The sequence below is a fragment of the Bombus vosnesenskii genome, unplaced genomic scaffold, assembly GCF_011952255.1.
Source record: "Bombus vosnesenskii isolate JDL3184/JDL3185 unplaced genomic scaffold, Bvos_JDL3184-5_v1.1 scf7180000013297, whole genome shotgun sequence".
NCBI classification, from domain to species: domain Eukaryota; kingdom Metazoa; phylum Arthropoda; class Insecta; order Hymenoptera; family Apidae; genus Bombus; species Bombus vosnesenskii.
The window spans coordinates 588,131-723,390 of record NW_022882947.1 but is presented as its reverse complement, the minus strand read 5'-3'; the positions used below and the strand labels follow the sequence as shown (position 1 = coordinate 723,390).

The 135,260-nt window shown below is 38.8% G+C and overlaps 10 protein-coding genes, 2 long non-coding RNA genes and 1 other non-coding gene across 25 annotated transcripts; 7 read left to right on the top strand and 6 right to left on the bottom strand.

Moving 5' to 3' along the window:
- The first annotated feature begins 21,752 nt into the window (after window positions 1-21,752).
- Window positions 21,753-21,944, top strand: LOC117233618. The gene has a single exon (XR_004493357.1). It is a non-coding gene; the product is annotated as a U2 spliceosomal RNA (small nuclear RNA).
- Window positions 21,945-23,300: 1,356 nt separating this feature from the next.
- Window positions 23,301-23,779, bottom strand: LOC117233601. Its single transcript, XR_004493354.1, has 2 exons — window positions 23,730-23,779; window positions 23,301-23,644 (listed from the first exon to the last, which is right to left on the bottom strand). It is a non-coding gene; the product is annotated as an uncharacterized LOC117233601 (long non-coding RNA).
- Window positions 23,780-23,897: 118 nt separating this feature from the next.
- On the top strand, window positions 23,898-26,285 carry LOC117233597. Its single transcript, XM_033494065.1, has 3 exons — window positions 23,898-25,942; window positions 26,018-26,116; window positions 26,202-26,285. The coding sequence occupies exons 1-3, from the start codon at window positions 24,166-24,168 to the stop codon at window positions 26,240-26,242; spliced, it is 1,917 nt and encodes a 638-aa protein (XP_033349956.1). The 5' UTR covers window positions 23,898-24,165; the 3' UTR covers window positions 26,243-26,285.
- Window positions 26,286-27,615: 1,330 nt separating this feature from the next.
- On the top strand, window positions 27,616-35,094 carry LOC117233595 (microsomal triglyceride transfer protein large subunit). Of its 2 annotated transcripts, XM_033494062.1 has the most exons (5): window positions 27,616-27,909; window positions 28,679-28,702; window positions 30,736-30,929; window positions 31,956-32,609; window positions 33,066-35,094. In XM_033494062.1, exons 1-5 carry the CDS (start codon window positions 27,843-27,845, stop codon window positions 34,809-34,811), a joined length of 2,685 nt encoding a protein of 894 aa, XP_033349953.1. In that variant the 5' UTR covers window positions 27,616-27,842; the 3' UTR covers window positions 34,812-35,094. The 2 variants fall into 2 exon arrangements, with proteins under 2 accessions (XP_033349953.1, XP_033349954.1); XM_033494063.1 differs by lacking the exon at window positions 28,679-28,702.
- A 690-nt stretch (window positions 35,095-35,784) lies between these two features.
- On the bottom strand, window positions 35,785-37,012 carry LOC117233599 (growth/differentiation factor 2-like). Its single transcript, XM_033494067.1, has one exon. The coding sequence runs from the start codon at window positions 36,830-36,832 to the stop codon at window positions 35,816-35,818; it is 1,017 nt and encodes a 338-aa protein (XP_033349958.1). The 5' UTR covers window positions 36,833-37,012; the 3' UTR covers window positions 35,785-35,815.
- Window positions 37,013-37,663: 651 nt separating this feature from the next.
- Window positions 37,664-47,681, top strand: LOC117233596 (long-chain-fatty-acid--CoA ligase 1). Its single transcript, XM_033494064.1, has 8 exons — window positions 37,664-38,345; window positions 38,885-39,008; window positions 39,204-39,540; window positions 40,001-40,469; window positions 43,642-43,932; window positions 45,711-45,932; window positions 46,125-46,442; window positions 46,715-47,681. The coding sequence occupies exons 1-8, from the start codon at window positions 38,271-38,273 to the stop codon at window positions 46,850-46,852; spliced, it is 1,974 nt and encodes a 657-aa protein (XP_033349955.1). The 5' UTR covers window positions 37,664-38,270; the 3' UTR covers window positions 46,853-47,681.
- LOC117233600 lies at window positions 45,513-46,304 on the bottom strand. The gene is made up of 2 exons (XR_004493353.1): window positions 46,163-46,304; window positions 45,513-45,930 (listed from the first exon to the last, which is right to left on the bottom strand). It is a non-coding gene; the product is annotated as an uncharacterized LOC117233600 (long non-coding RNA).
- Window positions 47,682-47,766: 85 nt separating the features above from the next.
- LOC117233520 (vesicle transport through interaction with t-SNAREs homolog 1A-like) lies at window positions 47,767-48,578 on the bottom strand. The gene is made up of 4 exons (XM_033493888.1): window positions 48,552-48,578; window positions 48,133-48,480; window positions 47,886-48,016; window positions 47,767-47,782 (listed from the first exon to the last, which is right to left on the bottom strand). Exons 1-4 carry the CDS (start codon window positions 48,576-48,578, stop codon window positions 47,767-47,769), a joined length of 522 nt encoding a protein of 173 aa, XP_033349779.1.
- A 336-nt stretch (window positions 48,579-48,914) lies between these two features.
- Window positions 48,915-53,138, top strand: LOC117233598 (protein ERGIC-53). Its single transcript, XM_033494066.1, has 11 exons — window positions 48,915-49,129; window positions 50,101-50,309; window positions 50,756-50,812; window positions 51,037-51,307; window positions 51,397-51,496; window positions 51,574-51,685; window positions 51,762-51,936; window positions 52,005-52,201; window positions 52,275-52,465; window positions 52,534-52,739; window positions 52,831-53,138. Exons 1-11 carry the CDS (start codon window positions 49,005-49,007, stop codon window positions 52,865-52,867), a joined length of 1,680 nt encoding a protein of 559 aa, XP_033349957.1. The 5' UTR covers window positions 48,915-49,004; the 3' UTR covers window positions 52,868-53,138.
- A 13,084-nt stretch (window positions 53,139-66,222) lies between these two features.
- LOC117233591 (talin-1) lies at window positions 66,223-114,626 on the top strand. Of its 9 annotated transcripts, none has more exons than XM_033494048.1 (15): window positions 66,223-66,759; window positions 78,947-79,048; window positions 97,033-97,222; window positions 97,757-98,158; window positions 98,549-98,819; window positions 99,130-99,633; window positions 100,010-100,107; window positions 100,934-101,022; window positions 101,771-102,229; window positions 102,493-102,528; window positions 102,930-103,954; window positions 104,348-106,250; window positions 106,381-107,127; window positions 109,965-110,603; window positions 111,025-114,626. In XM_033494048.1, exons 3-15 carry the CDS (start codon window positions 97,084-97,086, stop codon window positions 112,054-112,056), a joined length of 7,344 nt encoding a protein of 2,447 aa, XP_033349939.1. In that variant the 5' UTR covers window positions 66,223-66,759; window positions 78,947-79,048; window positions 97,033-97,083; the 3' UTR covers window positions 112,057-114,626. The 9 variants fall into 9 exon arrangements, with proteins under 9 accessions (XP_033349939.1, XP_033349938.1, XP_033349943.1 ...); XM_033494047.1 differs by lacking the exon at window positions 66,223-66,759 and adding an exon at window positions 68,374-68,522; XM_033494052.1 differs by lacking the exons at window positions 66,223-66,759; window positions 78,947-79,048 and adding an exon at window positions 68,405-68,522.
- Window positions 114,627-115,561: 935 nt separating this feature from the next.
- On the bottom strand, window positions 115,562-119,621 carry LOC117233593 (spermidine synthase). 2 transcript variants are annotated; one of them, XM_033494059.1, is made up of 6 exons: window positions 119,184-119,621; window positions 117,973-118,166; window positions 117,016-117,136; window positions 116,664-116,910; window positions 116,264-116,493; window positions 115,562-116,177 (listed from the first exon to the last, which is right to left on the bottom strand). In XM_033494059.1, the coding sequence occupies exons 2-6, from the start codon at window positions 118,104-118,106 to the stop codon at window positions 116,025-116,027; spliced, it is 885 nt and encodes a 294-aa protein (XP_033349950.1). In that variant the 5' UTR covers window positions 118,107-118,166; window positions 119,184-119,621; the 3' UTR covers window positions 115,562-116,024. The 2 variants fall into 2 exon arrangements, with proteins under 2 accessions (XP_033349950.1, XP_033349949.1); XM_033494058.1 differs by having other exon boundaries at window positions 115,563-116,177; window positions 119,189-119,620.
- Window positions 119,622-120,385: 764 nt separating this feature from the next.
- Window positions 120,386-123,857, top strand: LOC117233592 (J domain-containing protein DDB_G0295729). Of its 3 annotated transcripts, XM_033494055.1 has the most exons (5): window positions 120,386-120,430; window positions 121,095-121,171; window positions 121,267-121,389; window positions 121,667-121,850; window positions 121,939-123,694. In XM_033494055.1, the coding sequence occupies exons 2-5, from the start codon at window positions 121,099-121,101 to the stop codon at window positions 123,692-123,694; spliced, it is 2,136 nt and encodes a 711-aa protein (XP_033349946.1). In that variant the 5' UTR covers window positions 120,386-120,430; window positions 121,095-121,098. The 3 variants fall into 3 exon arrangements, with proteins under 3 accessions (XP_033349946.1, XP_033349948.1, XP_033349947.1); XM_033494057.1 differs by lacking the exon at window positions 120,386-120,430 and having other exon boundaries at window positions 121,741-121,850; window positions 121,939-123,857; XM_033494056.1 differs by lacking the exon at window positions 120,386-120,430 and having other exon boundaries at window positions 121,099-121,171; window positions 121,939-123,857.
- A 12-nt stretch (window positions 123,858-123,869) lies between these two features.
- On the bottom strand, window positions 123,870-125,078 carry LOC117233594 (probable transcriptional regulatory protein Teth514_1449). Its single transcript, XM_033494061.1, has 4 exons — window positions 124,850-125,078; window positions 124,489-124,732; window positions 124,223-124,385; window positions 123,870-124,127 (listed from the first exon to the last, which is right to left on the bottom strand). Exons 1-4 carry the CDS (start codon window positions 125,025-125,027, stop codon window positions 123,918-123,920), a joined length of 795 nt encoding a protein of 264 aa, XP_033349952.1. The 5' UTR covers window positions 125,028-125,078; the 3' UTR covers window positions 123,870-123,917.
- Window positions 125,079-135,260: the final 10,182 nt, after the last annotated feature.

Genomic DNA, 135,260 nt, shown 5'->3' with positions numbered 1-135,260 from the left:
GTGTGCTTCTCTCGACTCTAAGAGGAGGAAACACGAATTAATTTGTATTCCGTGATAGGATAATTTCTATTATCACCCTTAAATCGAATCTATGACAATTTTCTTGAATTATATGATTACTCTATCGCATTATTCAAATAATACGGATATCCGTATTATCCGAGTAACACGGATATCCGCTTTACTCGCGCGACACAAGCACGCGCCTCGGATAATGTTTCTATCACTTAACAAGAAACGAAAAGAGAAAAAAAGAAAGCCGAGAAGAAACTAGCTCCGCCTCGTTTCTCGATCTATTCGAAGATAATCGAATGCACAGATACGAGGATGTCCGTCACCTTAAATAACATAGTGTCCGGAACACTTTGAATCTGTTCGTCAGAGAGAATTAATTTTTCAGGTAAAGCAAACTGTGAAAGTTTCAGCCGTTTTCCCAATCCTTTTATTATCCAAGAAGAAAGATGAAATCTTTAATCTTTGCTCTAATTACGGAATTCTTTGCATTATAAAAAGGGATAACGATATTGGATCAAGTAATAGATTGAATAACGAAGTATTTGAAGAGTGAAAAACAATTTCAATCTGTTTTTGTAATAAAATAAAATGGATAAAAATTATAAGTTGACCGTTTTCGTCACTTTGGTAATTCGAACGTTAAAAGGAAAGTCGAAAAATTTCCGGTTATTGCAGATCGAATTAAGGCTGACGAGCATCCCCCAAAATCACGTTATGATTTTAAAAAATGGGCACGTTAACCACGAGTCGACGGCTATTCGTACATGCCTTAAAATAATTTCCATCGACGTAATGATGTAATTTTAGAAAAGTCAAGGGAGTGAAATCGCTGTACGAGTGCTATCCATCGTAGAGATACGAGCCAATGGTGTGTATATATGCACGGGAAATAACGATATAAGAGACGACAGTCCCCTAAACAGTCACGTGCTATGTTCATTTTAATCGTCTCTACGATTCGTGCTCGTGATTAGTTAAGAATCGTTTCGATTGCGTTACAGTACGATCAACGTTCGTTCTTTTGGATTACGAAGGCGTGGTATAACGACATAACGACGAAAGACACGTAGATACTAGTAGAGACCTGTATATTAAATCCCGGTGAATTGTCAGTGCTAATCAAGGATAATCTAATAAACAATATGTTACAAACTAGCAACTATCATGTAGCTTGAACTGAATTATAGTGAATTATTCGAATAAACATGTTCTCTCGTGATAAAACGTGTGTTTAATAAAGACAAAATAAATGAATAAATAAATTGTCCTGTCCCGTGGCAATCTGTTTTCCAGAATCTTCTAAATTTCTCCCAACTTTACTTTAACATAGAGTATTCTGTTCGTATCGCTTATACCTTTCGCCGTTCCTATTTCCTTTTGCTTTTGTTTCTTACAGGGACATACCGAAATTCGCTATATTAAGAATAAGAAAGATATGAAAATTTATCGATATTAGTCTTCGAAAGAAACGGTTATTGCGTTTCGATGGAAAATTCCATTTATAAATGACGATCAATGAAGATTCTTAGAAGCTTTATAATCCGTTCGATCGAACGAACTAAAATTTTCACGATCTAGTCGACGTGGTACGCTGCGAAGGATCAGGTGTTCACTTAAGGGATCCCAGAATCAACTCGGTACTGAGTGATCAAAGGCTATAGTGAACCTATCAGAGAGATTTACTGGAGTACTAACATCTAATAGCAATTGAGCGTTGAATTACACGCGGTGTACAAAGGAAGGGATTGATCGACAACATGCATCTGCCGATGTATTCGTAATCAGTTTGAAACAGGGTAAGTTAGACGTTCAACTTGATCCTCGGCATACAGACGAGTTTCTTACTCGAATAAAATTACCTACGATATGGACTTTCGCTCTCGACGATGAAATATATTACAAAGAGACGATGTTTCAAGTACGTCGAAAAGAAATTGAACAAAATTGAAGATTTCACAGTTACGTGTTTGATTAGATTCGGAGCGTAAAAAAAATTTGGAAACATCGTATTTAGAAAATATGCATGCTCGTGCTCGATAAAAATTCTCCTCTCCGTAGGCAACGAGATAACGAAATAAACGTACCGATGATCGATTGTGATCGAATTAATCGATCCACTCGAGAACCGCTAAACACCGGTTTCGTACTACCGTTTCGTAGAAAAATGAAGGCAACGCGAATAATTCCGTTAGCGGGGTAAACTGATCCCTGGAAGAGGAGCCCTGCCGCAAACAACGGCATTCCGATGCGCTGTATCGGGTCTTAGATCGAACAATTTCCCAGCTCGAAACCACGTTGACCCGCCGATTCTCCGAACGGGGGTTTTTTTTAAACAAAGCACGCCTCTAAAAACCGAGACGAAGTGCCATGACGCGAGACACAGTGGGGAGGGGGAGGTGGAAGGATAAAAGAGGAGGACCGGTTCGAGAGAAATACCGCCGGAGAGGATGAGGAAGGGGTTGTTGGCAATCAATGCTCCTCATAAGAAAAGCTCACCCTCTCTTATGGGATCAACCCTCCCCTAGCGAGGTCCGCACCGAAAGAAAGGAGAAGAGGGGCAGAAAACGAGGACGGAGACGTCCTACGTGGTATAGAAAAAGACGAACCGAACGGAATCTATTTCAGGTAAAACGAGAGAAACTAACGCGATAGAGGGAGGGAGAGAAAAGAGACAGACAGCCGGACAGAGAGAAGAAACGAAGGAACAAGGCGAAAGAGGGGAAGTTCTGTCCAGAACGGAAAGAGACGCGCAAAGAGGAATTGCCGCGAGAGGGACGAAGATGGTTACCGTTCGCGGGACGAGGACAGAGAGGATAGCCAGAGGGAGAGGGATAAAACGATACGAGGGGGTTGTTCCTGGCTCGACCAACCAGAGACAAGACGCCATTGATCGGCACGTGGCTCGGGGGTTGGTTCAACGGATTCCGGCAGGGTGGAGGATAGTAACTTCTGCTTCTGCTCGTAACCGTGGCGTGGTGGTGGCAGCGACTCGCAAGAAAGTGGAGGTGGAGAAGAGGTCGTTGCCGATGGTGGGAGTACAGACGTATTCTGCACACTCCGTTACACTTACTGGTAAACCGTATTAATCAACGACATCATGGTTTATCCCCCATTCCTCCCCACTCTTTGGCATCCATCTACCTCAAGCTACTCTATCCTCCGGCTCCGCGGGCTCCATCGCGATCTATGTAGGAAAACGTGTGCACCGACGTTGCCTTACTCCAGCACCCGCTCCGCCGGATACGGATGCGGTGGATGAACGGGGTGGGTGACTGGAGGGCGCGGAGCTGGAAGACTGATAGCGGACCGAGCCAGGGAACAGGCGTAAAGACGCGTATGCGAGGGAAATACCGAACGAGCGGCTAAGAAAAGCGAAGGAAAAGAGGCTGCACGGGGAAAAAGAGTGAATTGATTGTAAGGAACGGGGCGCGCTCGGGGGTGAAAAAGTAGGGGAATGAAAAGAAGCACGAGAAAACGGGAAACGATACGGTGGAACGAGCTTGAAACAAGCTTTAACGGAAAACGTGGATGCAGGAGAAGTTTAAAAAGTTTAACGGGAGTAACGAATACGTTCGACGATGAATTTCTGAAATTACGTAAAAAGTGCGTAACGAAGACGAAGGTTGTCACGACAGAAAGAGTTTGATCTTACACGATTTACGAATACTATACAATATAGAAAAGAAAAATCAAAGGTTTCAAGAAAAGGTTTCTCAATGTACTCGGTGTATAGAAGATATATATGTATTTTGATACGGAGAATGGAAGGGTGGCGAAAAATAAATGCGATAGCAAGGACGAAAGTTGACGAACGTAAAATAAGTATGGCAACGAAAAGCAAAGTATCGAAAATAAGAGAATCGGAGAAAAAGAGGAGGAGGAGGAGGAGAGAGAGAGAGAGAGAGAGTTTTCGCGTGAATTGCGGGAAGAAAGAGATGGAAAAAGAGAGCAGAAGCGAGGCGCCAGGTCACTTTGGGGAAAGAGATCGACGCTTAACAATGTCTCTCGATACCCATTACGTGGCTAGCTGGGATTCAACGAGCCACTACTACCACCCCTATCAGCGTATATAGTCGAAGGAAGATCCGATTGATCCTCTACCTCTAGCCCCTTCTATCGTAACTTTAAACGCGGCTCACACAATCAATTTTCTAAGTACATAATTCTCCTGTTTCTCTTATTTCGGATCGAACGATAATACTATATACGACAAATCGATATTATCGTCTACGTTGAGCTTGTTGGATCTCAAGCACATCTTCAACCAGTTATGTTTTACAATTTTCCTGGAATCCTCCGTATTTGTTTAAAATCAAATATGATTTTACGCTGAGAGCTTCGGGAATGGAGAACTTCCGAGAATTTGAATATGAAAAAATTACAATGAACAGAAGAGAGACGCTTACTCGATTGTTGGATTTTTATATGAGAGAAAAAAAACACACGCTAAGTACACGAGTCATTTCTGTACGAAATTACTTCGGTGTCTGCTTTCGATAGCTCTGCGAATTCGTTTCTTCCTCCTGTATAAAATTACGATTGAAAATGTATATCTTCTAAAAATGTTGAAAACCCAACCACCGCCGTTCAAACGCGTATCTACGCTGTACGATTCAATCTGTAACGAAACAAGCATCCTCCATCCTCGACATCAAAATCGGATTAAAATAGCGTGTCTTCTAATTCAACTTGCGTCCCGTAAAATCCCGTACGAGGGAATCTGCCAATCGCGATAACGAGTTCCTGTGTAAGCGTTTCGCGGTACTCAATTTCTTCCCGTTACAGTCTTTATCCCTCACAATCTTGTCACGTCTGAGTTCGGCGTTTCGACGCCAATTATTCCAGCCACGACGTTTATATTAATCACGATCCAGAGAAGGGCGTTACACGATCAACTTGCGAATCAGGACGTGGTAACTGATTTTATAGAGCATCGGAAGGATCCTGGCAGAATCGCGGAGGTCGAACTGGCGTGATGGCCTGATGTCGGTAGACAGTGATTAATACGGTCAACTTCGTCTGGTATCTTCTTCCCTAACTGGAAGAGGAGCTAGGCTCGTCTGCGTAGGAAGGGGATGTGCTCGCGAAACAACGTTTTCAACCGAGCTGCCGGTGCTCTCGAGAGCGTACTCCGTGGTAAAAGGTTTTACGAAATTCATTGTCAGACAATTTGCATGTCAAAGCCGTTCGAGAGCACGCTCTACGACCTACCAGCCGGCGGGGGAGAAGCGTCTGTCTCTGCTCCTCCTTGCTGCACCACGTCGGCTAACCGACCCTCTATGGCCTACAGATCACGGAATTAGGAAAAAATGAGGCCACTTTGTGGCCAACGCACCGATCCAACCTACGCGATTGTTTATCGAGGGGATTATCGTCGGGGCTTGAAAGGAATGCTGCACGATGCTCGCGTTTCGGGCGGTTAATCGAGCTCGATGGGATGCTATGTTCAGTTTGCGTTGGACGAAACCAAGTACCTCTTGATCGCGAGCGTACGATGACACTTGGAAATTCTAAAAGAACGTTCGTTAGAGGTTTTCGATTAGCAGTAATTTAGTAACATCGTAAACGAGACAATTGAATTTTGAACTAGAAACCCGATCAAGTTCTTGGCGGTACTTCTCTCTCGCTTGAGAACGATGGAATTTTGTATATTTCGTACTATTAGATATTGCGTAACACATATTAAAAGGATAAATTTTATGCCTAGAGAAGGGCAACGAAAAATAAACGATCGTTACAGAAATTCCGCGTTAAAAAAAGAAAGAAGAGCGAATAGGTAGCGCTTTATGCCGCTTCGTTAATTTAAATAAAAAATTGCTTGCAAGCATTATTCTCTCTCGTATTTACCGTGTTTCCATTTTCGACGAGAAAATCGTTTTTCCGGAAAATCGAACGGCAATTTCTTGCTGAATTATGAATTGCGATTTTGTATAAAAGCGGCATTACAACGGTAGAGAGAAGGCCGTTGTAATCGAATCACTTTATACAAGGAAATGAGGATACTTTACGGGGGTTTCGCGCTCGTCAAAATAAAACAATCGCTTCTGTGCCCCAAGAAAATGCAACCTTCGTTTTAGAGGCTGAGTTTTACGCGAGCCGACGATTACCATCCCCGTTGCAATTTCTCGGGTTCTTCAAATAGAATCTATCAATTTACAATTACCGAGGCTTAACGTTTCGAGGATTTCTAACGTTTCGTATTCAAGTCATTACCCAGCGTTGTGTTGTCCACCTAACAATTTTTTAACACGCTTTTTCTACACTTGCGTAGAAAAAAAAGTAAATCAGCAACTATTGCGCGCATTACCGATACCAATCTATTGTATAATATCTACGTGCACACGATATTTCTTCGTTTTCGTTGATATACGATGGCGTATCGCTAACGTAGATGAAAATTCTTTAAAATTCAAGCGCCGCAAAGTGTATCGAGAATAAAAGGGCTGCGCGTATAATTTCGGGACGGGGTATCGTATATATTTTAGCGAAGCGAAGGGTGAAAGTTGCGCCGGACAAAGGGCGAGGGCGTAGAAGGAGAACGAAGAAACGACCGCCTGGATCTCCGGTGTAACGCCTTATAAAGAGTAAGGCCACGGCACGAGGGCGGCAGGAGAATTTATCGTGGTTGTCTGGCGGAGCTAAGGGGATCAGCGGCCGCAATGATTTTCAATTTTCAAATCCACTTCCCGTCTGTTCTCCTTCGTTCTCCTTCCTATCGGGATATCGAATCGGCGTATTTCGTATACACACGGTTCCTAAGTTTTCGCGGAGACGTACAAGACACGGGCGGATACACGTTGCACTTTGAATCTATCTCAACTACGTTTGTGTTCGCTTCCGTGTACGAATATGTATACCTAAATAAACATTTACCTGCACAAGAAGAAAACGGTAATTTTCATTTCTGTTTTTCTCAATATAAAATCCTTTCTTAAAGATTTCAAAATAAAGCTACCATTGCAAGATATCCTAATTATTCGTTTTAATTATTTTTCCAGATAACGTGTATGTGGCAACGTGTTTCGAAGAGATTCGTTCCATCCGCATCGTCGCGCTGGAAATGAATCCTAAAGCGTCATCAAGCCAAAGGGAAAGAAGAAAAAGCGAAATGGTCGTCCGTAAAATTGGATTGCACGGTTTGATTTTTTCTTTTTCTTTTTTTTTTTTTTATAGGCACGTGGTTGCAATACCACCGACATAGCCTTTACCCCGAGAAAGCGGAAACGGAACTGGATGAAGCCAGTACCGCCGGCTCGAAGTTAACGAGGTTTTCCTCGGTTGGTAAATTTGCCGCGGATTGGATCGCGCGAAAACACGCGCACTAACGTGGTTTCCAACGAGCCCCCTCGCCCCTTTCTATCCGTCCTCATCCCTCGGCCGAACCATCCACCGGTGTCACCGACATTCTGCACTTTGATCATCGTGAATCGCCAATGATGCCTCGATGCTAAAATGCTGCTTCCGTAACGCGATTACCGCAGTCGACTCCACCGAATATTTTCGACCCCTTTTTTTCCTACTTTTTTCTCTCTCCTCTTTTTTCCTTTCTTTTTTCCAATTTTTTTCTACGTCCCTCCTTCTCTTCTTTAATGCAGGATACGTGGGAACTCTGGAAGCTCGCTCGCTCGCGAAACCTGCCCTCGATATATTCGATGCCGAAGCTCGTTACACTTTGATCGCAGCCCGCCGCACCGGTTCGCGAGGACGAAAAAGGATTCGCCGCGGTTAAGCTTTCAGCGTGCGGTTCGCTCGTTAATCGAGTCTCGCAGGATCCGTTTTAGCGTCTCGCTTAATGCGACGACGAGGAATTCGCCTAACGTTTATTCTGCTGGAATTGCCGTGTTTTGGATAAAACAGTGAAGAAGCTTTCATCGTTCACAGCAGAGAATCTTTTTAGATCGTCTCTACTGTAATTGTGTATTTCACGCGTGTATGTTTGTTGTTAATGAAGCGATTGCTACCAACTATTCAGCCTCTAGGACGCGGTATCGAGATCAAATTACCGCGAGATCGGCGCAACGATGAAAAATCAGTAAAAACGTAAACGCGTAATTCGTTTAAAATTCGACGTTTCGTTAGGTAGCTCGCGTTGTTGAAAAGCAAAATTAAAGTCCATTCAAGTTGAATTAAAGAGGAAAAAAGATGAAATAAGAAGCGATACAAAAATTATTCCTATAGGTACGTAAATTCTACGTGTTATTCATAATTTCTCGAGCGTTATTATTTTATCGATACTGATACAACGTATCGCGTTGTAACGCAACAAAAATGGCTGGCCGGTATAAAAAGCGCTGGTGCGTAACAAAATCGAAGTAAAACCTTTCATAAGTTTTGATTTAAACTCTCATGGATAACTCATTCCGTAAACAACATTTTATACTTGACGTATTACTACCGTTTTATACGGGTGCGCGCAGCACTTTGATCAGCGCCGGATAGCTGATGGAAAAATGCAGGCTGCATAACTCGGTTATAGTTTGCGTACACGTCAGCAAACGTTTTTACGCATCCCCCCCGTCTCGAATCGGTATACAGGGTGTCCCATAATGGGTGGTTTACTACAACGAATAAAAGAGTATCCTGCACGGAAATATTCATATAAAATCGAATAGATATCTTCATATAGATAGATCAAGAATATGAGATGAAATTTTAGTCTACGAACCTGTTTCCCACGAAACCAATTCCATATCGATTTCAAAAATCCGATTATCCTATCAAATAAATATTAATATAGATACATTTTGTGAAAATTTACATTTCTTAATACTCGTACCACATTACATGTATATACATATATATACACAAATATTTTTTTCGCCGAAAGCAAGTTTATATCGATTTCGACAAAGCGCATTTTTAGAACGTGTAAAGGGAGAAATATTTCTATTCTGTAAAATAAATTTGGCCGTATACCTAACAATTGTACCGTTTGTTACAAAACACCCTATACATAGCGTGTATTAAATGTTACACCAAGTTCTATAGCAAAATGCTAACGCTCTATTTACCTATTTCAAATGGAATGAGTTAAAAAATTAATAACCCGAGGAAAAAAAGTTCGCCAAATTTTTTCGACAAATATAGCCGGCCAATTCGTAATTTGGCTGGATCGAACGAATGGCTCGTATAAAGCTCGATATTGGACGTTATATGTAACAGTAATCCTACTTTCATGTAGGAACGAAAAATTCATTAAATAAAATAATAAAATGCTTCTGAAAATGTTCCTAAAAACGAAGATTAACAGAAACAAGTATGTTCAGTAACTAATTACTTTTTTTCGTGAACATCATCAAACACCACATTTTACAACGTGATCTACTTTACAATTCGCCACCCCCACTATTCCTTGTCGCTTTTATCCATCGTAACCCACCTCTATTAACCTGCCAATTCATAGCCGAGTTCTAACCTATAATTTCTAAAATACCGACCCACCCTTCTCCTTCCAACTTTTTGCGGAACCATACTACAAACAATTTACAACTTAAAACCGGAAGCATCCTGTATAAACACGCACGCATACGTATGTGTTATATCCTGTACGATGCGGCGGACTGTAGGCATCGGCAGGCGCAGCCAAGCGTCCGCCAATTATTCAGCAAATGTTATAATTGGCACATTCCATTACGCGTAATGGATCGCACTTAGCGGCTGCCGGTGTGATTGGGGCTCGAGAGCCGCGGAGAGAAACGCCGAGACGGGAACGAAACGGCTGGGACGTTCGAGGGAGCGAGAGGAGAGTAGGGAAGGAGGCGAGGCCAATCTCGATAATACGAGCGTAGCGAAGGATACGACCTGACGCGTGCGAGATACTCGAGGATAGCATGTATCTAAACACCACCGGGGTATTCCATGCCGGATTGCCACGGTTCAATCTCGATTCTCGATGACCGAGAATTTTCATACGTGTCGACGGTAAGCTGATAACTACACCGAAAATACGATAGAGGGAGTAGACACCGATACAGATGTGTAATTAGGCTGTTTCCTTGGGATACCGGTTTAGAGGTTAACATGGCTGATTGTTTATCGGAGCGTTAATCGTAAATTACACCACTTTGGAATTTTTGCAATTTTTTAAAATATTGACTTTTTTTGGCCGGGGCCCCCAGGGTCGCAAAACCTGTACCTATTAATGCTAGCACGCACTCTGGAGGGAGTTGCAATTAATTATGAATAAGCCTGTGTAATCTTTGTGGCAAGATGGCCACTATTAAATTCGACATTTGTAAAGAAATCAATAATTAATGTAAACGTAAAAAATAAAATTGATAAAACTGACACAGTATCTCAAATACGATATTATCATTAGATTTAGATTTAGCGATTATCGCTACTTGTCTTATCACTTTATCGCGACTAAATTATGTAAATTATAACATGTAGTATAGATGTATAATAGTGACATGAATAATATAATTAAATTTCTGTTATATAAAATGTTAACACGTACATACATAACGTGCATGCTTTCATCGAAGATTCATAGCGCAAATTCGATAGATGTGTCAATAATGATTTGGAGGTTATGTAATTTACAATATAACCAGTCGCATTCATAAATATATATATTCGCAAATACCAACAGTCGAGCGAATTATAATAACAATCGATTTAAAATGCACTGAACATTAAAAGTATTCACTTACCAGAACCTCGATGGAAGACAAAAGATAACCTGTTCTTGTCCAATATATCCACGCACCGATCGATCCTTTATTCTGCGTTATAATTATGTAGATAAGATAACACACACAAAACACTCCATATCATTACGTATTGGGAACATTATGTTGATTTTTATAACACTTACTCTTAAATATGCAACAATTTCGGAAAGAAATATACCGGTAACATTCACGCGTCAGAACGCCATTAAACTGGTTGAATCGATTCAAACAAAAGTCAATCGTGATAAGCGCGCGAAACATGTATTCATTTGATTTATATTAGCCACAGTCAAGTACATTAATAATGTTTAATAATTCGAAATAATGAAAATTTAAAAGTACTGACAATTTATCAAACGCTATTAATTATTCGGTATTTAATTGGAAGGGACAATCTATATATCATGTAATAAAAGTATATAAATGATGTAGGAACGTATGGAAGACGACTAGGAAATAATTAGGTATTATTTAAGATACAGATATTCGTTAAATAAATTTTTTATTACTTACTCATTATCATCGTTATATATCGAAAAAGATTATTATATTTTTACTGTTAATACTACCGCTCTTTAAACTTTCAACATTCCTTGCGTTAGTTAAGTGTTATTATAAAGTTGAAAAGAAATCAAACGACAAATATAAAGTATTAATTTTTTAGACGTAACGTACAATCGTACAGCGATCTTTCGTCTCAAAAAATACAATTCATGCGAAATAAGTTTCAGCGTTGCACTTAATTATTTTATTTTCCTGCACTACGAACCCTTCATGAACTGGGATTTTTGAACTCAATTTGTTACTTTACGCTATATCAAAGGATGTAATAACTAATATGACTACAGACGATACATCGATGATCATTTCGTTTCACTTTCGATACAGAAATCTCTACTATGAAACAATTAAAAAGCAAAAGCATCGATCCTGAAACAACGCTCGAGCTACTGAAAATACAAATCGATACTCTTTCCTGGATTCGTAGTTGCAAAACTGTCGCAGCAGTAAACCAGTCGGCGCGCAATGTACCGTCAGGAATGATTTGTACTTGCACAAAGGCAGATCCCGAGCGCGCGAGAAATCTTCGGATATCATGTGGTTTCGCGCGATAAGCGTAGATTGGATAGCGGCCGGTCGTCATCATTTACAAGCGGAAACAGTGATGCAAGAGCTGTGAACGTTGCTGGACGCCGGACGCCGCATGCGGCCCGTGACAATTATTAGGATGGCAATTAGTGGTACGAACTCGCACGAAACACAATGGTGCCGCGATAGAAGTGGGAAATCTAGCCGAACGCCACGAAATAGACTCAGGTGCGTTCACTGGCCGCTGCTGAATTTATAATTCTGTTAGACACCCTCCGCAACGCGTCACGTGCCGCCACCGCCCCCTCAATTCCGATCGCGCTGGATAAAACGCTGGAGAACGTTTTTCGTTAGATCGAAAACGGCATGCCGCGGCCATCTTTATTGAATTAACTCGATTGAAGGTGGTTCTATACCGTACCCTGATGGTCCATTGAATTTTCATATTGAAATTGATACGATACGGATAGGGAGTGAGGGCAGATTGTTTGATTACGAGTGATCGAAGTTTTGTCGCCAGTGACATTAACTAGAGAAGCAAGCATGTAAATCATTTTACACTTGGAACGTTTAATACTCTACTTTCATATTTTCAACCAAAGTGTTAAAGATGAATTGCTCGCTATATCATAGTATGGCACGTTCTACACTTTGAAACTTTCTTGAATAGATAGAATTAGTAGACAAAAGTTCTATAATTTGTATAACGTAATAATTCTATCAATTATGTGAAACAATTTACATGGTGTATAACGAGATTGTATATTATAGATGCCATGTATAATCATATGGTTAAAATTTCAGTCCTGGTAACGATGATTTCCCAATATTTCTTTCGTACATGACCATATGCATGGATGCGTGACGGCTTTTCGTTGGAAATAAACCTTTACGCGTCAATAAAATCAATGAGCCTGGTCGGTGGATTTGGTTTGCGTCATTGAACAGTGTATTCGACCGAGGCATGATTCTTGCTATCGGACTTCACTGACTCGTAAACCGAGCTCCCCTACTTCTATCGAATCCGCACAATTTAATTCTACCAGCATTCTTCCGGTTTACATTAAAATCGTATCAACGCGAATCTCCATTATATGTTTCCACATATTTTCTCACTATACAAATAATTTTGTATTTTTCTCCATGACTCCATGAATTAGTTCATAAAATAAATTGTCGTCATTTTCAATTTTCCATTATATTATCCATTCATATTTATTACCGTTTATAAATGTTTAACGTTTAATTACTATTGATTCAGTAATACAGATACCATTGCTCGCGCAGAAGCTTTTAGGTGAAATTGTGCTGTTAATAGTCAAAGGTATTACATAATAAAGTAGACGGCAAAATATTACGTAACAGAAAGTGTCTACAGAACACCCTGGAGTATCGATGCCACCCTAACAACCCCTGCTGCTTCGTCGCACTCATCGAATGCTCACTGACACGTGCCGCGTCGTTATTAAGACTCGATCTTGGAACAAAATCAAGGAAACGCGCATGTTAACAGAAGAAATTATCACCGTTCAAGATCGGAACATTGGTTCTGTCGTTAGGAATATATTTCATCGAGACGAGAAGAGGGAAAAGATAGCAAAATCAAGAATATTCGGATTTCGAGGGAAGCGATTTCTAGCATCCAACCAATTAACGTCAGAAAGATTGATTTGGTAGAAAACGAAGATTTTTGTATCGAATGGCACGAGTCGAGCGTAACACGGTGGGCATCGTGAGAGAGGCATCTCTGAAGGAACGGCCTGTGCCGGCTGATGAGGCGGAAGGCACCTAAAGAGATAAAGCGGCGAAATGGAGGGACGAGACACACAGAGAGATGCCTAGGCAGCCAACTGGATGTTGGTGTGGGACGGTAAGAGGGCCGGCGAGCTGTAGCAAGAGAAGCGAGAGGGAAGAGAAATCAACTTTTATTTGCCCGGAACGTCGTTAGGGGTAAGTGGAGGACCGAAGGGTGGCCGGACGTAATGGCGCCCTCAACCTAACCTCGGCTCCTACCTTCCGGTATCTGTAGCGTGTCTATCGTGCCTCTTCATCCTTCCCTCTACAGCTACCTACCCCCTTTATCCTACAATGCATTGGTATGTTGTTGGAGCGATTGTTACGGTAGAGAGACGCGGAAGGTAGTTGTAGCGATTGGTGGAGGATGAATATTTTCAAACGAGTGAAACGAATAGAATAATTTGTGAGATCATAATCGTTAATAGGCTACGAATGCTTTTATTCGTTTATGACAAACACGTATTTAACAAATAGGGAAAATGTAAAAAATAAGCTACCTACTAATTTCAATGACTAAGGGATGAAACAAATCTCTATTTATCTTGTCGTTAGTTATTCTAAAACTCAATGATAATTTGATCAATTTTAAACTCCATTTACACCTTGAAGCAACGAAGCAATAATTTAACAGTTTAATATAGCATCGTGTTACATTCATTGACACTTGATCATTCCGATTACATTTTCAAACAAATCTCATTATACGACATTAATCGCGCGATTAAAATAAATCTGGCGTCGATGACGTTATGAAATCCTGACATAACGCCAGAGATCGATTGCCGGTGGACCATGTAAACGAGGGATCGAAATATCCTCGAACGAATTCACGTGACACGATATCACGCGTTTATTAGCGTAAATAAACCGGAGGGATTCGTAAGAATAATAAATGAAGGTTGGTCGCGTTACGACGTAGCAAAGAAGAGAGACAATGGCTTTCAATGAAGATCATCGTGTAGAGAAAAGCTAATTCCGGAATGACTATGCGATAAATCTGAAGCCCGTCTGCTATACCCGGGGATATTACCATCACAATGGTAGACGTCGAGTGGTACGAGAAGAAGAGGGCTGGGCGGGACGTTGAGATTGCGATGTCCGGCGCGGCGTCCCGACGCTCCCAAATGCCGCCATACACTTCCCCTTCGTTGCGCGACGCCCACCCGATTACGCGCCCCTGAATATGTTGGACTTAACCGTATCCACTGGCAGAACAAACTTTCCACGGTCACGTGCCATTTGTTCCGAATTCGTGCTGGTTCAACAAGGTAATTCATCGAGGGATTCAACGGCTAGCTACAAGATCCTTGATAAACTAGTTGATAAATTATAACAAAAATTTGAATGGTGCTTGAATTTTGGCTGGCGAATCGATTCTTTCGCGGAATAATTCACCGCACATAGGATATCTGTGTGTTGCGCATCGTCGATTTCAGAAGTATGTCAACGCTAGGAATTGGGTTAGAAAGTTATCGTGTTTTTATTTCCAAATTGAAGAGCGTGATATCGCAGAAACTTAAATTGCTATCCGAGTTCGGTAGATGGATGGTTCGCGATACCAAATCATTTGCGAAACACAAGGTTGCAAAAATTCCTTCCACGGATAAAATATCATATTCTCGATGCCATTACATTCGATCCTTTACTTTTCTATTTCATCTTGTTTCGCTGTCAGACGCTGTAAAACGCTCTTACTCGAACGCGACATTTCATCCCTTTAGCGTATCGGTGAGATTTTATCTTTATGTGCTATTCTTTCGTTCTTTCGCCGCTGGTGGCCACGTGTCACGCGTCCGCACGCCTTAATAGCAGTCGGAACATTAACGATCACCCTCTGAACGTTTACCACTATTAGGTCTTTTGTATATAAAGTAGAATGCTTGCATCGACCGGAAGCGCGAAGGAAGGAAGAGGGAAGACGATACTCCGGTGGTAAGAAATGGATGGGCGGGGTGATATTACTACGAGCAACTCCAACCCTCCACTTCCGTCGTGATAAATTAACAGAAGCTTACGACACTTCGAGGCCCTTTGTCGAATCTAAAGACAAGAGGAACAACGTTAAGGGGATGCTTAACTGGCAATGACATCATTTTTAATGACGCTGCACGGGTTTCAACGGATTGGTGTCGTCGCGTAAATATCGAAACGATGTTCCGAAAATCGTAACCTTTGTAACAGATTCTTTATAATATTCGATGGAAGGATATGCTCCGATCGATAAAAGGCTTTCGTTCTTGCGTTTCACAGTAAATAGAAGTAAATGTATTTCTTTGCAAGATCTTTTAGATACCGCTATTCATACGTAATCAGTACTCAGTAGAACACCAAGTAAATTACGAAGCAAATTCCAAATCAGATCTGTAAGTCTATCGACCAGCTCTGTCAGCAAACAATCGTCTGTTCCCCTTCGGCCGGGTTTCTTACGTATTTGAGAAAAAACGACGCGGGTAAACGATGGGAAAGGACTGTTGAAAAAATCATCCTCGCGACTAAAAGCCCGGCAACTCTCCTTTTTAGCGTAACTAGCTTCACTCGCGAACCTGAAACCACACGGCTTCGCATACTATGTACCTCAAACGCGTCGGAGCCGCGATTTCGTTATCCGGCGCAAAGGATCGACCGAACTTAAAAACCGATCTCTAACGAACAACCCCCGGCGTATCCACCATCAGCCCGTTAGAAAACGATTACTTATCGAACGAAGTAGAGCCAATTCGAGCGGCCAGGCTTGCATATTTGAAGAGAGACTGCTGGCGCGCGCACGGGGAATCCGCGCGGCGAAGTAACCTCGTCAGAGAACGCGGCACTGCGGTTAGGTAATAATAAAGCCACCGTTAGGGTGGAAAAGCAGCCGCGCCGTCATGGACAGACTCTTGAAGGAGCGCACGACGACCAGGCCCTTGGGGGGAGGACAGAGGTGGGGTTGGGGGTGGAGATGCCCGCGGCTTGGGCTATCATAATATAGATTAGCTCATATGGCTCTCCCCTTATGTTAGCTTGGATCCAGCTCATAGCCTCGAGTGCTCCGGGATTCACTATTCATACACGCGACAATTAGATAGGCATTACCGTGCTGTGGTATAGGCGCGTGGCCTGGCCACGCACACATCGACGCTCGCGTTAGGAACGCGCGTACATAGGCGAGTCTCGGCAGGGGTGGCACGAAGAAGCGGAGTTGGTTGAAACCAAGGACCAGGAGGGGCGGCCTGAGTCAACCCCTAAGCCAGTGTAAACACGTTTTAATAGAGATTCGCTCGAGCGGTTATAATAGCTTTGCGGATGTAGCGGCCCGTCCGCCTTTCGCGCACCCACCCCCACCGCCAACCCTTAGCTCCGACGTCTGTTCTCGCTATGCCTCCCTCCTCGAGCCCCCGGATCGTTACGCCTGAGACAGAAATTTGATAAATTTTCTGGTGTCTCCGGTTTGACGACTTTCTTACACCGTGATCGTAGGATTCCGAGGGTGAGGATTGCGCCGGCTAGCGAGCCCCGATACGACCAGAGATTGTTTCCAGCGGTTTGTTGGCGAGCTCGAGCGAACGACCAAGGTATCCAAATCTACTTATACTATCGACCATGAGAAGTTATTTTTTAAATAGTATGAAAATTCATTAAGAAGTGGAAATGTAGTTCGTCGGTCAGAAATTAACCGGAAGTTCGTGGAATTTTTATTTATATTATTATGTAAATGATAAAATTGCGATTTTACGAAAATTTTTATCGCATTAAGGAGACGTGATAATTTGTTTCGTCGATTAACGAATAGCTCAAGGCAAGAATTCTATTTGAGCGCGCAATGCATAATATATATTTTCAAATATTTAGTCTCTGTAACCCCAAGCGATTATTTAAGCGTAAACCCCCTGGAAACCGAGATGCGCATATGTTCCTGGACATGCTAATTCATTTGCTCGAAAGTTAAAAACTTACAAAGTAGTCGGTTCTTTCGATTAAAATATTTCAACGTTCTTTCCCCTAGATAATATATATATATATGTATATATGAAAAAGAATGTTATTGATAATTAGCAAAATAAATAAAAGGGTAGAATTTAATTTTATATAACGTAGAAAGCGTTTTGTACGATCGTATAATAGATTAAACGTTCTCTCGACTGTACCAAAACGCTCGTAAATATATCGAAGAGTTTCGATAATTCGTCTAGTACTAAATTTTATTGCGAAACGTTAATCCGAGAAAAAAAAATACCAAACAGTTTCAATCGAGTTACACTGATTAAAAACGCGAGTAATTAACGCGGTAAAAGTTAAACAAACAAACTACGAAGTTTGTTCGTTAAACAAAGACAAACCGTTTTCAGAAGCAAACTCGCGATTCTGCGAGTAATCGTTAATCAGCGCGACAAACAGCGAGCGCCTCGAGGAGCAACGAATTTGTCGAAGAGATTTCTTTTCAATAAATTGCGACATAAGATACACGTTTCCGCTTTCCACGAAAGAAACAAAGCTTCGAGGCTAATATTAATCCACGACCATATAGAAATCCTTCCCTTACGAGTTAGAAACTCCATACGAAAGACTCGTAAACGTGGCCCCGTCGTCGACGCGGGGCATAGCACGTGGAAATCTGAAATGTCGGTTAGTTACCGGGAAGTTTATCGACTTACAGGGCAAGTTTTCGCCTCGTGAAACGGCAGCATAAAAGTAAGGCAACCAACGTGCAAGGAACTTTAATAAAACCGAGGTTCCTCGCCCCGAGTGTGCCAGCTCGAAACCCCCTTTCGTCTCTCTTTCTCTCGCTGGCACAAAAAGGATGAGTTTCGCGATATCACAGTGCAATTATCTCCGAGGAAATGAGCTTTGCATAGGCCGCCAGGAACGTGTGCAATACCCGGTAGAAAACATATATATGAAAGAGGTCGCGCTAAGGCAAAGACTCGGTATTTATACGTTTCACGAGGTAAAACGACGTCTTGGGGCGTTCAAGCATTTATGGTGCACGTTCCAGTTTTGAAAAGGACGGGGCGATGCACGAATGAATCGCCGTTCTCTGGCCATGATTTTAAAATCGCCGGGGAAATTAGTTGACAGAACTGGCCCGGCCAGAAGAGCGGTCCGGCGAAAAATCTCTTCGTTAGATTTAATAGGGATTCGACCTTCGCACAGAAACGCTCCACGTTGATGGACCATGAATCTTTCATGGGATTTTTGCGTGTGCCGGTTCTAGGTTTAAGAAACGATTTCGAAGGCCGGGATCAAACTACGAAACTGACTGCGGCTTGAATACGCCTGTGATCGCGTAAAGGAACTAGCAAAAGGGAGAGAGAGAGAGAGAGAAAGGAGAATTGAAAAAGTCGCTTTCACGTTGATACGCTCTTGACTGAAGCTTCTTGGGTCGGCCGATTCAAGCAACCCGCGCATAATAGCAGCTCGACTAACCGTAATTTCGTCCTATTTTGTCGGATAAATCCTACTGACTGTTTCCAGCGACTGGCGTAAAAAGTGGTTTGCGTCAAGCTTCCAATTGCAACCGTTTCGTTCCAAATTAATTTTCAATGTGTAACGAGGAATTTTTGTTGGTTTTACCTGCAAATTTAATAAATTTATCCTTCGATAAAAAGCGACAGAATTTAATACATTTTATGTCGGTTTATTACGTGTTACTTCTGTAAATTAAATCCTTTTGCTGTTTTTCAACGAAAGATTAAAAACACGATCGTTTCGTATATCGCCGTGTGACCGTGTGTTCAATGAAGAAGATGCTCCCAGAAATCGATAGAAGAGAAAAGAAACAAGTCGATTCCGCCTGTCTGTTCGTTAAACCTACAAAGATCGTTCTAATTCTCGACTCCGTACGGAATTGCAGGAAATCGGCCTTAAGGACGCACGTTAATCTACGCATCGAAACGAACGGAGGAATTCTCAATTCCTCCAGTTTTCCAGCGTGTGCAAGCAGAGTCCCCGAGAAGAGGCAAAGAGAAGGAAGAGGAGTAGGTGGAGAAGGTGAGAAGGGGTCCTCGGAGAGAGGGGCGTCCTCTAAGCTGAATAATTCAAGCTCTCATTAGGGCGACAAAAGCACCCTGATGGATAGCTGCTTGGCTCTGTTGCCTGTCGTTTGTATGGAGCCACACGTACTTACACACTTGGCGTTTCATACGCTACCTGGCCGTATACGTATGTCAGTGGTCCCTTACTCGGCCCTGGAATATACATATAGGCGCGCAAACATCCCGTAGACCCGACCTCTCCCGACCACTCGTTACGTTTCTGCGTTCTCTACCCCCGTCCACCTTCCGACTCTCTTTCGCCCCGCTTTATCGCTATCAAGATGTGTTTTCTTTTGATTTGTTCGACCTGCAGGGTGTAGATTGGAGTCGCTGTCCAGCAGATGTGAGCCAGGGTGAGTCCACCTGATACTTTAAGGGTGATACCTTCGCTGTGTCGAGGATTGGGATGAGCGAGACTTCTTCGGTCTTTGATTCCAGTTTGAATACGTACATGCACTCGCGTGTCTACATGTTTCTAGGTGGCAGTAGAAGGTTTAGAGCGAACTGCGAGACGAGGTGATCTTAAGAGTAAGATAACTCGTTTTTTCTACGGATATGTGGGCTAGAAATGTTGCTGAGAAGCTGAAGCATACACGCGACATGTGAAATATACGTAGCAAAACGTAGGATTTATTTTTACTCCGTTTTCCATGTTTGAATAACAACCGTCTTATAAAAGTTACTTGGCGCGTTGAAATTGGCAAAATTTATTTAAATAAAAGTCGATACTGCACCGCACGATCTGCGTAAATCCAAAACCGAGCATCAACTGGAAAATAAACTTGCTGCTCGCGTCTAAAATCTCTATTACAACCACCTGCAACCCGAGGATCGTTGCATTCCAACAGTTTCCTCCTTCTCATTACCACTTATTATCACAAAGACTCGTTCCCGGGATTGTAAATATCTTTCTACTATCCTATTTATCTCTCTAACTCTCCTCCCTTCGGCCTCGTCCCCAACCTTCTTCCGACTACCTTGTACCCTCCACCTGCAGCCTCTTGCCCATCCCCTGTCGCAGCCTCTTTGTTTTATTTCGAATGTTCTTTCATTTCTTAAAAGGTTCTCCGGTGATAATTAGCACAATGCGCGGCGGCATTAATTATTACCTGCGCTAATTACCCGAGGATAAATCGCTCTCGGCGAGGGGTAGCCGGCGTTGGCGGCGGATTCGAGGGTCGTCGGGGCGGTTTCGAGGGGTTGGGCGGCCGGTCGAGCTGGCCCATTACCGTTATTGCTGCAACAAACCGTCCAACAACAGCGATAAATACGGGCGAGAAGCTGGCGTTACAAATGTCTCTCTGAGTTATGATTATTTAGCGCGACTGCTGCCGGCCGGATCGTTCGTTGCGGCCTGCAAACCGACCGGTTCCCATTTCTGCGAGAGTTTATGCGGCCACAGCTTTTGTCGCTGCACGTGTTTCGCGTATTCCTTTTACGTTCAACTTGCTTCGCTTTCTTTACAGCTTTTTCCGCACGTGTTGTCTTAACAGAATCCTATTCTTCCGCTTATTCGATATCTCGTTTGATTTAATCCCGTAATGCACAACCCCTTGTCTTATACGACCAATCGTTAATTTTATTAACCATTTATGTGTATATATATTTTCGAAAATTTCGATCTAGTCGATAACCGTCTATCAGCGTGAAACGCAGCTCGGTGTAACAGTTACTGCAAAAATAAATGAAACAATTATTAAAGTTTAATTTAAAAACGTATTCCTCTGTATGTATTTACAAAAATAACTAAAAATATTTCATGCGAATTTCGATGATTTATTTATATCGTAGGTAATACAGGTACGATATTCTGTGTACATTGAACGTATAGTGTATACAGAAACACTTTATATAGTGTATATAGAAACATTCATATAACGTAAAAGTGTGTGTGTGGGGAGGGGGGTACCGAATTAGTTGAATTGGGCGAAAAAAGTAATACGATTTTGATACCCACGACATATGTACGAATGCTCAGGTATCTAAAGTTGTCAGTGACAATCTACCTTAGCCCCTGCCAAACTGTAACCACGTTCTATCATTTGTAGAGGGGTAAAGATAGTTCCCGCACAAACCGCTAGAGGTAGTATACTTGCTAGTATCCTTCTCGCAAGCGAAATTACTCACTGTCTGATTTATAAAAGCTGCTGAAATTAATTTATTTATCGCTTCTCGGCCTTATGGCTAAGATCAAAGTGTAGTATCTGTTCTTATCAGCTTAATATCTGATACACTCCCCATTGGGGAGTCAGAATATTAACCTGATTTTTGAAACTAGACGGAGATGAAGGGCTTGCTCTTCCTCTGTCACGAGTCGGCCCGACATTGCAGTACAGTTGGGAACGGCTCAACTATAAAAATCTAAAATTAAATATTTGTAGCTAACTTATCGGGATTAAGTATTTTTCAAGAATACAAGTTCTTCGTTGCAATAAAAGCGCTTACCTTTGCAAAAAAAGCCGCTAATTTATTTGTAAGAGTAGAACGCCTCGAATATGAGCCAGTTATACCACGATCCCCTTAGTCTTTTGATACGTTTCAAATAATTATATGCGATAAAGGGATGTGGTATATGTACGACAATTGTAATCATAAATAAAAAGTCACAGCTAAAACAAGACATCCCATATTCAACAGTACTTATGTGTAGTGGTATAGCTCCAAGTAATAAGAAGACTTTCAAGATCTAGTTAGTGTAACTTTCGTTAAAGTTATATTGAAGATTAGATTGGCAATTTTTAAGACCTTGTTAGTGCATCCTGGTGGAGGCTTACACAACTTGGTGGATTAAATGGTTATCTATCGAACACGTTTCTTTGCTTACTGTAGCTCAATCATAACCGTGATGGCTCGACATTCTCTAGAGTGGCGCTAACTAGAGATAGCAGGGTTTGTCATTTACCAACCGTTTCACATGTTCTGAAATACCGATCGTTCTGTCGTTGACTTTAGTCACCAACGATTCTTAGACATCTTGATTATCATTGAGTAAGAATAAGATACTGTATACTTGTCCGTAGTCGTATACTGTTACGTTTTGTCTGGCTCGTTTTGGTTGCGTTGCCGTTAATTTTTGAATTTAGATTAAATTGTGGTATTGTCTGTTATTTAATGCGATTTGAAATTAAACTCCACGTTTCGGCTAACCTGCTATGCGCAGGAGTACTGGCACGGGAGACGATTAAAGTTGATGAAAATAAATGTTCGCTTAATCCTGCTATATTATTAGACAAATATTCTTCACAAGAGAAAATGTTTATTCGTATTCTAATTGAATATTGACAGAATAGTCGTTGAAATTTCGAATGCTCGGAGTTACAATCGTTCGCAATACGTTTTTGCTCTTATTAATTACAAGATTTTAATTTCGATAGATTTTCGATAGTTTACAAATTGACAAATACAAACACGTCGATTAACAAGACTAACAAGAATTGGAAACTAATAAAACAAAGAACTAAAAGCTAAAGAACCTAAAAGCTGAGAGCAAAACTAAGAGCTAAAGGAATTAAGAGCTGAAAAACTAAGGAACTAAAGAATTAAAAAAACAAAGTGTATTTTCGACCAATCGCGGGGAGACGAACTCGCGAGGAGGGACGTCAACGGGAGTCGTAAATTCCCATTACGATTACAGCAATCGACACCACGAGTTGATCGATCCCCTGATTTCCGTTAAGATAATAGGGGTGGTTGAGTTAGTATAACACTGTGATTTACAGAATTATAAGGTTTTATTTCCAACACTCAAGTTACACTGTTGAGTAGATATAATTCCTTGATGACAACTTGTCGCCCGAAGGTAAGATATAGATATGCACACTAGAGCAAGGCTCTTAGACTTGAACTTCGTATGTTAGTGGACGTAGCACTAGAGAATACTTAGTAGAGGAAGTGAGTGTTCGTGCTTAGGCGTTAGATTTGGACTTAGTTGGTGAATCTTCTAGCGATGTAGAAGAAGTAGTTGACTCTTCCAACGGTGTAGAAGAAGTTTGATATTTCCCAAGGCGCTCCAATCGACTAGTTAGACTTCGTGATGTAGTACGCCATGTTTGTAATCTACGACACACGAACGTATCTGTAACTGAACTCTACTCTATTATGTAAATTTATTATCATTTATTTAAAATAGTTTAGTTTATACCCTTTATCTTCGGTGGTAAGGATAGTGAAAATGATGTTCAATGCGCAAGTTTAACAAATTTATCTCAGCGCCATCTAGCAGCCAATTTGTAAAACACGCCACAGAATATCAAACTATTGAGAATCTTAGCCCCTCCATTGCAGTTTCCAATGTTCCAGGGCTATTGTGGTTGTGTATTACTGTTATGTTTATACGACCATGCCTCAGTGCTTCGGGCAATGCTTTAGTTACAAACTGTACGTGAATCTATGATAGTTCCATATTATTATAGTTTACTGGTTTCGTTCGACTGTGTTAATTGTGTTATGTCCCGTACAAGCAGTGGATGTAGAAATTACATGAATGTATTTTAATATTTATATGTACTTCTTAGTCAAACGTACTTCATCTATAAATATCTCAATTTTTTAAAAATAATAATAATGAAAGTAAAATAATGGCTAGTATGAGCGAAATACTTAATGCTATTGCTAAAGAAGCAAGTTTGTCTTCAAATAATAATGTATCTACGTCAGAACAGTCAAATTTTCCATCTATACCGATTATATATTCTCCTTATGTAGTTTCCAGTCGTGGAAAATCCAATGCTAGAAAAGAACAGCAGCTAAAACGGGGTTTTAGTCTTCGTCGTTCACCAAGCGATGATGATATTCCTACCAAAGACACTATCATGAAAAATTTAAATGTTTCAGTTGAAGAAGAAGAACGTACCGCACAATATTTTCATTTTCTTTTGAATAAAGAGACGGATAGATTAACCGAATTATGTGAAAAGTGGATGAAAATTGTGATAGAAGCTAAAATTACAGAAATTGATCGACTGGAAATAAATCGAGTTATTGAACAGACATATTTGTTAATAAATAAAAAGTTTGATAGATTTCGTCAATTGGTTACTAATTGCGAAACAGGGAAAGGAGAAATGTTAGTTACATGTAAAGATTTGCAAGGATTTTGGGATATGATGTACATGGATATAAAAAACTGTGATTTACAATTTGAAAAATTGGGGGATCTTTGTTCACAGGGCAGGAAAGAAGACGTGTTTGTTAACAGATCAGTTACTAAAAACACATTAAATTCTATTAAAGCTATCTTAATAAAAAGAAAACGGAAGATGACACCAAAAATTAGAAACAGTGGCGGTAAAAGTAAACTTGAATCTAATTTATATCAAACGTTGGGTGATAAATATGAAAAGAATATAAGTTTTGGGATAAAACACAAAATAAAGGCTATATTTAGTAGTTTTAATGAAAAAAAACTTTCACCTGTAATGTGCGCTAAAAGATTAAGTTTACTGCAACAAGTACAATTATCTGAAACATTGTCAAAACAAAAGCCTTGCTCAAAAATAATAAATCTGAGTGAAATATGTAAAACACCAGAAGTTCAGTTAGATGATTCAGTATCTTATATTAATTCTAATCAAACACCAGGAAAGAGCATATTAAAACGGCCAAAGAATTCAGCCAAAAAGGGATGTCTCACGAAATTAACAAATAAAGTTAACTTTGCTGATCATATAGTTTTAAATGAAGTACCAATTGACGAAGAAACAGAGGTAAAATTAAATTTAGCTGCAGCATTGTCAAGAATAGATAATTTTGATCTTGATAGCTCTAATGAAGAAACAGCTTTTAGAGCAGAAAGAAAACTTTTTTTTGATGACGTTAGATCTGATGCACATAAAGATGATATCAAAGAAAATTCAGAAAATAATAAAATAACGTCTCCACGAACACAAATGGCAATAGCATTCCAAGAATTGAATAAAAGTCTGGGTACACTACAAGAAAGAAGCACGAGGGAACAAAATTTTGTAGATAAAAATGCGATACCAAATCAAACTCCACCATTCAATAGAAATATTTTCACACCAATTAATGAAAATAAAGATGTTGAAACTGTAAATACACTAAAACAGAAAGATATTCCTATAAATGACAAAAAAGAAATTAGCCATAGTGATGAAAATATAAGAATTTTAAGAAATAGAACTATTATTTCAATGAATACACCTATAGCTAAGAGATCTTTTAACGAAATGTCTATGGATATAGAAGAACTGGGACATAAAGAAAATGAATCACCTGTAGAGAAGAAAAGAAGAACAAGTTCTTTTAAAATTAACGTTGATAATAGTGAAAAAATGAATATAGATGAAACTAATAACGATAAGGAAAGATCTATTAAAAACGTCAAATTTTCTGGTACTGATAATTCCCAGTAAACTAGTATTTTATTTGTTCTAAATGCAATATTTGAATAAGTATGTTTCATTGCAGGAAAAGAACATGGTGCAGAAAGCGTTCAGAGGTGTAAAATACATTTCAACAAATACATTCCAATAGAAGATTCTATTTCTTTGGAAATGCAAAAGAAAAGTAATTATTTTATTTTAATTTTTCTTAATCAGAGATTATACTTAGATATTTCATTTATATGTATATGTATACAATTTAATTTCAGCTCCAGAACGTATTAGGGGATCTGGAAACAAAATATCATAGTTTGTATGACTGATGTACAAATATAAAGTTTTTATAATTTTTAGTCGGTTTAATGAAACTTTCACTTGTTACACTTTTTATCTACGAAAATCCTCAAGTGTTTATATGGATTGTTTTCATTGAAACTACATTTTTAAGCATTTGACGTCTTCGTTTTTAACTTCAATATATACTTTATACTATATTAATATGTAATGTCAATGTACTATATATTCTTATTAGATTAAATAGGATTTCATTGAGCAACATATTTGTTTATAAAGGGACAACCAGGGGAAGTTAGAAAATTTGTGCGTGTTGTATAATAATATTTATATTAATAAAATTTATTTTTTGTCAGAATCATGCGTATGATTTATGATCACAGATTACAAGGGATAGCACACAAGTCGTTGACTTTGTCATCTATGGAAAGACATCTATCCTGTTAATCATCACGCCGTATAAGATTTCTTTACGTACAGTTAGGTTGGAGAAGCTAATGTCACATTAGGTTTAAGAATGTATCACTAGCACAGTTTTTAGTTGTTAAACAAAACCTTTCATCCACCAAGGTCATTTTGTCGATAAGTAATTATCAACATGTAACAGAATATGTTATTTTTTTCTATTCATGTCGATTTGGCGAATTTTATTGTGAGAGTGTAACAGCTTCAGGAGAATAAAACAAAGAATAAAGCTTATCTTGTCATGTAAACACATGAATTTATATGTTATTATTGAATTATTATAATAATCAAAATCGATTTTCGCTTCTGAATTTAAACATAATTTAAAAGTTGTTCTACCTGAAACTGAATATATAATCTCATCTTGTATATTTTTTTTTCAAATATCTTACTTCATTTATTTAGTTCTATATTTTATTAATACTGTCCTTTCTTCCTAATATGGATATATGTACTTAATTAAATGAATAAAATATTTTGTATAGACCAAAGCAAACCAGTACTTTTTATTTTAATTTATTATCGCGGTTGTTTCCTTTGCCATTTCATGAAATTATATTTTCAGATAGAGTAATATTTCTTTCAAAGATCATTTTCTACATTTTCTATTTGTAAAATTCACTGTGAAATACCATTTATTACAAAGAATTTATCCAAGTAGACGATACATGATGTGTATTACGTTTCATATAAATTATCGTTGTTATGCATTGCCTAGCAATAATTACTCTTTAAAGTTATCTTAATTCCTCTTACTTCATGGAACGCATAATAGTCAATTCCTACATACAAATAAGACAAGACCTAAGAACAAGACGTCTCGTTTTCGAATGCACCGCGCCTGAAATCAGATCACCAAATATCCCCACGTTCCATTTATTCTTCTTCCACCGCAAAAGCAGGTCCAATGGAGGGGATTGATACATTATCCTCGTGATATCGCGAGCAATGGAAGGGGAATAGCTCCGCGTGGTGCGGTGGGGAATGTTAGAGATGGTCGTGGGGTTCGATAACGCAAGCCTGCCTTGTCTAATTACTTTTACTTGTATCTGCTCGTATTTACTGGTAGAAGGAGAAGAGTCGTACGGAGCAGCATAGAACACGAGCTCGGAGCAGTAGGCACGAGGAAGGTCGTCTGTGAGAAACGAAGGATGGCCTGCTCGGAAACGCCGGTCACGACGCTTACAGTCTCCCTCGTTTATCTTCTGACGCTTTTCGGTGAGTTACCAACTTACAAGTTGGCCCACCTGCTTTCACGTTTCGATCTTACGTATTTTCCCGCGCGACGTCATCCATCCTTGTTAATTTTTAAATCCCTTTGCTATATTATTTGTCATTTTTCAATGTTTCGACCATCTATCCAGGCAACTATTCATAGAAGTGCTTGACGTTGATTAAAATTATTCAAGTGACTGTTTAAACAACTGTATTTATAAGCACAATAAGAACGACCAATTTTCTTTACATCTTTGATGTTATAACTATCCTTGTGTAAGTTAGAAAAAATTCGATAACTTGTGAACCGCATCGTATTATATATAGGATATGTTTATGATATAGATTTTTATTTAACCACTTTTCCTCGATTGGTTCTATCGATAAGTAGCTAGATTAAAAACAGTTAAATTAAGTAAATTAGAAGTGCAAAAACGTTTAATACGTGTTAACTGCTATAATGTTTAACCGTTGCATCGAACAAAGAATAAAGTTTCGTCTTATGTTTAAATGAAATCCGACGAATCTTATGAAAGTATCTACGCAGTGTTTGTTTCTTTGTTCAATGTATCTATACATTCAGTACTTTTTTGGTATTTCACTTTGTACCGGTTTGGTTAATCAAGGCTACAAAATTATTTTCTAACTCGGGGCATAGGACAATTATAGTAATCGACAACATAACTTTAGGACTTAAGAACAAAAAATAATTCTTTAATTACTTTAAAGTGCTACGAAGATCGTCTCTGATAGAAGTTTTTTTATATTTCAGGTTCCTACTGTCAAATGGCCCCAGGTAAATTAACATCTCTTTGTTTTATATTTGACATACTTTAATATAAAAAAACTAAAGGAAGATAAATAATAAATGTGATTTTTCTCTGCATAATTTACTTTCAGCAATTCAGAAAATTCGTTAGTAAAATATAAAATAATTGAAAACGTTGTACATATGCGGATCTATAAACTAAAAATAAATTGGAGCCTGTTTGGCGGGATAACTGATCTGAGATAACCTAACAGTGGTTAGGAATTCACGATTGGGTTTTATTCCTTTTAGCGTTGGTAATTTTACTCGAAACAGAAGATTCAAACGAAATCAAGCACCAAATTCGAAATTCAATTTTGTTCATTTTTAATTGTTATTAATATACTTTGGTTATGGCTATTTTTGTTTAACTTCCTTTTCATTTTCGATTACAAAAAATAGCTCGATCCAAAAAATAGCCGCAATTCATCCTTTCATTAATTACGAGAACGGAGTAACTATTTCCGTTTCCTTGTCGTGTAGCAGGGACTTGGTGAATTAACGGTGTTTATCGTTGGAGTATATTGGTGATATGCGATTATACATTCGTGTACACAAGTAAAGCCTGTGCCTATATATGCATGCATCTCGTATAGAGCACACTGAGGGCTTCGCCGCTTTTAGAAGAGCGATCCAGACTGTGACGATTTTGTGTGCGTAGATATGCGTACGTTTGTATACTGGGCGACTCAAAAATAGGGATTTGTGTTATGTAAAATATGAATCCATTAAAAGTTTATTTAATTTTGAGAAAATATATCATAATGAAATATCTCCTTTTATTTCATTACTTTATTTCCTAACTTTATTACATAAATGTTTATAAAATCACGCGAAGAACTATCTCTCGAGAAAAACGTTTATTTCTGCACTTGCAATAAGAGACTATAAAGGCAATATTTGTGGAGGTATGTCAGCGTGTGACAAGCAAATTGATTAATTTAATTATTACCGAAGTGAATTTCAAGGGATTAGGTTGAGTATTAAATTTGTTTATTGTACGTTTATACCAGTGTTATATCTATTTCGAGAAATATCATAACGATAATATTTTAAAGAAAGTCGTATGACTTTGTTATTTTTAAATTGGATTTATGAATGCGAAAACTGATATGTATCGTTTAACTGTGCTGATGCTGGTTGTATTGTAAATTCTTAGATTTCTGATTTTACCTTTTTTTCCCTATTTTCGTCATATTTTTGAGCCACCTTGTATGCACACTCGTGTGAACATATTTATCTTCGTGTAACCATACGCTGCACTTATAGATCCTTAAGTGCCAACGCTGATACATATTAAGTGTTTCCACAAACATGTAATTAGAATTATAGATCTTATCTGTTTATGAAAATATTATTTTCTTACATCAAATTAACGACATGGAAAGTAGTGTATTAAAACACGGTAGAATGACTAATTACGAATTGACGATTTGGAAGCAGATTGGCAAGTTAATTTTCAAATGAAATTATCGCATCGATCGGCATAATTACATTTACGTACTAAGTGAAAAAAGGTAGCTATCTACAAGTTATTCTATTCTAAAGTTTCATATAAAAACAGCTCATACACTTACTAACGAGTACAAACTCGAATTAAAATAATCACTGATTCTTCCTTTTGTTCTTTGCAGCTCTATCACTCCACGATATTAGTAAACAAAAAGGAAAAAAGAAAAATATACGTTTCATAACTTCGTAATCGCGCCAAACATTCTACACTCACGTATCTAACCACACGCAAACGTCAGCCGGCGATCAACGTCGCACTTACACACAGACAACCGCTATTCAGTGTGTCCCATTCTCATTGGCTTATAGACGAGCCATTACAGAGTCCATGGAGTAACAATGTTTGTCAGTCGACGGGTAACTTTGCCAGATCACATATCGAAATTGTCGCGTCGATCCTCGATCGATTCTTCGCCGGGTTTTCTCGTAGGACAGGGCGGAACGATAGATCCACGTTGTTTCTGTTACTTTATCGATCATGTATTGGAAAGTGTGCGTGATTTTTGTAGCCATGGCTGGTGCTACTAGAGGCTGGGACCTGGCAAGCGGATTGAAATATAAACTGACGACAACATTGCTGTTTAGCGAGGCAGCTCCGTCGAAATCCAGCGGGGACGTTGGCTTTCGATTAACCGGCGAATTGGATGTAACCGCCGTTTGGCAGAAACCGGATGATCCGAGTAGCTTTTTGCTGAATATCGAGGTGGGAATCGTTACTGTTTTATACAACTTCATTTATTGAAACGAAATTTTGGCTAGTGTTCGACTAAATGAATTTCTGTTAAGTGGATTTCTTCTACTCTTGAATAATGAATTGCTGTCACTTTAATGAGAGAAATGGCAGGAGAGCAATTCCTTACCGTATACCTAACACGTAATTCGTGAAGTTTTGGTAAAATACGGATTATTTCTAACTCGATGTATACAGATTCCAGTTCTTATCTTTGCTGTTCCCTCTTTGGAGATATGTTTGTATTAAATTTCTTTCTTTATTCGCGTACCATTCGCGTGCCATTGATAGCACGCATGAAAGTTCTTATTCAAGATGTAAAATATCTGATATTATCATTTTTTATACATATTTGTGTTTTATCAATAGCACAGTGTTCAGTCTATAATTGCCGAGTTTTATTGAATTTAACGAGACAGTTATTGCATGCAAAGGAAAATCTCAATTTCAAATAGAATTTTTATCGAGCAACGAACGATAAGTGGGGAGTTCGTCTTAGCAATATTAAGCTATGATAACCTTTTCTTAAAAGATTAAAGTACAGCACGTTTTACCAGATACCGTGAATGTATAATATATACGGTCGTCTCGACAAATAAGTTAACGGCCTTACGTTTAAACTTTTAGCGGAAACGTTAATTTATTTTCCTGAGCAATTATATATTATCTTCCGAGTATTCCCTTGATCACTGCCAAGGCTTTGATCGAGGTGGCCGCCATATATCAGGGCTGTCCTCGTGTCTCTTGCTTTTATAAAACCTCTTCCTTTTTCACCTTTTTCATATACTTACCATTTAGGACTTGGCAGGAAAACATTGAATAATAACTACATGACTAGCCTGTATACGCTTCCTGATGACTCACGAAGGTTACTGCACAAAATATTTGGGGAATTGATTTAATTAGATCGGTTATTATCATTTCACTATCGTTTCATTTCTACTACAAATTTTCACAGTAATCGTCATGGATAAAAACAAATTCTTGTATTTTTCATAGCTCCTGCAACCACAACTGTGGATCAAATCTCGAAGTGCTCCAGAACTAGAAGGATTCGTCGAACACTCCTCCAGAATAAACGCCCTTGCACAGAAACCTTTGCTGATATTTTGGAGGAACGGCGACGTAAATTCCATCTTCATGGATACCGCAGAGAGCGTCTCTTCGGCAAACCTCAAACGTGGCTTAGCTAGTTTATTCCAATATACAGTGTTCGATAGCGACGTCGAGGAACGAGATGCTTCCGGTCTCTGTAAAGTAACGTACCATTCTTTGGGACCGAGGACAATGGGAAAACGAAAAATATCCTGCAAGCAAAATATTCTACCACCAAAGAAACGGCATTCGAATCGATTGTTCGGCGTGAAGCTTACGAGTACTCGTAATTCAACCTACGAACTCACGGAGCAGCTTTTGCCTAGCTTGATTCGTGATGAGGAGAATCATCGAATGGCACTTACCGCCAGACCGGAAGTGGGCGCCATCGTCACGTCGGAGAGGACACTCGAGCTGCTTCCTGGCACGCTCAGCGCTAAAACCGTGCAGGCTGATACCTTGAATCAAGCTCTCGCTGCCGCGCAACCTGGATACAGAGAAACGAGTATCGAGCTACAATTGGAACCGTTCTCGTGCCCTGACTACGGATGCCCCACGGTTAGTTCATAAAATTCTTTTTCCTTGTTTTCTTTTAGAACGTACATTTTCCCATTAATCTATTCTAATTTAATACATGCAATTTGTTAACCTTCCTCGGCATCCCATAAACATCTTATGTTGTTATGGAAATTGATTTCTCGCCAAAATCAACAGCGTGCCGGTAAGCTGGGATACTTAAAATTATCTTCGTTTAAATCAACAAGTTTATTTGTCGAGTGTTTCCTGTTCTTTGTTTGCTTATGAGTAACCAATGATAAATGAATAAGGCAGGAAATGAAAGACACGTTACTGCATAACATCTTCTCATAAAGTCATCCATTTCATTATCCTGCTGGTAAATTAATATATCTAATAGATTAAAAATTGTACAAACAGATTTGCGATATCAAAATTATGGGAAATAATCGACTATAAATAAATATTTAATCGTATTTTTGTAATATTTGATTTTAGATCGAACAAACGGTCGAAGAGTACCGCAGCGCCCTGGAGAACAACGCATTGGGTACTGGAAAATCTGCTTCGGCGTTCCTGAAGTTACTACCTCTAGTCAGATCAGCCTCTCCAGATGAACTGCAGAAGCTCCTAAAAAGTCCACGATATCGTCAAATAAAACCTCAACTATTAGATATCTTCGGCGCCGCCTCGACCATAGCAGGACATCAAGCAGCCATGAAAATTCTTCGACAAGACGAAATAGGAAACGAGACTGAAAGATATCTTTGGGCTCTGTCTCTGTCTCCGACGCCGAATGCAGATATCGCTAAAAATATTCTGAGACGATCGGAAGAGACTCATCCGAACGACAAAGTGTCAGAAACGATAGCTTTAACCGCAGCAGCGATGGCACGTCATTTAGAGTGTCCAGCTAGCATCGAGAAAGCGAGAATCAGTTTGGAAATCGGTCTCGATACTTGCACGGGTGAAGAGTGCAAGCTGAAGTTCCTCAGGGCTCTAAGAAATTTAAGAACCAAGGCTGCGATCCCGACCTTGTTAAAATTTGCAACGAGTGAGAATAAAGCACTCAATGTCGCTGCTTGGAAGGCCCTGTCAGCGCTACCCAGAGATTCGCTGACTCCTGAAGTAAAAAAGGTAGCCAAACGAGTCTTTTACGAAATAGGTGGGCCAAAGAGAGACAGTAGTTCTAGAACTATAGCCTTGGATATTATTCTTGAAACGAATCCATCGAAGGAAGATATCAGACACTTGGTGGAGTATTTAGCAAACACAGATCTCGATTACGAGGTTCGGAAGTATCTCAGTCAACGATTGGAACAACTCTCTGATAAGGATCTTCGATTTGCTAAAGATCTGAGCGAAGTTTTGAGTACGTGTGGAAAGGATATCGTTAATTACAACGTGTATTCCCAGAAAGGTCTTAGCACAGCGTTCACGAGAAACTTTCTAAGGTCAATAGATAGTAATGGATCATTGATAACTATTCAAGAGATTCAGTCAGGTTTAATGAAGCGTGGAATAGTCGACGTAGTTCTTCAAGTTGAAGACCACGAAGAGGCGCTATTCTCTCTTGGCCTGTTCGCGGGAGGCCTAGGAAGCTTCGTTTCGACTTCCAGCCAGGAAAATGACATTCAGGATGTCGAACCATCTACTGCAGGAATGGAGCTCGATTTCCTAGGTGTTGGTATCAGGCCATTCGTCTTCTTCTCTGGCCAAGGGGAACTTATGAGTCACGTCTGGTCTGGATCAGCGTCCGAACGAACTCCAGCTTTCCAGGCCTTAGCTGCTCTCCATAACTACAACGAATACATTCCATTGGCCTCGGGAATCGTAGCCGAAATCGACGTCCAAGGTGCGGTTAGCTTCGATTTAGCTGGACAAATTCAACTGAGCCTATGGTCCAGAAACGCTCAGTCACTGGTGGATCTGAAGGCTGGAATTATGATCCAGGGAGGAACGAAAGTGCGTTCCGACTTTGTGCAGAGCATGGCTGAGTTCTCCATGTCGATGGAACCGAAATTGGAGTTGGCCACCGACGTAGACTTTTCCGGGCCGGTATCTCTGTGCATGAGACTTAGCCAACCAGAGAACGTGGTGAAGTATCAGGTATATAAGGTTGAAAGGGTAGCTGGAAGTAGGCACAAATTGAGAAAAACCAGGAGGATGAGGTTGCATAATCCTGGGAGGTCTTATCTGTTGAACAGAAAGAATAACGAGATGTGTTCGATGGTGTTCAGTTAATCGATAAAGACTGTTCGAGTTTGACATAGAACTTTATAGAATTTACGAAGACAGTTTTTATCGAAGATGTTACTTTCTTCTTCTTCCAATCGTGTATCGTGCAATGCGTCGAGGAAAGGGAATCGCGCGTGCTGCACGAAAAGGAACTGTATAGGTATATTTTTGTTGTAATTTTGTATTTTGTAATTACATTTTTTCTATTTTGTTATAATTTATATAATTTATGTACTCGGTACATTTACGATTTACGGGGAAAAAGAAATTTTATTCCGATGAAAATTGCTCGAACTCGTTCCACTTTTATCAACGCTATTTGTTTTGCAACTTACTTTGATTCGATTTTTTATAGTTGAATGACCCTTAATAATTGAATTATTTCATAGCCTTTTACATACGTGCTTTGCATATTTAAATGATACGCTAAGCGTAGAAGCTATAACGATTCTCATCAATTTTATTCAAAATATCTATGAGTAGTACACAAAATATTACTTTAAAATCGATATTAACAAGCAAAGAAATATCTAATACATTGTAGAGAGCTAAAAGTATATCGAGTTACTTATTTTTTGATGAATTTATAATTTATGAAACCTAATGTAATGCATGTTTTATACAAGGAATATTTTTATTCAGATATTGCTAGTTCAGAGAATATTATGTGTTGAAAGATATTATATTTTATGATATATATAGGAAGAGCTGGAAGAAGGCAGATCTGGAATTTATAGAATGTATTGAAGAGAAATGGAAATCAGAAAAAGTTTATACATTTTCTAAATTAAATGGAGAAATTTTAATTTATTTGTCGGAATATGAGATAAGAGGTATAAAAATTGATCTTGCATAAAGAAACGCAAAGTAAATCGTTGGAATAAATTGATTGAAATATAAGGATTAAAAAATGTCTTTTCTTTCGATCTTTAAGAACCTATCTTAATTTTCATAAAAATTCATTTTCTCCTTACTCAATTGCCTAATTTTAAACCTATATTTTGAACACTTTAACGACAGCCACACTCGGCAACAACCATGTCTTCGTAGCCGTACTGATAAGTTAAAGTTCCACTGGCATCCAGATAAAGCAGACTGGTAGGCGCTAGTCTCGTCGGTACGCAGCAAGCTCTGCCAACAGGTTTGCTGCCGCCCTCGATAGCCTGGAGAGCACCGTGTACCAACGTCTGCACGATCGCATGCTTCGTGGGGCTAAGATGATCGCCGAACGGGTAAAAGCACTTCCCAGAGCACTGATAGGCTTCGTACCCGGGTGGAGCAACGACCCATTCGTCGTACGCGATCAGTGCAAAGTCTACGTAAAGAGATCGTCGTCTGCAGGAATTCTTACGTCTTCTTCGGGGACCGTCGTCTTCGTCCGTCTCTTCTTCTTGAATGGAACGCCTTACGCGCCTCTTCCTCACTTTGGCGTAGCTCAATAACAAGATTGGGCCGTCTCCGCAAGGATGATAACCGACTCTACCGTATACTCGGAATCTGACGGCACTACCACTCCTTGCAGCCACTGCAGAAGTAACATTGAAAGCCCTCCAACTATCGTCCCTCCTCGATTTGCAGCTTCCAAAAGCGTCCGTATGATCTAAACGCACTCTGAGAATGGATCCAACAACGCCGAGCAACTCTGCTACCTCTAGAGCTTCGTCTGGGTCGATCGGAGGTATCGAGAATACCAGAATCCTGGCTCCTTCGTTGGTCGGACCTGACACATGGATCGGTTCTAACGCTCGAACTATGTCCACGTCTGATCTGCGGTGGTACAGCTCTAGCATGTATTTGGATACGACTCCACGATACTTTTTATGACTTTTGCCGATGGTTTTTCTGTTTGTTTTGTTAGAGAATCGACGGAAAACGGATGGAGAAGACGATGGAATGGAGAGGTCGAACTGAATCGACGCTTTCGCGTGTACCGTGGAGGTTCGCCAGGAAAGAGAACTGGTTTTCCACAATCCATAGACACAGAAAGTTCCAACGAAGAGTAAGAAGATATATTGAGAAGGGTTCATGGCGAAGAGCACTGGAGGGTTTGGTGATGGGTTTCAGGGATTTTAAATCGACGCGAAAGAGTGAAAAATTGGATGATTTCGAACCGAAGTCGATCGGATTTGGCATCCAACTGCCAACGAATCCTTGGCCGGTGGGTGAGGTTGAAGGACGGCTTTTAAATAACTGCCAATGGGAAGGAGGGATTCGAAATTGCTGCTGGAATGTCCTTATCATCGACAGACTGCCACTCGACCTCCAGGCTAGTCCGAGAGTTCGATGGTGCGCTATGAATCATAGCGGTGTGCAAGTCGGTCCAAACATCAATTATATGACATGTTCCTTGAGTTAATTTTCACAATGGGATTTTTTGATTAATTAGGAAATTCAAACTAACTATATTTATACTAAGATCATTGTTGTGAGAAACAAGATACCTTATATTCCTCTCTATATTCAACGTTGATTTTGGAAAGATTTCAAAGTATGTATCGATTGAAGCGATAGGCCTCGGAAAGATAGCTTAGGCAATAGATCCACAGCGTGGAAGGATGGCATAATGTTATCATCGTATCGTCGTCATAATAACTGTCTAATTTATAACTGTTAAATTTATTTTTAAAAGCAAACACTTGGAAATCACCAACATCATCTCCAAGAACGTCTGTACGTCCCATCCCGATCTTTTAGGGTGCTCTCGGGCGATCAATAATATTTGAAATAGTATGTTACCTTTGATACACCTTTGATAAAAATTCGATCGATTTTCGATCGTTATATTTAGTCTCTATAAATCGTAATTCAATTCGGTTGGTCGTAAATCAATCTTAGCCGCTGCAGAGCGCCGCAAGCATCAACGAAAGCGACTCGTCGGAAAACGCAGATGCAGAAAGATCAAACCACACTTAACGTCTAACGTTTGATCGATATTGACTCTTCTTAAATCGCTTGCACCGACTGGAACGCTTACATTAATCAGTGGTGGTTGAAAAAGCGGCTGTCGTCGTTCACGGAAGAATCTTTAACGAGCGCTTTCAGCCAGCTCGTTCGACGTTAAAGTCCGATGGGTTGATCGATTTTTTCGCTGGCGATCATCCAACAAGTTCGGTGGCTGTTGAGGACGACGCTCGCTCCACCAGCGGTCCACTATATTTAAATATAGTCGAAGATCGTCGTAGAGAGATGAGCAGCTAGTCTTATGTGCGAGCTACTGATAGCAGCCGCTCCTCTCGGTGGAGCAGCAGCAGCAGTAGCACTTCTGACAAGCAAAGTGATTGAGAGGTGAGCTCCGACATTGAAGAGGTGGTGTCGATCCCGTGGCCTGTACGGGCCCTCGTCTCGTTTCAAGTGACCGTGCGTATCCCGGGCAAGATCTTCAGCTGAAAAGGAGCAGGACGTCGGCCCGTGGCCGCTCGTGTAGCGCGCTTTCTCTGTGCAGCGTTCATCGATCGTCTCGAGATTATGACGTCCAGTTGTTTCTCCCCTCCGCCTCTTCGACCACCGATCGACATCAGCGATCAGTCCGACACAGTCAAGGTGGAGTGTTTTCTTAGTTCTTCGATTCGATCGGTTCCCTGTTCAAACCGTCCCATTAACTTTCGTTCTTCACCATCTTCGGGACCACCTGACGGCATGCTAAGTTAGATCTTAGAAAATCGTGAACAGATAACCGCGATACAAAACCGTTTCTCCTGGTTTATCTCATTAGGCCATAGAAGGTTCTGATGAAATCCACGGGCCAGCCTGTCCGATGTCGAAGCACGCGCGTGTGTAGGTGGGCAGACTTGTTGCACAAGCGACTTGGCGACGTCGAATCGTCGCAAACGCGGTAGAAGAATGGTGGAAGGAAAAGTAGGAGAACGAAGCTCGAGCGACGGTCGCTTTCCATTGTAGGGGTTTCGTGATCTCGAGGGCGGGTCGATACTTGGACGTACCACCCCATTGCGTCTACGTGCCATACAATATCCCCGTCGCACGACGTATCCGATATTCTTAGATTTGCACTTGGCATTCCGTTATATAACGATGAAAAACATACGTGGGATTTCACGTGCGCAAACGTGTGTGTTTTGCAGGGTACTGACCTGATCAAAGTGTCGAGGTTTTATAAGGACAGCAAGGAGGGAAAGTTCGTGAGCTTCTTGTACGAGGATACAAGGACTCTGTACGATGGTTTCCGCAAAGGCGCCAAGGAGTCCAGTAAGTTTGAACTCATCCCAGCTTGGTTTGCGAATCGTTAACACGCGAATGGTCTCGTTTTCGCGTCTATCCCGTCACACGGGACTACAATTTCGATAGACGCGTGACTTGACAAATTCTCATTTTCGTAAATACGCGCGACCTCTTCCGGACGTACGTGGTTATTATTCGTTAGCTGGTCTTCTTGACACACAGACAACGGACCCTGTCTTGGCTGGCGGGATGGACCAAACAAACCGTACCAGTGGCTACATTACAACGAGACCCTGCTCAGGGCGAAGAATTTCGGTTCTGGCTTAGTGTCTTTGGGGCTGATGCCAGGATCGCACGCACTCGTGGGTCTCTACAGTCAGAACTGTCCGGAATGGATCCTCGCCGAGCAGGCTTGCTACACGTACTCGTTGGTAGTAGTGCCTTTGTACGACACACTGGGCCCTGATGCCTGTGCCTTTATCATTAACCAGGCTGAGATCAATTTAGTCGTCTGCGAGAACGACAGCAAGTGTAATTTGCTGCTCGACAAGGCGCCGAGGTACGTGCCCTTTGTCGGAATTTGTTCGAGAAGCGTAATTTTATCGAACGTAAGCCTCTTGCGTTAAAAGAATCGAAGGCGGAACGTTTCAACGTGTTTTCGACCAGACAGTGATACAAGTTACAATTCCGATCACTCGAGAGCGTGATAATTGGGTTGTTGCAGTGGCAGTATGCCACGAATCGATATAAACGCATTTTTTACAGCATCGACGCGCGACACGATTTACAAATCTCGCGTGGTATCGCAAACAAATTTAAAGGTTTCCGTGCAATGTCCTGAGACATCTTGGCACGCTAAACCAACGTGACTTTTTACCGCAATTTCGATTTAACGTAATAAACTAGACTAGATTTTCACGATCGATATAAAGTACATCCAGAAGTTCGTGCAAACAAAGCCGAATCTCGCTTATCCCCTGACTGGACTCGACCGATCGGATAACTGTCTTTCATTTCAGATGTCTAAGGAAAATGGTGGTGATAAAAGAAACGAGACAAGCGACGAACCAGAGGGCGAAGAACCGCGGCGTCGAGTTGTTCAAGTTCGAGGAAGTAGAACGTATCGGTGCCCAAAAAAATCATCCGGAAGTTCCGCCCAAGACGACGGATCTGTGCACCATATGCTATACGTCCGGGACCACGGGCAATCCGAAAGGCGTGATGTTGACGCATCAGAACGTGATGGCGAGTATAAGCGCGGTTTTGATACAATTAGGCGAGCACAGGCCCTCGTACAAGGATACGATGATCAGCTTTTTGCCCCTGGCACACATGTTGGAACGGTGCTGCGAGAACGGCATGTACATGGTGGGCGCGTCCGTGGGTTTCTACAGCGGTGACATCAAAAGGTTGCCCGAGGATATGAAAGCCTTGAGGCCTACCGTGATGCCAGCGGTGCCGAGACTGTTGAATCGAATGTACGACAAGGTGAGCACAACCACTTACGAAATTTACCCATTTCCCAATCACCTCGTACCTGTTCGTTTCCAACTTATTCTGCTACCACCTGACGCTGGTAAATATACACCGAATCCATTGTTTCTAGTTTTGTTCGCGCAATTTGCCACGAAACCAGCACGGTAATTACCGGTGTGGTTGAAGTGGAAGTTGATTTTCGAAATAACCAATATTCAGATCGTTAGTGAAAAACGCGCACTTGCGCTTCGCCTTCGTAATTATATTCATAAATCAAACAAGTAAAAACAATTACGCAAATAAAACAGTGATTTAGTAACTTATAACTTAAAATATCCTGAGACAGGTGTAACTATTCGAAGAAGAGATTAATTTATGTTTATTACTACTTACCACGAAACCTTGTGCCTCCCTTCTGATATTTCTTTTCCAAACGTTCGTAAAACACTTTTCCACGCACTTGGTCGAAAATAGCACTGAACGAAAAGTTCCGCTAGCTGCAAATATAATTATCTAAACAAAATACTTGACGCGGATGTGTTTAGAAAATTTCTATTCCGTGTTTACCATTTGGGTGGTAGTGGCGAGTGTTCAAGTGGTATTCTTGGCGATCAAAGTTACCGGAGAATCGAAAAAGATATTTTAGAGTGTGCTCATCGAGATGCAAGGACGGATAACCCGTAGGGCGTAGGAAATCGCGTCCCACGGAAGTCGTGGAATTCGTGACTCGTTCGTCTCCAACGAGTAGCGATTTACGAGTGAAGTGATATTTTTACCCTTGACGAAGGTGTCGGAGTGCAAGAATACGCGCTAAGTAATTTATTCCCGGACAATTTATCGGCAGACAAGATCGGTCATCTTGTGAAACGCTTAATGAATTTCCCCTTGTACCGGTGGCTAAAAATAGTTTGACGAATATCACGAGTCGCCTCGGCTACATTCGAGTTTGATGGACAGTTGCATTAGCGAAATTATCCAGATGTGTTTGTTTCGCGCGAATGTCTTCTACGTACACGTATCTCTGCTCACGGTCGAAATAATAAACCCTCTTTCCTTGTCTATTTTCAGATCGATGGACGATTAACGTATTCCATGTCGCGAGAAAATGTACTCGTTTTACGAGTGTTTTAAATCCTTGCGAAAAGAAGCTGCGTTTTAGGAAATTTAGAATATATATATATATATTTGACGACTGGTATCGTAGCTATCCGAGATCATCGATGGTCTAGGAAAAATTTTTTGTTAAAAGATACATCGATTTATATTTCGTTTGCAACTACTTGGACGATTTATGGATATCCCTTCAGCTTCCGATTAATCAAACGGGATTAGCAAGTTTCGCTTTACATATTCTTTGACAGAAAGTGGTCTTTTAGTTGTAAATGTATGGTTCTTGGTCTATCGAGTATAAGTCTACGAGGATCAAGAGACTTATGAGAAACGTATGAATCAGCAGATAATATTTTAAATGATTCTTTCGTTTTAAACGATTCTTATTTAATGGTAAGCTTATTTTTTTAAAGTTTAGCATTCGATGATTTATGGAAACTTAAACATTGTTAGCAAAGATTTATTACCTTCGTTCACTTCCAAACATTACAAATCTTTTTGAAAACAAATTACGCCGGATAGGATCCTATTCGTCTCGTTGCTATTACGAATGAAATTAAAAGAGTTTCGATAACACAAGAATAATCGATTACAGATTTTAATTCCATATATATTTTTCTAGGAAGATTTTTGCGCTTTAAAAACGAAAATATTTTCGCGATAGTACATCGACACGAAGTGCACACGTAAGAATATAAAGTCGCATTTTATTAAGGTCAATGTTACGTAATACATTTTGAGACAGTACTGGCAGAACCAGATCGAGGATGACAGGGATAGCGCGACGAAACAGGTGGAGAGGCAGTTCCATCTTCTACCGTGACCCTGATATCCCGAATGAATGGAATTCGTGCATTTTATGCTTTCATAATAAATCTACGTATCAAATTCGCGATGTGAATGAATATGTACACATATTTTCTCTCGTTTCACAAATTCGATGAAATCGAAATACAATAATAATAATTGGAGCAAGAATGGATATAAAATTTAGCACAAAATTTCTCGAATATTAGATTCAGCAAAAATCCGCTACCGCTACGATTAATACCAGACTTGACAGTTGACACAGCGATACAGCCTATTAACGAGAATTTACAAAGACATCGCAATTTTCTTATTTATCTTTCAACGAGATAATTTTAATATCTAGTATAAAGATTACTGCTTTCGACACGTTCGTAACACGTAATCCGTGCAAAAACGCATAACTCTATTCTGTTCTTGAATGTGCTACGCGCGAATATATTCGCAAAAATAGCCAGATGGCATGACTTTGCTTAGAGCCGTAAATTAATGCAACACTTGAAAGTGCACTTTATCGACTAGCATAGGCTCGATGTTTTCCTCTGATTCCAAAGAACGACGATGACAGTTGTATAGAAAATACGTTGATTATTCAATATTATATTAATCAAATTTTATTTATTTATTTATTAGAATATTATTCGAATTAATACGTCAACCATATGGAACGGAAACACAGATGTAAAATCTATATAAAGCTCCTATACTCCATAAATCTCCTATTACACAAAACTGACAAACTACCCAAACGAGCATTCTGAAGGCGTATCATCGCGCGATCACGTAACTCATCGATGCCAGTAAACAGCTTTTCTTCAAGGAAATCGTCCACTCACGCACAGTTAAGATTCAAAAATAAATATTTCGAAAGTAGGTTTGGAATAAACCGTAACAACCGTACAAGCCAGAAATTGAACTCCCTGGTAAACAAGTCTGTCTCATTAGTACAGAGACATCAAAAAGATCGATTCTCCATCTCTAACGTTTCGGGCAAACTCCTCGAATTTCAGAGCTGACAGCTCTAGAAAGACGATTTCTATGCTCGACTGTTCCGACATGGAAAAGCGAGAGATCTCGTTTCACTTTAAGAACGTGTCGATCGAGCATCATCTAAAATTTCTTTTCGGGTATATAAATGGAGCTCTATTGTAACTCGTTCACCCGCCGGTTGCCAGTGTTCTTCGCGAAAACAGTCCACCACCAAGCTGGATCGCTCGATCAACCACGTTAAATATAGCAGGCATAGTCACCAATCGGCATTTTGCAGGTCCAAACTGAACTTCAGAGTTCGTGCTTGAAGAGGCTGGTATTTAGCCTGGGTATGCGGGCGAAGGAGGCAGAGATCAAGAAAGGGATCATCAGGAACAACAGCGTGTGGGACAAGCTGGCCTTCGCGAAGATCAAGGAATCGACAGGAGGCAGGTTGAGGCTGATGGTCGTTGGATCTGCTCCATTAGCGGGCAACGTTCTCACCTTCACCAGATGCGCTCTCGGCTGTATAGTCGTCGAGGGATATGGTCAGACCGAGTGCGGTGCACCGATCACTCTTACCGTCCAGGTTAGAATCGCGTTTCAAGCGCTAATCACTGGGCTGTAAATGTTTATACGTCCTTAAGTGTATCGCACAAATTTCGCTTTACGTTTTCCATATTTTTTTTTTTTTTTTTACTTGATTAATTCGTGCGTTAAGCGATCGATCATTGATCGGTGTTAATGGTACTAGACACTCGGCGCTTAACACCCGCTAAAGAAACAATTAATTTCTATGTTTCGCTCTAACAAGAGATTAATTAGTTAATTACTTGAGTAGCTCGCGGAACGTGAAACAGAAATTTAGATAAATGTATCATTTGACTCGACGTAAACAAGATAATTCAGACTAACAGTTAACAAGATGTTAATTTTAACGCCAGTAATTTTTTATGGTACCATTATTTGAATCTACGATTCGTCTTATCGTGAAAAGTATTAATTTGTTAAATCGGAAACCTTTTTAAACGATATGTAATTAGTTCTCTTCCTTCCGATTCCACGTGTTGCACATAGCTGAACGTGTCAATCGAAGACACGCAGTTACCTCAAAGTACGTTTGTCGTTTAACCGTTTCTTACTCGAGTAATACTATACATATACACGTAGTGAATGGAATGCAATGAGGGGAATAAACGGGGTACGTTAACAGACGTTTCAACTCGAAACGGATACATAGCCGTATCTCTACGGCGAAAGAGCCGGTCAATAAATGCTCCGTAAATAAATCGCTCGTGCACTCGCTGACCTTATAAATCGCGGGTTACAGATTTCAGCCAGCTAGAAAAGCAAGCCATTTTGTGTTAAAAAAATAAATTATCCGAAAGTTATCGTCAATTTAAAATACGATGTTTACGCAAAGGATTCATGCAGCGTTTGATTTGCGAATAATAAATAATAATTTAATTTCGATGGAAAATTCGCTTGTTAAAACTGATTTTTTCTCTTCGTTGGAATTGATAGCCTCTAAGTGGAGACAAGTCGAGAAAACAATGGTGAACACGCGATGAGATCGTTCGATTTCGATCGAGTTCAATCGAACAACGATCAAGTGACACGCGTGGTCACTATTCTTGGCATATTTACAGGTATCGATGTATTATACGTGGCTAGACGAAACCAGCTATTATTTATACGCGGGCATAGGTATATTCTTGTCGGGCAGACCGGCGAGAAAAAAATGTTGCAACCACGCGCCAAAGCACGTGGTAAATCACGTCACTTGGTAAATCATCACGATCGACCGTGTAAATATATGTATGCATACGCGTCTACAACTACTGTCAAATATTCTATCACTCTGCACAAAGTCATTATGGTCTAAATTACGTTAAAAAGAGAACATTTGTAAAATACTCGGCGTATTACGGTACACGGTGTAATGCCGAGTGATGGCATAGAATAAATAATTGCTCAGCTCGCGATAACAAATAGCCGTTTTGTGTAAAATATGGTTTTACTATGTGTCGTAACTGACATTCCGTTATAACGAACATTTCGATGTAAATTATATAAGTTAGATAAGATATTCGTAATTTATAATTTCTACTTCAGTGTTTAAACTGATAACTGGTAGACTTATTGTTGCAATCGTACAAAAATACCAAATTTACATATTTCTCGTACGTATGTTGATTTGCAGATTTATTCGATTTACATAGCACGTTACACAGCAGCTTAACAATATTTGCAGCGAATGTTTCAAGTAATTACGAAGCATTCGCCCGAATGAATTATCAGTTTAAAAATTTCGATATCTAATAGCGAGAATCTGAATTTATCTACCTTTATGCGTTATTATTATAGGGCGATCATGTACCAGAGCATGTAGGTCCACCAGTCCCTTGTTGCTGCATTAAATTGGTGGACGTTCCGGAAATGGAATACTTTGCGAAGAAGAATCAAGGCGAAGTGTGCGTAAAAGGCACCAACGTTTTCGTAGGGTACTTCAAGGATCCCGAAAGAACCGCTCAAGTTATCGATGAATTCGGCTGGCATCATACCGGTGACGTTGGCATGTGGTTACCTGTAAGAGGAAACGATATAATTAAACATATTTCTTATGATACATCTGGCTCAACGCAAGTCCGAATTAATTTTTTGTTACAAATAGAATATTACTACTATTATACTTTTATTACTATTTCTATTTGAATTAATTAATTAATTATTCTATTTTCTATTTGAATTAATCAAATTAATACGATTCTTTCTTTCTAGAACGGAACACTTAAAATAATCGATCGAAGGAAACACACCTTCAAGCTTTCGCAAGGAGAGTACATAGTTCCAGAGAAAATCGAGAATATTTATTTGCGCAGTCAATATGTTCATCAAGTGTTCCTCCACGGGGAATCCCTAAAATCTTGCGTTGTAGGAATAGTAATACCACACGTGGATGTTGTAAAATGTTGGGCGGTGGAGAACGGTATACCAGGTACACTCAGCGTATTATGTGCTAATCCGCAAGTCAAACAGTTGATCATGGACGACATGCTTTCGTGGGGAAAAGAAGCCGGTCTCAAATCTTTCGAACAGGTGGGAAAAATCTGCCAATATTTTTACTTAAAAAATTAATTTGCTTTCATTTGTTTACGCGCATAAAGGAAAACAAAAAAGCAAGGTCTTTTTTATCGACGTAACAATTAAAAATATTTTTCGACTAAAGTATCCAAGACCTTTAAACGCACCGCTCACGTAACGTTTAAAGGATAAAAATTTTACTGTAAAGTGAAATAATTTCGAAGTAACTTCTATCATTGACGCAGTTTGAAAGTTATATACAATACTATCATTTCTGTTTATATCAGGTGAAAGACATTTATTTACATCCGGATCCGTTCTCCGTACAAAATGGCCTTCTTACACCAACATTGAAAATGAAACGACCTCAGTTGAAAGACTACTTCAAACCGCAGATAGAAGATCTCTATCGACATTTGGACTGATTAGACTGAGCATTGTCTTTGATTCTGTTTTCTTTAGCATCGAGAACAGCAACGCGAAAAATCGAGACACGTTTGCGTCGCATTCATAGAGAAATCACTTCCGCCATCGAATATTTGTTACCCCGCGATACTTTATTATATCATTTTCTTCACAATTACATAGAGGCGCAAAAAAAAAGCAGAAGAAAAGCACCGTTTAGGCTATTTAGATAATCGATAACATTATAATAAAATGTGTTATTATTAGGTGCGTCTCGTTTTCTCTTGACTATAGTCATCCTTCGATATTTGTCGCGTGTATTTACAGATTTCTTCGTCTCCCTATTCCTGTATTTTGATACAAATTATTACCGCCTTTATGACACACTTAACGGTACATTATAGATGTATATTTTTATCGATAACAATAGTCAAATGAATTCTGAATTATGATCTAGTACAAAGTAGGATATTTAAAAACGAATAATCATTTATTACCGTAAAATGCAATCGGGTATATGTGCAATGTGTAAAACGAACTTGAGATTAATGTAATAAATAGATTGCAAAACTGGACAACTTAAAAACGTACTACAAGATGATTCTAAATACATGGGAACATTTTAATAAATTCCGTTTCTGTGAACAATGTTCACATATGGCGCTGGACAGATTAACTTTTTATAATTATTAATAATACATTAGAACTTTTCTCTCACTGTTTGACGTAATTCTGTCATATTTAAGCGTTTCTTCTTGTGTGGTAACATTAAATATATATTGAATCCATACGGAACTGTGATTAACATTAGTGAGCATAGAAGGCTTAAATCACAATGATACTAAATGCTCCAAATGAGTGAAAAGATCAATGAAAGGATGATATATAACATTCCTTCGTGTGTAATTTAATAATCCCTTAACAAACATTGTATTCAATAATCATAATACCTGAAATTGAGTGAATATTAAATATGGCTTCTGAACCAATATTTCCCGACCAAAACGTTCGTTCTACTTTCATCTTTAGCTTTTAGATTTAAAGCTATAGTACATGACAATACAAGCAACAATTATAAGCGTTAATCCCACTACTGCTAAAATAATTCTTTGTTGAAGACTTCTAAACATCATTCCCGAGAGTAAACGTGAACCACGACCTAGCTCTGCATCCGTATCTCGTAACTAGAACAAATAAATTATATTATCGTATTAATAATAACATTGTAACAGTAACAAATTTATATATATGTATGTATATTTATATAATATATACATATAAGATCAAACTAATATCTTACCCTTGCTCTTCCTTTTTGAATCGTCTCTCTTTGCTCGTGCAGTTCCTTCAATACTTGAGAACCAATTTCTTCTGTTTCTAATACCATACGATATCCATTCTGTAAAGTTCTACCTGTGCGGTCTATTTGTTCCGAGGTATCTAATAATCTTTTTTTCTGGTCCTCTGTAATATTATTCTCCCATGAATCTTCTCTGCTTATTTCAATAATTTCATCCTTTGCCTTTTTGGCTGATTGAAATTCTTGTGTCAATCGTTTTAATTCTGCCCTATGACTCTCTACTCGACCGCGCAAGCGATCACGTGCTGCGCCATTCACCCCACGAACCTCCAATTCCATTTGCTCGAGCTACAAGTCAAACATAAGAACGACAGAAACTATCAAAACTTTATATAGTTATTCGGTCTTTGATTAAATACTGTCGTTAAAATATATGATCCTTTCATTCTACTTATTTTCATATGCAAAATAAAAATGAAAAATCAATTTCATTCTAACCCTAAAACTGAAAATATAAACTTTCGGAATTTTTTAGCAAATTGAAACTTTGATGTATTAGAATGATTTTAAAATAGAAGACAAAACAAATATTTCATTTTACCAGTTCTTGAGCCTCTTCGATCTGCCTATCCACATCTTGAATGGACAGCCTTTTCTCATCTGTAAATTACGTCACGTGTATCGATTATTGTTGTTTAATAATGCCAGAGGATAGACAGTGTTCACTTTAAAAACAACGATTTGTGCTCCACGATAAGAGCACCACTATGATTCTGTTTTGATCGTACTTACTGCCGCTTTGTGTTCTTATTCTACCAATTTTTGCAGTAATGTCAGCTGTCAAAACGGCGTATTGTTGCTCATAGTTGTCAATGAGCGACGCCATCTTGAACGTATTTCCATTGGAGACGGATATATGGAAAAGAGGACGTTCACTATTAGAGATTACACATCGAATAACTGGTAACAGCTGCGTTCTGAAATCAGCTGAGAAAATGTATGTATTTGGCTTTGTATTTGCAATCATTCTCTACATGGAAAAAAATAGATATGTACATATTAAAAGTTACATAAATAGCTGATTTTTGTATCATATCGTATCATATATTGTATCGACCTTTTTGCTTAAACAGAAAATAGAAACAATAAAATAATCATATGAAATATTAATATGCTTTAGTTTTTTATATACTTACATATACTCCAATATATTTGAAAGATTTGTAAATTATACGTTTGTGTCTGCATGAACTATTTACATACATATTTTAAACAAGCTTGTTAATATTCGTAGGGATTATATTTTCTCTCTGGTATTGTACATATTGAAGTTTGTAAAATTTAAAGATACGATCGAATACAAGGATAAGCAAATTTTATCAGCGATACATCAGCGATTTCGAAACTTTCGCTTTATCAGCAACAATGATATATCAGTTTTATTTTTACATAATTAAATATGTGCAATAAGAATACTAAAAATATATATGTACTTAACACGTTTAGTAAAAAATTCCTCAATGTATATGCTATTTTGTACTGTCTAAAGGATCTATAGTTGAATCATATATCGTCACACAGTTTTACCAATAATTTTTAAAACTGTTTACTCTGCAAAAGCTGCATTCGTGCAATTCTAGATGAATGACGTTCATTGATAAATTCCTTATTCATTGTTAAATCTACCGGACACTTGATTCATTATAACGCCATGTTTCTCTATGACACGTCCTCAAACAACAGAGAAACATAAGGCTCATGGTAGGAAACTAATAAACTTCTATGTGATCCTTTTACCAAGTCGAATATCATAAGAAAATAAAAAGTTATAATAGCAGTAAAATAATACAACAGTAGTGGAGGGTGAAGTCTTCGAAATATGGCTACAAAATTGACACGTCATTGGTAATACACCAATCAAAAGAAGAATTCATAGAGAGTACTACCAATCGTTTTAACTGGTTGCAGAGTCGACTACGGTCAATCTACTTTCGATTCAACAGTCGAAATGAAGATGGCCGCCGAGGTGAGGTGGCTTTTAATTTTTCATGTATTTTGTGTAATTTATGCGGTTCTCGGTGAGACACCCCATCGAAAATTCGAATATAAATACTCGTTTAAGCCACCGTATCTCGCACAAAAAGATGGGAGCGTGCCTTTTTGGGAATACGGAGGAAGTAAGTAAAGTATCAACCTAACCAATTACGCGTGTTATAAAATACTGCCGTATGTTCTTTTCTTATAGTCGGCTTTTTGATTATTTAAATGGAAAACGCTATTATTTTGTTTAGAAATTCCAATTTTAATTGAATTTCATGCTCTTGAATGAATTTATGCATTAAAATGATGATATTCACTTGGTAAAATTTGATGAAATTTCAACAATCACAACACATGTACATGTTGTTATTTACACTTGAAATACTAATTTAGTTTATTCTAAACATTTAAACACAGGTAATTGTTCGAAATATGTTTTTATACGTAGGAATTCAATTTTATAATTCAATGTTATGATATATAGAAGTTTATTATCATATCCATGAACTTATGGTACATCATATATTGTTTTATAAGTAATTTTTTGTTGTTGTATCATTTACAACAAATATCATTATTTCAGATGCAATTGCTAGCGCAGAAAACGTTAGAGTTGCTCCATCGTTGAGAAGCCAGAAAGGTATGTGAAAAATTGATTTTATTAACTTCTATTTTTAATTTCCTTAAATCATAATAAAGATTATTTCTTAATGCAAATAAAGATATTTTAAACTGCCACTTGGTAGTTATTATATGACATCCAATATTATTATATCAGGCATATGGTCAATAGAAGTTAACATAATATAATCCTTTTATATTAATAAAAAGTGGTATGATATTTGAATTTAAAATAATATTTAGGTGCGATATGGGTGAAACAGCCTGTTACTTTTAATTGGTGGGAAGTTGAATTAATATTCAGAATAACAGGAAGGGGAAGAATTGGAGCGGATGGTTTAGCCTTTTGGTACACTGCTGAAAAGGGTGCTTATAATGGCACTGTCTTTGGTAGTTCTGATCAATGGAAAGGTCTTGGAATTTTTTTCGACTCCTTTGACAATGACAATAAACACAACAACCCTTACATCATGGCAGTCCTCAATGATGGCACAGAAAGCTTTGATCATACTAAGTGAATTGCATTTCTTATTATATTTTTTAGTGTTTTTAGTGTTAATTAATATTTTCAATGAATGATTCTTTACCTTGATTTTAATATAGCGATGGTACAACACAGCTATCTGCTGGTTGCTTAAGAGATTTTCGTAATAAGCCATTTGCCACAAGAGCAAAAATTGAATATTATGAGAACATTCTAACAGTAAGTGTATTTATAAATTTATATGTATTCTTATTTGCTATTGTACTTGTCATATAATTTTTAATGCTTAATTAAAGGTGCTATTCCATAATGGTATGACAAACAATGAACAAGATTATGAAATATGTTTCCGAGTTGAAAATGTTGTTCTACCAAAAGGAGGGTACTTTGGTGTCTCTGCTGCTACTGGTACTTATTATAAGAAGAATATCAAGTTAATCTTTATTTCGATATAATTACAATTTTCTATAATGTTTCATTTAAGGTGGTTTGGCCGATGACCATGATGTTTCACATTTCTTAACACATTCTCTATTTCTTACTGGTCAGATGAGGACTGAGGAGCATAAAGTATCTCTTGAGCTTGAACAACAAAAGCTTAGTCAGGAGTATATGGATTACCAGAAAAAATTGGAACAACAGAAAGAAGAGTATAGGAGGTAAAGAACATTACACAAGCATATTTCAAGTATAAGGTGTGTTTTCACAAAATAATTTAATTCGACAGAGATCATCCAAACGAACATCGTGAGAAAGAGGAATTTGTAGAATATTTTGAAACTGATAATCAAAGAGAATTGCGACAAATTTTCTCTGGTCAAAGTCAAATGTTCGATGCGCTGCGCGAACTTAATAGGAAACTCGACGAAATAGTTGGAAGACAAGAGCGATCTTTAAGTTTAATATCCCAACTTCAAGTTGGTGGTAAGGTCTTGTTGAATTATCGATAATTAAACATAAATGTAAATAGGAAATTTAGCAACTATAAAATAAGTAGGTGTGCAAGCGGGAGGTCAACCAGGACAAATACAGCTTATTGATACGATTCGCCGACAAGAAGTCGATACTGTATTAAATAATCAAAAAAATATAATAAGTACAGCAAAACAAATAGAATCCTATATAAATGAGGTGCATTCCAAGACTGATCTTATTCTTAATAATCAGGCTCGAAGTCCTACCGCTCAGGTGTTTATTAACATTTAATTTTGATAGTTTTCCAGTAATATTTTCAACTAAAAATGAATATTATATAGGTGCAGCCGATGGGATACGATTATCATTCACTTATTTCGGAAATGCGAGATGGACTTAATACATTAAAAAGAGATATTACGCAAATAAGCACTAAAGTAAACAATGGTGGGACAGATTGTCCAACAACAAGTTGTTTAACAACAACGATGTTCTTACTTTTTGTGGCAGTTCAGATGATAATTTTACTAGCGTACAGCATGTACCGGTAAATATTTGCTTTATTTTAAATATTTACTTTGTCTTACATAGATGATGTAGCCATATTTATCGAACTTAAATCATCTTTTTGTTTGCAGAGACAACAAAGAAGCACAGGCGAAGAAGTTGTACTAATGCTTCAATCCTACAGTACAGAAGTAAGGGTATAAAGATAAATTTCTACCTTTGCGTACTGATTTAATATTTTTATCACTTGTTAATCGTATTCGTAAAACGTGCATTTTTGCTGAACATTTGTACAATAAACACATTCTTCATCCACGATAGACCTAACGTGATATGATAAGGAGCAGTCAATGCTCCTAAAGTATGATAAAAAAGAAATCATTAATTATGCTCAGCTTGGTATAATTCAGTCATTTTGAATATAATTCTCAACGCGTCATATGTTTCTTGTCATTGTAAACCATAGACATAGATATATATAAAGTGGCAGAAAGTAGACGCGAAATTGAGGTAAATAATTTAATATCTCATTGATATTCAGTGATCTTCGAATGTGACAAATTTTGTTGTGTTTAGACGGTTGTGTACGATATATATTCTTTTATCGTCGTTCATTAGAAATACTTTGTGTTATGTGCACATTTTTTTTTAACTAGTTTTCTTTAAAAAATAATTGTTTTTTTACATATTGATTTATCGTAACGTATAAATGTTTATATACAAATTTCGTATCGGAAATTGGCATATCGAATAACGGAAGCTGAGACAATTTTTTCCCCAAGAAGTCCAATGATTCTTATTATATTACTTATGATATTTGTCGATCTGGTACTACATTCCCCTAGGCGATCGAGCGTGTAGGTAAGTTTCACGTTTCTAACGTGTCAGATACTTAAAATTAAAAATAAGAAACCCGTAATATGGCTCTATCGAATTCAAAGTAAAAAGGCAGAGTGGGAAAGCGACGTCGAACAATCACTACGCCCCCGAAGCTCTATTATAAGAAAAGTTTTTATTAATCGAATACGTACTTTGTAAGTGTATATGGTGTATCGAGTAGAAGCGTAGAGAAAAACAAACTCGAATTATCCGCAAACTCGGTATTCTTGTCAACCTTATTGCATTTGTAAAAGTTTATCGAAGATTGTAAATGTATAATGAAATATATCTGATAATAAAATTACTAATCGAAAAAATATGATTTGAAGTTTAATGAACGAGTTGAACTTCAAAGAAACTTGCACGAGACTGCGATTATTTGAAAGCTAATTGTAAGTGATATATCGATCAACCATAATCCTCGAAACGATTGAAGCGATCGATCGAAATCTGATGTAACGAGTAATGTAACAAATTGCACAACGGTTTTGCTGAGTCTTTTTATCAATTTTTGAAGAATTGGATATGGGTATGTGATTATTCTGTAAAGTTTTAAAACATACATTATATGTTAAACTTTATCAAATGTCTTTTGTACAAATAATTGCATTTTTATTTCCTTTACAAATAAAATATAATTTTCTTTCGTACTATATAGCTCCCTGATGAAACGGTATAGGAAACCAGATAAAAAGTGAAATATTAAGAGGCGTAAATTAAAGTATCATGGTTATAACCTATAACGTAACAACGAAACAGAAAAACGGTGAGGCTTCATAACTAATTAATAAAGCTTTTAGCAAAATTTAAAAAATTACCTATTAAATAAAACTGTTATTTAAATAGAATTGTCCAGCTCTGTTTATCAGTTTAAAGCTATTTGATTACTAATTTTATTGATTTCGCTAAGGATTATTCCATTTATCAGGCACTTGTGCCTAAAGAAATATTTGTTTAACGTTGTATATCACAAAGTAATATTTTTTAAAATTAACATTCTTATGGAACAACAAATTTATTAATTCGGTATCAAAAATTCGCACATACAACAACATAACTTTCACGATAGAATACATTCAAATGCATAATATTAATTTTGTAGCTTTTTATATTGAGATAGTTTTCATTAAGTTTCTAATTTAGTTATACATTATTTGATTCAGTGTTTCTTTTTTTATCAGTGGTTCCCAAACTTTCTTTAATCACAGCGTACTTTAGAAAATGTATAAATATTTTGATCCACTTTGTTTATAGATCGTAAAATTTACTCGGAAGAGGTATTTATATGTATCAAGACTGGAGTAAATTAGAGATGAATACAATTAAAAATACTGAAAAATCGTAGATAAGTACTTAGTCTAGCGGCGGCGGCGCACCCTGTGGGAACCACTGTCATAGACAGAGGTTCCTTCAAGTTTGCTTCTTCGAATTTATAACGCAATGGCAGAATTTTAAAAGTTTCAGTAGCCAAGTCACATAAATTCTAGATTACGAAACTTGTGATTTATAGGTTCGAATATTCTATCTTTTATTCATTCGCGAACACTCAAACACTTTGTAACAATCAGCGTCAAACGAGGCGAAAGAGAGAAAACGCGTCGTGGTTAAATTTTGCGAATGATTCAATGAAAGTTGAAACGATGCTTTTGGAAAGAGAAACTGACGCTTATTTGCAATGAGATAAGTACGCTGTCTTCGTATGGCTGAAAAAATGATACTATTTTATCTTTTTTATAACGGATATTTCAACTTATATATGCAACGCTGTGCTCGATAAAAATGTTCACGTAAGATACGTGAGATAAGATACGGACGTACGGACGTTGTTTATATTCGTAAATATTGTATGCAAATCTAGAAATTTGACACGTCTTTTAACAGATATAATTGAAATGCAAAGCGAATAAGCAGTACCAGAAGTCAAGGATACAACACGTTAGATCAGAATATACGATATTATATCTCTTTATCATTGCGCAAGCCAGATGTGAAAATGAATAAGCGGTTCTAGAAACTGATAATAGATAATTGTTATATTTTGTTTAAATTTTCATAGATAAGTTTCATTTTTGACTAACGACAATACCTTGAAATACGAAGAAGTACGTACCAAATTCAGTTACCCAATATTTTGCCACATCTTCCGTATACGAAGAAAAACCAATGACGTATCTTCTTCCACGGACTATTTCGACTATAAAAAAAAAAGGAAAAAAGCAAAAGAAGCTCATCGAGACGTGGAAGTACTCGTAGATGCTGGGCGTTCAAGAAAACGCGGTAAGGGGTGAGGTAAAAATTGGAAATTCGCTGTATTTCACTCGGATCGTCCATTTCTGGGAATGTTTCACCTTGATACGGTGTACCAGCCCCTTTGGTGAAAATGTGACCAATAAGAACGGTTATCTAGTGGCGCAGAATCCGCAGAATTCAACCCTTGTTGCGGCCAACAGTCTCGATTGGTGCGGTACGATCCAATCGCACGCTAGCCGATATTGATCTGCTTGAACGGGGGTTGAATTGTTGAAACTTTTTTATTGGCAAAGTTGTAAAGTGTTTTATGGCTGACGGGGAAACTGGCGGCGGCGGTGTTATGCGATGACCATGAGTTATTAAAATTGTCGAGGACGCTTCGATGCTTTTGCGAATTAATGGAGAGGATTCGCTGAAATGACCAACGGAATGGTTATTATAATTTTCTATTTTGGAGCTTTTGGTAAATTTCTTTCTCCCTATTATGTTATTCGTTGCCAAATTTGCCATTTAATTTAAATTTGAACTCTTCCCTAGGTTATGCAAAATTGAAATATAGTTACAACCACCAAGGTTTCCACAAGCATGTTTCTTAATATAGATATAACTAAATTGGAAAATGTGATTCAGAATTTCAAATGTTCTTTGAAAATATCGTCTCGTCGAATGTCAGATGCAGATTGTTGTCATAACGAAATGGATATTCATTGGGAAGGCGAAAGATGAAAAAACAGCCTCTCTTAAAATAACAGTTTAGAGAAAAATCATCGCCACTTTACTGTGTAAGCAAAAGTTACCCCCGTTGCGATATAATAGCGTGTCGCACTCGATAGTATGACAAACTCTGCAAAAAATGCATAGGGGAGAATGAAAATATGTCAGGCATTTATAAACTTAATCAAATTTATTTTCTATGGAGAAGATACGAATAGATTTGGCTTGATGCGCATGACGATGTTATGTTTTTATTTTCCGAATATCGGTCGAATATCTTAAATCGGATATGAACATTTCACAATGTTATTTAGAAATTGAAATAGAAGGAAAAAGAGTGAAGGGGTAGATGAAGAAAGCGAAACGGTAGAAAAAATAACAAGCTTTTCCTTTAAGAGGAGGATCGGCAAAGAGGGTATACAAAGTAAAAAGAGGGGTGGAAATGGAAGGAAAGAAGAGAAAAGAGAAGAAAGAGAAGTAAAATTGCAATCAACATCAATACATGTAACAAAATAAAAAAAAACGAATGCCACGCCTCTGCTTATCGATATATACGGGAATTTACTAATATTTCAATTCGTTAACAATAATATAATTTGTATTCGTAGAAATCAAATTAATGATTCAATTATAAGTTAGATTTCATTTAAATTTCATTTTTCCCTCGAACAAATGTCTCGTGTGCGCGATTCACCCTAATAAATCAGAAATTCAGTTCTGCGTGTCCAATCATCGATAGTGCGAATCGCAGAGAGAATATCGGTTATAACGAATCGAAATATATTCTGTCACGTGCGTGTATCTGCAAGGGTGGAGACGATTGTCTAATAGATTCGTACAAATAGACATCAATATACTACATATACAAATATACACGGTATTTCAAAAAGAAATGTTTCTAAAGCGACGACCATTTCCTTTAGTATTACCCTGTGCTTGTAGGACATCCTTCACGCAGTAATTAATTTTATAATAATACGAAATCATAATAAATAATTCCCTGCTTCTTCGTTAATATCACGTTATTTGCTCTTTATCTAATTGCGAGGTGTAAACATATTGTAAATAATGTCAATGCAGCGGACAATGGAACTTTACGTCATTTTTCAAGAAAATGCTTGAGTTGCGACCTGTGGTTCCTCCGAAATCTTTTGCTCCTCGACAACTTTGTTTGAGACGAGTTCTATACGATGCAATAAAAAATTGATTTTAATATATATTAGATAGCGGCTAGGACGCGTATTTTTTATACATTCAGTACAGTTTAATCGGTTATCAACGTTCCGAGTTCATCTTCTCCTTGATACTCGTTAGATCGATACTCTGAATTAACGTTTCCACTGCTCATTTTTTCGACAACTACAAATTTTAGGCCAAGCTTTACGGAACACCCAGTATACACATTATGTACGAAAGCGAGGCGTATAGAATGGAGCAATACACGAAATGCGCGATTTATGTAATCGGTCCCGATGCAAGGAGGATGATTTAGGATAGTCGGGGACGTAATTCACCGAACGATTTGGTTGATCGAATTGCCAAAACGCGTCTATCGGTTCGATTGATTAAAAGCTCGGCTGCGCTTTTGGGGTGGCTCGATTGAAAGTCATATTCATACGGGAGCGGGGAAGCCTGCGTTTTGTCGAGATCGTGTTATCGTTCCTCCTGCTAGGATCAATCCCTACGACGAACAACCCCTAATTTTATTCATTACGTATCTGTTCAGTTTGGTTAAATGTTGGATTGTGCAGCGACGATTAACGCGCAATTTATTCGATTAACGAATGTGTTGAGTAATACGCGATTGGCGTATACGAACGAATAAATGTTAATTGGCAGATTTGAGTGAGTAATGGAGTTTGTACGATATGTACGAACCTACAATGGGGGATTGACAAAAATTGGATACACTGGGATCATCTTTAGGCGAAGCGAAGATGTCATACAAAATAACAATACATACGATACTACGATGTCGATGTATACGATACTATTCGCGATTGTCGACGATATCGCGTATTTTTTTCCATTTCTCAGAGAGAAAATTTCTGCGATAAAGCATAAAAATTGATCGTCCATGGAATCGCAAGTCCGGGAGTAGACTTTGTTCGTCAAGGTTCGTCGGGCAAGGAACAATAAGAATTTATTGAGCAAGAAAGAACACTAGGGATGATGACATTTATAATCTTTCACGAGAATCATAGATCAACGATGTTTTTGCTCGGCTTACAGGGGTGTCTTTGGACACTGAATTCGATTTTAATTATTATTAATCGTCCTTCGTCACCGGGAGGGGTACTAGACTTTCCTCGCTTTCCCGTATAGCTTTCATGCTAATGTTCATTAGCTTTTAATCTTTCTGACAGCGAATACAAAGTTAGCAAAGAAATTGTTTCGTACGAATTACGCGATTTAAACGATCGATATGGCAACGATAATACGTTGACGTACGCGAAATGAAGATATCTATAGCGGCACATGAGTTTGCGAATATAGCCTGTATACTAATTTATTATTTTAAACAACACCGATCGATCATTCTCCTACACATAAACCTCTATATATTTACTATTTGATGTGCGAAATCTCGGAATATTCATACCCTAAATTGATTATTATCTTTTTTCATTCTTCTTTTTCTTTTTTGCAACTCGTTGATACATAATTCATTATGGTGTTACAGAGAACGAACCACCGAACGTGGAAACGTAGGCTTTTATCTCCGTTGCAAAGTGACGACCGAGGAAAACAAAGTAGCGACTACTTAAGAGGAGAGTATCGAACCACTTAAGCAGTAATCTGTCGAGGAGCGTCCTCTTTATTCGGCCCTGTCAGGGGTGGTTTGTGTACACTGGCCAGTGTACGTAGCAACCCCTTGTAGGTGGGGTGTATCCTGCGTAGCTCGCCGCAAGGGTAAGTAACTTTTGTCTCTCGTGGACACGCGATTCTACCGGCGGGGGTCTTTCACGAGAATTTCGACGCACGTAGATGGAAGCTAGCCACTCAGAATGGTCAGTTTATGTGGTTTCTGGATATTTATGGGGTGCAGGAACGATCCGAGGGACCTGATCACCGCTGCCAGCTATATATCCTACAAATTGGACGCGGAAACTCGTGAAAATGCGAGCCAATGGCATGATCGAATTTCCGCCGTTCGCGTGTATTCGCTCTATCGAGCTTTCGAATACTCGTATCCCATTTAATGTTTTCGAAAGGACGGGTGCTTTATCTATAGATACACGATGACTCTCGAAAGTGTTCGAACATTTACCATAGAACATTCCATGCCAAACTTTTTGAAACATCACTGACGCTATAACGAGATGCGATTGTCACAGTTATGTTGGTAAAGTTTGAAATAAAAAGATAGATTAGAAGAACAGAATGAAAAGAATGGGCATGAAAAAGAAAGGTGTTACTTAGGATCTTTAAAAGATACAAACTTTGAAAAAGCAACGAGTCATACGTATTGCAAGGTATCGAAGCTCAATACGAAGCAAACGATACGATGAATTACGTGTAGCCGTATATGTATATTGCGTTATGGTGTGCCGTACGCGAGCACTTGTAATTTAATATTCGCACCCCGTGAACACGTTCATTACTTAAGTCCACACCCGGTACGATACATCCCTTTGCTCGTATATCCATGATCATTCTACCAGGACTAATGCACCGTGTGGCCAAATGCTCGATGCGATTTAAATGCCAGGGGTTAGTCAAGTATCTCGTCTACGGTAGTTAACACCCTCGACACAGTTTGCGCCAGCAATTCCCTCTTCCTTCTTTCCTCCAGGGACTTGTTAACAGTCGTTTCATTCGCAATCCACGTCTGCCGTCATTTATTTGCATTTTTTGTTGTTCAAGCTAATTTAGTAGCGTAACATTATCGTGTTCAGTCGAAAAAGTTTACTTCGTTCGGAGGCAATTAGATCGATCGTTCTTTATAAGAAGAAATTCATGAAATTACTTCAGCCGTGGAATAAAGGACGTAGATAAAGATCAAGATAAAGGAACAGTTTTTATAAACTCAATTATCGTAACGATCGTAAGATGTAGTAAGGTTTCGATAGATTTTCTTACGATTTCAACTTATGCTTGACGAATTATACTATGTGATATTTCATTTTGGTGGTCGCTAGGGGTATTTCTTGCGTTAAAACATTTGACGCGATGCATTGTACGAGGGAGTTAATGTAACGAGCCAAATTACGAGCGACACGTGTGCTAATTCGAGTTTATAATTTTAACGGCGCGTACAGAAACGATGCGACGATTCTCGCTGATTTAATTAACCCCAGGGGTTCCATTTCGTCTATCGTTTCGAGTAACGCGTCCTCGATACCTTTTAAGACAGTGGTCATGGAAATAGGGACCAACTGTAACAAACCAGTTTATAGTAGCGTTGTCAGTCGGCACACTGTCACTTACTTAACACGAACTGTCGCGGTAATCCACGACTCGACGATACCAGTTGAGAATTCGTAGATAATAACATATTATCACATTACGAACAAATGAAACATACAACGAACAAGAATATTCGGATCTTATTTACCAAAAATATTAGGCAGCAAAAATCGATCGCGAATTACGTTATTATTTTCGCATTAACGGAAATGGAATTAATAAAAATTAATTATCAGGAAACTCGTGGATATTTACGACGTCGACGAACTATCTACCGAGGCAGGGCCGTTCGAATTAATTACACTTCGATGCAATTTTTCTCTGTCCCATGGATACAAATCGGAATAGAACTCGAGGGAAGCTCCTTGGTTTCCATGGCTCTTGGATTTTCGTTGTATCGTTAGGGTGGTGCCCTGCCGCGCTTCCGGTATCCGGTTCCGCCAGCTATTTTTATATCAAGGGGACCAAGGGGGCGATGATTCCATGGAATCTGAAAAGTCAGTCGGGCGAAAACGACGACCGCGTACGAAAAGGGAGAACGAATCTGTAAGGGAAGAAACAGCGGAGAGATAGAAGGGGGACGAGACAAGCTAGCGATACGTCGTCACATCCGCTTGGACGAACAGAGAATCACGACGTGTCATTTGTCAGCGAGATGCTTTTTCCGGAAACTCGTCGTTCGCAGGGAGTCCGCCGGAAGTCGCCACGCTAATCATTCTATAGAAAATACGCACGCTCGGTGTTTATTCGATCGGATCGAGCCATGCCTCTTTTATCTTATCAACTTTATTCTATCGTTGTTCAATTGTTGATTTCATCCCGTTCATTTTGAAGTTTATATATTATTAAAACGATAACTTATATTTACATACTTGGTACCCATAATCGAAAATCCTCTTAAACTCTGTACCAAGCAATAAAGAGAAACGAATATCGTAGAACGTCAAAGTGATTATAAAACATCGTTGTTAAATATCCAAGACCGTCGTGTTATAAATCATCGTCTTCATCAGGGAGAACTCGAGCAGAAATCGTTCTACGCATAAATTCTCTTCGAATTTACGATTCACGGTTGCCGCATTAGACACGGGTAACTTTTTATGGTGATTTCGATAGCCGCACACGCTTCGTTCTTGCTCTCGGTGCGCATCCCCCACGCGTACGATCGAGAATTTGTCGAATCATCCTCGACTGAACTCGCAAGGGCTTGTTCCATTGTACTCTTTTAGGGTCTTGTGACGTATCTGCATTCCCTTTCTTCCGGCGGCGAGAAAATCGTAAACTATATGAGGTAGAAACATCTAAATACGAACGAATTGTGTTGGATGAATATTATAGGACCGATGTGTAAGGTTCGTAGGGAAGCGACTTTCTAATAGATTTCACTTCTACCACGAGTGTATATCTGGTAGATTATAACGCTGTGAACAACTGGAGAATTATAAGAAACGTTTAAAAGGTAGCGATAAGATTTGCAGACTAGGGAACTTCACCTGAAAATCTTCTTTCTGCTGTACGTTCAGCGAAAAAGCACAGACTTACAAGGATACTCGTCGTCTTTGTGACTCATCGAATTCGCGTGGAGAAGTTCCTTGCAACAGTTCGCACAGATAAACAGATCGAGATAAATGGATTCCTCGAATAAATTCCGAGAACTATCCTTCGAAAGACGTATTTATTCCCTGGCTCGCATAATGCAAACTTGTATCTTATCTACATATCTCAAGCAATAGCAGTGGGTAGGGTAGACCATAATCTGGCACGGAGACGATCGAAACCTTTCAGAAAAATGAATTTATTCCTGGATTTATGTCCATCGTTTGCCGTCGTCTCGCTCATAAATCATCTGTATCCAAAACGGAGATGAACTCGCACAGTAGCACGCGAAGGAACACCCTTTCGTACGAAACTTTGCCAAGTTTTCCCTCCACTGCGTATAGAATTCTTTCTGTCCCTCACCCTTTGCTCGTGGTTAATCCTCCTGTATTGTTAAACGTCACGTGAAACGCCGTGTCCACAGAACGAATTACGATTCTCCCTCGAGAGAATCGTTCTTTCTTTTGTCACAAGTGCACTGGAAAATATAGTTTGATAACAGAAGTGGATTTTCCTAACGATATCGTAACAGTAGTGAGACGGTTTTGCCTTTTCTAAAAAGTAATTCACGTTGCTTTGAGTATTTATGCCAAAAAAATTATGTTACGAATAACACAGCATTGATTCGTTCTTTAAAGCTATTATGTATCATCCGTGGTAAATAATCAAGAGGAAGAATTATAATATTATCGAAAAATATAACGATAATAAAGAATTTAGCAAAGCGAAAACACAACGACGACGTAGTTTTTGGGACGAATTTCTGGGATAGAAGTCAGTTGGAATTGACAGTAACCAGGAGAGCCCGGGACATTGGCTCCAGACTTCCTGGCGCCGTCGCGACGCTTCCCAGCTTTTGGCAAAACATATCCTATCTCGTCGTATCCTGAAGCGGGCGCCTAGTTTTTTTATGGCCACCGCCAGTACGACCCCCGGTTCCAGGCTTCCGAAGTTCCCCCATAAAATCTATTCTCCTCGTTGCTCTGCCCCCGACGATTTCTCTATATCTGGTTGCATCCTCCTCTGCAGACTGTTTCTCTTCTTTGCGAAAACTACCTTGTAGCTTGTGCCGATGGCGGATATTCTGTTCCTGGAATGGGAAACGGCACGTGTCGGTCTAGGAGATTAGTTTCAGAATGAGAATAGGCTCGGGTGCTTGATCATTGAATCACTACAAAAAGACGATACAACGATCTAGCTTTAGGATCATGGATCATGGTTTAGACATTCGCCAAGATAGAAGTTTCGTAATCGTCGAATGAGATTATTTAACGAGAAGAATGTCACAATTGATAAAAATTGTCTGGAGCGATACGAAACCCTCGCACGTTACACAATCGAGCAAAGTCTTTCGCTAATTTCGACGTCCGCGACAAATCTCTGTTACTTTCAAAATTTCACGCTGTATCTCTCAATCGTGCGCAAGCAAAATCGTAGAAACAATTTTATTCGACGATTTCATCTGAAACGACCCTGCTGCCAGCATATCTGTCACAAAAGGAATAACGACGTTTTATGCCCCTGAAAAGGTTCAAAAGCTCCGATAACGTTAGAACGCTATGCTTGCTAGCGGGCAGACGTTCGGGTAGTTGACTCATTCTTACAACTTCCATGTATCTAGCTCCACCGATATCAATCTGATTCGGTGCTCGATAAAGTTTCTCCTAGGTACATGAGATGTATATAATGGAGAAAGTTTCTAGGATTGGTGTAGCAACGATTCGACGACAGGGTGTATCGCGAACGATGGATAGGACAAAGGGGGTGATAAACTTGTCCGAGAGAGAAAGGAGCGGGAAATTGCTAGATGGAGGCATCTCCGGGGGTTGTTCCTATATTTATTGCCATTGAAGGGCCGAGGAACGGTGCCAGTATCTGCCGGTTTGCTCCAAAAATGAGTTGCCTGGCGATCGCCTGACAAACTGATTCATTCGTGGTTCCAGGAGCCACATGGAGATGTTGATCGAGATAGGACTTCGGAGATGGATGCTTGGTCTTCCGTGTTTGCTTTGCTGAAATAGGATGAGGGATAAAGAATGATTGTTAATCGCGCGACAACGATTTATGGAAAAAGTGCGAAAAAATTTCGTTAGCGAGCAATAAGAACTTTGCGAAAACTTTAATAACTTCACGAGTTGCAAAATTATCATTATTAATACATTCGCATATTGTAACATATTGATCGGTGATATTATACTTTTTATATGCGCAACATAAAGCAAAATAGAACAAACAGCAGGGCAAATAAACGAGTACCGCTTGAATATTACTTCAGCTTTGCGAAATTTAACGAATTCTGTAATTCTTAGGATGCACTCAGGCCCTGAGTAGAAGAGAAGTATATTATACCCTTAGAAAGTGCGATAAATTTTATTTTCCAATTAACGTTGATACCGTTTGTCGCGATAAAAATTTCACAAACCTTCGAACGTAGAATAAAAATTTATTCATTAAACGAAACGCTAACATACTCATAAAATTGTACTATCAGCTCGACGTGAGCGGTGCTTGCTCCATCTTGGAGTCCCCGCAGGAAACGGATGATAAGGCAGGCCAAGGCTAACGTTTTCCACAAGAGAGAAAACATTTTCCTCGTGCGGTAAAAAAGCAGAAATGAATGAAAATTGGATTATAAGCGCCGTCCTGGCAACTGTCCAACCGAAACTTTTCTCTTTGACGCTGGAAGCGCAAGATTTATCTCGTGCTATCCACTTTTCAATCGATGTCGGTTTGTCCTGGTTTCTCAAATACACACTTCCAAAGTCCCCGAGAACACTCGCAGAATGTATTACGTTTATTTCCTGTAAAAGCGTGTCGTAACGAAATAACCTTTTCACGTAAAATGATAAAACGATTCTCTTTGTTTCCTGGTACCACTTGTCTATTTTTTATCGACGGAACAAGCGCAAATGTTACAGAGCTTTGCAAGACGGACGAATATAATTTGAAAAACGATGTGTCGGACGAGAATCGGTTGTTAAAGTTGTAACGTTGCTGTAACGACGACAAAGTAGAGGTAATTATTAAGATTTTGGCAACGAAATACTGGCCCCGTTCCTATTCTCTTCATGCGTGACGCCAAGTCGGCTATGAATACGCTTTTTCCGTGTTAATAGATTTCCCGATTCTGATGATTTTCTTCTTAAAAAACTACTTCGTATTTTACAAGAGACGTTTGCACGGTTATCGCATAATTGGTATTCAGTTTCTCGAAAAACGAATGACTACCATAGGTATATTCATCGCGACAAACTATTATAAACAATGGGAAATTCCAACGTGTTTGGAAAAATATCGTTCGTAATATCGTCGCTTGCTCTCTACTTGCGATCGGTTCGTAACACAAAAGTTGCATAAATCGTACGTCGAACCGAGCGAGAAAGCGTGATTAAAGTTTCCGGGCTGGTTGAAAAATCACGTAAACGCAGTCGGGTTGTCCTCGAGGCATTTGAAATGCAGGTCGTGCCCACGTATCCCGAGCTATTTGCCCGCTACGTATATCGAGCATCGCCCACGCCCTGCCGGTTTATGCACAGGTGCATTCTGTTGGGCGACAACGACAACGTGAAAAAGACGCCTACGTTTATTTTTCTTTCGTAGCGCCGCCGACGCGCGAAGAATGCGAGGAACGCGCGAGCTTACGCGTCTTGTGGGTGGCCTACGCGATTAGAAGAAGCAACAGGCTGTTAATCGTCCTTCTCGTCATTTTATTCGCCACAATTTCACGGCGTGTCGACGGCCGTGGACGTTGGTCATCGCGTTGCGAGAAAATCGACGACCACTTCCTTCGTGTGTAGATAAATACCGGATGGCCGATATGTGTCATACTTTTCCGCGTAACTCTTTTAATTCCGACCTCGTTATATAATAATCCAACGAGAAACGAAGACAACAAGGATTTTCGGGAAGTCGCAGGGGAGAAGCATACGGGAATCATGCTGGTACACGAACGTTTATTTTGAACGAATAATGAACTGGCGACTGGTACTTGGCCTGGTAAAAGTGGTATATGCGGTAGAGCGACTGGCTCGTTTTAGAGGCTGTATAGTGGATTTAAAATGAAGCGTGAGGATTTATGTTTGTCCTGTGTACTTGATACGCGCGATATCGGTTTTTCTACGATATCCAGATCAAGTTGAAGTTCGTGATTAAGCGTGGCTCGAATCAACAGTGTCGATTTTCGGAGGTATTGGACTTTTTACGACAAAGAAGTAAGTTTGTCAATAATTGGCAATATCACCTATACGAATAACATCGGCGTTCACTTCCTTTACACTTTAGCAACTTTATAACTTATTCGTATCGTGGGTCAGAGATCGTGTAATTATACATAATCGTGTATTTCCCGTTGGCAAACCGTAAGACACGTTTCTGCATATTCTATGCCTCAAACTATAAAGACGTCCCAGAAAACTCGTCAAACGAAAGACGAGCAGTTTTTTAACAACACAAACTACGCGAGTAATATACGATAACGAAAAAACGTGATGTCATCGACACATTCATACTGTACGAAGGAGAGTAATATTTTTGGATTTCAGTCTCATGCTATTACTCAGCAGGTTAAATTTGCATGTGACAAAAACAAGATAGAAGAATGAAAAATCGGGACGGAGATTCTCTTCCGTTTGTGTTCGTTTATAACGAATTCTTGTTATTTGATTTCACGGAATACGATACACGGAGTAGCGTAAAGCGCGTTACATCATTGCGTACTACGAAACGTACACGGTTCTGAATGGAGACTGGCTGGCATGACCAAATTTGGTGCGGTCTCGATTCTGTACCCGATGCTGGATTTGTTTCCAGCTTTACTTACAACTTGCACGGACCTCCTAACACGTTTTTATGGAAATCTATCGTTTCTCGCGGATTTTTTGAGATAATTCTCAACGAACCAGCGAACTTTTTAAATCGTTCTCTTATCGTCGTTAGATTTCACGGCTTTTCAGGAAGCGAAACATTCGGAGATCGTTCGCTGTGTTTTCTTGTCACGCGTATGATTGGTTCTTTTTATTTTTAGAGGAGAGTCTGTTTATTTGGATTAGTTATTTGGATGAAGCCAGGGAAGTGCGTAGCGCGGCGAGGCCCACGCGAGATTGTTATCGATCATCGTGTTATTGAAATTTTCTGAAACGAAAAATTAAATTAATTAAATATCTTGTGATTTGAAAATTACCTGCTGATATAATTATCAGAAATTTTCTGCATAACTTCTAGATTTATTTAAAGTACATACTTTCGTAATTGGACAGTAAGAAACACATAATACAGTTGATTATGAACATTTTTAACGAAATATAAAATGTTTTTAACAAATTCCTAAATAAGCATAGTAATATTGATATTTTGAGGTAATACGATTTTCGAGTGAATCTTTAAGATCCAATGTAAAGATAAAAAAACGTTTAAGAATTTAGCAATAGAAACGTAGTAATAGTACTTAAGAAGATATACTTTATTGGTATTATTCATCGTATTTATAGATATACTAATCCGATTATACCTAATACACGAAACAAGATTTTCAAAAGATAATAGCACTTTTATTTATTTATTTATAACTCGTATAAAATTATTGCACCTTTTATAATTAAAATCTTCGATCGGATATTACAATTACAAATATTAGATATTAAACATTAAAATTTCATTGTTGTAAATATCGCTGCAACTATACGTTAGAATGCATTGAAACGGTATAACGAGTATATTTCTGATTCGAAGTAATTCAGTTAAAAAAGAAACTAGAAAAAAAGACGTTTGCCAATTGCCGTCTCGTTCGGAAAGGGTACTCAAGGCGCCTTAATTTTTTCGTGACACGCGCCGTCACTGACCTTGAACGAGAGGAACGCTCGAAACTGAAACGGTGGAGTCGCAAGAGTGTTGTCGGACGTGTGGTTGTGCCCGAAGTGACAAATTGATTTTGTGCAACGAAACAGGGCTTCTTTTCTATCTATGGATATTTTTTACGGTGAGTAGAATGTACGAATAACCGGATAATATCGCGAAACCGACGGCTGGTGGCGATGCTGCCGGTTCCTATTGATTTTTCCGTGATTTCCGACAGATGGGCGTGCTGCTCTCGTTTAGACTTTTCCAATCGTTCCTGCTCGTTTTCACACCGATAAAACGCGATCTTCCGTGTTACTTTATTAATCGCTTAGAGGCATATAACTGCCTCTTGGCCGTGTATGATCGTATACGTCTGAGAGTCGAGGCGGATTACGGGCGAGCTAACCTCAAAAACGAAGGGGGTAGGACCACCAAACGGGTGTCTCCCGAAATAGAGATGATTCACAACATCGCGACAAATTGACAGCTCGTGGCCTCTCCGCTCGTGCGTCTGTGCATCAACTTGTGCCGTTTGTTTCACGTTTCGCAAATCGATCATCGAAGTAGATTTCGCCAACACTTTACTCTGTATCGTACTCTCTCCTCGATGCTCTCCTCTCGTTCCTCCCGTTTCTCTCTTACGTTTCGTTAAATGCGCGACGTGCCAAAACAATAGGACCGGAGAAAATCAATAGGCAGGCTGTAAGAGGTTAAATAGGGAAACCCATCTGCTACCACTGTTCACGAGACTTTATTAAGTTTCTGCGTTTGGCCAAGTTCGGGACCCTAGAAAATTCGTTCCGATTTCGCATCGACGATTTGCCACGGTTTTTAATTCCTCGCGATGTCACCGGGTCTTCTGTTTTACTTTGTTTTTAATCTTCTTCGCTTTTTTTCATCCGCCTAATTTTCTCCAGGAATCTTAGATAAGATACCCTTTCTCGTATTGTGCCCTTAAGGTCATTTTTTATTTTTTTGTTTTTTGAATCCATCGGGGGAAATATATAAATCAACTCTCCTTTCTTCGGCGGTGTAGTAATAAATACGTAACACGTCCCGTATCGGTGTTCGATTACCTTAAATTCTTTGAAAATATCGTCGAAGTAAAATTGTCATAGCTCTTTTTATGGTCTTTTGACGGGTGGGTCATAGTGATTTTTTAAAAGCATATTGGTGATTTATCGGCGACGTTCGATTAATTTTTAGCCTTTGACGATTATTGAACTACTTTGCAATTCCCCTTCTTTCACGCGTGCCTATTTTTTTTTCTTTCTCCTTTCTTTTTTGTTGCATTCGTTTCGTCGGTTTTACTCTAACGCGAATTCTCTGAACAACCTGAAACTACTGAATTCTCTGTTCTTTTACTTTTAATAGAATTTTTTACGTTATAGAATGTTATTAAGTTTGATAAGTCGCCCGATACAGTCGGAATAAACAGAATAACAATGGAATACAAATAAGTTGGTAAAATAGTAACAAGTTTCCAAACTAGGATTTTTGTAGAACTATATAGGCGTATATTTATAAAAAATAGGATTTTTTTTATTAAAAAAAAAAAAAAGAAACTGTAAATTCGAAACGGCAGAAAGCGCGATGAAAGGAGAAACATTTTCTCATTACAAATTGCCTTTAATAGAAAAAGGAATGAAAAAAGTTGGTTTAATGGATGGTGAAACACACAGTTTTCCTATGTTTGCCGTGCACTTTCGGATTTAGAGTTCTTAATTCGCGCGGTGCGTGACCGATGCTCCTCCGCAGATTTATTTCCGTGGAATTGAGCCAGACTCACAATTTAATTATCGCGATCCACTTGGAGCCAGTTGAGAACTCGGCTTTAAGGTTTCATTGAGTTTATCCGAAGTGACGATCTTTATTCTCCGATCGACGCGAATAAAAAGGCCTCGCGGAAGCGGAAGGCCTCGAACAGCCCTCGTGACTCATTTCCAACGGAGATATCGCTCGGGATATTGCCATTCGAATGAATTGCACGATATCCAATCATTTGTAACCCCAAACTTCTTCAAATTTAATTATAATTCGTTTCAAATTCCCCTGTTTTCTCCCTTCATTTGTCAACAATATCGGGTATGAAATGTTTTAAATTCTAGCTATATCTCTAGTTCTTTTTATACGCACGGTTGGTTAAAGGCTAGGAATCCCTAGGCGCAGGATTTAAATTATTCACCAACTATTTAAGTTTATTTGTCGCTAAGACGCGGATGTTTAAGTAATTGATTTTCTAACAGACATAGAGATGAACGATAAACATTTATTTCGCTCCTTAAATATCAGTTAATAATAACTAAATATTTGAAATGCATAAGCATCCGCGTTTCTTGGACATACTTATTATTTATATAAATAGCGCTTGTGAGATATACAGTTTTAAAATTCCGTCTTTGTTTATCAGGATAATGATCATGAGCAAATTGCATATAAAAATTGAATATACGTACCGAAGACGGCAAGCATATGTCTAACGTACATTGAAGATATCTAATGGAAGAATTTTAAAACGTTGGAAAGAAAATATTCGGGACTTTTCTACTACCAAAAATTGTAATATATCATACGAAGGACTGTGAGTTACATAGAGTGTATCGAATTTGACTAAATAAATCGGTAGTATGTGAAAGTAGGTAGTCAGAATAAGATAGAATATGTACGTACGTACATATACGGAAATAACAATCTAAGAGACATAAAAGTATCGATGCATCATTTCTTCTGTGGACGATGACGTAGAAATCAAGATTGCATTATTACCGATGCAGTTATTATTACCGATGCTTAAACGCTTCCATTCAGGAATTAGATATTATTATTCATGCTGTCGATAACTCTGGTAAGCTGAACGGTCGCGCGTTTGATTTATTTCGTAGAATTGATTTACTTGCCATTGAAAGCGGATGAATGAACCGAGAAAACTAACTTTATGCTTTCGTACGAGTCGCGAAATCGTTACAGGCAATTTAAATTTCTTTAGAATCCTTGTTTATTTGATTTATTACTGTTTTTTATACGATAGTTTCGTTTCGAATTCTTGGTTTTCAATTAGAAATTCTACGTATCCTCGATAAAATGTTAATGTTGATTTCTTAACGTAGTTATTAACGAGAGTATCAGGTAACCGAACGATTAGTTAGTCCAACTGTTATATAACGTATACTACATTAAACTTACAGATTAATCAACTCTGAAATAACGATATAACGTTTGCAATTGAAGAGGAATCTACTTATTCGTTGTCACTAATTATCTACCAAATAATTGATAGATTCGTAATATATTCGTAACACATCGAGTACGTAATATTTTCGCTAGCATTGCCTAAGAAACAGATAACATAAATAGCATAAATATAAAACGTAGTAACACTACTTTCATCAAGCATTGTAATAAAGAAATGTATTCATCTTTTGTCAAGTTATTCTATCGTCCCACAACGACGATACACGATTATCGTCATCCTTGTAGCTACAATTAGAATAAAATTGAATTTCTCGCCAGAAATTAATCTTTTATCTGTGTATATAGCATAGGGCTATTCATAGTTTGCGAACGCTTGTATCATTTTTCTTTCCGAAACAAATGCCCGGTTAAAACGTTTCATTGTAAAAACTGGTGGGTCATTGTATGGCAAAAATTGCGTCTGTAAAGGGATTACGCTTTTGTGCAACCGAGTACTTCGTTTTCGATTATCGATTCATTTTCGTCACGGTTGCTACAAAACATTTGGCTCGGCCAAAATACACGTTTGTGCGTTTGGAAGACACAGTTCCGGTACGAGCTGTATAAATAGAAGCATGCGTATGTCCGGTGCGTGTAGAATATGCGATGCTTCGAAATAACGCGTTCTTTGTGCATGAAATGCGTACGCGCGCGCAATACAGGCAATGTGCACGAAGTAACTACAGGGTTGCTGCGCGCACGTGTTTCTGCGAAGATCATAACGGAGTTACGCGTCTCGGCCAACACAGCCAGCGATGACGGGTAATCGCGTGAAATCGATTTTGTCATCGACTCGTTGAGATTAAACCGAAATGGAATACTCGGGAGGTACAAGTTACGCGTCCGAATAACTTGGAACGTGTCATTTGTAATAACATAAATCAGCGATCGGAAGAGTCGTGGAAGAATTTTAATAGCTTCTATTTAAAACATGGATTGTACAACCTCTTTTAGAACACGTTGTCACGTTCGAAGTTGTCCGATGAGAACAGACAAAGAAAAGTTCTTGAAAGTAAGTTTTACTTTGAACAGAACGTGTAAAACGTAGAACCAAAGGTGTTTCCATAAGAGGAACAGATATTTCGTTTATGGAGATTTAAAAAGTTCTCAATTATAGTAACAAATATTGAATACTATTCGATGAATAGTACTGCGAAGCGATATTAAATAATTATTACGGTCAGATTGATGTTCCGAATATGTATGAATCTATAATTTACATAGACGATACACAGTTCAATGCTTATTTGTGTTTGTCTTTGAAACGAACACTTAGGAAAGTAAGAATGTACTGAATACATACACGATAGTTATATATAAGTATTGTACTAATGTAATACCATACTATTCGCACGTTTATCGAATAAAAGATATGAAGATCGTGACATAAGTAATTAATATCTTCGTATGAAATATAAGCCGGTATTTTTCTGTTTAAGGGTTCGTTTTTCGAAAATAAAGTTCGAACGCGTTTAGTTTAGAATCGGCGCGATACCTGCGTACGATAAATAATCAAATTTATTTTTCCCGGAAGGAATCACGTCGTGTCGGCTTTACGTGTTATCTGGCCGGACCCTGTGTTATAGGATTGCTATTGTATTTCAGTTTATAACGTTCATCCTTTATGATTTTCATATCTTCTATTCGATAAACGCGTGAATAATATGTTATTATATTGTTATGTATAAAACTAGTACTTTGTCCGTTTGGTACTTTTATCTAACACACGTGATCTTATTTAATACACGTTCTAAAACAACTTGTGTCCGTGGAACTTTTATTATACAGATTCTAAAATATCTGTTCACTTGTTAACATTTGTTTCGATAAAAATTTCACAAGAACAGATATTTTCCTAAACCAAACATACAAGTTGGAACATAATTCTTTTAGAAACGAAAGATAACTGTCTATTTTGATCTCTGGTGTAAACGTTTTGCGTTCGGACGTTTCATATGCTCTGCCATTGTTATCTCTGTTTCGTCGTTACATCACGTTATCGTTATCGTCATCGTTATCGTTGTTCTTGTTATTATAATAATATTACACTACACATTCCATTTGCATTCTTTTATTCGAGCTTGATACGTTTTGTTCTTGTCGTTGCAACTTATTTACTATTTATCCCTGTGTTATTGCGATTAAATAATAACGGGGAAATAGTTAGAGGAAACAAAACGTCGAGATAAGAATGAAAAAGAATAGAGAAAGATGCGTAGAACATTAAAAAAACATTGAAAGTTTCATAGGATATTGTCGATGGATAGAAATCAAAATGTTTCAACGTTGATAACCCCTGGTTCACGTGTTTATATGAATCTAATAATATTCAAACGATATACATAGCACTATTCAACATCGACGCGTATCGTCAAACATTTTCGTATTATCTGTGCGAAAGATCTGCGTAATTTTGGATAATCATGTAATTTCATGGTCATTTACTTAATATTCGTATATTTCTCCCTTCAGATTCGTTTCTTTTCCGTGGCTCCGTTTCCCTCGAAGGAAACAAACGACTTCGTTACGGGATCATTATGGCGATTGGTGAACCACATTGAGACGAAGTGGACTCTCGGAACCAATTATACGCCTTGTTACATTTAATCCTCATTAATAGGTTACGTCGCTAGTTTATGTATACTATATCAGCGATGCTGATAACAACAATAAATAATATCTCGGTATGTTGATGTTAAGGAGAGTAACAGGATTAATGGTTATTTAAAAAGAAAAAAAGAATTACAGGAAGATCGATGAATCGATTTCGATTCGACGACGCATCGTTTGAGAGACACTGTTTGTCACGAATGCACGATCTTGCACGATGCACGTCGAGACAACGATATGCCTCGTTACTTTTTCTGCGACATTACACGGACTGCTAAGGAATTTATTTAAAAGGGGACGATTGTTCCATTAAATTGCCTCCTTGAGAATAAAAGTGCATCGTTGTCCGTAGACAACGTTCTCATCAAGAAGGATTTTCTGATGTTCAGAAGGCAACGGTGATATTTCGATAAGATTGTGGAAAGCGAATTTCTTGTTATCTATCACGCTGTAGGGAAAGCAGATAATTATATCATGTTTATTGTACAACGTATATATAATGTTTAATGTATTTATTGTAAATAACTATAGTATTTAATAGTATTTATAGTATTTAACATTTAGGTACAAAGACTCGTGTAGTAAGTAAATTGCTCTTTACGAACGTAAATAGGAAAATGAATAGAAATGAATCGCAGGTTCCTCTGCCGTTATACCGTCGCTTTACTTTTATTTCATAAAGTCGTTGTCGTCAGGTATACTCGTGTCTGCTTTCGATTTTTCTCATTTCTTATTCGTATGGTTACGCAAATTGCGGACTGGACCTTTCGCGATAAATTCGGTAAGGCTCGTTTTTCTGTGACAAAGCCAACGACCGAAACTTGCGTGTATCGTATAATTTGGACATACTCGTATAATTATTTCTAACATGTTATATTATACACGGAGATATTCATCGGAGCGATGCAGGAACATTTGACGTTTTAATTAATGCGTATACGTGCAGATCTCGTTAAACCAGCAGCTATAGGAATTAAATAGAACGCAAAATAGTGTCTCGGCTAATTGCTTTTTCGATTGTACCGAGAAACGCATTTGCGGCGCATGTAAATCAATTCAAAGAAAAATGTAAGCGTCTCAGCGACGGATTTTACGTCTAATCGGTATCTAAAATGTAAAGATATACTTTCGCTTATTTGATATTCACCCTCTGTAACTATAGAACTTTGTTTGCTTCTTTTACCATAGAAGTATATATATATATATATATATATATATATATATATATATCGATACGGAAGGGCCGAATTAGCATAAAGTGAAAAATGATTGGGATATTAATCGCGACATGGAGATTGCAAAGAGATAACGATATTTACACAAATTGGTTCAAGATGATAACTAATTGCAAAACTCGTGCAATGTTCAAGCAGTATTCGTCTTCTGCCCATCCCTCTAAGAATAAAAGTATCGTTTCTATTTTCAGTTGTCACGTTGCGGTAATAATTATTATACAGATACTTGACGTACGCTTGCGTGATACGAAAGAAACTTTTGCAAATGGCCTCGTTGGTTATCGAAATTGCTAGTTTGTGATATTTGTTCGTTGTCATCGTCGCTCACCTGTTTCGCTGCGACTTATTTTCATTTTCCTAGCGGTATGTTCATCCCCACGATCCATCCGGGCGTCACATTTAATCCAAGATCACCCTTGTTTGCGCAGTTTTAGGTTACAACGCGTCTAATGGATTATCCGTACATTCAGCTCAAAGTACCTTTCACTCCGTTGTCATCGATTCAATGGAGGTCCGTGTGCTGCACATAAAAATAACAATGATTCGATGTTTACTCAACTTATTAGACGATTTTAGCGTGCTCCGTAGATCAGGGTGGAACATTTCAGCTGACGTTCCGATCCTACGCAGGAGTAACTGGCTTTTAGCGTCGACGATCTTTTCGAAACTGTTCCGTTTTGCTCCTTTTTTAGCGGTACATATCTCGTTAGTTAGTAGGAGCTGTATAAAGCATAGCGTAGCAAAGGATCGGATTGTTTGGAATCGTTATCGGAAGAGGAAATGGCAAAATCTACTTAGAAATTTCCGCCAAAAAACTAAACTTAAGTCATGTTGCGGAAATCGACAACGTAAGAAGCATCGAAATAACTATATTAGACTGTATCGATTCAACGCTTGATCGTCTATTGGCCACTCACCCAGCTCACCACGAGACAGCCTTCGTTTTCCACAAATTCGCTCGTATCTTCTTTGAGAGCCGTCGAACGTTCGAACATCGCATGGGTTAGAGTCCTAGATCAATTTTAACCGGCCGAGACCATAGATCAGAGACCAAAATCGACAACGAAATCGCGGTCCATCGAGAGATCGTCTATTGATCGGTTGTGAAAGGCAGGCAAACCATTAATCGCAAAATTTTGTGGAAACGCGCAAGACATTCGGGGACGGGATGACGAGAGAGTGACGAGAGAGGGTGGATGGTACGAGGCGCGTGCCGATTGATCGGATTTACAGCCGGTTAGATTGTCTCTCGTAACGTAGCTACGTGTGCAACAAGCCCGTTATAAGATTACCCGTTATGAGCCGTGGCTTTATTAGTTATCTCTCGCGTCCTTTTTTACGACGGCCCAAGAGGCCCTTTATTACATATTGTTCGGCTCGATCATTCCATCTTCCGCGCATTGTTGCCTCCGCTTTTCGACAGACTTCCTCGTTACACGTGGAAATTGCAGCGCTACCGGCGATAAACACTATCGAAAGTGAAGTTTATCGGTGAATAAGTGGCCTCGAGTAAATTATTGCAAATAACCGGTGTTGTAAACAATCGAGCCTGAAAGCCTGAAAAATTACACGGTTCATGGGGCTAGGGATCGTCGTGTCTTCGTCCAAAATCTTTTTAATTGCGACCGATGTCATCGGGTGAAGATAAAGGTCGAGAAATATATTAATAAGGCATGTAATCGATTACATCGAATAATATATCATTTTCGTTATCGAATATATCTATTTGTTAGTGGATATATAGTGGATGAGAGAGAAAGCATCTTTATCGATTACGAAAACCTAGCTTTTCCGATGTTCTTGTAAAATTAATTCGATGGGTGGCATTGCCTTGCCAAATTCAAATTTCGGAGAAATATCGTACACTCGCTAACTCGGTAAATACCAGATTAGCACGTGAAAACAGGCTATCGAGAAACTGATCGTGCAAGAACTTTGCACAGCTGCCACACCCCGCGGTCCATCGAGGACCTTGACGCCGAAGCTGGCCTTCCGGGTTATAAAATCCAGAATTTATTCCATCTCTGTCCTCGGTGTTTCTCTCGGACCTTACGACGAGTCTCTCAACGCTCGCGAACGTACAGTACGGGGCAGTAAAGGTAGGAAGAGAAAAAAAAGACAAAGAGGGAAGGGGTGAAGGTGAAAGAGAAGGGCCAAGGGAGAGGTAGAAAAATGCACCTGTACATGTGAGAAATAGAATCCCGAACTGTCATTGCGGCCACGTAGTTACGTGTACGTGAATATCGTGGGAGGGTGCGACATCGGAGGGGTTGAAATGTGTAGGTATATGGAGCCAACATCACCGGAGCGTCTCGGCGTTGGAGGCGCCAAAGCGTCGCGGCGCCACCCCCGGCGCCCGCCATAACGCCGCCAGCACCCACCTCCCTCGATTCTCTCCAACTCCTATCTTCCCTACTCTTCCTCGTTCTAGCGTTCTCCATTCCCTTTGCATCTCTTCTCTCGGCTTTTTTTTCTCTCTCTCTCTCTCGAACCGTCCTCTCTTTTCGTTCATCCGTGCTTCTTTCATATCGTTTTTTCTTTATTTCTTTTTCTACGGTTATCCCGATGATTAGTAATCGTATCAAATCAATCTTTGTGTATCGTAACGGTGATTTTATAAATAAAATTATCGAGTAAGTTGAAAGACCGTGCGCGTCTGTGGTAATGGCAAAGATAGGGAAATCAGTAGCGAAGGGTTAATAGCTAACTCGTAAAATCTTCCAAACGTTCGACGATTCTCCTTTCGTTTTATAGAATATCTACTTTTTCTCTCGTCATCTTGTCTTTGCACAAGCTTCGTCCGTTAATTGTCGTCTTCGAGTTCGATGTTTGTTCTCGGGGATGCTGAATTTTGCGAAAATCTCGTTGGCGCCGTCTTGCTTGTTGTCTCGCGAAAATAGAGTTCTCCTGGTCCTCTGACGTTTCAGCCGATCCGTAAACTCTCTCGGTCAACGATACTTTTTTGCTTCTTTCGTTCTTCGTCTCTGTCACGTGTCAGAACAGTCCCGGTTGCACCTGCTCTACCTCCGGGAGAAAATTTTCCCCTTCCCTTCATCCCTCCACCTTTCGCCTTTCCTCTCGAAGAAGTTAATACTCGCTCGATGCGTTGCACGACGGAGTTATCGATATGATTTCTTTCCGGCCGTTTCTTCCCTTTGTTCTGGCCAAGAATAATTCAGTGCTTCTGTATCTGTTATTCAAATTGTGGCCGCGTTTTTCGCGCGTCTCACGCCGCGCGCCGGCTTTGAATTTCAAATCCGACGAATCACACGATAGATCGATTACTCGAAGTAAGAGCGACAGGATTTAGTTTTAGATATTCATACGTGTGACTTTGCGTTCCACGATGGCATCTTGTCTAAGTTCCTACTTTTCTTTCTGCTTCGTTCAATTATTTCAAACGAAATATTTTAATCGATCGGATACTAAATCGCAACAAAGTACGATTATATAAAGAGATAAAAAGTAATTGGTTTACTTTGATTAGTTTTCAGAAGTGCCTGAGAAAGAAGCTGCAAGAGTTGTAGACATACACGCACACAGGAGGAACGAAGTATTCCGCGACGTAAGAGAGAAACGATTTTAAACTGTAAGTACCAACGATTCGAGCAGTCAGTTCCGATTTGCAAATCACGTTTGCTCGGTGGCCGGTTCGCTTTCTCGTCGAGATCCTCGTAAAGCTTTACACGCTTCTGCGGCCTTTTCTCCGACTTTCTTCGTCCCTCTCGGTCGACTATGAGTCAGACGAATCGTGAAAGTGTCTACTACCCCCGCGATATCCCATAAACTCAGCCCTGCGGACCCTGCCCTCGCGTCAAGTCCACGAATTTATCTCTATTCCGCGAGACAGCCGGCCGAACGATCCTTCCTGCGACCAATATGGAATACTTCTGGCCCATAAGCCCGAAAACGCGATACTTAATTGCGACAAATATGGCCCATAAAATTTGAATAGGCATCCGGCATGATGAACGAGGGTTCTTCGGGTCACACGCACCTTTTTCAGCGAATCGGTTGCAGGTTGATTCCGTGGTTTTACTGTGTATACGACACGGATTCGATTAAGTTTATTAAGATCCGCAGAAGACAATGATTTTTTATTCGTAAAAAGATTTCGTATACGTTTCGTAAGCTTGAAACTTTTTTGGAACGGGCAAAAATTCAGCTGGTGGATCGTAGTGGATACGGGGCGTGGAGACGAGGACGAAGTTCAGGTAGAGCATGGACGAGTTTCGCGAAATTAAATTCTTGAGGGAAGGTTGAAATTTTCGGCTCGAAGGGTTAGAAGCGAAAGTTGGCGTCTCTTGTTCTTAGAATTATTTGGAAATTTGTACGAACAACGTCCGTGAAAAGTGAATCCAGTGCTATGACGCAATACGTCGATACTGTCGAATTTCCCATATAGTATCTTTCATAAATCAAGTATAGAGTGCTAAACGAACCGTTGCGAACGCCGCCAAAAGTCGAAGATCTCTGCCGACTGATTTCGCTCGTATCTCGTTAAAGTATCTATATTCTCTGTTTCGTGGTGGTTGATCTATCTACGCATCTGTCGTGCTTTGCACGCGAACGGCGTTTAGCGTGCGTTGAATTTGTTTACTATTTCGTATCGCTATTGGAGTCGTTTTAGGACTTCGATCGTAAATTGCATAGTTTATTATCCGAAAGATACATCGGAAAATATATCGTATCAGTATCTTGTCGGGCATGAATTTTTATGACAGCAGTAATCGCGTATCGTTGTTGAATAATTTGTATTATTTGTATCCGATGTTTATGGAGTTTAGAACGATTATCGATACGAGTTGACCGTGACCAGCGACACAGATCGCCTACGAAGTGTTAAGATTCACAATATCGAGCAGATGTCAGACATCCGATTATCGTTTCCAGGTTTTATATTTTTTCATCTGTCCAAGTAAGATATTTAAACGATATTTACTAGAAACAGAATAATCGCATTCGCCAGAAAGCCAGCGTAGCGCAGAAATGAAAAAAATTTGAGCTTTTGAGACTGCTAATTTGGCTGTTAGGAAGGACGCGATTGGACACATTGATTTATCATGATGCACGAGCACACCGTTCAGAATACGCGTATCTCGGTGAGGTTAAACAAGCAGCCAATGGTAATGGTCCAGACATTTTGGCGCCGACGATACGAACTGTTGTACAAAGTCGTCTACTAACAAACAACCAGCGCGCCAAGTCTGATCCATACAGCACTTCCGGTTTTGCTGACGACCGGCTGGAAGTTGTGATGGCGAGTTTACGTAACCTCGAGCTCCTGCGTCCCTCTTCCTTTTTTACTTTCCTTCTCTTCCCTTTTTTTTCTTCTTATCTCCTCGTTAAATTCTCATCGACTTTTGTTAACTGCAGGGAACATTAAATTTTTACATTGTTTCATACTATAGTCGCTTGTATAACTACGGTGGATTATCTTTTAATTTAAAATCTCTTTAAACAATATCGCAAGTTCCATCTACTACTTATAAGAAAGTGTATAAATCATAGTAGTTCCAAATATATATCGGCCGGTTCGTCGAAAAATAGCGTGAAATGTTTCAGAATATGTGTAAACGTTATATTCCATATATATCGAAGACCAACGATACCGAGCGTGCTTAATGAAAACGTATTTCTAAAAAGGTTGACGCGTGTGCGGCCACCGCGTCACGTTGCCCGATTAACGGTATCTCTAAGCTCGACCATGGTGTATCGACTTGGACGAAGCGGCACTTTCGGGAACAAAATTTTGCATCAGAAGTCGGGGCCATATGGATTTAGGGCGGGCGGTAAGTTGGATCGACAGGCGCATTGTCAGTGCGATTAATCGAACGATAAGTTGGACCGTATACGAAGAGAGTGATTGACGCTACCACGATAAGGCTTGATGGCTCCGAGAGAGGGACAGTCCAATCGAGAAAATAAGAGAGACGCGGAAGGAGTGAACAAAAACCGTGAAAAAGGGATACTCTCAGCGAGGTTCTTAGCTTTGTCCCTGAAGAAAACCACCCCACGTGTTCCCGCTCTACCTTTTTCCTACCTTCCTTCCTCTTATCCCCTTGCTCCTACGTTTAACAGAGTAAATCGTATCCACCCTCGTCGTGTTTCACAATTGTTTCGGACCACCTTGCGGCTCCCTTAAACGTGTTTCGATAGCGAAACCTGGTAGTTTCCCCTCGTTCTCTTTGAATCTCTGACGCTGTCGTTCGAAGGAAATTCAGGTTTCTACTTAATTTTAGGTCCGGTAATAGCCCGGGCTTTTGCTTAGATTTTATAAATATTATTTGGATGGAAGATTTGTAGTTTGCAGTAACTGCGAGATGATTGAATCGTGTATCGCTAGAAAGAAATAAAACAGCCTTTACCGCATTCGCGCGGAATATTATACTGCTTCACGCTTCGATCTTCTCTGCTTCTCTGGAACTAATCCATTTTTGGCCCTAGAAGGGTGAATCATCCCTTGTACCATGACATTTCGTTGAATTTCGCCTCAACCACTTAATGGATGACAGAACATTCATGGAACAACGGCATTTCGACAATTTCCTCCTTGAATTATTGAAATAAAGTTACAATCGATTTTGTTGTTATTGTATACTTTTGAGATATAAAACACGAGATATCTCACTGACGGTACGTTGACAAAGAGAAATGATAATTCAGTTTAATAATTTCATTTATCAATCTATTACTTACTTCAGTCGGGCAGTTAAGGAAAGAAAGGAGCAAAATGTCGATTGTTGACGAAAGGAAGATCGTATTCTTGCTTGCGAAGGATGCAAGGTGTTATCATCCCCGTACTGTTTTGCAAGCATTCATGGTCAGCTAGCTGACGTTCGAACGAAAGTGCCGCTGCATAAATTGCCTGTACATCTCAATTCACCCCCCGGGATGGTGACCATTCTCTTACACGTCGTGCTCCCGAGTGACACTCTCCTGCCCCTCGATGGCTGACCTCCCTCCTGCGAACTCGCATTACCATCCCTTTGCACCCCCTCATCTGCTATAGCCCGATCCTCGTTCAACCTTTTGTGCGCTTGCTTGTTTAAATTCGGCCCCAAGAAAATTACCAAAATCATTATGAAAATTTTCGACTGATCCGGGAATCTCAAAGCTCGTCTTCCTTTGACAAGAGATTAATCGAACGAATTGACCCTATCCAAAGCGAAAGATTGCACGCTGTTTCTCCCCCTTTCCGGAATATTAGATTCTTTTTGGATTTTACTTACAGGGTTTACATACAGAAACAGTTCACGGAGTTTTCATTAATGAAATGGCTTTGGGTTAGTCACATTTATTTTTCACGTCGAAACAATCATCGTAATCAAGCTTGTATCGTTCTCCCAAAATTTATATTATTCGTTTTAAAATTCGTTTTTAAAATTTTAATTATTCGTTGTATCAAAAGAGAAGGAGCTGCGACTTTCTTTAATTATCAAAGCCCAAGGAAAACTTCCATCGTCCCTTAGTCAAGACAAAAAGGCGAAGAAAACGGTACTGCAAGATGATTCTTTGATACATTTTTTAAAAAAATGTTACTTGACAACTTCGTTTAGATCACCAAACATCAAGACAAATTCTCATCCCTCGAAGTTAAAAAGAAAAAAATATGAAGAAGATCGTGGCGAAAGATAGGTAGATATTGTTAACTGAAATTTCAACAGAAGCGTTGTTCTTTCTGGCGCGTATGTATGCGTGCGCGACGATGCCCAAGAGGGGTGGCTGGATCGCTGGATGCGACTCAAACTCAGTGGGGGTAGAAGGAAAACTACCACCATCGGTGTCGACCAATCGCCGTGTTGAGTCAACGTCGTTCTATCGGCGCATGTGCATCCTCTCTGGTGGTGTCTTTGGTTTGGGTACCGCGCGCAAGGCCGCAGACCTATCACTTCTTTGGCGACAGCCGTCGGGGTAACATCCTTGTTCTCGTCCTAGTCCTCGTCCTTGCATTGCCCCTCAACATCACGAATACCAAAGTTCTCTCTCGGTCTCTTCAGTTTCAATTTCAAATTCGTTCCTCCTATTATCTCCTTGTTTCCTCCATTCGTTTTCCTTTGCTCTTCTATATTTGTTCGTTTCTCATCCTTTCTTTCCTTCTTTCGTTACGGAAATTTGTTTATCCTCGGTTGAAGGTCCCCGTTGACTCCGTTAAAATCATCCGTCGACGCGTCCTTTGATTTGTTTTCGTCGTTAGTTTTCCAATTTTCTTCGGGGACGAATTGATTTTTCATTTTGTTACGATTTAAGATAAGTTCTTTTCCTTTCGAGTATTTTTTAAATTTTCTTTCACCGTTCGCAACTTGGGTGTCGATTCAGTGTCTTTGGTTTGGAAATTTGGAGGTTTCTTTCGAGATTTGCCTCTGTCTGGGTACTTCGCATTTTTCGAGGTAACACATTTTTTATTTCTTGTTCCCGTTTGATAATTCCGTTACATCGTGACTTCGGCTACTTCAACTGCGTATAGTACGTATTATATTTTTATCTCAGAGAAATAGAATTTCTTTCAAATGTTTATCTTCTTATTTTTCCGAATCTTGGAAATCATAAATTTCGAAAGAATCGTTTACTCGTTTTCAAACACAGAGAAATGTAACTTCTTTCGCCCACGTTTACTCAACATTTATTTCGAAAATAATTTACGTCGGTATTGTTTTTAATCGGTAATCGTAGGGCTGTCGCGACAGGAAAACATCTCCCGTGCCTTAAAGTGCCGTCCAAATTCGACCTGGTGACAATAAGCTAACGCTTTCATTTCACCTTGTTCTTTTCTTCTTTCTTTTTGTGGAAAAGGCCGTCCACGCTGCTCTCGTAACTCGTACAGATGACTATCTCGACTGGTCAGAGCCTTACCGAAACTGTGATCTTTTTAACCGATCGAACTCACCGTTCGCAGAGTTTCGATCGAAAAATTTCGTTTCACCTTTCGAGCTTACTTTTACGAATTGGCTTCGTGCCCGTTGTGCGCGAACCAGTTGCCTTAATTCGAGTTTAAGGGTCATTGAAACTTTATCCCTATCCCGACATTCTCCTCCCCTATTCTTCCTCGGATTTTTAACGAAATTTCGACGAAAACCTCGTCCGTCCTCTTCTGTGCCTTTCGAACTTCACAAAACTTCTCTCTCTCTCTCTCTCTCTCCGTTCTCTTTATTGCGAAATTGAAACTAGTGTCAAACACGCGCTCTTACACATACACACCGATACAATCGTCGCAAAGAAGGAGCAAAACGGTGAGAAAGAAAATTTCTGAAGTTTTTTGAACTGCTTTGTGCCGTTTCGTACGAAAATCCAGCGACAAACAGAAGAAACTCTGTAATCCAAATGGAAATCGAGACAAACGAGTGCAACATGAGTTTCGACCGGTGAGTAAAAATCGCATGCGTGTACACGTGTTGTTGATATTTTGTAATACGTATCTTATGGTAGTATTGGTAATTTTGTTTCACTCGATATCTTTTTTCTGTGCGTTGGTTTGTTCTTGTTAAATCTAGGATAAATATTGGTTCACTGAACTTTCATTCTGTTTCTTGTTAATCGTGTTAATCTTGTTAATCTTGTTTCTGGCTTGTTAATCGAGTAACAAGCTTTATTCGTTAGGAGTATCCCGATTGAAAAATTTGAAATCGATTGTTCAAAAGTTTGATAAACATTTCTACGTTGCAGAAATGTCGTGACAAGTATTCGAATGGAAACGTTAGTCAGGAAATTTTTCTGCATCTGTTTGGTGAGAATTAAGAAAGTGCGCCAATTTTAGTTAAAAAGATATTTACGCGTGCAAAGATTGCATTAAAACGAACAAGACAATTTTAGGGGTGTGTTGAAAGTTTTATTATATGTAGAATAGTCGCAGCATCGATCAGAAATTCCGCGAAACTTATCTCTGTCTCGAATAATCTTAGCAAACTTTATTCGTTCGTGATATTATAAAAAAACCGGGAAGAAAAAATGATAAGTTTCCTGGACAAGCGAACAAACGAGACTCTTTCATCCGAACAAAGCAATTGATTGCCGTGAAACAATCAAGATAGGGGACTCAATTATCGGGAGGGATGAATCGCAACAGACGATCTCGAAGGTCTCGAAATCAGATAGTATAATGCGAGGGTCAACTTTCCTCCCTTCGTCGAAGTCGTCGAACAGAGAGGGGGTGGTAATGGTCAGAATAGAGGGGTTTCCAAGAGTATATTTTTTAGGCCACAATTAAATCGTTCTTCCGGATAAATCTAAATAGTGGGTTTCCTGTCAACCGAACCCCATGCTTTTGTGACCAATTAGTGGCTTGGCGAATCGCAATTATGCCACGTATTGTGTTTCACGTGGCACCCTGGGGGTTTGAAAAGTATAAGTCGCTGGAATTTGGGGTTCACGGGGTAGTTATTAACCGTGATAACGCATTAACTCGATGATTACTCTATGATCGATCTCCTCGCGATATAAGGTTTACTATTAACGTTGTAATAGAAGATTTTTCTAATTTAAAGGTACCGAAGTTTCTATCCTTTGATTTTCTAAGTTTCTGTATGTTATCTCAAACGCAACTTAGGTAGCAAATTTCATCGCTTGATCGATATTTTTAATAGAGAATAACAAAGATCTCCACAGGAAATTTTACATAGGAATAGGAAAATTTTATAGAAATATCTATCTTTCTGAACAGTACCGTACTAACGTCAAAGAATATTTAAGTATTTCCCAATATATTCGTCGTTTGTTTGAACTTTGTTCGTTTTCCTTGAAACAAGCTTATCAACGCAGCAAATACCTCGGGTTCGACCAAACCAGCCCAGAATCTAGCGTTCTGAAGATTCTAACTGACCGTTTCCATACCGCAGAAACGGCCACTTCCTGTCTCTGCTTCTCACGAGTGCCCGACGAAAACAGAGAATTTGTTCCAGCTCGCACGTTGTTCGAATTTTCCACGGCTGGTTTACGGGGGTGTGTTACTGGGGCAATAGTGCGCAGAAGCTCCGAGCATCCCCGGTGTGAATTCACTAGCACCCTCCTGTCGTCTCCTTTCCCCCACCCAGGCCTTATTTACTTCCCCTTGTCCCTACCCCCCTCTCCTATGGCTCGAGGGGTGGTTTCCCAACAATCCTCTCGGTCACATTCGAGTCCCAGCCGAGACCGCGACGCATTCAGTTTCCGATCGCCGGTCTAACGGCACAACGTGTTAGCTCTGCTCGTGATTCCATCGAACAATTCGAACCACGCGCGTGTCTTTTAATCGGTTCGTTCGATTTGGCCGGCGGTTCGCGATGACTCGTTCATTCGTCGGTCGATCGTCGACGTTGAAACGTTGTGCCGGGTTTTGTGAACGCTTTTCGCTCCAAATGGATCCTCGACTTTGACGCGACCGAGTGACGAAATACGTAGCGCGTTGTTGTCTCCGTTCGAAAGCGAGTCGACGACGCAATGTTTCGAGGGTGTTTACAGTCGCGTGTGATGGTGCAGATGGTGCGACTGATGTTCGATCTTGCATACAGGGAGGCTTCTAGCTTCTCTATTGGTCACGTTTATTCAGCTAGCTTTGCATTTATTTCGAGGATGATATTGGAACATCATTTTTGAAATTTAACGTGATATTTTTGTGGGAAAGTTCGTGGCTATATGGACATCAGTTCGAACAACAGTTTCGTGAGTGTTGTATAACAATGTACATATAGGTTAGTTGGAATTTTCCCAAGCTTTCGCTTACTTCTATCTACTTGCTTTTCTTTGCATTTATTTTTAAGTTTGATTTAACAAATTTATTCTCGCAGTAAATTAATTTTTACATTTTGATAGTTCTCGTACTTTCTTGTACTTTCATGTTTATATTACGCCATGTATTATCATGTATACGAAATAACCCGCGATTAGAGTAAATAGATTCGGACATTAAGAGGTTAAATGAGAATCTCGAGTATACGTGAACGCTTTACGAGGTAGCCTAAATATATCGCGTGTAATTTCTATTCATGAAGGGATAAAACACCTTACTTTCTAGTTTAGGAATATTTTAAGCCCGAAATATCATTATATAATAATAAAATAGTTCAATTACGATACAGGAATTTAAGAGGATCTTGCATCATAGATACACTGTTCGAGATTAATGATAATTGTTTTGAGGTACCTCTTTATTATCCCTTGAATGATTTATTAATGGGAATCTCGATCGAACGATAAGCTTTCTATTTGCAATTCGTAACTGGGACAGGCCATATCTCTTTTTCAGTTGAAAATAGGAAAAAGTGACGGCAAAAAAAAGTTGAATGGTTTAACGAGGTCTAACTTTCTATAATCGTACTTTTTTCGTTAGTCCAGCGGTGCAGCTGCAAAGTGCAATTGCATTCGTCACTCTAACAGAGCCATTTCGCTTTTTGCATAAATCGATCGCCTTTATCATCCTATGTTTCAAATTTTTCTTCCCAACTTTTCTTTTCTTTGCTTCTTAAAAGAAAGACAGAGATAAAAAGTGGGACATCGATTATCAGATCCATTTACGAATGAAATATTTTATTATTTCTTTTAAAAACACGTTAATCCAATAAAATACACGACACTATTAGAATACGTCGAAGATAGAGGAATTAGAAAGACCGAAGTTGATGGATGGTACGATACCAAATGTGTTGAAGTACTGTTCGTTGCATCGTTCATTGTTCGTCATACTTGTATACGAAGACGCATAGTCATAGTTTGTGCGTTATGTGCTGGTATAGCTTGATGCTGGCCACATGGTATGAAACGTATTCAATCTTGTGGAAGAACATTGTCAAAAAGAATAGATAACGAAAGTTCCGTAGTTGCAACTTCTCGTAACGCATCTAGCTTTTTGCACTTTTTTTAGATTACGTAATTACATCTCTTAATTACATCTATACAACATTCAGCTATTTTGAAATATGTATGTATTCCCTTTGTAACGAAAGTTAAGGCGTCGATTATATTTCAGATCTTATTTTACTATTTTACTTCTTTTTTGCTGTATTCAAAGCCTATCCCAGTTACTTACTCTCACTTGAATGCATAGATAAAATTTAAAAGATGAATATGAGGTACTCGATAGAGTCCAAGGTAGTGGATTAAAATTTGGGTACATAATTATATACAAGAGGGTACGCCTCACCGATTTTAGTGATCTTCAGATATGTCGTTAAGGTCAACATTCTTCAAGGTATCGAAGATATTGGTAACAATACCTACTTTTGCTATTTTTTATCTTGGTGTAGATTAGGTTGGATTAGGTTTATCTACGGATGATGTTATAGGTACGTTGGTGTCGCGATGGGTTTATACGTCTCATCTTTCGATTTGGAACCACAGGGAGATAAGAAAGGAACTCTGCTTAGCTACGCGAGAGCTACGAATATACATACGTATAATATCATCGTGTCCGTACATAAAGGTAATCCGAACCTAACTCACATTAAGATAAAAAATAGCAAAAGTATGAATATCTGGGAAACGAAAGCCGAGTCGCGGTTATACGCATAGAAGAAAAGTTGTTTGAAATCACGCTCTCGATAACATATTTGAAAATTATTGGAACCCTCTTCTATGTAATTACCCCAAATGTAAGTTATTACGTATTTTTATCGTCACACGTAATCTATCGTTCGATTAGAATCGACCGAATGGATTCGCTTACTGATTACGCAAACAAATTCTATAAACGTTTCCGACACGATATCGAAACAATCTCGGTGAATGTTTGTTCCGGATTATCGGACTCGTAAATAATCGGTTCTCCATTGGAAAAAACACGCGTCGTAATTTAACACAAAACGAGACAATCTTTCCAGTTGCATGCCTTGTAAAGAGTTCCCCGTTTTTGATCGTCCGCTTTATTCAAGTCGATCGTTGATCGAGACTTCGTTAGGACGATGACAGCGATAAATACGCGAGTGACGTACACGAATCGAACGATGATTATATTTAACAGGCGGTTGTCATCGCGGGACGCGTGGAATTGAATCGAATATTACAAAGATCCGCCCGATAGAGGTCGAATTGCTCTTTTACCCCTCCTCTCTCTCTCTCTCTTTCTCTCTTTTCTTCCTTTTCTATCGTTTTAGCGAACGTGCCAGAATTTCCAGGTGGTTTTTCACGATAGTGTGTGAGAGGGAGAGAAAGGGAGAGATAAAGAGGACACAGCGGAGAATAGACGTGAATCCGTGCTGCAGCTTCGCAGGGATAGTTAATTATCTTTACACGAGGAGCCTGCACCGGAAACGAAGACAGTCAACGTCCACGTCAGCCGACATTCCACGATCCTGGGTATCAGAGGAGTAGCCCAATTTCCAATTAGATACCTTGAATGCTGTGTAGTTGCTACTGCTGCGCCATTCGCGAAATTCAGTCGCACCGATCGTCGAGGTAGATAATCGGGATTCTTGATCATCCGTGACACATGGATGCCTCGCGGCTGGGAACCTTCACGTGCTTTGGTTGGCAAGGGAAACAGGGTTTGCAAACAGCGTTACGTTATACACAGAAATTTATTCGTAATAACTAATAATTATCTACTCTACCTGACTGACTTCTTAATAGCATTTCTAACTGTAACATTGCGAAGCGTTAGCCTTGGAAGGGTTAATGGGTGAAATTGGCTACATATAGAATCGAATTTAAGCGAAAGGGTTGAACTTCCCTTTGAGGGAGCGAAAGGACAATGAAGTTGAATATTCGCTGTTAACGTAACGACGTTAAATTGATACGTAATGCGGCGATTAAAGTATATGCCACGTTGCATTTGAATTGCTGCAAACTGAAAGTAAATTTTGCTTTGATCGCGTTCATTTGCACGAATACGTCTGTAAATAACTAAAAAGTGTTAATCTTGACTAAATACCGGAATGTGCTTTTTTACCGGAAATAACTGGAATCACTCGTATTCGAAATAATTTAGTTATTTATATTTTCGCCGGTTTATTTTAATTCGTCTTTCTTTCTGTTAGTAATTTTTAACGATGGTAAATACCTTCCGCTTTGACTAAAGTTAGGCTTCCATTCGACGTTAGAAAGAGGAAATGAAAAAAAATGAAAGTAAGAGGTCGATGAGAATTTTACCCGACGAAAGAGTTGGGCAGAGAAAGAAGTTAGTCCAATCGTTTCAAAGACGTCTGAAAGTTTCTAAAAAAAAAGAAAAAAAAAAAAGAAAAAAAGAAAGAAACGGTAGGGCGTCGGGTTTCCCCGGAGTGTAAGTTAATAAGTCATTCGAACAGCTCGTAACAGAGTTGGTAGTTACGGTCGAGGTCGTTCTTTACCAACTCCTGACGGGACGTGCAAAGGAAAACTATGCCATTGGACATTGTTGCGGAATCAATATTTGCCCAGATGAAATTGTCTCGATATTGCGCTGATGGATTATTTGTAGAAGTACAACGCCATTATTAATAAAATACAGCAAGAAATAAAATAAACTTTAAAAGTATATCGGTATGTGAATTTCGAGTTACAGACGGATAATTGAAATATAGAAATCTTTCCTACGTTCAGCCAAAATCGCTGCAGAAATTTTCCAAACGTCTCGAGAAGCTTCCGAAACAATTTCGGAGTTGAACGAGAATCTTGCATAAACTGATTCGATGTCGGTGTGCCTCTGGTCGCGTCACGAAACGTTGCGACGAGCTGGTTCGTGACGAAGGGTGCCGAGGACGCGATAAAAGGGGATGGTCCGAACCACGTGGCTCGATAGGTGACACGAGGGTGGCAATGGGTGGGATAGCTTTGGAAAAAGACGAAGCTCACGAAGTGACGATGGAGTTAAAAAAGCTGACGATGCTTGGTTCCGACGCTCGAAGATGGGCGAAAATAGAGCGTTGCAAGTAGAACGCGGTGTCGATCGAAAGTAAATGGCCGTAAGTGGTTGCGCGATCTCGATGGTTTTTGATCGAGGAGAAAAGCGAAACAATCTTCCTTGTTTCTTCCGCGAACTTCCGCGGGTGGCGGAACTGCACTTTCCGTTACTCGGTTTTGCGCTTCGTGTCGCGACATCGTTCCTCGTTCCTTGGTTTCGCATCGATATTGCTTTTCACGTGCTTGGAGGTTCGCTTTGATAGATGCCTAATAAATTCAGAGCTTTTCACTGTGAAAATTATTCTACGAATTTTGGTAGAGGTTTTACTCGATTTTTCGTGTGATCGAACGTTAATATTAACAAATCCATCGATGATGGATACAGGAAATAAATTGTACGAAATAAATTGTCGTGTTTTTGTATCGATAGAGATAGAAATTAACGAAGTTTCGCAGATTATGTACATCGTTATGCCAGCTATGGGAATCAAAGGCTTATACATCGCTGTAACACCCTCCACCCTCCCCCATGGATCCCAGCCAATACCACGTACAGGCGAGGCGAGGCGAGTGAGTTCGGTTAAGAGCACTTCACAGAAGTTCCCCGTGCTAGTTAGTGCTAAACAGAGGGAGAACGTTGACTCTATATTGGTTTTTGATCCATCCGAAATTAGTAGCAATTCCCATCTAACCGTGCCGATCGATATATACTCATCGACCTTATTCTTATTCGATCTTATCGCTCTATTCTATTCGCAAAAGATTTATGTGATTCCGCGTTTATCGAACAAATTCACCAATGTTCTAAACTCATCGATACAAAAATACAGCATGTAAACGATCGAAAAATTACATGAAAATCCAAACTTACTGTCGTCCACGTTCATCGATTAACTAACTGATCGTCGTTCCGAAATATATGAACGTATTCTGTTAGTCGTTTGGAATAAAGTCAATGAACAAAAGTCGAGCTTAAACAAGCGAAGTTAAGCGAAAGATTATTTTTCATGCTCGTTGTATCAACAGCGGGGTACCACGTGATTGGCACGTATGCCAGGATCCATTAAGAGAACCGAACCCCTGATTACCGAATCTTGTAGAGCGTGCATAATCGTGTCTTCGTTACCTCGTAGCAATCGACGGACCCTCAATTAGTTGCCGTCAGGCGTCATCACCGTGGAAAGACACTGACGTCTAAATTTAGAGACTGCGATCGATCCACTTTCGGTTAACACGCGGATCGTATTGCTTCCTATTTATTTTCTCCTTGTTTTCCCTTCTCTCTTGATCGTTGTCAGTCTCGATACCCATTGCCACCCATATCGAGCTTATAAGCGTTCTGCGCTAACGGGCTCGTTTCGTGATTCGATTGACTTACAATTTTATCGGGCTTTCGTTATTGTCATTGCACGTAGCAATGGAATCTTTGCTAATTTCTAATAAATCACTAGTTTTTTCGTTCACTTACGGACAAAAATTCCACTGACCTACTCTTTAAACGACGAAACGACGCGTTTCAGCCTATGAGGAATTTTTTGCAAGCTGGCTGTAAAATATTCATTCGTAAGGTCGTTTGGGTAGTTCCGTGACCGTTTCACACGGTCTACTTAAAAGTCTTGAAGCTCGCTTGGTAGAATTTTTGGGTTATAACGCTAAAAGTGTGCAACACAATATGCAGAAAGTTTGGAAGCTTCAAAAGTAGATATTCGCGTGATATACGTATGTATTACTGTATTACGGACTTTTAGAGCGCGGAGGATTCTTTTTTGTATCTAATGTACAAAGAACTTCAGACATACGTAAAATAACACGCGTAATAGCTTTTGATACGAAGGTCGAAACGTTCAAAGAACGATTCGAACGACGTTGGAGCGCATCGCCGTTGCATAGTTGCACTCATACGGTTGACCTAATTACAGGTAATGAGGTCATTCCTCTAAATACATTCCATGGAAACTGGAAAGTGACGTATCGCGGTCGAGCGAGTAACTTTGTAAACGACGAATCAGATCTGTTGCAAAATTTCGATTATTTCGCATAGATGTATCGTTCGAGCTCTCTTCCCTTTCGAGCCAAAAAACGTTCGATCGAAAAAAAACGAGATTCTTAAATAATTCAGAGACCAATTTTTACCGATTTGAGAAACATTCAGCGAAATATCTTCCTTGTCCTTACTTGCGGCTCTCATGACTACCGAACGACTGAACTCGTTTAAAGATAACGTTAAACGAAATTATTAGTCAAGCAATTGTACAGTATCGTTGCATACATTATTGGGTGGCTGTTTTAAAGCGAACCCGAGACAAAGTTTCGTGCAAACTTGCACGATTATCAAAGCAGATTCGTTGCTGGCGTAGTACCGACAGTTTATTCATCGCTCGAATCATTTTTAACCACCCACTTCTAAATTATAACAACTACCACTTCGTATACTTTTTACGATCTTCAACAACGTTTATTCATTTACGTTTAGTAATAATAACTTCGGTAATTCATCCTCCAGTTTACCTGGAAAATGATCTTACGGTAGATTTTGCGTTGTTGAATTTAGTTAGTTGTTCCTTTCTTTTTAGTATAAATCCGTCAAGTTATTCAAAGTCATTCTTTAGTGAATTTTTAGCACGAACTCGGAGTTGAATTCCTTGGCGATAATTTGATTCCATTTACAACGGTTAACGGACTAGAGAAGTAGCTATAAAACAAGATCATGGTCCAAGTTCTGAGATACCGTTGAATAAAGAGGCGCTGAGAATTATAATATTTCCTTGGAAATGTTTTCCACTTTGATGTTAATTGCAGCCGCTGTCGTGAATTTGAACACGACGTCCTTCCTTTTGCTTACATTAAGACTAATCGTATCTAACTATATGAAAGCGCGTAAAAATCGGAAACGATAAAATTGGACGAAAGCAGAGGTTCGAGATAGTGACACGGACGAACGTGAAAATAATGTAACGAAATGGAAGAAAAATAAGGACAGAATGAAAGTGGGAGAAGAGGGAAGAGCTAGAGAAATAAAAATACCGATGAGAGATTTGCATGCGAAAGTGTAATATAGAAATTGGAAAAAACGTAGAGCCAAAAAGGGTTGGTAATAAAACGGCAATAGTAGCGACAAAGAAGAAACTAGCAAGCAGAAAAGCGAGGATAATAAGAGGAGATAAAGCATGAAAGAGAAACGAATCAAAAAGTGAAAAAGGAACGAGAGCATCGTTGAAAGCCGATAAAGAGATAACAAAGAAAGCGCTGCGCCGAGAATAGTAGAAAACGAGACACCGGAGAGACAATAACGCCGGCGATCTAACTAAAACCGAGGAAAAAGGTAGAGGAAGAAATAAAGATAAGAAACAAAGGAGCAAATAAGAAAGCAAAGAAAAAGAAACGAAATAAGACGGCAAAAACGGAAAATTAGATTCACGGGAAAGAGGAAAGAAACAACGAAACGGGAAAGAAAAGAGGAAGAATGTATAAAAGTTGTACAGTGATAGGTGTAAAGATAGAAATACGGTAACCGAGGAGGAAAAGAGTAAACAAGAGAGGCCGATGTACAGCGGTGAAGTAAGGAAAATGGAGAAGAGAAAATGAAAAGAGAGAGGAACAGGGGGCGAGGGTCGACGGGATGGACTCGTAAGAAGGGATGGTCTGGGGTGGTTGTGCTTGAGTTTGACACAGTCAGAGACCGGCGTTGCCTGGCAACCTCTAAGGGTGGAAGTTCACATTGGCGTAGGGTGTACTTGCAACGAATTTATGCGCATGGACCACCCCCCTGCTCTGCCATCGAGACGGATATAAAAAAAAGGAGTCGAGTAAACGAACGAAACAGCCTATAATTGGCGGCCTCTGCTCGTTTAGATCCTGATAATATACCGCGTGTCGTGATAGTCTACGGACAATGCATTCTCGATTCACAGTTCTAAACAGAATATCGTAATTTCTCGTTTCTTTTATAAGCTTCGAATCTTTGAGATTTTCTTTAACTTTAGGAAGATTTTTAGAAAAATGTCCTCTTCTTAGGAAGTTGACGGAATCAATGTAGGAGATCGATAGCTTTATCTTTATTCTTCCATAAAATGATATCAGAATACGCAGAATGTCCCTTCTTGCTATTAAATTCCTAGATCTATTAGTTTTTGTTAGTGGAGTTCTCGGTCTGCACGAAGTAGCCTTACGTTGTTCCCTCTTGGGCCCAACTATTTCATCATGAACGGAACTTCGTAATTAATCAACTTTCCAATTAACATAACCAAGGCTGTCGACGGTCTTTTCATTCTCGTGTGGAATATTTTTCGTAGAGGCACAGAAATTTCCTTCCAGTCAAGAATGCAATATTCGACAAAATGGAATTTTACATTACGAAATTTCCACTAAAATATCGAGGCATAAAATGTAGCCAACTTTTACTCATTTTTTAATCTATTTATTTCAACGTTTCTGACAATTAAATTGGACGATTAAAAGGGTTCTCGGCAAGGCGCGTAAAGCATCGAAGTCTGTTTCATCAATGTGATTTATTCGACAAATGTACGGGGATTATTGGTAATTTGTTGATGCAAACAGAGCATGGCGGGTGGTATTTCTCTCCATGGGGAGTAGATGAGAAAGATTCGTATCCTCGGATCGATTTAATTAGCCCGGAGCCGGTGACAATTTATTTTTATTAGCCGAATACCGTGACGTGGGGTGGGTTCTACGCCCGTGCTGGATCCCACACTGCACCCTGTGGCAAATTCTATGGTAAATGTACCATACCTCGGTAGATCAATATATAGACAGAAGTCCCACGGTTGCTTCCTCTTTCATACGATAGCGGGACATTTTTAATCCGTTGCTCCGTTAGATTTCCCAGAAAACCGATACAAAACGATGGAACGCAGGGCTTGAAAATTTCTCTCTCTCTCTTCTTATCTTCTTATTCAGCAATCAGCTGGAAAAGATACTTTTCGATACTCGTAAATATGAATACTCTTTCGATCGATTGACATCGTCGAATGTAAGTAGGTAATTAAACGGTAATATCCTAGTCAAGAGTTATTTTATTTTTATCATAATTTTATGTATTTAGTTGTTCCATTTCCAACAGAAATAGAGAATTTAACGATTTCTTGAAGCAATTATAAAGCGAAGGATTAAATTACTCTTCGTAAATCGACCTAGTTGTACATCCACATAGTCTCGTCATTCGCGATTATTACATTGGAACTTTTCGGTGTAAAAAGGGGAAATTAACGAGAGAGAGAGAGAGAGAGAGAATATATTCGCGTACAACAAGCAAGAACTATCCGTTGTTTTATGATAATGTGCAATTACGCGAATGGTTAGAACGGTGACCCGCGAGCAAGCACAATGCTCGCCCTCTTGCAACTTGTTGCACTTGATTCAGTAAACTAGAAATCGCATATTCCCGTAGTACTTTATGTTCTTCGTAATACCGTGAGTCGCTCGACGATCAAGCGCTGCGTGTTTCTTGTTTAATACTAGCCACAGTAATTGCGAACAAACACGACAGACGTGCATCTACCAGATCAATGTACTTTACTTTTCAACGTTAACTGCATCATTAGAACTACAAAAACTCGACAGAATGACGAATTCTTTTCATTTTACAATTGAGTTTAAATTGTAACCGATATAAGAAGAAGATGTAAGAACCTGTTTCCAACAGAGCTAAAAATTGCATTTTGTCTATTTCAAGTGAACGACTTGCGTCGTTTATATATTTGAACAAAAGAAAGAGAAAAATGCAGAGGATAGAAATCATGCTAACTAATCGACTTTATTTTTGTGTTTCAGTCGTGTGATTCCGGTGGTTTTCGTGCACACAGATCATCCCAGGCAGCCGCAATGGCCACCCTATCCTTGCGTATCTCCATCCCGGAGAAAAACGCCACGAAGATGATGCAATTCGACCCGAGCACATCCATTTACGACGCTTGCCGTATTATCAGAGAGAAACTCGCTGAAGCGGGTAACATGGGCCAACGTAAGCTCCTACTTGCACCTGCAATATCCTACGATGCTGTACTAACGAACAAACGAATTTGCATTTATCTCTTCCCTTCTGTCCTCTTTATTTTTCCGACGATATTCTTTGCGTATGGATGTTAGCGTTAACGACAAAATAGCTGACTAAGAAAAACGATTTTATCAAGTTAATCGCGTCGAAGATATTCTGTCTTTTCCACAAACAGCCCTTGCAATTCTACTTCGCTGTCTCGATCGCTTGTCGCGAGAAACTGCTCCTACGGCTCTCTAACTTTACCAAAAAATTAAAACACCTAACCCACTAAACCGCCAACTTCTTAATCTCTATTGGCCAGTTCGAGGCGCAAACCCACGAAAATCCTCCCGGAATCCCTAGCAAATAGTCGAGCAACTATTATTCTATATAGAAACAAAGGAAAACTCAATAACGAAGGGAAAAAGCTCGTCTAAAAGCTAACGAGTCCAGGAGAATTCCATGCATAACCGTGTAGCACGATGATAATGACCGCGCGTTTTCCTCTTGCATCGACAGCCAAGGACTACGGATTATTCCTTGCCGACGAGGATGTGAAGAAGGGGGTTTGGCTAGAGCCGGGCCGGAATCTCGATTATTACATTCTGAGGAACGGCGATCTTCTCGAGTACCGGCGTAAACTGCGGACCCTTCGAGTGCGCATGTTGGATGGAACGCTGAAGACGTTGTTGGTGGATGACAGTCAGCCTGTCGCCAATCTCATGGTAGTAATTTGTACGAAGATAGGCATCACGAACCACGATGAGTACTCGTTGGTGCGCGAGTTGGCCGACGAGGAGACTGAGAACCAGAAGCCGGGCAATTTCGGCACCCTCACGCTCAAGAGGAGAAAAGAGGAGAAAGGCGAGCGGGACGCGAAGATGGATCAGTTAAGGAAGAAGCTTAAAACCGACGACGAAGGTGAGCAGCGAGCCTTGATCTAGCCGCGATAAAAATTCGGATTTATTAAACTTGCGGAAACGAGCAATTTAATGTTTGCGGAGAAACGCGTGGAAAGAAAGTGTTGTACGAGCGTTGTATTTCGTTGTTGCCAATGCGTTCGTAGACGTTGGCGTCTTTTTTAATAGTAGAACCTTTTTTTATCCTACTTTAGTGGTGACATAGACGTGCGACCTTAGTTTGATCCTCTCGTACATGTGAAAGATGTAATCTTCACGCAAGGAGAATTAAGGCTAAAGATATATATCTATATATTTTTTTTTTTTTTTTTTGGTAAAGATTTTCAATCAATCGTCTGCGTACAAATCATAGATTTTCATGGCGCGATGAAATGTCATTTTGTTCTTCCAGTAAACTGGATAGATCCCAGTAAGACTTTACGAGAGCAAGGGATAGACGAGTCGGAAACGGTGCTGCTGCGGAGAAAATTTTTCTTCTCAGATCAAAATATCGACAGTCGAGATCCGGTGCAATTATCTCTTTTGTACGTTCAAGCAAGAGACGCAATTCTAGATGGCACGCATCCGGTTACTCAGGAAAAAGCTTGTATTTTCGCTGGAATACAATGCCAGATCCAGTTCGGTGATCACAAGGAGGACAAGCACAAGCCAGGCTTTCTCGAGTAAGCTTTTTCAGATAAGAAATATCGATTTCTTCCGTTTCCACTTATTGCGATATTTTTAACAATAACTGTACGAGAAATCTGATGCAATTAGGATAAGAACATCGGTACAGTAAACAACGCGAAAAGATTCAAAACTGCGAAGATGAATTTTTCTTTTTCTTCCTTTAAATAAATGACAACATTTTTTAGCATTTTTCGTTGAATCTTTGAACGACGATACTTGAAGAAATAATAAAAGGTTACAAAAATTCTGTAAGAGCTCCTTCGAAATAATATCTAATCAAGATTTTTCAATCTGATCCCGTAGCCTCAAGGAATTTTTACCGCAGTCCTACTTGAAGGTGAAGGGTATCGAGAAGAAAATTTTTGCAGAGCACAAGAAGCACATCGGTCTCTCAGAACTGGACGCCAAAGTGTTGTATACGAAAACGGCAAGATCTTTGAGTACTTACGGCGTCACGTTCTTCTTAGTGAAGGAGAAAATGAAAGGAAAGAACAAGTTGGTGCCTCGTTTGCTCGGCGTCACCAAAGACTCCGTCTTGCGACTCGATGAAAAAACGAAAGAAATCTTAAAAACCTGGCCGTTGACTACCGTCCGACGTTGGGGAGCCTCTCCGAACACGTTTACGCTCGACTTTGGCGATTATTCTGACCAATATTACAGCGTACAGACTACAGAAGCGGAACAGATACTTCAGCTAATCTCTGGCTACATCGATATCATTCTTAAAAAGCAAAAAGCTAAAGATCACTTTGGTATCGAAGGAGACGAAGGCTCAACGATGGTTGAAGATAGTGTATCGCCATTGAAGTAAGTATTACAATATACGTATTAATTTTTAATACAAGTACTAATTCCGTTAAGCGAAACGACGATGGATTGTTTATTAGGGGAATTATCGAAGCTGATAGGTCAAGATTCACTTTGCCAATCTCGATTATCCAATATCGCTTATTGAATATCGATTTTTCGTAACGAAGAGAGTCGCGGCGGTTTCTTTCTTTTTTGTGTCGTTTCTTCTATTTGTTATCGTGGATGACAAAGTGATATTATGGAAGAGTTTTTGAACAAAAAGCAAAGAAGTTATATGGAAGCGAGAAATAGAGAGAAATATTTGAAGTAAATTTCCTGACTATGTGTGTTGGATGTGTATTGTTTCCAGTAAACACGCGGTATGTTTTTACAGAGCAACGATCATGCAACACGAAACGAGCAACGTCGGCAAAGGAAACGTGGAAGCTGTGTCAGTTGCCATACCTGCGGTTATGAGAACCGGTGCAGACGGTAAGAATTTTCAGAAATTTTTCCTATTTTCGTGAACCTTGAAATCAGTGTCTTGTATCATCCCTAAACTTAAAAAAATATTAATACGCAATTCCGTTTCATCGAAGAAGCTGGGAGAAAAATATGTATTAAGATTTCATAAATAATCTTCAACGAATCAGAAACAAGACACTGTATTTTGGCGTGGTTATTCAACGATTTATACGATGCCAAATAATATATCGTGCCTTGCGCGTTGGCCTAAGAAACGTGTCTGATTTTTGCTCGAAAGAAAATTATTTCTATTTAAAGTCAGTTGGTTATTTGGAAGTTGTAAAGAAGCAAATTTTATCGTACTATTTATTCAGCTATTTTCTATACATAAATAGATAGACCAGTTATCGAAAAATGTACACACGTCGCGTGGCTTCGATTAAACTCTGTCCTTGCCAAACTGTCAAAGCGGTGAGAAAAGATGCAGAAAGCTCTAGAGGTCTTTGCACGATTGCCTCCTCGGTCTTTTACAATAATTTTGTATATATCTATACATTTTTCTATTTTTATTTAGTCATTCGTTACTCTTTGGATGATTTCCTTTTTGTATAATTGTTTTGTACATACCTATACATTTTTTAAAAGTCGCATTTTCATTTTTTTAAATCTTGGACCCTTTATTTTGTATGTACTAAACGAAATATTTGACGCTTATTCGTGAGAAATGCTCTTGCTTCGCAATTCATGGAGCAGATCTGTTTGCGTATTCAAGCTTCCCTATCGGACGATCAATCGATCCCGTGGATCGATCTCTGTAAATATCATTCGGATAGTTGCATGATACGGTTTGTAGGGGCTCGACCATATGGGACCGGGCACATGGGCGGTGCTCAATACACGACTGTCAGCGGCCAGGTGAACATCGCTCACGCTCCACCGATGGTAAGATTTATCAAAGGCATAAGCTCCTGCTCACGTTGAATTTTCAATGTTTCCTGACCGAAATTAAAGTATATTCGAGATTATTTTTGTCCATATCTCTCTGTATAAATTTTCTGTAGAATAACACTGATCATTCGCTTGAGCGAGAGCTGTTCAACTGCTTTGTTATGGCATTAGTTAGTAGTACCATTATTGTATGGATCGCAGCGAATATCAACGGTATATTTAAGTTCAACATCAATATAATAAAACAATTTCGTTGCATACCGAAACAATTGCGTAAAACTAATTGACGGTTAAATTTGTTTTCATGCTAGGCGCCTTCTATTGCGGACACAGAGTAGGTACTCGATGATAAAACTTTTTGTTATATATCATTGGCATTTAAGTAAATTTCTGTTACGTCATTCCAATTCTTAATTTCATTAAGTTTGATTTTCGTGACTAAAATATATTAAACTTCACCGAGATATAAAAGTACTTGGATGGAATTTACCTAGTCTATTGGTGAATTCCGTATCGTAAGAATTTTTATTCGGCATATGCATTCTTTATTTGTACACCCGTCATTGAGCAACGATTATTTAGTAGTAATCAATTTGAATGGGCAATTTGAAGGCGTGGAAAGATTCACTGAGAAGACGGAGCGCCTTCAAATCACCTCGATCACGATACGTCGGTACAACACGCATCCGTCCCTTTATCCATCGACCGATTCTTAAGTTAATGTAAGTCTAATCGCAACCAGGTGCAACAAACCAAGGTCACATCCGTCCTGTCCGAACCACAACGTGCCTTACTGTCGACTATCACCGCTGGTCACGAGGTGATCCACATCGCGGAGACGGAGCTGTCCTGCAAGGCTCAGCTTCCAGAACTGGGCAACGATCCGACCTCGTTGAAATGGATCGAACAGACGATCGATACGCACAAACAGAACGTTGGCTCTCAGATCGCGGCGATGAACGCCGCGACAGCTCAGGTGGTCACCTTGACTTCCGGTCCAGCCGACGACGTGGATCACACAGCGGTAGGTGCAGCTATCACAACGATCGCAACCAATCTGCCGGAGATGACGAAAGGCGTCAGAATGATCGCCGCCCTGATGGATGACGACTCTTCGGGAGACAAACTGCTGGATGCAGCAAGGAAGCTGTGCTCCGCCTTCTCCGACTTGCTCAAAGCCACCGAACCTGAAACTAAAGAGGTATGGTATCTTGGTATTCTTGTGGAAAATGCTGGGATATTCGTATGGGTTTCTTTGATATTAGGAAAAATGTATTAACTCTTAACTACGAGTACGTAGTATCATTGACTCGTACGTGATCACAACAATTTGGATTAGATTCGCGGAGATTTTACAGCAGATTTAAAAGTATTTAACAGCGGTGGAAACTATTATACGTTAATAATACGTCCGATTCATTAATTTGGAAGATATTTTATCTTAAACTGTACCTTTTTGTGCAGCCTTCCTACGTAGCGCTTTCTTCCTCCGAACGATACGTAAGCACAAATATCAGAGAAAGTTATAGAATGTTGCAAATTATTACGGTTCTCACTTTTTTTTAGATTCGTTAAATATCCTTATATACGTGGTTTATTTATAACTTTACGCACAGTGTTAACTTGCAGCTTTTTCGGGATACTTTGATATAATTTGATGAATTTTTTCATTGCAAACAATGCAAATTAGTTTTTCTTTCATTTAGGATGAAAATGAACAAAATGTTTCTTTTCTCTTATGTTGAGTGAACGAATAACTTGGTAACAAGATAGATGCTAAAGCCGTTTCACCAAAGAATAGAAAATAATTTATTCGCGACTATTTTGCCTGCGATTTACTTTGATCTTTTCACCGATATATCGCTTAATATCTTTATTTATTAAACTTTAACTTACTCCAGCCGAGACAGAACTTGCTGAACGCCGCATCCCGTGTTGGCGAGGCGTCTCACCAGGTGTTGACAACGATTGGAGAGGAAAATGACTCGAATCGAGAGCTCCAGGACATGCTATTGGCATTGGCTAAGGCCGTAGCCAATTCAACCGCCGCTCTGGTGCTCAAAGCAAAGAATATCGCAGCCACTTGTGAGGATTCAGCGACTCAAAATCGTGTAATCTCAGCCGCCACCCAGTGTGCATTGGCCACATCGCAATTAGTTGCCTGTGCAAAGGTCGTAGCTCCAACTTTGCACTCTCCAGCTTGTCAGACGCAGCTGATGAACGCAGTTCGTGAAGTGACAAAGGCAGTCGAAGGTCTCTTGGAAGTCTGCAATGAAACCTGCAGCGACGAGACTCTTCTGAAGGAGCTAAATGCTGCTGCCACTGAAGTTAAAACGCGAGCCAGGGAGGCATGCGGCGGTCTGGAATTAGATGCAGCAGAAGAATTGATAAACAGTTTGAAAGACGAGTTAAGAGAGTTCTACAATGCCGTGGAAGCTGCTTCTCTAAGACCTTTACCCGACGAGACACCAGAGTCCACTGCTCTCCGACTAGGTGCTACCTCGAAGAACGTCGGATTCGCTATGGCTCAGCTTCTATCCGCTGCTAAGCAAGGAAACGAGAATTACACTGGAAGCGCAGCTCGAAAGACAGCTTCCGCCCTCAAAGATTTAACTTATGCCGTTCGCGGAGTGGCTGCTACTTCGCACCAACCTGATACGCAAAAGAAAATCTTGATGACTGCCGATGATGTTATTCTAAAGTCGTTGAGACTGGTTAAAGAAGCTCGAAGAGCTCTGAAGAACGCTGACAGTGTAGAGAACGAAGCTAATCTGGCTGCAGTTGCCAAGGATGTGTCGAACGCGCTGAATAAATGTGTGTCTTGCTTACCTGGACAAAGAGACGTAGACGATGCAATTAAAAATATCGAAGACATGACTCAGGTCCTTAGCATGAACGAGTTCCCACAAACCAATAAGAGTTATGGGTATGTATATCTCTTTTCTCTGATAAGAGGCTTGTTATCAAATGGCACACTGATATTTACCTTTTCATTTGCCTCATTTTACTTACTGCTTATTATTCATTGACACACTTTGAATCTTTCGAGATAACGACCAACGATAAATTGTCATAGCATTAAGCATTTAGCATACTAAAGATGTATGTAACTTTAAATTTTACACTTGATACAAAATAAAATATTATATGTGAACAACGTAAAATATTACGTTTCATTGTACTTACGCATTGCTTATACATGTATTATAGTTTCTTTGTTAATTTAAATAATAATCGTATAATATTGTTTATAATAACTAAGGTTTTGCTCCAAATTTTTATTTCATTATCATGCAGGCAACCAATCATTTCTTTACAGACAATTGCAAAGCGATCTAAACAACGCAGCTGCGAATTTGAACGATGCTTCTTCAAACGTGGTGTCGTCAGTACGTTCTCCAGTGCAGTTAGCTAATTCTTCCAAACAATTCACCAACGCTTTTGGAGACCTGTTGGGCGTCGGCATGGAAATGGCCGGTCAAACAGCTATCGAGACTCGAAGTCAGATGGTGGTTTCTTTGAAGAACGTCAGCATGACATCCAGCAAGCTTCTGGGTACTGCTAAATCCGTAGCAGCCGATCCGGGTGCTCCAAACGCGAAGAATCAACTATCGGCAGCTGCACGAGCCGTCACAGATTCCATCAACTATCTCGTCGATGTCTGTACCTCGGCTGCGCCTGGACAAAACGAGTGTGACAACGCTATCAGAAATATCCAATCGATGAGGTCGCTTCTCGATAATCCTAGCCAACCAATTTCTGACGCGAGCTACTTCGAATGTCTAGAAACCGTGATGGAAAAGAGCAAGAGCCTTGGCGACGGAATGACGGGCATAGCTAACCACGCAAAGAAATCAGAACACGAACAATTCTCGGTAGCAGTTAGAGGGGTCTCTTTGTCAATCTGCGGACTGATAGAAGCAGCAGCTCAGGCTGCTTATCTAGCTGGCGTAAGCGATCCAACATCGGTGGCTGGAAAACCAGGCTTGCTGGACCAAGCTCAGTTCCTCAGAGCTGCACAGGCCATTCATACCGGCTGTCAAAGTCTTGGAAATCCTACAAGTACCGAACAACAAGTCCTTTCAGCTGCTACCATGATAGCAAAGTATACGAGTGCTCTCTGCAATGCTTGTCGCGAAGCATCGAACAAGACCAGCAATCCTGTTGCTAAACGTCACTTCGTTCAGTCAGCCAAGGATGTTGCCAATTCCACATCAGTCCTGGTGAAAGAAATCAAGGCGCTGGATCAGAATTATTCCGAGGCCAACAAGGCGAAGTGTGCAGAGGCTACCAGGCCACTTTTGGAAGCGGTTGACAACCTGTGTACGTTTGCCGGATCTCCAGAATTCGCTAGTCAGCCTGCAAAGATATCCGTCACAGCTAGAGCTGCCCAAGAGCCAATAACTAGCGCCGGTAAAGCTATTATCGATGGTTCTTGCGCGATGGTGCGAGCCGCCAAGAGTCTCGCTGTCAGTCCAAAAGATCCTCCAACTTGGCAATTATTGGCAAATCACAGCAAGAGCGTGAGCGATTCGATCAAGTCTCTAGTCGCTTCCATACGCGACAAAGCACCTGGGCAGAAGGAATGCGACGTTGCGATCGAGAAACTATCAGCTAGAATTCGAGAACTGAATGCCGCGTCTTTCAGTGCTGTTTCACAGGCACTGGTTTCACGAAGAGAGAATACGATGCAAGGATTCACGGATCAGATGGAGACCAGTGCTAGCGAGTTACGAGAAAAATTGGAACCTCTTCGAACAGCTGCCAAATACGAGGCTGAAAACGTAGGACATGCCGTCAATCAGATTGCTTTGTACTGCGAGCCTCTAGTTTCTGGTGCTATCGGTGCTGCTTCAAACATGGTGCACTCGAAACAACAGATAGTGCTACTGGATCAGACGAAAACCGTCACCGAGTCTGCTCTACAGCTTGTCTGCGTGACAAAAGAATCTGGTGGTAATCCGAAGGCAGTTAATCTGCACACTGAAGTTGACGAGACAGTGGAATCCATGAAAGATGCGCTGCAGGAATTACAAAACACTTTGGAGACAATTTCGACATCTTATGGAATCGTTACTGGGCTAATCGACGCTATTTCTCGAGCCATGGTTAGATTGGAAGATCACAGAATGTCTACGATCGATACAGTGGATTCTTACGTGGATTATCAAACGAGAATGGTGGAAGCTGCTAAGGAGATCGCTCGGCTGGCGCAGGAAATGGTAAGGAATAGTTATAATATTTTGTTAGTATTAGGAATCTAGTGACGTCTAGTTAAAGGAAAGAAATGATTAGTACGAAGATCATTAACGTATCTTACATTTAATTTATCTCAATCTTTATCCATTCCAGTCAACAAAATCTAGCACCGACGTAGCCAGATTAAGTCCCCTTATAGTGGATATCTCCCACAAGTACACTCAGCTAGCCCGCGATACGTCCGGCGCTTCAGCGGCCGCATCTAACGCTGACGTGTCTGCGAGACTTCGCGCAAGCGTCCAAGAGCTTGGCAAAGCCTGCGTAGACATCGTTAGAGCTGCAGGAACCTGCCAAATGTCACCAGGCGACGCTTACACTCAAAGAGAAGTCGCAGAGCACAGCAAGATAGTCACGGAAAAGGTATCTCAGGTGTTAGCTGCGCTTCAGGCTGGTTCCAGGGGAACTCAAGCTTGTATCAACGCTGCAAGTACCGTGTCAGGCATTATCGGTGACCTGGACACCACGATCATGTTCGCCACTGCTGGAACCTTGCACGCAGAAAACGAAGGCGACACTTTTGCCGATCATCGAGAGAACATCTTGAAGACAGCCAAGGCTCTCGTTGAAGATACGAAAACGCTAGTAGCTGGAGCAGCCTCGTCTCAAGAGCAACTGGCAGTCGCAGCGCAAAATGCCGTGTCGACTATCGTTCAACTTGCCGAAGTGGTTAAATACGGAGCTGCCAGCTTGGGCAGTCAGAATCCCGAGGCTCAAGTAATGCTAATAAACGCGGTAAAAGATGTGGCTTCTGCACTCGGCGACTTGATACACGCCACTAAAGCAGCCAGTGGCAAACCTATCAACGACCCCAGCATGGCCCATTTAAAGGACTCTGCCAAGGTAAGGTGAATCGTTCCTATTCTTGTTGCTTTATTCGTAATTACGTCGGCGTTTTGCCGATGGTCAGGGGATTCCCTCTTATTGTTAGTAGCTTGATATTAACTTTGTCTCGGAGAGACGCTTGAGTTGGAGAGGTAATGGTAACGTTTATAACAGAATGGCAGCGTCTAGGATACATCAGGAAGTAGAGCTTTATGAAGGATACGTGTATGCGACTAATAATATGTGACTAAACGATGTTCGATCTTGATTTCCCAATTAGTATAAAATCAGACATTTCAAATTGAAACGAATCATAAGTATTATATGTATTCCGAGCCATTGGACCTGCAGAATTTTACATTTCTATGAAAATTTTCACAAAAATTGTTCAAAGTATACATTGAAGTAGCGAATCTCCTTTTTATCGGTGTTGATTTAGAACGCACGACTCGAGCAATAATTTCAGGTGTTAAAGAAGTCTGAGTTGGGAAACGCTTGATTAAACGATATTAACCGCAGCAGGTATCGCTTTAATTGGAGGACAAGTCGAAGCAGGATGCGCGAAATCTCATTATGACGGACCTAACAGCACTTTGTTGTTGTTTTACTCGTTAACATACTAAATTTGATCTTCACGCTTAACATCACGAACCAATTTCCCGTTATTTTGTGGGTGGACTTTAATCGATATACATTTCCATTTCACCTCTAACCGACTAAAAAGAGAGAAAGATAGAAAAAAATACGGAAAGGTACAAGAGTAAATCGAAAATATGTAATTGTCAATGATGTCACTCACTAGGTATTCGGTAAAACGGTCTCGACCGAAGATTCATTGTTAAAAACTATTAAAGTCCACCTTGCACTTTCCTACATCGTTCGATGTTCCATTTTTTCGTGTGTGTGAGACACTATACACTCGATCTTTATGTTCCCTTGATGGAAAGTGTGTAGAATCGCTGAGCGAGGCAGAACCGATTTTTGCTTCAACCACAGAGAGAATATATTCTTATCCGGCTTTGTTTTTTTTTCTTTTTTTTTTTTCCTTGGCTTGTTGACGATAAGATTTACATTTACGCGATGAAAAGTAGCGAAACATTTTCTCTCATGAACTTGGTGGACTTTAATTGTGAGCTTTCATTGACGATTTTGGTCTGGCCGATCCGGATAGGTGTTAGAACAGCAGCTACACCAGCAGCTGATGCCTTTGAGTGACGTCGGTGGCTCGGAGTCCGAATGGTTCGTGTCCGATCAAGAGGAGGAGCTGATACGTCTGCTCTCAGCCTCAGAGAGCGAACAACCGTCTCAGAGAACTTCCGATTTGCTGTTACTCATGTAGCCGAAGCATTGATTTTTACACCTATTTCGTTCGGTTCTCGATGAACCTGATGTTTACCCTTTCGGTACATTATCGTATCGGGGTCAGAAAGAAAAATTTTAATCACGTCTGTAACCACGTATCTTCGTATAAGCGGACAAAAGCGAAAACAATTGATAATATTTCACTATACAGTACCGAAAGGGTGAAAACAAGACTCGTTATTCTTTTTACACTCTTTTTACAAAAAGAAAAGAAAAAAAAAATGAATATCTCAAAAAATTCCAACAGCACAATATTAACAAATATTTCCCAAATACTAATTCAGTGCGAAGAGAACTTGGTGACGAATTTCTCGACAAATTTGCATTTTACAGTTCTCCTTCTCTTCAAGTATTTATTTTCGAGTTACTATACATCGAAGCATTTATAGCATTATATGATACTAATTAATATAATATTAAGAAATAGTAACACGTGATGCGCTTCTTTGCTACGTTTTTAGTTCACATGCATTCGTATTGTAGATATTCTTGCTCTGCAAACAATTGTATCGTGTTTCACTTGAGTTACTATTATACTTTGTAACATACATCATCATTTCTTTATACATTTTTTTTCTCTCTATATTTTTTTTTTTGTAATAAAGAAATAAATCATCAAATTCTATTACGCTACTACATCCTTTACACGAATATCTTAATTCATCCGTGGACAGAAATTTTTTTTAAAACAAAGCAACTTTTAGGTACGTACATTCTACTTGCAAACGTGTGTGCATTAATGATTAATAGCACCGTGCTTTAATGCTTCGTCGACTAATCGAAGATTAATATGTTATTTAAAAGAGTTTGTTAAAGAGAATATGATGATAATAACATTTCTAAGCAGATTTCTTTTCGTTATTTCTAACGATATTCAGATTTTGGACGTAATGATTTTCAGTTTTTAACGATAATTAATAAGACGTACGAAATAAATGCAAATAAAGTGAAATACCTGGAAAATATGGTCAAATATTCTTAATGATCTTGCGATGGATATCGAAGAGATAAAATAAGTTGTCTAAAAGGAAATTAGTTTTATGCGTGCCTTATTTTCTAATATCGTTTTACAGCGATTGATTTAATATCTTTTCAAATATTTTATCTAGAGTCTAGTTATAGCATTAGAAATTGACTAACAATATTTAAAGAAAAAATGTTAACTTTTCTCAAGGTTCTTGTGCAGCAGAACATATCATCGCCATCATTTTATTCAAAACACAATTGATAACAATTGCATTAACACCGTAACATATTTTCTATTTCATTCGCAGTGCAATAATCTAAAAATCACGTAATTGACAACTTAATACGCGGTAATATTCGATAAAAGGGAAAGAAATAGCGATGAAAATTATATGATTTTTAGATATCCATTCATTAATAATTCTTACATCCATTTTCAACGATGAGTACGAAGAAACAGTACCCAGATCGTCGCATGTAATAGCGAATGGAACATGTAATAATTTGCTTTATCTTTTCGTCTTCAGGTGATGGTAACCAACGTGACGTCGCTGCTGAAGACAGTGAAAGCTGTCGAAGATGAGCACACTCGTGGCACCAGGGCTCTGGAATCAACCATCGAAGCGATAGCTCAAGAAATACGCGCCTTGAACACTCCAGAGACGCAGAAGATCAACGTGACACCCGAAGATCTGGTTCGATGCACTAAGAGTATCACCATTTCAACCGCCAAAGCTGTAGCTGCCGGAAATAGTTGTAAACAGGATGACATAATTGCGGCTGCAAACATGGGACGAAAGGCTATCAGCGACATGCTGACCATTTGTAAAGGAGCAGCGTATAATTGCGCAGAAACAGCTGAATTGAGAGAAAGAACTCTTCAGGCTGGTCACGACGTCGCTCTTAATTATAGGGAATTGTTGCAAGCTATATTACAAATATCTTCAAGATCTGGCGATGCGAAACACACTTTGCCACCCATTAGTAGAAAGATCGCTCAGAGCGTTACCGAATTGGTGGCTGTGGCTGAATTGCTGAAGGGCACCGACTGGGTGGACCCTGATGATCCGACGGTCATTGCAGAAAATGAGTTACTAGGTGCTGCAGCCAGTATCGACGCTGCCGCGAAGAAGCTTGCCAGCTTGAGACCTCGGAGAAGTATACAGGTGAGTCTTTCGGACGATACTGTTGCCGTTCATAGCGGCAATGATTTCTCGTATGATCTGAATTTGCTCGTAGATCTCGTCTCAGTCCAGTAAACAATTTGTCTTATTATTAGCTGTAAAACGGTAGAAATAACGCATAACGTTATATGTTGTCTCGGTAATCTTCGTTCGCTAGGAAGCAGTCTGATTTCCGTAAGATATGTTTGATATTCTTGGTTGTTTTTTGAAAGAATCGACCAGGAATCAAACATATTATTACGGCGGTCAGGAACATCTTCGGCAGAAATCCACCGACGGTAAGGCGATTATTCACACGTATCATCCAACCGATATGCTAATTCAATGTTGGATTCAATTAAAAAAAAAATCATTAATCCTGTAGTTATCTCCTTCCACAAAAGTTTTCATTTTTACTTCATAGGAGGCAAACGAAGATATGAACTTCGACGAAATGATCCTAGAAGCAGCCAAATCGATCGCAGCCGCTACATCGGCTCTTATAAAAGCAGCCAGTGCAGCTCAAAGAGAGCTTATCGCAACAGGAAAGGTTTCTCGAACTCCCCTAACCAGTTCCGACGATGGTCAGTGGTCCGAAGGTCTAATTTCTGCCGCAAGAATGGTCGCAGCTGCAACTCACAGCCTCGTTGAATCTGCAAACGCTCTGGTACAAGGCGTCAGCTCCGAAGAAAAACTAATTTCCAGCGCGAAACAGGTAGCCAGCAGTACGGCACAATTATTGGTCGCTTGCAAAGTAAAAGCTGATCCAGATAGCGAGAGCACGAAACGTCTGCAAGCAGCTGGAAATGCTGTGAAACGCGCCACCGACAATTTAGTACGAGCAGCCCAGCAGGCTATTCAGCAAGAAGAAGACAGATCTTTGATCCTAAACCGTAGAATGGTTGGAGGTATCGCTCAGGAGATAAACGCCAGATCAGAGGTCCTTCGCATCGAGAGGGAACTGGAAGAAGCTAGAGGAAGACTCACTGCCATTCGACAGGCCAAGTATAAAAATCGTCCAGATTTAGCTGACACCGACACCGATGCCGAACAGAGTGGCTACGAGAGCACGACTAGATACGAGACCAGAGCTTATGAAACTCACAATCAGTCACAGATGAATTACAGCACGTATCAACAGCATTCTACAACGCACAATATTGGCCAACTCAGTTCCGACAGACAAACTCTGGTTAGCCCGGAAAAGGTTTATTCAACGCAGAGCACGTTAGAAAGGAAAATGAAAGAGAGTCAGTATCGGTCTACAATGGAAAGTCAGTATGGGTCGGTGGAGAAAAAATATAACGAAAGTCAATACGATAGACGGTATGTTTCAGACAGTCCATACCTTGTTACCGAAAAGAAGGTGACTATGGAGAGTTCATCCGGTCAGTACAGTTCTATCGAAAGGAAGATCAATAAGGAAAGTTATAATACCGAGGCAACCATGTTGTAATGATCGCAACATCTTTTGCAAGTCAATTCATTAACAACAATGTTTAGTATAATGATAAGACAACGAAAAACCCAATAACGATCGTTTACACAATATCAGCACGTGCTCAGTTGAGAATAAATTAAGGACTGCCTTCTAGGACGAAAATGACAATCTTTAAAAAAAAAAAAAAAAATAGGGAAGAATAGGAAGGAAAGAAAGAGTTGATATAGGAAGCGAAAATATGAATACGTGATATGGAAGAAGAATAACTGGCGAAGAAGTAAAAATTCATGAGGGCCTGATGATCAAATAAGAAGTAAGGATCTTCAAATTTACAATTTAAGTTCATAAATTTGGAATATATTCAAGAAAAAGGGGGAGAGGGGTGAGAGTTTATGTTCAAACAACAAAAAACACGCGCGTATTGAAAATTTTACAATTTTTCTCGAGATATTGACAAGCTTACTTGTTTTAGTTTTTATTTTTAAAAGCAATCGTGATAAAATCTTTGTATGATAATCTTTGCGACGAGAAACGGTAGAAAAGTGCCCTTAGATAGAATTAACTGTGTGCTTTCGAAATTAGCCTTTATAAGAATGACTATTGATTGGAATATAACCGTCCACCTTTTCCACGAACTTATTTCTGTCGATTTAATACGAACGATGCCACAAAAAATTGCACGTGATATATTTCCACCATTTTGCATCGACGATTCTTAATATTTTGATAACATATTCGTTTTCGATCTTTTGAGACATCTTTTTGAAAATATATTCGAAAGATTTATAAGAATATTTGTATTTATAATTGAAGGAGAATTTGGCGGGGAATCTACATTCTCCGAAATATGTATTCGTATTTAATATATATATAAAAAATTGGATAATTATACGAAATCCAGCGAGAAAGAAAGATGTTTGTTCAAACCGATGTTTCTTTCTTCTATTCTTTGATTTTATTGACAAGCGATTAATAGCCATCGCATACCTGATTTAATTTAGATCTAATTTATCATAATAGTTTAAGTTTAAGACCACGGATTAACAAGAGAAGCAACATATCATTTAATTTTATTAACTTTCTGACACCATGTGGCCTGATCCTATGGTGTCTCCGTCTCTTTATCCTTAATATTTTCCGTTCTTCTTAATATTTTTCTTAACATTATCGTTGTAAGTGCGTCTCTTTTCGTTCTGGAATTTAATCGTTGCTTAAACTTACGTTTCTTCTGTATCGCGCGCTCTTTACCATTCGCTCGCGGTGGCTTGTTTTCAATAATTTCGCTCGTTAGACTTTTCGAGTCAGGACTGTCCAACTGAATTCAGAGGTTTTGAACGAGATCTTGAACACATAATACGAAATCTTATTGTACGTGAGTAGTACATAGACCGATCCTGTTCATTGACATCAAGATTGAATAGCGAAAGATTCATGGAGAGGTAGATCCAAGTAGTACGCTGAACATGCAACAATTGTATCATAATAAAAATTGAATTGAATATTTTGTCATGGAACGTTCTGGAGTAGGCAATTTATTTTTATTACTGCAAATATCGAGCTTTTCGAATAGAAGAAGTATATATTAACTCGTAAGTTAATTTAAAATGCAACATTTAAAGGGGTTCATCGAAGTTGCAAGATTGTAAATATTCTAATGAAATTTGTATAGAAGTGTCAACAACGTTATATAAAAGCAAAGTGCTAATAAGAATTGCAAATAAAATGAATCTAAATCTTTAATCCTTGATAAGAAACTAGGAACAAGATCTTTGGTTTCCTTACAATGATACGAATTATTGTAATTATTCTTTTCTGACATAAAAGTCATAGCGAAATAATCTATCGAGTATGATTATTTCAATATTGAGATATAGTAAATGATTGCAAAGTATTTATTTCAATCATGGATTTGTATAAAAAAAGATCAAATTTTACATGTAAGAATTCGATAATTTTATATATTTTTACAAATTTGTCATAATTTTATCTACGAATTTTATATGACACGTAAATTCTCAACTAGTGTAACCTTATTTGTTCTAAACACGAATTTCTTTTGCATTAGCTTTTAATAATAATTTCTTGCTTAATGCTCTTTATTGAGTGTCTTCATTATAGAAATAAGATTGCAGTCTAAAACTAAAGAGAAATTTTCACACGAAGAATGTAATTAAGAAGAATAGACACGATAAAAAGGAAAGTGCTTAAAAACATGATATTATACTTTGAAAAGAATTATCTCAAACAAGGCGTTGAAGCGTGAAAATGCTCTTAGAAAATTTTGATTGGAAAGTCGATGGTTGGACAGACCTGTTCCAAGTGATAGATTAGTGCAATTATCATTAGTCTTTCGAAGGTCAAGGAAGAATTTGTAAATACATAGATGTTAAATATTTCGCGTAACAATTCAGTGTCTTGACGATGAGTCGATAAATGGGTGAAAAAAAGTGCCTGAGTCTAATGAGCTACCGCTTTTTTCACATGCTCGTAGCAAACTCGTAGGATTCTCGAATATTACCAAAAAAAAAAGAAAAAAAACTGATGCTTTACTAATGTTCGATAGTATAATCATAAAACGAAAAAAAAAAAAAGAAAAAGGAGACAAGATGAAGGAAGAATCCCTTTGCATGAAAAGATCGTTTTCAAAAAGAAAAAACAAGCGAAGAGGTAAATTTGTATTATCGAACTCTTGCAAAGGGATCTACAGATATATATGTATACATTATTGCATTTAGTGTTCTATATTTTCAGAACGATTGCCAATCGTGTTTTTATTTTATATACGTATACATTATACTTATAGGTGTGTGCCATGATATATAGAAAATTATATGTATAGATATAAATATAAACGAAAGGAATTATACAATATATAGATTCTCTACATATATTATATATTAAATATATATGTGCCGTTAATATATTAAGAAGAAACAAAGAGCAACGAGAGAGAAAAATCGACAGTTTTTAAAGCTTTGTATTCATTGGTTTTTGATGATTCAGATTTATATACAGGATATTTTTAATCGTTATATTTAGTACAATCGATTAAGTTTTATCGTGGAATGTTACAAATTGTAATATCATATTACATTATATTATATTATATTATATTATATTATATATTATATTATATTATATTATATTATATTATATTATATTATATTATATTATATTATATTATATTTATATTATATTATATTATATTATATTATATTATATTATATGTTATATTATATTATATTATATATTATATTATATTATATTATATTATTATATTATATTCATTATATTATATTATATTATATTATTATGTTATATTATATTATATTATATATTATATTATATTATATTATATTATATTATATTATTATATTATATTATATATTATATTATATTTATATTATATTATATTATATTATATATTATATTATGTTATATTATATTATATTATATTATATTATGTTATTATATTATATTATGTTATATTATATTATATTATATTATATTATATTATATTATACTGTATTAATTATATTATATTAGTATTGATTTATTCTTATCATTAGTTATAATGCTGCTACACATGTGTGTGCTACATACAATTAGGAGATGATTATGATAATGGATATCGTTTTATTATAATTATATTACGGCAGAACATTCACAAATATAGATATGTTAGCTTTACTTACATTGAAATTAATAAAGAATTTCTAACATTTCGTTGATGTATCATTAAGAATGTATGTTTCCATGTGCATGTAAGACAAAAGTGCGAAGCGTATGATTTAAACAGGACATTCTATTTTAATTTATTGGATTATGTAGTCTCTTTTTCAGGCTGATAGCTTGATCGAATTGAATTGAGTTAACAATGATACACGATAATATGAATTCAATAGATATAACAAGATCTTGATCGTTTCTACGCCGCGTCTGTAGCGATGGCGTATCAAAAACTGCGAGAAAAGATTTAACGACTATTTTTCAGCCACGACTTCGTTCAATGCTTTTATTATAAACCTTGGCAGAATGAAGGCGGCTCGGTGCACATCGTCGTCATAATACTTCATGTTCATTTCATCGAGTTCGCTGTGACTGAAAACTTTCTTCGGTTCTTTGAAGTTCGTTTCCTGAAGATGTATTTATCTTTTTATTTGTCTGTTTACGTAGAAGGACTAACGAAAAGAAGAAAAGAAAAATTAAAGAATGTACTTACAGGGTTTAATCCTCCGAGCACGAATCCAATTTGCCCTGTGGGGTAGGTAGGCACGGAAACAATACCATAAGTTGCGACCGCAAATAAGGACTTGCAATGTTGCAAAGTTTGTGTCACATGGCTGAGATTCAACCATGCAGTACCCGCTTGGCTGCAAACGATTCCACCAGGTTTCAACGCATTTTTCATTAAATTGAAGTACGATTCGTGGAATAGGCACTCTGCTGGACCTACATTCGTAAACATTTTATTACCTCATATCATTACACGTAAGAAAATACTCCTATTGTACATTTTCCGATCGTTTTCCATTAATAAAACTGGATCAAAGTATATTATACTATCGATCAAAATCTAAATGTATCAAGAAACGAACTGTAATTAACAAAAGTTTACTTACCGATAGGATCGCTACTATCAGTAATTATAACGTCAAATTCTCCAATGTGTCGCTGCAGGAACTGGAAACCATCGCCCACGTTAAGGGTGACTTTAGGATGATCGAGTCCCACACCCATCGTAGGCAAATACTTTCTGGATACCTCTAGTACTTTCGAGTCGATCTCGACTTGCACGATTCGTTCTACTAGCGGATGTTTCGCAACTTCACGAGCAACCCCGCCGTCACCACCTCCAACTATTAACACCTGACAAGGAAATAATCGAAGCAAGAAGAGATATGAATACAAAATACGATACCTTTTCAATAACTATAACGTTTTTCAAAATATTTAACGTATGCAAGATCTTACAGTTTTCGGATTTGGATGGCTGCACAACGGTAGAAATGCGATCATCTCCTGATACGAAAATTCGTCTTTCTCCGTGCATTGTATGATACCATCTAAAATTAGGGTCCTTCCGTGCGATTTCCTGTATACGTGCAATTAAAACAAATTCCTTTTGAAACAACAGCGAACGACTAACTTATCGGAAGTTTAGTTCCTTTCTGCTTTTTGCGCTTTCTCTTCTCTTCTTAGAATCTGACATATTTCGCTTAGTAGATTTATACATTCTTTATATATATTTTTTCGCTCTTTGCGTTAATACCAAGTTGTAAGAAATAATAGAAGTAAAAGGCACCGTGTTACGGCAACAGTTATCAAGAGAATTATATATTTCGTATAAGAGAGAGATTAGATATATCGTAACTTACGAAAAATAAACTTCTAAGACTGAATTACACCATAAAAAGCATTGATACAACTAAATTATGATAGTAATTTTTGCAAGTAAAAAATATCGGTCTTAAAAATAACACGACGATACGGCGTTATTATTAGCTTTTTCGTGTCGTTTAAAGGAAACTCTAAGTTGAAGACCATCTTATTTGTTTTCTTGCTTCTACCTTCCTTAACAGCTATGTCGTGCTTGCCCCTCGATGTTTTTTACTATATTAATAAAAAAATGTTCTCAAAACCAACTGTTAAAAATCACTCAAAAGTAACTATGAGACTGGATAAGAAAGAAAGATCAAAGGAAACTTGTTCCGCTCGTTTTTAAAAAATACTCGTTTATAAAAAATACTTTGCTACTGTCGTCCGATGGTAAAGTATAAAAAGTCGATTTCCTCTTCGACCTAACTGTTATAACGTAGGGATCTAAGTGTCATAAACCTCCAACGCATATTTAGTTTTCTCCAATTATTTTTCCAATGAAAAATCGATATATTTTACGTTTAAAGAAAATAGAAAGAGTAGAATATTTACGTGTCGATCACCATCACTTCTTGATACTCCGATCGTTCTCGATGAATTACGTCGAGGACCTCGAGAGACAATGAAACACCTGGCCACAGATCGTTGTTAATTTCACTGAACCATCCAGGTTTGATCGCATCCATTTCTTCACTTACGCAAGTTTCGGTTGGCGAACCAGTATCTGTTCTTGTTTCACGATTCGACTGCAAGTAGACACTGTCGGTCGGTTAATCGTGGACGAGGAAAATAAAAGTGCCAACTTTTTTATGTGGCCAAACATGTTTCCCTACGATACGGATCGCCACTTCCACTCCCTCTGGAGCGAAGCTCGAAGGAAGAAATGGTGAAACTCGTTTGTCACCTGTGTATTCGTGCTGGTAGCATTCGGCCGCTGACACGGTATAAGTGTCACGGTTTAAGTGTCTTTGCAATGTCATTTGTTAAATTATTTGAAAGGGCTTGTTTGTAAAAGAATAGCTTAAATTATGTTAGATAGTATTGGCTTGGCGATTCTTGTTTCTTGAAATAATTTTGTTGGAGATACGAAGAAATAGAAAGAGTTCAGAGTTAATCGATGATGTATCATTAATGCATTTCTAGGATCTTTCAAATAAATAAGGTTTCGATCGAAGCTGTACCATAGGAGAACGAAATAAAATGTAACTCTAATTTTTTGCTTGGTTATGCGTTTCCGACTTTCGATATTTATTGTATGTGACAACCTGTGTTTACTACTAAATACTACGTCCTTGTAATGTATTAATTCGAATGAATTTCAATGGAAGTTTCAACACGTAAAATTTGCAATAATAGTAATTCACCATATTTAGTTAATATTGATAGTAATAGCTAAAGAAAGATTTAAGACAGTATCACTTTGATCACGCAATACCTAAAATACGAAAGCGGAGATCTACTCGGCTTCCAGAAGAAGCCACTCAAAAACAAGCTAGAGAAATGTTGTCTTCAAATGTTAATTATTTTTTTAAATACCAACTTCACTAAAAGTAAAAACACTCAAAACGATTCACAGTACTCGATATCAAATCCAGATCATCACACACAATGGGTCCAAGAATCGCTTCAACCCCTTCGACGAACTTCTCTGTAATTCGATATTTATTTGCAAATTAAAAGTAAAATTACGACACTATCAGCACGAATAGCGACAAATAATAATTTACATTCTGCCAAAACTAACAAATTCAAATTCAAATTACTTTACCGATAAATACAAATCACCAGGGTAACCCGAAGAAAGAATTATTTCAGCCGCACCACAGCGTATAACCACACCATACGATTCTTCCAACCGAATTGAAATGCAGAAAGAGCGAGAAGCGAACGGTGTACAGTGTAAAAGTGACGACGAAGCAACGAGCAGACCTTCGAAACGGAAACACGAGCGAGAATGGAAAGTAGACGGGAGTTTACTTGCCAAACGGATGATGGCCTTTATCAGCCTCCGTCCCTCTGCTCCCAGATAATGACGGTTCAACCACGGACAAGATAACTTGTCTGCGCTGTAGTATGCGTTGCCGAAACGGAAATCGGTTTCCTAATTCCAACTGATGGAAAATATTCGGAAAATTGGGAGAAAAGGCGACAAAAGATAAAAGAAAAGCTCAGGAATCTTCCTCTGTCTTGTTATCGTTGCGATAACGATAATGCTTCGTAGATTATATGACGATACATATTTATATTGTAACTGTTTTGAACTTTAATCCTTTCCATCTCTCCATTAGCCTAAAACAAATAACACAGTCAACTCAAAAGACAACATTTAAATATAGAAGTATCGTTCATCGCTGCAATCATTTCCTCTTTTAAAGTCCAAATTCACGTAAACCTATCTAATTGGCAACCGAAGTCATTATCCTCTTGTTAACTAAATAGATAATTCCCCTCCGAAGGGGAAAATTAGGAAAATTAGGAAGGGGAAAATAGCTGTTAAACGTTTAGCTATTTACATTCAAGATCATATATAATTAGCTATTTATGTACATTGTTTTCTATTTTAACGCTGCACTAGAACTAAAAGATTATTTCTGCTTTTTATCATTCAGGGGATAAGTTGTTTTCCTACGGAGTTGCCTTTTTAATTTTAAATTTGATAGAAATGTAAACAAAATGATAATGATAATAAATAGCAGTAATTTGACTCTTCGTTAAAAATTTACATTTTATCGTTATCATTAAAAAATTTCATAATTTTGGGTAAAAAAAACAAACAAACAATCGAATAAATCATTTTAGTTTGATAGATACGGAAAATCTCTCTCTTTCTCTCATTCTCTCTTTGTTAAAGAGAAGCAAAGGTTACATGGTCATTTCCTCGTGTCTCGTTTTAAACTCGTCCCACGATACCTTTATCCAGAACGTTTTCCTCAACTTATCGAAATGCATTCATCAAACGTAACTAATTTCATCAAATCGGAATTAATGAGGCCAACACGTGCGAGATTAAGCAAGTTCGACCATGACGTGGTCGGTATCTAAAGTCAAGGTCAATGTAATCACAGATCTGATTTAGCTTCGTAAAATTGAAGTAATTGTGATATGAGATTACGTGAATTTTTTTAATGTTACTAATTATAAAAGATTTTGTTGTTATTCAATTTATGAAATAACAACTTCTACTACTTTACTACGGTAATAAAAATAGAGCGTCTTTATTCGGAAAAAAGAATTTTGAGAAACTTAAAATAAAGAAACATACAAATAATTGGAACATTACGATATTTTGCAAATAAAAAACAAAGATATGACACAACTAATTTTACAATAATCTCATATAACTAACGCAATAATATTATTTGTATTGTATACGAAAACGTATACAAAAAAATTATACTAGATTCCGAATGTAAATTAGCATATAACCAATAGAGTTCGAAAGAATTACACCATTTTTGAAGTTTGAATTTAAATGCCACTATGAACGCGCTTTAATAGAGCGCCCTAACCAAAGCAGTGCCGCAAATTTTGCGGCAACGTTGCGTTCGCATGTTTCAATCGTTTGACACGATATTTGTGCGATTTTTAAATTTAATAGAAAACGTAAACTAAACTTCCTGCAATACTTATCAAATGCCAAATTTTTGAATTTATTATCGCTTTAAAACTTAAAGTAACATGTCTATGCTCGCAGAACCACGTCGAAAACAAAAATGGACACTAAACCCACGAGGAAAAGAATGGAGCGAAGGTTTGTAAATATTTGAATTTATTCGATTTTACTTAAAAAAAATGTATAATGTTGTATCTTCGAAACATCGTAGTGACATTTGTATGTTTCTGCAGATTCGAACAAATTCGGGCAGAAAATGTTGGAAAAGATGGGATGGACAAGTGGCAAAGGACTCGGAGCAAACGAACAAGGTATAACGGAGCACGTGCGTGTATCGGTTAAAAATGATACAACAGGTAAATATAATTAACAATTAGATTTTTACATTAACTCTGCTTATCGTCACTAATTCGTATTTTAACTATTTTGAATTTAATTCCAATGATCTAGAATTAACCTAGAAACGAAATTGCAAAACTTTAAGGAAATCAAAATTGTTAAAGTGAAATGAAATTGCTGCCTTTCTCTTAATATTCTAATTTCTAATGTTTTTAATATAATTTGTCATTATCTAGATAGTTGCAATATTAGTTATATTGAGAAACATTAATAAAAAATGGATTGTTCCTATAGGTATTGGATATAAACAGGATGCCTTAGACGAAGCATGGACAGAGCATCAAGATAGCTTTAACGATTTTTTACAGAAGCTTCAACAAAACGAATGTCACAATGTAGCGCAAACAGAGGAAAGCAAAGGTGTATTAAGTGGAAAATCGTTAGAATTGAAATCTAAACAAAGCCGTGCTCGTGTTCAGTAAGTATTATTTATGTACATATAATGTATTAGACGTACCATTATTTTATTCTCTTCTTGTCTTTTTTTCTCTTATTACTATTACTAGTTATCAAAAATTTACAAGGGGGAAAGATGTAAATAAATATAGTTCAAAGGATTTAGCAAATATATTTGGCCAAAAAGAATTGAATATAAATAAAAGTAATAAAGATAAACAAGGCAATGCCGAAGAAAACTTTGATTCAATTGGCACTTGTGATAACAGAAACGGTATTATTACTATAAATGGTGGTAATATGGCAGAATATTTTATGAAGAAAGGTCAGGATTTTTCTCTGGCATATAAGAATAAAAAACAACAGGAGGACGATATAGAAGAGGAATCTGAATATGCTGGATTTGGATTTGCATCAACATCTAGAAAAGTAAAATGCCATGATAATAAGGAAAGCATGGAAGTTAAAAGTGTTTGTAATTATGCTTTTGAAAATCCCTGTGTAGAATTAAATAGCCCTGAAAATATTTCAAATTTTAATATTGAATCTAAATTTTCTAAGAAAAAAAAACTTGATGACAATGAATTACGTTTAAGCAGCAAGGTTAAGAAATTTAAAAAGAACAATGTAAATGAAAAAAGGTGTGAGAGTGGTATTATCAATGCCGGCTTAAATTTAGAATGTCAAGCTGATGAAGTTTGTAATGGAAAAGAATTTGAAATATCTAGAGTACAATTTGGCCTTACAAATTCAGCTTTAGATCTAAGTGATGAAATAAATGATAAGAAAAGAGTAACATTTAATGATCATGTAGAATATAGTACTGATTATGTAAAAACAAAAAAAACATTAGACAAATTTGAGGTTGAAAATAAGAAAGCTAAAAAGAAGAAAAAATATAACTCTGATGTTAATAGTTCAGTGTTATCTGGTTGTGTTAATGAAGCTTTGGATGTAGGAACACCCGAGGAAGTACACGATAATGAAGTTAATGAACATAAAAGTAAAAAATCTAAAAAAAGAAAAAGAAGTCGATCGAATTTAGAAACAATAGTAGAAACGCCAGAAGAAGAGAAAGCATGTGAAAATGAAACAGAGATTGAGCAAACCAAAATGGAAGATTACATACCTGATGATTGTATACTTGAAGATGTTTCGAGTAAGAAGAAAAAAAGGAAAAAGTATAAAGATAAAATACAAGTTACCACTGAGAATAGATGCGATGAAAAAGAAAGTACGGAAAAAGAAACAGGGGCAAACACAAATGTAATACTTAAGGAAGAAGAGTGCAAAATTAATGAAACTCAAGAAAATATTTCTAAAAGCAAAAAGAAAAAGAAGAAGAAAAATAAAGAGAGATATACTGAGTCAAACTTTGAAAAAGACGAGGATATAACTGAAATTGAAGTTGAACTGGAAAATGTAAAAGCAGAGAAAACAGAATTAGAAACTGCAAAGGCAGGAAAAAAGAAATCTAGAAAGAATGACAATGTAAATGATCTTAGTTCTACAACAAATGTACCAAACAATATAAAAGACGAAAAGGAAGTTTCAGATAAGGAAAATACGAAAAATATGAATGAAAGTGAAACAGAAAAACCAGAGAAAGACAAAAAATTTATAGATAAATCTGCAAATTATTCCACAGATGGTAAAAAATTTGTGAAACGAAGGGATAAGATATTTACAAATACACGTTTGAAGAAGTCGAATAACAGAAGATCTAATACTTCATCTAGGCCTGGGAATCAAAGATCCAGAATGACAAAGAAGGTATTGATGTCTCTATTTTACTCAAAGTCAATCTTAGATTTTCCAGGTTCTAACATGCATGAAATAAAAGGATATGGAGCTGATCAACATTAAAGTGTAAAAAAATTGTAAACATGTTTCTAATATTTTGTGCATAATATATACAAGACATTTAAATGATCAGCTATAACGATGTTTATCCAAAGTAACATATTTTTGCAAATGTGCAGAATTTCTTTTATTTATATTTTTATTTATAATGTAATTATTGATAACTATCTTTATATATATATATGTATGCATATACATTATACATATACGCATATTACGTATATATTTACAGGGATGCAATGTTATCCTCTATTTTTACAATTTCCCTTATTTCTGAAGTAAGTTTTTGTTTAAATTTATTTATATTTAATAATTCTTCTTCAGTTACTTGAACTGTACCAATAGGTATACATTTATTTTCTGTTGAAAGTATAGTATACCCTAGAATTTTTAATTGCGTTATAACTTTTTCTGGATGAAGAAATTCACTTTTAAACTATAACAAATAAAAATAAAGATACATTGTATGAAAATAGAAATCCGTTTGATTAAATTTAAATTGTTGGAATAAAAGAATTTATATTTTAGTACCTTAAAATACGTTCCACTTTCATCCTTTATTTCTTCTACATCTATCGCATTAGCTATTATTGCATCTTCCATTGCAGAATCCAAGTTACAGTCTTTAGAAACTATAACGAAAGTTACACTATCGAACAAATGTGAAAATGCCGAAGGCTCTATAACTTTGGCACTAGAAATTATATACATATAAGTTAACATAATTTGACATTGTAACAAAGTAAATGTACATCTCGGAAAGAAAATTCTAGATTAAATTATAAAAGAGTACTCACTTAAATTTTTTTGATATATGTGCAATATTAATTTTTACATAAGTAAGTTTATCAGTTAAAATATGGATAGCAAGCGTAGGCCCTTTCATAATACGCATAGGCAGTACATGACTTTCACCAGTTCGTACATTTTTTATTTTTTCCAAAATTCCTTTTAACGTAGACATTGGCATGTTGGCTTTTTTTGCTTGTTCGACTAAATTTGCTAATTTTGGATTAGTGTTTGGGTCTGAGTTGCCACTTTCTTCAACAAAAAAACAAAATATATATAGTACCTTAAATCTAAAGATATTCACTTAAAACTTTGACTAGATATGTAAAGAAATTTTTTAGGTACTTTTTTCAAATGTCAGAAACATACCTACTGCTACAACTTTCATTTTATGTGATAGAGTATTAAATATTTGTGCTCTTGCGGTATCATGTTCTTGTTTCGTAGCTTTAATGTTTTGCCATTTGCTATGACCCGCATATCTTTTGGTTTCTTGAATCAAGATACTTGTATATCTATTATACAACAGAACATTTCGAAATTTCATTTTGGAAAAGAGAGGTTATGATATTCAGTTGAGCCAGCGCAACTTAGTAGCAGGGGAATTGTTAATTTAATATTGGTATCGACAAGGACAGACGATTCTGGTAATTTCATTTCAATAATTACCATACACTTATAATTTATTATTACGCAATTGTTAAGAGGAATTAAAATACATTTGCTACTAAAATTTTCCCAAATATAAGATACTTCGAGATAGAAGATTGTGTTTGCGGGTATTATTTGTTATTTGGATAAAGCATGTTGCATAATATAACATATCTCCACTTTTCATCACATTTGCCATTCATTTAATACGTAGATGTTTATTTAACGTACTATTGTCTCTGCGTGCTATAATACTGTCATCATATAGAGATAAATTGTGAAAAAATATTCCCGACTAATAGGCGAGTTACAAAAAAAGTTAATTGCTTTTCTAGTTTTTTTAATTTGTAATTTTTTGTTAAGAACGTATACCTAGAACATATATACTTTTTTATAACTATAGGTGTATCTATGCACGATTTTTTAGCACGAAGAATTAAAAACTAGTAAATGAGTTTCGGTTGTTAAATAAAAAAATTTTTGATCTCAATAAAAAAAATTATGATTCGTCCTATTTTATGGCTGTCGCGATATTTTACAGGTAAAAAGCTGCGTTTCGCATGTGAAATTTGGTTTTAGACAACGAACGAAGCGCTTCAGGAAGCATAGAGACCCGCATGTCGTGGAATTGCGATGAAAAATTTCTTTCTACTTATTTTGATTTGTTCTAGCATGAAAATTTTGAGCATAATCTCTCACTATAAATAATAATTCGATGGCATGCCGTATATTAAGAAATATCATCCGCTCTGGTTTAGCTCGTTTCACGTTTGAATTTTATTTAAAATAGGGTGGTTTTTATTGAATTAAAATAAATTTATTTCGATGATTTTAAGCTTCGCGTGTTTTAAATATTTCTTTTATAATCCTGTTTTAGTAATAACGGGCAACTGCAATTGCTTGAAATATGCCAAATAAATGTATTTTATTATAGTAATTTAGGAATCCGTGAGTAAAAGCGAACCCGTAAAACGTATTCAAGTTGTTCGTGCTATAGTTATTAAGATATTCTTCTCGAATAGATTTCGACGTGTCATAATACTTTAGAAATGGACGTTGAACCCAAAAGAAGAACGATTGTCCCACATACAGTTGTGGATCGATCAGCGTTTGCGCGATTTCACGAGGCACTTTCGCTACCGAATTCTCAATTTAGTCAGGCTGTTCGTGGTCATTCTTTTTAATTACCCTCGAGCGACTTCCAGGGGACGGGATCTAACCGTGTTAACCCCACATTGGATGGTTCCTTTGACACAACAGGTATAGGACATGTACGTCGTGTCGTCATTGCCTTTAATTCACGTACGCTTGCCGCTTTCTGAACGGTTAACCAGACGGGGTAAGAGAGTGAGAGGATGGAGGGTTTTAATAAATTTTGCACGAGAGTTCACCCTCTACCTCTATTCCTATTAAGATGTATATATTCTTGCTCGTGTAAAGCGTACCTTGTCCGGATAAAGGGACGTATTGGAGGGTCAACTTTTTATCACGAGCAACCGTTCAGGCGCGATCCGTGGCCTGCAAATTCAATATTTGCACGTCTCGTTCGTTTTCGAGGAAATTTGTCGAACGGGCAATTGATCGTCGACGATTCCCGCTTGGCAGACGTTTAAGGATCCATGAAATTTCGTATCGAGTGATTAGTGGTGTCATTCTCAAAAGTTATTTGGAATTTGAACGTATTCGTATCTTTGTTCAGAGGCAATTTTCACATTTTCACATTGACATACTTCTATATTAAATGTTAAATTTATCACGCGATCGACAGAAAAGGCAAACAATAGTCTAGTAATCATTTTACGCACACTGCGAATATAGTTACGCGTAATTTATTCTTAAAAACGCACCCGATCTCTGTCCGATCGCGTCTCTCGCACCGCATCGAAGGCAATAAGAGTGTGAATAGCAGGCGGTTGAAAAATAAACCGTATTTATGCCTCGTTTCATTTGCTGTACCATGAATTCTTGCACCATCTCTGTCTCTTATCTTCGCTTTGGCCATTTCATCTACAGTTTAATACCCACTTTACCACCTTTAAAATGTTCTGCTCCCGCGCAGACTATTACCAAAGGGTGCGGAACACCGATATCGAAACTACTCGTTAATGGTTAACGTTATTTCTTATCCGCACCCCTTCCTGGAAATATATATAATTTTGCTTTTTGTCACGTTATCCCATCGTAATTAAAAGACTTCGAGACAGGGATCTAATAAATCCTGTAACTCACGTTGTCTTTCCGCCCTGATTCTCGCCAGATCACTTTAATCCCCTTCTCCTCCTCCTCCTCCTCCTCCTCCTCCTCCTCTTGTGCATCTACCCTATAGTCACCCTCTTTCCCGTTTCTTTCACACTCTCCCTCGTTCATCCTGCCTTCGGTTCTCCCTTCCATTTTTTGTCTTTTTATTTTTATCCTCTGTATTTCTGTCGTTATATGATGTTCCGTCTACGGTAACTTTTTTTTTTACTCTCCTTCTTTCTTCCTTCCTCTTTTACTTTCCTCCCAACGAACACGGTTGCATCATCGTTCTCCTATGTCCGAAGTGTCCATGGAAATTGTTGCTGCTGTTTTAGAGGGACGATTTGCTCTCTGTTAGAGGACTTAAATCTAGAACGTTGGAAGGAAAGGTATTCTTTTAATAATCGAATCGGATCGACCGAGATACCGTGTTAAATGAAGGATATATACACCATCGGCCAAAAATTTGCCTTTCTACCAATACTTTGAATAATAGAAATATCAAAAGAACGTCGTGATCGTATATTTTGGAGAGAACAATATAAAATTGTCTGTATCGCCACTCGACGTTTAGCTGCTTTCGCGTCTTCCCTTGAATTCCTTTCTGTCTTTTCCGTTTGTCCTTCGTTTAAATTCACCACCTTGCTCCATCGCATTCACTCTTCGCTCTAGGTATTTTATGAATACAAAAACTGCGGATACATTCTGATTCAGGGTACAAGAATTTTATTTTCTTTGTTTCTTTCGTGCATTCTCCCCTTGCCTCGTTCTTTCACATTAGTTCTTCACAGGCCATTTGTAATTCTTTCTTCTTTTTTGTAAGAGACGAAATGAATTTTATTATTTTTCTATCTTTCACGCGTTTCTTTTTCCCCCGTTTCGTTTCTCTCCTTTCCTTCTTTCACGAAAAAAGTGGTATGTCCATGTACAACGAAAATCCAGAAATATCATTCTCAAAATACTGTACGATCACGAAACGATGGAAATTCCGACGATGTTTCATATGCATCGATTTGATACGAATCACTCGTCGTGAACCAAATTTCTTTAATATCTGTAACGTCAGCCGTACGAACTCCAACTATAATTGAAAAATCACAACGCGATATTTTGTCCCCTTTGTTTCTTTCCGTTCTTTCGCAATTCATACGTTTCTCCTTTCGTTTCGTTCTTTTCTTCGTTCTGCATTTAGCGACCGTTTTCTCTCTGTCCTCCTCTCTTTCCGTTTCTCCGGCCTCCCTTTCGAGCTCTTTCACGCGTATAGGTATGTACGCCATGTTCAATTTTATGAGGGGAAACATATACGGCGAGCCGACGGGCGACGTTTAATAAAGGCGTGGGTGTGTGCGCTAGGGGTGCTAGTTAGCACGGCGCTCGGCGCCGGCGACGACGTCGCCGTCTGGACGCCTATGGCCTCCTCTCAACGTCCTACACCGACGTAGACATAGACGTAGATGTAGACGACGACGACGACAACCTCGTCTCACTCACTTGAGGCACGTAGTGACACAAAGTGGTCGTTCTTTAAAAATCCGGCAGACGTCTCGGTGATTTGAAATAATATCAGCGCCAAGACGCTCAGCGTCGTTGCGTTTCGCTTTTTCATCGACGACGTTCTTACGCCTACCGATATGTAATGACAATTTTTTGGCTGTAACGCAACTTCCGAATTAGATTTGAAAGAGGATCTTCGATAAATATACGTCCGATAAAGCCAACTATCTATTTTAAACTGTAAACCAGAGGCGGAAGAGCATTTAGCAATCGCCTCGGCAAATTAATTTCCATTGCTCGCCTTCCACCCCGTCGTTTTTATCATCTTCGAAATCCAATATTTTTCACATTTTAGCCCAACTATTTTCTCGATAAACATTGGTCGCACACCCATGTAAAATGACATTTTCACCGGGTGCGTTCCTTTTTATTTTACAATTTAAAAACGGATGCGTCACGTCGCGACGAATCGAAGAGAAAGCGCGATCGGTTGTTTATGTCGTTGTCGTTCGCGCACACGCGATTTCCATGTGTTTCCGTCACGGTGTGTCGCGTCACGTCAGTCCAGGCAATTTTGATCCGTTACGTTCTCGCGTTAAAACGCGCAAATTGCACAGCAGTTCTCGCCATGTTACGTCTCATTTAGATAAACGCTTGTCACGTTGATTAAAGCGTGCCGCTCGAAAAAATACGGTTTCACGATTATTATTAATTATGACCGTGTGCGCGCGCGCGTTTATGTTCAGCAATTAGAAATCGCGACTAGCATTCTCCGCAAGTCAACACAGGACGAACATTAAGAATAACAAGATACTTTTAAGGTAGCGACATTCGTAGGAAGATTTAAAGTTCTGGCTTGGAGGCTCAGGATTCGAAAATTTTTGGTTTACGGATTGGAAAAAAGAAAACTACAGGAGGAAGATGAAGCAAAAATTGAAACCGTTTGAACCGTCTTGAAAGGTGAAAAAAAAAAGTGTGGTTGAAAAGAGAAAATCACGAAGTAACGCGACTTTTCACGAGAACAATTTCTAGCCGACCCAAAAGTCATTTACGGGTTTGCTAATTGCAGGTATACGTACTTGCGTTCGACACACGGTGACGACTCTTGTATTTCGCGATTGGCCTCGATCGCTTCGAAAGAAGTCAGCGATAAAGCGATTTTATGGAAACCTTGGCGCAGTCTTATGGAACGAAGTGATACACGCACACGTTGAGACTTTACTAGTCGCCGGTAATGAGCCTGAGAGGGTGAACAAACGGGTGTAGCTCGGTATGATTCGGGTTAACATTCGAAGAACGAGGCTCTTCCCTTTCCTCTTCAACCTCTTTCAATTTCTAGCTCTTCCTACGTTGCTTTCTCCTCTCTTTCCCCCTTCTTCCTTTCCTCCGATTCTCCTTCTCAACAATTCCTCGCTCTTCTCTTTCATCACACTCACTTCGTTGTTCCTATTTCGTTCTGGTTTTCGATTAGTGGTATTACTTTGTGTATTTTTTCTCGTTGCCCCTTTGCTTCGATTCTTCTGTATACCGACTGTATGCGTTTCAGCGTATTTAGCGGCCAGTAAAAGCCTTAATGAAAAGGATCTCGAGTCGACGAGACAGTAAAATCGGCGTTATATCGACGCTGAAGATGAGAAAAAGAAAAAGGGTCGAACGCAATTTATCGCACAATCATATAAACGGCTCGTTGATCGTTCCTAGCTACGATCTTGCGATCGATAAAACTTCCGATTGAAATCGTTTCACCATTCGATTCTCGTAACTCGGATCGTGGTGCGATATGAAACATACGGTTAATTTCTATCCCTACCGATATAAAACAACTGATTTCAGAAGCTCCTTATTTCCAGGTTTTATAAATTAGGTAAGAATTTTTCTTATTACGTGCGGATCTATACTAATGATAAAACGTATTGGGTCGTAACTGCCGAATTGGATCGAAACGATATCATGGATATTGACGTTTTAGTCGATGGTAAAGCTGTCGTATACGTACCTAATCGTCGTCGATCGGGTATCGGCATGGTGGTGTTTAGTTTATTGCTGCTTTGTTTATAGTTTCGCACTTTCAGGAATCCACATCTCTGCGTTATTAAATCTCGAAACGAAGTATATCGTACATTTTCGCAGATTAAAAATTATTACGCGATTCTCCAAATAAGATACTTGGAACGACAGATCCTCTCGAAGAATGAAACGTTTCTTGGAAGAAACCACAAGGGGAAGAAAAACGAACGATACCCATCTACGCAAACCAAATGGAACCGGTGATGATCGATATGGTGGCCCTTTCGATCGACCATTATAACAGACGTAGAACGACGAGGACAATGTCTGTCAACTATAATTTCTCCACAGACGTTTTTATACACGGCACGTGTGGGCGCGCGCGTTTAACGCTGTGTTCCCATCGTTCATTAAGTTAACGATCCATCGTTAACCTCACCTTTATTGGATGCGTTCGATGCGCTTCGTGGATGGGGCGAGAGGGAAGGCAAAACGAAAGGTAGAAAGAGAGAAAGGGAAAGAAAATACAACGTTTCCGAGCGTTCGACCCGCCGCGGTCGTTTCTGACGCCATATGACCGTGGTGTTTTGAGACGACCATGCCATCCATTTCAGGGATAGTACGCCATTCTACCGGGTTATGTAATACAGAGTTTAAGCATTTTCCCCGTATCGAAAGCACTCGGTATTGCATCCTGTCGTGCATGTGTTCGTACGTGTTTTTTATTTTCTCGAGACGCGCCTCGTAAAACTGTATTGGCGCGAAATCTGTTGCTCGATGTCCGAGAAACGCGAGAAAAGCTAACTTGGTATTAATGAACGTTCATTGGAGAGTCTTCACGTTACGTTAACGTTGGATAATTGGAAATGTCTTTTATAGAATTTTAGGGATATTGGAAACCTACGTTTCTCATATTTCGCGACAATTTCCAAGATACCTTGAAGTAATTTTTTGCTAGAAAATTCGTTAACTTTCTGTAAAATGCGAACGAAGAGCGTTAGGGCAGGGGTATCACGGGCAAAGTTTCGGAATGGGCCAACCCTGGATGAGGCTAAATTCCACATTTTCGGTGTAATAAGTGTTTGCAGAAGCATCGTTGAAAAGAGGAAGAGTGGAGGCATGCCGGAAGATGCTGAAGTCGCGACGAAAAAAAAAGAGAGACGCGGTACGTGGATGCTGGCGTACGAACGAGGAAACAGATAGCGAGGAGAAAAGTATTTCATCCTTCTTTCAGGGCCTTTCCCTGCCGGATCCTTGCCAAGTCTGGTCCGGGTATTACCTCCTTTGAATCTACCACGAACAAGCCTTGGTCTTTAAGATGCTCGCTGGGGTTAGGTTAGTAATTTGCGGATTATACGGCCAAAAGGAGGGCCTGACAGGAGATTGGTAGGGCAGGATGGAGAGTTTCAGGGAAGTGCTGGAAGCCGCGGCCTGAGAATTGAATGTTGAGAATCGAAGGACCAGGGGGGAAAAGCGTATATGGAAGAGAAATGGCCGTGGTTATGAGAATTTTTACCGTAATATTCGTTTCAACGTGTCTCCGATCCACTTAAAGTTTGAAACTATGCTAAATAAAGCGACGATTATTTGTCTCCGAACGACGATGGAAGGAGGTAGTAGAGACACGAAACAACGTAGTATTGCTACGCGAAAGGCTGCGAGAGAGAGAGAACGAAACGAGATAACGCAAATAGAAAGGTTGCTTCAACGATAGAACATCTCCTCATCTGTAATTTTCTTGCTTTTTTTCTCTCGTGTTTCCCACGCCGACATCTCCGAGATCGGTGTCCTCGTAGTTTAGTTCATCGAGTTCGTCCGACGATGCGTCGCAACGAAAACTTTTCTGTGAACTTTTTCATTTCGACGACCCTGAAATCTGTCATTTAATCGGGCAAGGAGAGCGGAGTATTAGCTTTGACAGCAAAGTACGTCGTAATATTTCTTTTTCTTTCCTCGCGTAATCAGTCTGACTTTGTTTCGTAATGATTCTTCACTGATTAAAGAAACTCTAAGCAAGTAGAATGCTGCTCTGTTATCTCGTAATTTGTACCATGGTTTTTGCTTGATAGCTGTTATTTTCGTAAATTGCTGTACATTCGGCAACTTGCATAATTTCTATCGCCTCTTCGTAAAAATAAATATGAAAGGAACTGAGATCGTATTATAATTGTTTGATAAGACTATATACGAGTTACGAGTAGTTTTACCGAAAACTAAGTAGACAAGTATCATTCGTATAATCGTTCAACCATTTAACGAATCTTGCGATTATCTCGGTATACGATCAAATTAAAAAAAACTAGCGAGCGTTTCGCGTTCGTAGAAATCTTGCTTCTATGCAAAAATATGACGAGCGTTTGTCTTCTTAATTATTCTTGCCAGACTATTCTCCGAGAAACACTCGCTATCGAGCATTCGCGCAGTCGTAACACGTACACAGGTATATACGAACGAGGACAAGCCGCGAATAAACCGCAGAAATTTATCGCGGCAAGCAACACGGTGCCTTAATCATCTGTCGCGTGGTCGTGCAACGAAGAAGTTAATTGACTTAAAGGCTGAATTACTAGAGGGTTAGTTCGGAGCTAGAACTGCCGTCGGAGGTTTGCCGGGCAAATTTATCTTTCGTGCATACACGCACGTGCCTTCGTTTTCGCGCGCGTCTTGCCCTTCGAGTTTCGAAGCCTAAACACAGAAATATTTCCAATGCGATGGCAATTTAGCGAAGCTTCGAAAATCAGAATCGTGCGGGGAAATCGTTTTGAAGGTAATGCGCGGTTTCGTATCGACGCTTTTTCCTCTGACAAAGGAATTATCGAGAGAAAAATATTTTCAGGAACAATTTTGCCACTCTGTTAGTTTTCCATGACTAACTTTGAAACAACTACATTTCGGAGGGTTGGAATATCTTCGATTTTCAGCCTCACTGCAACGAGGGGAAATAGTAGCGGGCTGAAAGATGGCGAAATAAAAATTGAGACGTGCATTAACCCGCAGCAGGACTCGAGTAATTTCGTCTTGGGTTATTCCTCGGATATTGCTACGTAAATAGATCGCATTTGGAGGCACTCAGCTCACAGCGTGAGGCCATTTCGAAACAAACGAAAAAGCCGCGGGATACAGAACCGACGTTACAAGCTTTCTCACCAAGTGTGTACAAGAATGACACGAGGGAATAAAGCGAGAAGAAGCCATCGATTTTTTATTAACGAGAGAGGAAGAAGGCGAGAACCAAGGCGATCGAGTAGCTGCGAAGTGGAGTCGACGCTGGATGGCGGATCGAGTAATCGAAAAATTAAGTTATTTCGATAACGCCCGTATATCGAAGGCCGAATCCCCGTGCTGCGACATCACAAATCACTTATTTCCAAGTTATTGCGTGTTTTCTCTTTCTTTGCCGATGGCGAGAAGTAGTTTGGAAGTTAATTCGATGGTTCGCGCAGGATCAGAAAGGATAATCATCCAGGTATTGAAAAATAAATAAAAATCGCATTTCGGATGTTATTTCCAACGAGATTTTGTTCACTCTTTGCAAGACACTCGCGGCCAGAACGAATCCCATCGTCGACTTATACGTATCCGTAGAAAAACTAGATTGCCCCCTTTTTGGTTGCAAATGCGTCAACATTTAACTAATATAGAAAACGAAGAATCCATTCGTCAACCTGATTCTACGTAAATTCATTGCTAAGAGAACCTCGTTCCCTTTCAGTCGTTGAAACCTCAACGAAGCTTTCTAGTTCCTCTCTCGTCCCTTTTTTCCGAGAGGTATCACCGCTTAAAATTATCATACAACATAATTACCTCAAAGGATAGAGGGTAAAACGCGTTAAAACACTCTGACGGCGAGAGCAAAGTCACGATGGCCCTTTTAATTTCTCTGCTCAGCAAATTTTCCATCCGCTCACCCTTTTTCAGTGTCACACCCCTGGAAAAAAGGGACGTCGCGAGCACGCGAGTAGAAACAGCGGTCGTATCACGCGAAATGAAAGTCTCCTTCCGTGAGTTTAATTAGAGCGTGCTGAAATATCGGCACGACCGAATAACAGCAAGATGATCGCAACGGATTGCGGTGTGACGCATGGTGCAACGCGGATAGATTTCCAGAGTCGAATCCGGCGAAAAATGAAGCGCGCACCGCGTGAAAACGATTTGTTCGACTTACTTTTTTTTATTAGAAGCCGCCATCATACAGATTTTATCGCCGTTCTCGCTCGCTACAGGACCTTTCATCCTGCATTTTTCATCGTTGCTCGCTCGATCGTATAGTGATAACGATTGTATAATCGTATACGTATACAGTATGTACCTGTCTCTCAGTTTGTAACGTTTCGAACACGCGTGAACTTACGTAGCTACGTAATAAAAGAGCGAGGCATCCGTTTTAAGG

Bases quoted from the DNA above. Each gene is read 5' to 3' on its own strand.
- LOC117233593 (XM_033494059.1), bottom strand. From the start codon at position 118,106: ATGGATGCGATCAAACCTGGATGGTTCAGTGAAATTAACAACGATCTG. The intron at 116,911-117,015 runs GTAAGATCTTGC...TTTCCTTGTCAG, and splicing joins GCCATCCAAATCCGAAAACT to GTGTTAATAGTTGGAGGTGG. The intron at 116,494-116,663 runs GTAAGTAAACTT...TTACGAATGTAG, and splicing joins TGATAGTAGCGATCCTATCG to GTCCAGCAGAGTGCCTATTC.
- LOC117233591 (XM_033494054.1), top strand. From the start codon at position 97,084: ATGGCCACCCTATCCTTGCGTATCTCCATCCCGGAGAAAAACGCCACG. The intron at 98,820-99,129 runs GTAAGCTTTTTC...CTGATCCCGTAG, and splicing joins CACAAGCCAGGCTTTCTCGA to CCTCAAGGAATTTTTACCGC. The intron at 103,955-104,347 runs GTATGTATATCT...ATTTCTTTACAG, and splicing joins CAAACCAATAAGAGTTATGG to ACAATTGCAAAGCGATCTAA.
- LOC117233598 (XM_033494066.1), top strand. From the start codon at position 49,005: ATGAGCGACGCCATCTTGAACGTATTTCCATTGGAGACGGATATATGG. The intron at 50,813-51,036 runs GTATGTGAAAAA...AATAATATTTAG, and splicing joins ATCGTTGAGAAGCCAGAAAG to GTGCGATATGGGTGAAACAG. The intron at 52,202-52,274 runs GTAAGGTCTTGT...TAAAATAAGTAG, and splicing joins ATCCCAACTTCAAGTTGGTG to GTGTGCAAGCGGGAGGTCAA.
- LOC117233520 (XM_033493888.1), bottom strand. From the start codon at position 48,578: ATGAAAGGATCATATATTTTAACGACA. The intron at 48,481-48,551 runs GTATTTAATCAA...TTTGACTTGTAG, and splicing joins GATCATATATTTTAACGACA to CTCGAGCAAATGGAATTGGA. The intron at 48,017-48,132 runs GTAAGATATTAG...TATTTGTTCTAG, and splicing joins TTCAAAAAGGAAGAGCAAGG to TTACGAGATACGGATGCAGA.
- LOC117233597 (XM_033494065.1), top strand. From the start codon at position 24,166: ATGGCTAGTATGAGCGAAATACTTAATGCTATTGCTAAAGAAGCAAGT. The intron at 25,943-26,017 runs GTACTGATAATT...GTTTCATTGCAG, and splicing joins TAAAAACGTCAAATTTTCTG to GAAAAGAACATGGTGCAGAA. The intron at 26,117-26,201 runs GTAATTATTTTA...ATTTAATTTCAG, and splicing joins TTTGGAAATGCAAAAGAAAA to CTCCAGAACGTATTAGGGGA.
- LOC117233599 (XM_033494067.1), bottom strand. From the start codon at position 36,832: ATGAACCCTTCTCAATATATCTTCTTACTCTTCGTTGGAACTTTCTGT.
- LOC117233594 (XM_033494061.1), bottom strand. From the start codon at position 125,027: ATGAAATTTCGAAATGTTCTGTTGTATAATAGATATACAAGTATCTTG. The intron at 124,386-124,488 runs GTGAGTACTCTT...TATAATTTCTAG, and splicing joins CATATATCAAAAAAATTTAA to TGCCAAAGTTATAGAGCCTT. The intron at 124,128-124,222 runs GTACTAAAATAT...TATTTGTTATAG, and splicing joins AAAGTGGAACGTATTTTAAG to TTTAAAAGTGAATTTCTTCA.
- LOC117233596 (XM_033494064.1), top strand. From the start codon at position 38,271: ATGACGTCCAGTTGTTTCTCCCCTCCGCCTCTTCGACCACCGATCGAC. The intron at 39,541-40,000 runs GTACGTGCCCTT...CTTTCATTTCAG, and splicing joins CTGCTCGACAAGGCGCCGAG to ATGTCTAAGGAAAATGGTGG. The intron at 43,933-45,710 runs GTTAGAATCGCG...TTATTATTATAG, and splicing joins CGATCACTCTTACCGTCCAG to GGCGATCATGTACCAGAGCA.
- LOC117233592 (XM_033494056.1), top strand. From the start codon at position 121,099: ATGTCTATGCTCGCAGAACCACGTCGAAAACAAAAATGGACACTAAAC. The intron at 121,172-121,266 runs GTTTGTAAATAT...ATGTTTCTGCAG, and splicing joins AGGAAAAGAATGGAGCGAAG to ATTCGAACAAATTCGGGCAG. The intron at 121,851-121,938 runs GTAAGTATTATT...TACTATTACTAG, and splicing joins CAAAGCCGTGCTCGTGTTCA to TTATCAAAAATTTACAAGGG.
- LOC117233595 (XM_033494062.1), top strand. From the start codon at position 27,843: ATGGCCTGCTCGGAAACGCCGGTCACGACGCTTACAGTCTCCCTCGTT. The intron at 27,910-28,678 runs GTGAGTTACCAA...TTTATATTTCAG, and splicing joins TTATCTTCTGACGCTTTTCG to GTTCCTACTGTCAAATGGCC. The intron at 32,610-33,065 runs GTTAGTTCATAA...ATTTGATTTTAG, and splicing joins CTGACTACGGATGCCCCACG to ATCGAACAAACGGTCGAAGA.